General features: G+C 39.8%; 1 protein-coding gene across 1 annotated transcript; it reads right to left on the bottom strand.

The window, feature by feature from the left end:
• Nucleotides 1-14,764: 14,764 nt before the first annotated feature.
• On the bottom strand, nucleotides 14,765-83,082 carry SPSB4 (splA/ryanodine receptor domain and SOCS box containing 4). The gene is made up of 2 exons (XM_086468315.1): nucleotides 82,389-83,082; nucleotides 14,765-14,892 (listed from the first exon to the last, which is right to left on the bottom strand). Exons 1-2 carry the CDS (start codon nucleotides 83,080-83,082, stop codon nucleotides 14,765-14,767), a joined length of 822 nt encoding a protein of 273 aa, XP_086324441.1.
• Nucleotides 83,083-144,179: the final 61,097 nt, after the last annotated feature.

The raw sequence follows: 144,179 nt of genomic DNA on the forward strand, positions 1-144,179 counted from the left end.
CTGTGGCCCATCACTCCCTGCCATTACACATGACAGCCCCCCAACCATTACTGACCCAGTAGGCCATGTGGGGAAGCACCAAGCTTCCCTGCCACAGTGGCCAGGCGGGCTGTGCCAGCAGGCAGGGAGCTGCTGAGGAGGAGGGGAATCCATTTAACTCCCTTTCCTAAATCTGAGTATCTACACACTGAATCTATACAGCCTGCTTTCCCCTTGCTGCAGCATTAGACTGTATTGTGATGTGTTCACTACCACAGAGCCTCCCTCCCACTAATACCTCCAAAGGCGAGGAGTTATTTGTGAGGAATTTTCCAGGCACAGCTTTCCTCAGGCTAGGCCTGGGAGGCAGCACGCCAGAGAGGGCTCCAGCAGGCAGGGGACAACACTGCTGTAGGTTTGGCTCCTCCAGGCCACATCACCCTGCACCGCTGCCCCAGCAGCTTGGGGCCTCTGGTGCCGTCACAGGCCCCAATTTCCAGCTATGAATATCCTCATGGCTTCAGATATTTTCAACTGACAGACCTACAAAGACATGGCTGCTGTACAGTTTGACCTTGGCCAGTCTGTGTCGCTCTGCCTTAGGGCTAGAGAATAGTCCTTGACTCTATTTTGTAGTCTAGAAATATACCCAAGGGGAAAAGGGCATGAGGAACAGCTCATGTATGTGATCATGAGTTGCCAGTATCACAGACCTGTGAATAAGGCAAGTACAATCTAAAAACAGACCTAGAAACAGGGTTGTATCAAGCCCTCATGGGACTTCATCCAGCGCCCTATCAACAGCTGTGGCTGTCCGTGCCCCAGAAAGGGCTGTGAGAGAAACAGACTCCCTCGCTCAGGGAGCATGTCTGAACACCGCCTGTGAGCCAAACAGCGGGTGGCAAGGGGATGCTGTTGCTGTCTGTAACTATATCATGGGAAAATGACACAGAAGAACAGTCACTTTGGCCTAGAAACAAAGGGAGCATAGATGAATATGAATGCATTTTCTAAGCTTTAAAACAAGCACAGTTTTTACAGAACAGCATTTTGCTATGTGACATGGAGACAGAAACTAAAAATCCACCAGAGATTGAGCTCCAGAAGTTTATGGGGAGGTGTTGAGATAGCTGAAGGCATTACCTAGTGACCTGCCACACTTCAATGATTTTTTTGGTATCATCAAGTGAAAGAAACAAAAAACAAAACACAGAACTAAGCAGAAACTTTAAGGCAGAAAAGACAGGTGTACTTTTTAAGCTTATCCCAAAAAAGTTGAAGAACAATCTCTTTAAGAAGTATAATGACAGCTCCTGTTTGGTTTTGCATTTCCTGATCTATTTTAGACAGTGGCTATATCTGACTGGAAATAAATTAAATCATAACATGAGAGTGCTAACACAGAATGGCAGGGAGCAACCAGGATCTTTCAGAGGCAAACTTCACTTGTAGCTGCTGTGGGGAGGCACACAATCACAAGCCCACTTGGGTCTCCTTCTGCCTCCTACTGTGGCAGGCAGGAATGAGTGCTCGCCAGCAAGCTTGCGGTCAGCTGGTATGCAGTGATTCACAGAGTATTGCTCCTTGAGCCCTCCCTCATCTCCTGTGCTGAGCCAAACTTCATCTGGCCAAGCATATTTTCAATTTGTGCTGCTACCAAAGCATTGGGTAACCCAGCCAAGGTGCCAAAACATGTAACCTTTCTTCCTGAACAGATACGTGTGAGGTTGCCAAGCTGTAAGAACTAGGCATCTCCCGAGAACCTGTGTGCACTTAAGTCAGTCATAGCTTCCTACCAGTTAACTCGGATAGTACCTTGATACAGTGTCATTACTATAAATCCATTAGCGTGGCAGGATTAGCCTTCATAGGAACAAGAAAACGATGCTAAATGGAAGCTACCCCAGCAGTGCTTTGTAACCTCAAGTACCTCATCATCATGTTCATCAGCCATCCTTTTATCTTTCAAAGTACTTTTGGGGCACCAAAGGTTGGTACACCTTTAGAAAAACTATTTTCACCTATTAATTCCTTGGAAATAGTGATTGCGTATAAACACCTCTAAATGCAGGAATGGCCAAGGTACAGGCTTGAGCCAGGTACAAAATGTCTGTGGCAAAACTAGAAAGTGAACTTGCCTCATTATGTTTTTAGCAAGCAGTTATGTTTTATATATATTGCAGGAACTGCTTTTCAGTTCAGCACTCTGTCTATCCAGGCAACCAGTTGTAAACCATTAACTCTCTACAATCGTCCTTCCAACCTGCAACACCCTCTACAGATTTAATAATATAAGATGTGAAAAAGATGGGACAAAATCAGAGTACTAATATTAGCTCTCTGATATAGTGCTTGTAATTAATGAAATACAGTCAATGGAAGTGAATGACAATGCCTCAATGTTTTAGTCAAAAAGACACAAACAAATAGAAATAGATCAATGCAATTGACAACTGGAGAGTGCACAGTAACAGCAAGATCCTAAATTGAAATAAAAAAGAAAATTTGTAAAAAACAAACTGCTAGGAAACCAAAATATATTTGCCATTTAGCCTTGAAGAATCTGTTCAATGTTTTTCAGAGATTGTCATGACGACTGCATGAAATCGTTGGTCAGCAGGACACTTTACTACACTTCTACTTAGTAAGGAAGTTCCTTTTCTCTTTTTTCCCCATTACCTTCTCTCTTTTGTTCCCTTCCTCAACCACACGCTTTTGTTTGCCAGTTTTCTCCATCTCTCTCTCATATACTTCTTTTGAACTTCATTTTAAGCTGAAAAAGAGAAAGCACTACTTTGGTGATTAATTTGCCCTAGTAGTACCTGATGTCTTCTTTTTGAAAATGACAGTACCCTCAGCAAAGTGCACATTGAGTGGACAAGCACTGGCTGCTGTCAACTCCCAAAGAGTTTATCCATAGGTGATCATTACTGAAAAGTATTTCCAGTTAAGTTTGGTGCTGTCTGAAGTTTCCTTGGTGATTTGGTTGCACCTATCAAATCATGGTTTATCAAATTTACAGACTACAAAAGGACTGATGGGGTGATAGATAATGAGGGAGAACAGGGCAGTTGTACAGAAAAATTTGGATCACTTGAAGAATTAGACCCATTCAAACACAATGCTGACAAAAAAGCCAAACAAAGTTAGGTATCAAAGAACAAGACATCAGGTTTTAATTACGAGAGACTATTTCAGGAAGTAGCAGCTAAGAAACATGAGGGTTAGAATAGACATGCAGCTAAAATACGAGTTTTCAAAGCAATGCTGTGGCAAATGAAGCAAAGAAGGAAAGAAACAATAATCTGTTCCTCACATCAATAATGGAGGGGGGGACAAGGCTAGAGACAGAATTTTTTTACCTGGCTGTAGACCATTGACTGACAAAACCAGTTTCCAGAGGAGGTAGAATCTGACACATAGAAAGAGACGTGTCCTTTACCAAAGGTTAGAGATGTTTCCTTAGAATTTAAGACTTAACTTATGGTTATGTTGTAAAGAGCCTCAGGCAGGAACACAATCAAGGTCATTTTTGCCACCTAGACTAGCACATCCTGGGGGAATGCAGAGAAACCAACAGACACCAGTTGAAACCAAGGTAAGGAAACTGAGGAATGTGCAGAGAAATGAGACAAGATAAGCCCATACACGAAGAGAGAAGAAAGACTCAGAGTTCATGGAAAGGACACTAAAAGACGTCTTTGCAACAGCCATCAGAGAGACACCACCAGAAAGGTCCATGGAAGCCCCTCAGAGACCCAGGCTGCATGCATATCTATGTAAGTATGATAATTAGTTCCGGGAAACAGAATGAATATGCACAAACTTTCCAGGAAAGCTAATGCCTGTGTAGGTAACAGCAAGGATGTAAGGTTTGGTTGATGCCACATACAGCGTGCGCGTTGGGTGGAGTGATCCCCCCCGTGCATCTGGCACTGCAATAAAAGAACGCCTGCTTTGTACCTGTACTTGTGCCAACTACATTGGTGTCAAGAGGTTTACTCCCAATTTTGGTGACTTAGATCATCAAAAGATGATCAAGTGGTGGTTCATTTACAATGTGTATATATCAGCCTGGTAGGACAATACTGAGTGCTACATCATTCTTTAATTTCATACAAAAAGAACCACTGGTGGCTAGCAGCTCAAGGTAGACAATTTTAGGAGGGGGAAAAAAACCCAACTTAACTCTCAGCACTAATTGTTGTTACGCACGATTGGAACAACCTATAATAAGAAATGGTGAATGAGAAACAGATTTATTGTCTTCTAGCTAAGCATCATAGTCCAATAGAAGGGTTTTGACCTGCTAAAGTGAGATGTTATGACATTCTTTATAAAACTATTAGATTAAATGAGCTAACAGTTTCTTCTAGACTTAAAAATCTGTGAAAACATCTGATTTCTTTCCCCTTTCTATTCCCATGTGGATGCTATGAAAAAAACCTGTGCTTGAGAAAATCTTCCTTCATCGTTTTTCCTCCCTTCACCAGCAAGGGCAAGCAGCAGAGCTTGCCAAAGAAACAAATTTTCTTTGCATTGCTCAATGTGTATTGCAAATAACGATGTTCTGAGACCTCCTTGCTCTGCTTGTGCTGCAGAGACAGAGCAAACATCTGGCATAGGGACCTTGGGAGAGCTACAGGTGGCCAAGAGCAGCTTCGCTTGCCTAGAATTTCTTGACTTACGAACCACTGACAGCTGAAAATGCGCTTTGAGTTTGACAGAGGAACCGAGACACATGTGCTGGAGCTATGTTTCCCATGCGTTGCTTTGCAAATCCTATTAAGGGTGAAACTGGACTTTTGATCCAACTTAGCCTGCCAAAACATGTAGGTTTTGTGATTTGAGGAACCCATCTCCACCACTTTTAAATTTTGGGTTATTTGCATTCTCCTACCATTTTACAACTCTTCTGCTAATAGAGGGAGTGGCACTTCCAGACAAGCCGGGGGCAACAGTTTTGTTCTGCTTTCTTGCAGAAAAGGATTAGAGCAAAGGAGTTTCTCCAGAACAAACAAAACCAAATAATTGTGAAATAATTTATAAATTCCAGGAACTGACAGCATAAGAGAGGAACACAGAGGGCATACTTCTGTGCCAGAAGACACTGTTTCTAACTAAAAGCTAAGATGTTGGATAAAGGAAAGTGAAAAAAATTCTGCAGTTTGAAATAAAAGCTTTGATATGGAAATGTCAGGGCATCCTAAACACTCTAGCCTAAACTAATAAAAAAAAAAAACCCTATTCATATTTGATGATGGGAAAGAAAGTAAGGCCTGGAAATACACCTAAGGTTTCATTTGCTTTGTCTCTCTCTATACTACTTTTGTGCTACCCAAAGTGAGGAATAACTTTTTAGAAACCTCGCTAAACTCATGGAAAGGCTACTTTCAGTATTGTGCGTTCTAATGAACAACCATAAATCTAGAAGTACCTCCCAGATGAACTTCTGGAGCAGGTTCTGGAGACTTCATGGAGTTAGAAGTTGCTGCTTTAGCAGGAACAAGACTGACTACTACGTAGAAAAGTGCCTTTAACTGGCTGTTTTTAAATCCATGGGCAAATCAGGGAGCTGTGTGACAAGCAAACTGGAAGTGTTTGGATGGGATGGCTGGCAGAATAGGAAACAGAACTATTTCACTCAAATTGTTAAGTTCACTATTAGCCTTCTAACCTGTAAAAACTAAAGAGGAGCAATTTTGCTTTGTCTGCTTTTTCCTCCTCTCTACTGTATTTAAAAGAGAGCTTTGGAAGTCTTCTTCCTCTTCTTACTCCATTATAGAAATTCATAGCAAGCTCCTACCATGTTTTTCCATGACAGCAGAGTATGTGTAGGCCTAGGAAAATATTCAAAAGGGACCCCTGTGCAAACAGCAGAGAATTTAAATTCTCTGAACTCATTTGTTTTCTTTAAACAGGAAAATCATGAAAGGGAAAGATCTTGATTAAACATATGACTTCTGCTCTTTTTAGTTATCTTCTGTGTAGAAGTGATGGTGTGAATGTAGGCATGATTACTACAAGACATATACAGGAACAGATTTACAAAAATAATATCTTTAATGAGACTAATGCTATACTCTAAAAAACAGACCAGCTTTCAGGATATGTGGGCTGAAGCTTTGATCCTCAAAGCAAAATGGAACTTGAAACTAGTGATACAAGTTTCGCTTATGCAAGTTAATCAATTACATCATCAAAGAAGTTTGTACCTGCAACTATGGAGGAGGAAGAATATTAAACAGAAGAAACCCAGTAAGCCATTAGTTCCTCCTAGAGAGGGGAAAGGGTTCATCAGAAAACAGAGGAATTGCTGGTGGCTCAGGAACGTGAAAAACTAAAATAGGGCACAGGATCAATATATTTATTGACTCTAAAATTTCTGTGTGGAAGAATCAAGTTTAAACAGTTCTTAATCTGAATTTAACTTTGAAAATTGGCATTTGTATTTCAGTGGAGAAGACGAATTTCTGTGCCTAAAAGTTTCTCTTCTTTTGAATTTCAATCAGTTGGTCTCATCAAAGGTGTCATTTATCCCTCTGGATTCCTTAGTTATAGCCAGACCACAAAACCACATAGGTTCAGTAAGGAAACTCACAAAAGAACAGTATTTTATATTTCTACAAGTAAATTCCAAAACCAGAAAGCAAACAAAACTTTAAAGCCTTAATTAAAAATCAAAGAAATAAAGAGGACATGATCTAATATGTCCTTCCTTTTTCCAAGTCAGTAAGTTCCCTGATCCAAAGGGCTATTATTTCAAAATTATTAGGAGCCTCTCCGTAAGTTCAATGGGATGCATATTGAGAAAAGAAATGTTTAGATCCTTCTGGAGAGATAAGTTTTTTGGAAAAAAAAAAAAAAAAAAAATCACTAATTTCAGCTTTCAATGCAGAAGACCCAGCATCCTAGGAGAGCTTTCTATCACTGCTGTCCATTCATCACCCATTATTTGACAAGTAAAATGTTTGGTCCCACTTCTGGGGATGGGAATACCAAGTAATGTAAGAAAACAGGCTCTCCAGTCTCTGTTTTCCAGCTCAGATTCAGCAGGAAGCTGCAGGTCATAGATCTCAGAGAGGAGGAAGTTTCTGAATTAAAGATACAGATATATTTATTTTATTTTTATGTCACAGTGATCGCTGATAGTGAAGCTCCGTATAACATTCCTTAGTGAGGGAGAGTTAAAGATGTGAGAGGAACAAAAGCATGGAGTTTTAAAACTCAACAATAAGCAATTCTATTACTAAAACTCTTTTTCCAATCTTCTGCAATGCTTTTGTGACAGCTCAAAGAACTTTGATCTAAAACAAACTCTAACTTGAAACACTGCTAATCCTTCTAAGAAGACAAATTAAGCTCACTGAAGGTTAAAGCACTCATAGTGTTTTTCCCAGACTGTGGTCCCAGTAGAAGACCCAAAAGAAGTTGCATCTAACAGACAAACAAGATACACAAGGCAACAGGCATATTAGCTGCAGACTGCAAACTAGCAGCGAGCTCTTGTATATTTGTGTGTATGTGCAGAATGACGCCATTTGGAGGCACTGGACTTAATAATTGGACAGCTATGAAATTAAAAACAAATGAGGTCAGTTCAACAGAAAGCTACTAACATGATGTGTGTCTCAACATGATTTTTAGTAGGCTCTTGGGGTCATGAACAGTTAAGTTCAACAGTAAAGAAGCTCTCCCCAATGTGCATGGTGAGGAAAAGAATAAAATTACAAGGCAGAAAAATCAAACAAAAAGAAGCATTTTCCTTCGGGTATGGCATGGCATACACTGCCACTGGAAAATATCAAACATTTTACAAGAAATTGTACTTTCATGAAGCTTAGCTTGGAAAACACAGTCTGATTCCCAAATACCAGCAAGGTAAAAAATGCAGTAAGATTAAAAACAATGAATAAATGATTGGAAAAATTATGAAGCCACATTTCAGGGCTTACATTAGTCTTTATTACAGACTAGGAGGCAGCTGGTGGATTAAATTGCATCTATCTACAAGAGAGATCCAACTCTTCCACCTAAAGGGTAACAACCTGGCTGTAACCAGAGTTGCTGCATTAGACCCATGGAAACTAAACCAGGTTATGAGCAACATTTGTTTCTTGCAGAAAAGCCACTTACACTATAGTGCAAGTTTTCTGAAAGAGCAGAGTATGATGCTGTTAGCCAAGACCAGCAACGAGCCTGCTGCTATGTAACAACTGTCATGGAAAGAGAAGTCCCTGTTCTGCTGCGCCAGCCACAAATAAACCAACAAATTTGTAGCTATTTGGTACCAGTGTCTATGCAACTGGAGATGTTATCTGTGTTACAGCAGCACCTCAGAAGTAACCAGAGTGTTAGATAAAAAATGAAATAACAGCCCTACAAAGGAATTAGAACCTACACAGACAGTAGCTACTAAAGATGGAAAAAAAAAATGACTGCTGTTTTGGATGTACACAGGGAAAACACGGAAAGAATTAAAAAAAAAAAAAATCAGCAAATCATCAAGGTGATAGAGTTTCTGGCAGAACCTGGACTTCGACTTAGATCTGGAGGCCAATTTAATATTTAAAGCATCCTTTCCTTTTTTTAGAGGGCTTTTTACAATGGAGATTTATTTATGCAATTAGATGGTAGGACTTGCAAAACATCTCAATAGCAGCAGCACCTGATGCCAGGCTATGTTTACCCAGGTAGCTTAATTTGTGGGGGACTTTGGTTCTGTTTTGTTCCATCTCTAGACAAGCCCTGATAAAGTACCTAGCTCAGAAGGATCCATATTCTATTAATTCCCAAGAATGATATGCAGTTAAATTTATCTATAAATAAGGTAAAACTCCAGTCCCCAAAATAACGCCGCAGGCACCTTTACTGTTCCTGAGAAGTCACTTCCAAGTGCATATATTGAAGTACTGGCCCCATGCCTTAGAGCTGTTCACATTTTACTATGTGAGAAGCAATGCACTTGTCAAACTGATTTTCTTAGTGAAGAGAAAAAAGGCTGAAGCATTTTGCCATTCAAAAAATGCATTAGTTTCCCAGGTATGTGTGCAGCAGTTACTTGTGTCTCTGTTAATAAAGTCTTAAGTGTAATATTAACATTTTACTCATTAAAATACTGCATTTTCAACTAGAGCTTGCAATTTGAATCACCTCATTTAATACTTCTTTCCTTTTAAAAAATAAATAAATAGGGAGGGAACTGACCCAGGCACCACTTAACAGATGCTGACCTCAACCAAGTGCCTTTATAAGGATGGCTTAGGATGGTATTTGAAACCGTCAGTAGAATTCATTGTACATGACGGCCAAAACATCAGCTCATTCTTGTGTTTTGTTTGCTTGTCCTTAGAAGTCTGAAGACACCTGCTTTTTGTGCTGTAGCTTTCAAAAGCCAGAGAAACCATATATTAAAATCCAAGAACATAGCTCTTTCAACTCTAAGTACTCCCTAATATGTTGAAGGAACTGAAGACATAAGCTCTACTTTTACATCTGCTGTCACCTGGAGAGATTAGATGCTATGTAATGTACAAGTTTTCACAGCTACACAAATGAAACTAGAAGTGTCTGATCCTGACACCTATTTTAAACAGGATTTGCAGATGCCCCCAAATTGAAATGCAGACCCTTTTAAGTTCAGCCATTTATTAGTTGCTTCAGGTATGCTGACACTGCTGTCTCACTGCTGCCTGGCACAGTAAACAACCCCGCACTGAGGTCTGTTTTGCCAATTACTGAGCTTCTATTTCGCTAGTATTTAAGCTAGTTTGGGCACCCCCACATGTTACTGCAGTAATAGCACTAATGATAGAGCAGCTGTGCTCTTGCCCTAGAAGTTAATTCACTAATTTCCAACAGGACAATATGTGGTAGAGGGTGCTACTTCATATGACTGCAGAGCCCAGAGTCCTTCAGAGGCTTTTGAAGCACATGCAGTCAATGGTAGAGCTGTAGGATGTTAAGGCTGTGCAACAAGAGTTTAGTGGGGAAAAAAAATGTTATTGCTTAAACTTTAGACATCAACACTAAACACCTGGTGGTGGTGGAAGCATGAACAACTTTTCTTCTTTTCTTCACCCCTGAATTTACTCTATAGTGGGGCTAAAAAAAGAAAAGTAGGTAAACTCTTAGGGAAACGCTATTCTTTAGAGCTCTAGTCCTTTGTTCTCTGCCCTGACCACAGTACATTCAAATTTGCTTCAACATTTCCCAAGGAGGAAGGAGGTTTTTGGTGTCTTTTTGAATCAAGCAAACAAAGGATTTCCACTTCATGATCACTAGACATTCTTTTGTGAGATAAACAGGAATGGATAAAGATCCTACATTCCTTTAAGTATACAGAAGAAAAAAACACTGCGAGCTTTTAAAGGTTTGTAAAATAAAAAGCTTTTGAAAATCATCATCAAGGAGCCAAAAAGTCTAGCTTCCCCTCTGAATATCATTCTCAGCCTCAACTAAACGCATTTTTTTGTTCAACTTTCTCACAACGTTTACCTAACTACACTTGCCAGCACGTTTTGCCAAATTAGAAAAACTGCTGCAGAAACCATCTGCTTGACATTGCTTACATATAATAAAGTATCGCTCAATACAATGTATTGGAAATGTTTGGAGATCTTTACATGGGAACCAAAAGCCGCAGTGCTGACTCAGGCAGATCTCCCACTGATGTCAGTGGGAATTGTACCTGAATGAGTTCTGCTGGATGGGAAACAAAGCTTGCTGTGCAGTGATTGCCGCTGACTGATGTGAGAACATATGGTTATAGTTTAACAATACCAACAGTAATGGAGATGAGAAGGAAATTTTATAGCATTTCTGGCTTGCTGCTCCTTTGTAACTATCAAAACCACCGCAAGATTCGTACATATCTGCTTCTGTAACAGTTTTTCCCAGCTTCAAGTGAACACTGAGAAACTTGTGAAGTTAGATCCTACCTCAACAGGAACAGTTTGAGCCAATCTGTTGAGATAGAAACTTGAGTACCAGAAAGACTACATGTGAAATCTAAACTAAGACTTAATAAGACTTCATAATTTCTCTACAGATTGTATTACATTACCTCTGGATGAGAACGCAGACATTTCAATACAATTCCCTTGGTCCAATCTCAAGCAAAAATAAAAGCCTTCATAGCATAGTAGTAGGGACATGTGTGTGGCAACTTCTATACCAAAGGACAATGGCTTCTCAAATTCGACCCCAAATGCATTATAAAATTACAACTTTAGTAAATCTAAAAGCTAAGAGCGTCACTGAGGTTACTTGCGAATCATGATCACAAAAGCAGCACCTCTAGGTGGATTAATCAAGCCCCCTCCCTTACAGGAGTTGCTGAAGGATGAACAGCAATACAGAGAAAATAACAAAAAGAAGCTATGATGAATGTATCCACAAGCCTTAACCACAGGAGGAATTCTGCACCTTCAATACTTCCTAGGAAAGGGCCATAGTAGAGATCCGAATCCCAAAGAGTAGATGAAACACTTCCTATTGCAACCAATTGGCACACACTCATCACAAAGGTTGCAATTCAGTTCAGGCCCCAGGCATGTGTCCTTTTCCTTTAAATACTACAATAAACACTTGTGTTTTGCTTTAAAGGTTTCTACTAGGCTTAGTTTACCAGCCATGGGAACACTTCCAGATCATGTCTAGAAAAGCTATACTCCTCTTGCTCAGACACAGGGACACAAAAGCTGAAAACCCATCACATCTATTGTCTATGCTTCTTTGTGTGATGAAAGCTGGAAATTAAAAACACAGATGCAAGAGAGATCTTACTGCAAATCTTGTAGTACAGCTTTGTAGTAAGCAGTCATCTTCTCTGCTAGATGCCTGAGAGTGGACTTCTGGGTAGGTATCTTGCTGCATTAAGGCTTCCAGGATAGAGAGACAGAAGTTTCAACTGCCTTGGTTGAAGAATGATTGCAACTCAGTGTTTGACCTCTGTTTTGGGCAAAAGCATTGCCACCTTATAAATTATCGCCAATTCACTCCTGAAGCAGACAGTAAACAATGTTTGCATTCTAGTAAAGTGAGCCTTGAGACACTGTGAGGAACATACCACCCAGGCTGCAGTTCAGCAACAGAGAGGAGAGTTGTTTTGGTCCATTTGGTGAGGAGGTACTCGTAACTACTTGCTTTGCCTCAATCCTTGGCTCATTCTTAGCGATACAGATGGGCACTCTGGCTTCCCTATGAGCCCTCCCAGAAGGGAATCTATTTGAAAAGGGATGGTCAGCAGGAACACTCAAGTATCGTTTAATATTCTGCATGGTACATCCTCCTTACAAGACTTCTGTGGACCAAGAAAAGTCTATCAAAAAAGACTTTGACTCTCGACAGCAGGGCCTTAGTCCCCACATGAAGGGGCGTAGCTACCATCCACAACACGCAATTAGGAAACAGTAAAAAAATTAAAGTACCATTCCTGTAAAACTGGCACTCTTGGAAGACATCTAAGTGTCAGAAAAAATGTTTGAAAAGTTAAAATAAGGACATTTGGTTTAGAGGAATCATCAAAAGAGGGGCACTAACTGAAATTCCATTCCAACTGTAAAATAATTAGGTTAATTAACATATAGAAGCACCACTAATTTGTCTCATGATATCAGTTCCAACTTCACTATCACATTAAAAACCTGTCCGCCTGGTCAAGTGAAAGAACAAAGAAAACACTTAACACTTGTGTCACTGCAGTTACTCAAACGAACATGAAGTCTAGTTACACTAATAATTAGTACAATAAAACATTAATTTTAAGAAATGCTTAGCTAAAATGGACTTCAGTGATGGAAAAATAAGGTTTACCAGGATTACTACGCCATTCCTGAACAGCTGCTTACCTTGCTTATGAAAAATCACTTGACATAGCTATATTTTTCCTTTTGAATGAGTTGTTATACCTTTGTATCTCCTTCTTCCTATGTACCTATTGAGACAAAAGGTTTAAATTGAACAAAACAAGTGGGAAAAGTAGGAAATACAGATCACAGCTGTAAATACTTCCCCTTTGCAAGACTAAGGTAAGGAATACAGTACGTACCTCTCACCTTAAGTGAAAGAAAGTCGGAAAGTAAGTCGATGCTGAAGCAAGCATCATCCTACACAGTTAAGCCCAGAGAAGCAAATACTTGTTATTTAAATTTTACATCCCTGTGTTATCCTGTCATTGCTGCTTCCACTCTTGCTCATGGTGTTGTACCTTGCTTAGCTCATGTTTCTCTTTTCCAAGCAAAACCGTAATTCTGTTCCTTGGGGTGACCGAAAAAAGGGCAACCAGTTCAGTGGTTTTGCCTGTATCATCAGTGCACAGCTGTCAAACTCCAACCTACCTCAAAACCATGGAGCCTCACAGTGCAACTTTGTGCAAAACGGAGGTTTTGTTTAGAGCAATCTGGCCAGAATTGTGTTAAAAGCACAGCTATACTCAGAGTGGGTGGGATAAATCAGGAACAGGACATGACATTGCCTGCGATGTCTCTCGCACGTGAACCCAAAGCAGAAATCCAAAAGAAGTGCTGAACAGAAAGATTTGCAAAGCTGCAGGAGGAACTGAACTTCAACTCTGTATGCAGTGCTATGTATTTAACACTTCATCACAGGAGACATGAGTTTTATTTCGGACAGTAGACTTTATTAGAAATTTTCTCCTCATTCATCAGTAAATTCACATTAAAATATGCTGAAGGCAGCTCAGTCTAAACATTTGACATCCTGCCATAACAACAACTTCCAGTTTAGAAACTAGATAACTGATCAGGAAGATAATGTGAAACATGTAAGAAATGCAAATAGAAAGCAGCATCTTAAAAAAAAATGGGATGAGCCTGAAAAATTAATACATTTCAGGTGGAGCTGGGGAAAAAACCACATGATGGGAAACAGTTAAATGAGAACTCCACAGACTCTAAATAGATAAATAAACATTATAATCACACATACATTAAAAAGAGAACCAAGTACTTAAGAGTTTATACCACATAAAAATTATAAATTTGTTCAAATAAAAAAGTGACAAGCTTTCTAAAATACAAATATCCTAAATTCTTGGGATAGTGAACACTTTGCTATAAATTGCAGAACTTTGGAGGGACTAGATTTGGTCTTGAAAACAACGGACTGCATCTTACTGTTACCATGTCCAACAATTGATCTTTCTGACACATATACCAGTTTTTTTCCTCTTGTGTTTTTAAATCACACACTCTTTTTCCAGCCAATAATCCGCTTTTTTAATGTCAGAACTCTTAGATACTACAGGCTTGATTATGTTGAGTGCTGAACACTCAAAGCTCTCAACTCTGGATACCAAAGGCAAGGTTTAAATATTTTTCAAAAGTTACTGTCAATATTTTGCCTTCGCTAATTTATTTTCAGCTATTGGGGTGAGGTGTAAGAGAGAGATAGAAAAAAAAAAAAATCACGCTATTAAAGAATGCGCTGTCCTGCATGACAGTGGATCTTGCAGATCACATTTTCTATTGGCATTTACCAGAGGCAACAAAGATAAACCAATATATGAGAGATGAGAATAATGGCCTTCAGGACTGTAAACACAACAGGCAACAGATAATACATGAATCTCGATCAAATCAATGTTTTCACATTCTTTAGTAGCCCCCCCAGTGATCTGCTTTCACTGGTTCAGAAAAAAAAAATATATTAAAAATTAAATAACACTTAAGTGTCCATCACGAAGATTTGTATTTTGCTGTAAACAATTTTCTGCCATTTGCATTGATGTAGTCCAATGTGAGGCCAGACGGTTCTCGATGTCTTATTGGTATTGTAAATAATTTTTCAGAGACAGAGGCAAAGGTAGAATTTCTATGTCATGCAGGCGGTCTCTGCCAAGAGCAAAACGAATTGATCTTCGGCACAAGTCCATTAAAGGCAGGGGTTCCGCTGAAAAAAACAGAAGAAAGAAAAGAAAGTTAATTTTTAAGCATCTTCTTTTACAGGCAATGTTTTATTTATTACCATAGATTCTGTACTGTATTAACCAGGCAATAAAGACAGTAATGGTATTGCAAAAAACCTGACAACCATGAGGCAATTAAGATAATCAATAGAAGCAGAGACAGAATTCTATGCATTTCACCCATAATAAGTGACTGCAAAGTTTCAGACTGAGCTTCCTTACCTGTAAGGCTTAAAATAATTCAAAACCACTCTTCAGGCTTACCAAGTTGCAGCATAAGAAGTTATTACACTTCTATATTTCTAACAAGACAAAGAGATTCTACTCTGTTTATAACACAACATTCATCATGCCGTGTCAGTGTGAACGAAACTGGCAACTTCTGACCTTTATATACCAGTTCCTTCTGCGTCTTAGGAACTGGAAATGGTACTTAAGGGTAACCAAATTTCTCAGCAAACACCGCTTTTCCTGCAACGCTCTCTTAGCCTTTCTTTCTACGACCTTCATTGGAGGCAAAAACCTAAACAACCCCCCCTGAAAAATCCAGAATAATGCTCCATGAATAAATTGGGAGACCAGGATTCAGCTGACTAGAAGGCAGGGTGTGTGTTCTCATAGGTATATACACAAACACCCCCAACATCTGTAGATGCTCCTAGTTCAATTTAATAGAAGTGAATTAAGTATCTGTCAGAAATGTCTGGCTGATAGCACTTAAGATTGGAGACCCAAACACAGTGATCTGCAGCATCTCAAATCATCTCATCCCCATATCCCATCCTGGCATGCAAGACTCACACAGAATTGCAGGAACATCACAGAATTTCTGTCCAATAGCAGCATGAACGACCTCTGTGATTCCAGAGTTCGCAATAGAAACCTTTTTGCAGCAGGAACTGGAATAAAGCCGTAAAGTCTTTAACCAGTTACAGCTATCTTCAAGAACAACTTTAACCAGATGGATTTTGTTGCACATGTTGGTTTAAAAGGATAAGAGCTCAAAAGACCAGAAGAAACCTTTCCTCTTTAGGAGACAAAACAGTAGTAGCCTTTAAAACCTTACTAGTACTTCCAAACGGAGGAAAAAAAAAAGTCATGTGCCTATACTACAGTGATAACCTTTCATAAACGTGACAGATCACTTACAAGTGCTCAACACTGTACAGCAATCTGTGCCATATATAGATTTACACAAATGATGGTAATCTACCAATCCTTTAGCTGATTTTTTTTTTTAAATACTTGAAAAAAAATCATTGCAAAGTGCAAAATATCCAATTTTAGGATTTGTTTTGTACACTATAGTTGTCTGCTCTGGCGACACACCACTGACTTAATGGATCGTCCATCCTTTATCCCAGCATCACATTTGATTTGCATAGTCCATAGTTCACTATGGTGTTTTCCAAAGCATCCAGGGAAAAAGCTTAGTTGTACTATTGTACACTGAAAGACTAAAAAGCTTATTTAACTTTATAATCACTTCAGTGACTTGGATAAGGAGTCTACATCTCTGTAAAAATCTACTTCACCTATAATTTTGTCTATTAAAAGATTAAAAAACAAGAGCCCTTGCATTCCAGTAATAAAGTAACGTTTCCTATACAAAAGTGATCTTACTTTTTATTTTTACATACCAGAATTCTGAACCTTAAATCTTAAAGGATGAAGCTGTAAAATTCATTAACCAGGATTAATAAAGTAGAGCAAAAATAGCTCATGCATTCCAGGACACATTTTACAAGTCTTACACATAAACAAGGATTTTCTGAGTATCTTCCTAGAATCTCTGAAGTCCCATTAAGAAGATGTAAAATAAAGACTAAGGGTGTTTAAAGCCATTAAGTAACCATGTGGTCTCTTTTTTTTCCTAGACAAAGAAATACGTAAAATGCAGCCATCTGTGCAGACAGGCAGAATTAATCCTAAACTTCAAAACACAGTTTAAGGAAAGGTTAAAATATTTTTCAAGCTTGAAATGCTAAATTAATGTCTCCTGTCTCACTTCTACAGGGAATTTTCAAATGCTAAAGAAAATGCCCCCAAGTGTTTGCAACAGATGCTAAATTACACATACTGGATGTGTTTTTACAACATGAAAATTTAACTATACTCTTTTTACTCTCCCTTCTACCCAACAGCAGTTCAAACCTACAACAAAATTGGAACAGATTTGTCCTACAATACTAAATAAAAGTTACATTTTCTGGGGTGATGGCTGCAAGAATGTGAGGAAAAACTGTAATACTAGCATTAAGTAAAACCTTTTTGTATCTGTGAATAGTCCTAAATGATCAAAAATTAAATTCAGGAGAAGAAATAATCTTAGTTTTTAAAATAGTTTATGGGATAAATGTAAAACTGTTTAAACTTAAAGATCAACAATTTTTGGCCAGCCTAACTCTATAGCATCATTATTAAACATTTGGTATCTACCTTAATGCAAGCACTCTCCCATCCATCACATCTCACATTTTTACTACACATTTTACAAAGAAGGATCACTTGGAAAAAAGTTTGGGTTTTAAGCAGCACAAGTTACGTTCTGAAAACTGGCCAAGCTCAAGGGGGAGGCATTTGTATTACTATGGGGAAGAGGCAGAAGAAAGCTTGTATAAAGGTTGTTCAGACCTTTGATCCTCTGCTCTATGGCAGCTGGGACTGCTTCTCAACTCTGGCACTCGGGTGCATCCCTTCAGCAGCACCCTGCCCTTAAGCTGAGAAGACAGACTCAGCTGTGCACCCTTCTCCAGCACAACGGGCCCTGGGTAAGATGGGGGTCACCACGAGCCCCAGCAGGTCCCCCACCTTGGGAACCGGTAGAACAAAGGCACGCCAGAGTGCCACTGCCCTGCAGTCTCGACATAAGAAAGTGGAAATTTCAGAGACGCTTTAACATTCATCAGGTGCCAATATCTGGTGTACAGCCTGGCTGCCAATATCTGGTGTTCACGCTGGGTGCCAGGCCCAGGCTCTGCTGTGTCCCCACCGCAGCTCCAATGATTCACCTGTTTCCTGCACTGGAGCTGGGGAATTGGGATGATGTTAGCACAGCACAGCGTGCTGATGAGGAAATGGCCCGCTGCAAAGAGGTTGCTCATCGTCTACTGTAACACTTGAACCATCTCTTTCACACACATGCAAACACCATAAGTGCTTCAGGTTTTCAGGGAAATTCAGTCAGAAATGTAAGCATTGGTCCTTTTGGAAAGCAAAGGAAAAGTTCCGACCATCCTGGGTATACATTGCTGTGCACCCTGCCTAAAACACACACACAGACTTGATGTATCCAAAACACTCAACAGCACATTCAAATGTTCAAAACAGTATTTCCAGAATGCTATTTTCATTTGAGATCATACAAATAATGCTGAGAAGAGAACATTCTAGTAACGCAAGAGATGGGAAGATGAATATTCTGAAGCCACGTGGTTAGCTGTAAGTTTGGCTACTGAAAAAGTCTTTCTTTCACAATATTAAATATTTACCTTTGAAAAACTTTTAAATTCAGGGATATTAACTGATTGTTAGAACACCTCACTACTCTGTATATTTAATATGCATTATAAGTGTTGTATTTTTAGAGTAACCCACAATGGAATGGAACTGGAGCATTCAAGCCCCCCAGAAGAACATGAACCAGCCATTTTGCTGAAGTTACATGAACTCCAGTAATGTTCTTGCCATTAGAAAGAGGGGGAATGAATTGCTCAGCTGGAATGCAAAATTGTAAAGAAAACATGATTCACAAGAATGGCTCTTTGTATTGAATTCCCAACCATGCTAAGAAATGCAAAGCGAGACACTCCAGGTCAAGGGAGCAAGCTCTGTACAGGAAACCCAGGCTTCCTCTCAGACTGCAGCAGCACTGGAGAGAAAAGTGCAGCTACAGCTGGTTGGGTGATAGACACTGAGCCTGGGGCCAGCGTCACCTTCCTGAACCTACTTTAAGGAATTGACTTCTCATTTAAATTTTCCTACGAAACCTCTTCACCCAAACGTAGCTCCTCGTAACTGTCACGCTACAGTCAACTATTTTTCAGGAGGAAAAAAAACCCTCAAAAAAATAATGCTGCTTTATTTATGTGTCAGAGCTTAATTTCCATGTCTCCAATTTTGTACCAGTAGTTTACAAGAAGGCCCATAAAAAAAGAAACAGACCTTTGCTTCCACTCCTTCTCAGAAGCGTATCTGTAACAGGCCCACCATGAGTCACAGTACAGGGTACTCCGTCGCAAACCCTCCTTTCCCGACACTATGATTACACACACGGTGACACCTGAACTCCTGGGGACAATACACACAACAACGCAAAACAACAGCCACTCTTCTCACGCAGAGCTGCATTTTAACAAGGGGTGTACAAAATAGCTTAAATAGCAATTTAATTTAACAGCTAACAGCTTAAAAATAGCTATGCAATAAATTAAATTAATTACAGTAATTAAATAAAAATAGCTACTTAGCAGCTATTTAGCTATTAATAACACAAAATAGCTGTATTTATATATCTAGATATAGTCATTCTAATGGTATCACTGACACTTTAAGGACAAAGGCAAAGAAACTAGTTTGCAACTAGAAACAACTATGTGCTTGTGAGCATTTGTCCAATAAACATGCATCTGCGATAGCAATTTGCACGTCATTACCAGCTGAAAAGTTCATTTGGTTTTGGCAACCTGTAGTTATTTAACAATCTGGCGCTCCAAAAAGACTGCCTCATCTTTGTAAACAGGCTTTTATAGTTGAGATACTAAAGTCTGTAGCATTCAATAACACTAAATGTTATTAACTGCAATGTTACATAAGGCTCATACAAAAGAGCAGTTTTTAGCACACAACAGGTATTTGCCAAATGACAATACTCATTTTTTAAAGAAATTTTTAAAGCTCTAACAGAACATAATGTTCATGGCTTTCATCAATCTATGAAGAACATATTTTTATCTCATTTCACAAAATCAGAGTTGTCTGGGGGAAAAATAACCCCCACAACCAAGCAAAATTAAAGCTGGCAGAAAAACAAAGGAAGTTTTTGCAAGAATCATCATCACCAAAAATTAAGTGATTTTTAAAATTTATTTTATAGGTCTAAGATACCAAATTATCTTATATTTTGATATTTTTGGCCTTAAACTTATCAAAAAGCACTTATATTCAGTGATTTATGTTACAGTTTCCAACTGCTGTAAGGTTTAAAGTCAGATTTAAAAAAAAAAAAGAAAAAGAAAAAGAAAAAATACAGTGTTATAAGCATTATGAGACAGAGATGCAATCGTGCATCATTAAATATGTGGATGACATCCCCCCAGCCCCAACTTTGCTGTGCTAACCACAATGCCACGGGGGAAGTGCCAGCTCATTAAAAAGGCACCAGCAGCATAACCTGTCTTGCCCCAGAACACCCATCGCCTGGCAAGAGGAGCGAGGTGGTGCAGCATCGCCTCAAGAATGGGGAAGAAAGGAACCTCTTGCAAAAGTAACACATCGGGTGCACAGAGCAGAGTCTTGGAAACCAGGAAAATGCATGACGCTTCCATTCGTATCCTAATTATATAGGGCACAGGGGTTTTTTATACATGTTACGTACTTGGTTCCTACTGCCCGGTTCCCCTTTCTGTCCTCTCCTCTTTGCCACCAGTAAGTCAGCATCACTCCAGTTCCTGCCCTGCACTTTTCACCACTCAAATTTAATCTCATATTTTGCCAAGATCAATGGCCATCACCTTCAGAGGGATGACTTCCCCAAAAGGTTAACCCTTTGTCATGGAAAGGGGACCCAATACGGCCACAAGAGGACATTCTTAGACTGTCCCTGTTCTGGTGGGCCTCCCATAAACCAGGCATGAAGGGAAAGCTCGCTCCATGGCTTGTCACCACTCTGCTACCAGATGCCTACCTGTTCCAATGGACAACCTCCTGTCCCTCATCAGGGCATCTGAATGCTCACCATACTCCAGACTGCAGCACTTTTTTTTGTAATCCTTTTTCTTGAATTTTCCCCCTTCCTCCAGGTATTAAAACACCTGCTAAGGGGTAACACAGCCTAAGTGTTTCCATTAGGGTGATTTAATGTATACAGAAATTTGTAACTACCATTCAGTTATCACATACAATAAACACACTAATATATGGAAAGCCAGGAGTTTTCCTTCCAACTTTTCTGCCAAGCTTAATTATTGTTTAAATTTTACACAGTACAGGCCAAATTCCCACACATAATACAGTACATAAATACACCTCCCGTGACATATTTATTGCTTCCCTGATACAACTGGTGGAAAATTTGAGTTGTGTTCCTTAAATGGCACAATCTAGAAGAAAGGAAACTGCAAATAATATAGTAAAGAACACAGGCTATGACCAGTCATAATAAATGCTAATCTCCTAACAGCAATAAAAATTCAGTCAAAGGATAACATGATAAAAGAAATCTCATCAATTTTTCCCACAGATGTCTTTAAGCCCTGTAGCCTAACCCAGCAAACTGTACAAATGAAGCACCTTGGAACATCATATTTTAATTACAGCCCAGGCGATCCACAGGAATTGCCACTCTCAAGACTTCTGTAAATCAAAAGGGAACACCGTGGTTTTTCAAAGGAGTGTCGCCATTTTTCTCTAACTCCCATGTTTATCTACGGGAGAGCACTGGGCTCTGGCAGACTACTACCAAACTTACGCTGGCTTTGCAAAAGTCACATCCTCCAAAGCTCTGCGCCCCCCCCCCCCCCATAGCAGCTGATGCTGTTACCGCAGGCAGAGCACACGCACTCCCTCCCTTCAGCCTGCTCCCCCCCACCCCCCCAGACATCACCCTCCTGCCCATGCAGCTTGTTCATATACAGATGGAAGCTATTGCACTCACTTCTTCAAAAGCGTAACAGGTGGCAGATGGTGAGATTTTTTGTTATCAGTCAAGGCTGATGAACAGCCACTGTCTCCAGCAGTTGTCTACTAGGTCAAAAAACCTTTACGTTGTACCACAGCAGCACCTTGCTTTTAGCAGACAGGGTGGGGAAGTAAAAATACAAAAATAGCACAGACATGGCCCTGTATCTGAGCTAACCCACTTCCCACAAAAATTTGGTACTTGAAATTAAATATGTTAAAGGAAGAAAGGAAGGCAAGAAAGCTTTAAAAAGGAAGGACTCAAGGGTAAATCTCCCTTCTCCTCCTCTGCATGTCTTATGCTGGGTAGGGCGGGATTGTTTTACAGATACTTTTGGCTTTTAAGTGTTAAATGCAGTTAAGCATAGTTTAAAACCTCAGCCAGGCATCATTTAGCAGAATTAAGCTGAAAAAGCAGCAATGAACAAGCAGATATTCTGCAGCATCATTTGTTTTCAGTTAATGCTCTCCAGCTGTGCTTTCTTGAGAGTAAAAGAGTTGAAAAGCAGAACAGAACGAAAACAAACCAAAACCAATCCCAAAAGCCAGTGGCCTCTTGTTATGGGTTTGATAAAGAATCTCATTTGAGCACAAGTATGTATCTCCTTGGAATTTCTTTTTTGCATTTCAGTGTTTGCAATCTCCAGTGAAGAAGACACAAGACTTAGACAACTGGTCCTGACTTATAAGCACCACAGCACATGCCTAAATCCAATTAATTAAATGCAGGCTTTAAATTCATTCTTAAAGATTTCAATTTAAGCAGACGCCTAAACATCTTTTTTGAATCATACTGGTTATAGGAATGTTCTTCCTAAAAAAGTAATTAGTCTGTGTACATTTGTAGGAAGGCTGTATGTATAGTCATATGCATATATACCTGTAGAAACCCTCTTCTGACAGGCTCAATGTGCTCTACAGTTCTTACCCTCTAGGTGGGTTTATGATCGTCTAAAAAGGGCTCTAGATCAAGCACATTTAATATGTGGAACAGGAGCAATACAAAGTCCAGCCCCAGGCCAAATCTACAAGCAAACTTCACTGTGGAAACCTTCCTGAAAACCTTCATTTTCTGAATTACAACAGCTAATTTAAATGTACATAGGCATTATAATAATTCAATTTCCATAACAAAAAAGAAAAAACCACCACACATATAACTCCTATTTGAAAACATTTTAACACACTATTTCTCTGATCTACACATTACTAAATTGTACTGCTCAACATAATTCAGAAGCTGCAAAAGAGAGCCAGATAATAATGAATTTTATCAGCAAATGAGCAGCTTTATTAAAAAGGAGCAAAGCCCTGTATTAAGCTGGTTTCCTTACAGCTTGGTAATTTGCATGCTGCCAGAGCACACGAGCGAGAACAGTGGCCACTTCCCTTCTGAAAGAGGAAGCACACTTATGATTTCATTCCTTGTGTGCATTGGGGAAATGCAAATAGGAAGGATGAGCTGGAAAGATTTGCTTTCTGGCATTCATTTGTGTGTTCTTCCCCCTTCAAATACTTCCATAAAACAACTCTTTGCTTTGTTCTTGAACACAGTACAAACGTAAATTGAGACAGTTACTTCAGTGATTATCTAAATGTTCTGCAGTAGAAAAGACATCTAACATAAACACATGCTCTTTAAAACCAACAAACAAACAAAAAATGAAGTGCTTGACATTAGAGATGAGCCTAAGCTACAACCATTGGCTCCTTAGCTCCTCCCAGCTCAGACTTCCCCAGGTTTAACATGCTGGGAACGAGGATTTGGCTTAGATTAATCCCTAATGTATACTTTATAGCTTTTACTCTTAGAAATGCATTTATCACCACTAAATTCAGCTTGTGTGCCAGGCCATAAAGAGGGAAGTTAAAATATATCAAGGTGAGAGAAGATTAAAGCTTGGATGAGAATTTCATCGAGTAGATACATTGGAGTTCAAAGACAATGTTGCTTAGGGGTTGTGGACAGATTTATAGGCAAAGTAATAACAGAGAAAGTTGAAGGAAAGTTCAGATTTCAAGGACGAACCACTACAGACAACTATTGCAACAGGAGTTCACACACCGCAAACAATATCCAACATGATGACTGAAATATGCTGAAACAATTCCTTGTGTTTTATCTCTTCATGAAATGTGCTTCATAAATGTGCATATAAAATGCCCATGCACAGGTACGCACCTGTAACAACCTTTATGGCTGTGAACAAGCCTTTATTGTTTGGGCGTGGGGGGGAGTATCAGAAGGAGACTTTAGGTGAAACTTTTCCTATCCCTTGGTGCATTTCTGTCTTAAGAATTACAGCAGATGATGAGAATTCTTAGTGGGAAACCTAATCGTACTGATTGAAATATCCTAAAATTCAAAATTCTAAGTTTTCACAGCTGTTCTTAAGCACAATTTTTTATTTTGGGTTAAGCAGAGAAAGAGAGAGAAAAATGAATGACAGAGATGTCTTCAAAATGACAAAATGTTGGAACTATGTGCTGAACCAGGCAGGTACCTCGTTGCCTGAATGCGCCATCTGCCCTTCTCCCACTAGCCTATTTTATCTACCTGTTGCATTTCACATAACATATTCATTGTGTGGGACGATGAAGTACACCCTGTCATCTTTTCTTGTACTGTGCCAGCACACTAGAGCCCCACAAGAATTTCTAAATCCTACCATACTAAAATAATACGTGTTCATTCAAGATTTCTGTTGCTTACAACTCATGTATTCTCAGCTGGAACCTATCACAGTAGTTTTCTGCATAGATGTTTAGTATTTTACTAAATAATAGTTATTTAGTCTAGTTAGCAATTAAGTTGATTCAAAGCATCTTCTGCATCACATTGCACCATTCTTCAAAGTTCCACCATATTGATAGGGCAACAGAACTGATGACCCTCCTACTTAAATTAATGCAAATTGTGTCGAGCTGTTTAAGACAATAAATATTTGACTACATTCCTCATATCGTTGTTACACGATGTTTCCTCAACTGCTTCAATTTAATTTGCCCAGAGGCTCCAACATACGCAGATTTCCTCAAACCAAGCACAAAAATTGCAGCAGCACGTCATTTAAATTTTAATGTAATTGTATACAAGTTAATGATTTCTAGGGGAGATGTGCAAACAACAGACCTGACTCATCGCTTTGTTACCCTAGTTTTGATATTAATAGAATTACATCGGAATAAATCTGGAGCAATAAAGCTGCAATTAGGCTCCATATAATGAATTTGATCCCACTAGTTTAGTACCAGTTATATTTTCGATTTCTTGAAAGCAATTTTTTTTTCTTAAGTACCATAATCTTCACTAGCAGAAAACGGGCACTAGAGACAATCTGAATTATTTTCATACTGAATTTAGGATATTGTCATTGCTCCTAGCGTGCCAACACAACCAATGCTCTCTGAAGACATTTCCAAAGCATTGATTTTGAACACAAATGCACTCTCATATCACAGGTAGAGACCACACGGCTGCCTTTACTCACCATTGCTCAGGTCTTCTCATCACAAACTCCTGTAACCATCTTTCAACCTTAGCAAAGCTCTGTCTGAAATTTCACGCTGCTGTGCCACTGCCTAGAACTGGCACTCCTGGCATATTGTCTTACTAATGGTCTTGTCATTTTGTGAAGAGTAAGAGTATGGAAAGATGACTTCCATATCCATTCCTACATCCTACAGATGAAATCCATTCCTACAGCTGCTGAACGCGATGTGTTACCACATCCCAAGTCCCTGAAGTACCAGCATAAAACCCACTGGTGGGAAGGGACAGGTGAGGTGGTAGGTGGGCTAGGGAAAGTGGTTTGCCACTAAAGTGACTTCCGTTCCTGGGAGCATGGTGAGGGGGTGTTCGAATATGATGACAATCATTAAACTCGCAAAAAAACTCTGGAATTTAACATGGGATTACTAGAATCTGATAGCTAACCTGAGTTTTGCTCAAGCTGAATTTCTTCACCTCCAGGGCGGCATTGCAGGGCAAAATTTTCCTGTACTTCGTCCTATTGGATACATAGACAGCAGGAGCCCCCTCTGAGCTGTCTTCTCTGGCCTGAAAGGCTAAAGGGTAGGTGGTAGTTGTGGAACCTGCTACCATTCTCCATCCATCCATCATCCTACTCCTACAACAATGCTTAATATATGTGGAGAACTAGGCCTGCAGCAGCATACTCTCATGGCTTCTTCGCTGTCCTCCTCCAGCTCACCAGATCCAGCTAACCCATTTTCTTCGGCCCTCAAACTCTTCCCCCAATAGTGCTTGCTTGTGGTTCCAATGAATTCAGACATAAAGGGGAGAACAGCAAGAGGTGAACAGAAGGGCTTCTACCCCAGCCCTCTCCCCCTTGCACACAGCCTAGCTTCATGCTTGGTCTTTATGTACTTGTGCTTTGTGTTATCCACTTGTGGTTTTATGACCACCATCTGCACAGAACATCATTGATATCAAATGAGATAAGGACAAAGACAAGTGCAGCTGAACCATCGAGCAGTGTGGCTACGCTCTGGAAGGAACTACAAAACACCACGAAGGATCTGGGTTTATTGTTTCTTACTGATTCATTATCAAATACGCTTTGTCCAGCAACAGCCTTTTCCAGCTCTCTGTGCCCCCAGCTGCCATCTGGCTAATGCAGTTGCACAGGTATAAATGAAAGCATCATTTGGCCTGTAGAAAAGCTATTACAAACAAAGATTTATCTAGATTTTCAAATCCCAGAGTCAATCTGTAAGGCTGGCAATTAAAAAATTGCATCTGGGAACAACAAAGCAAAGCTGAGCAATTCACTCACTTCTTTAATGTACTCGGATGTACTTATTTCTTAGGAAAGGGAATCCCATCAACTCACTAATACAGGTGATTTCAAATAAAAAAATAGAATGAAAGAAATTGAATTTGTACAAAAATCCTTATAACAATTTCTACATATATGTGTTTTCAGATTCCTGAATAGATTCAGGTAGTAGCTTGAGGCACTCAGCTCACTATTATGTGTGTGTTTATATACACACGTATATATGTAAAACCGATACATACATAAGCACACGTATAAGAACATAAAAAGGTACGAATACAAGGGAAACGCCTGAACCACCCTCTCCTCTTTCCTACACACATACTTTACGTATTTATTTTAATGGCAGTAACACACTAAGGAGTTTAGGGACACAACAGATCTCTAACTATTTGATTTCAGATTTAAACAACGGGAAAAAACAAAAATGCAAAGCATTTGACACTGTCCCACATGGCATCCTTGTCTCTAAACTGGAGAGACATGGATTTGACGGATGGACCGCTCTCTGGTGGATAAGGAATTGGCTGGATGGTCGCACTCAAAGAGTCACAGTCAACGGTTCAAAGTCCGAGCGGAGAACAGTGATAAGTGGCACTCCTCAGGGATCTGTATTGGGACTGTTTAACATCTTTGTTGGTGACATGGGACAGTGGGACCCAGTGCACCCTCAGCGAGTTTGCTGATGACACCAAGCTGTGTGGTGTGGCTGACGTCCTGGAGGGAAGGGAGGCCATCCAGAGGGACCTTGACAGGCTGGAGAGGTAGGCCTGTGTGAACCTCATGAATTCACAAGGCCAAGTGCAAGGTCCTGCCCTTGGGTCGAGGCAAGCCCAAGCACAGACACAGGCTGGGCAATGAGTGGATCGAGAACAATAGCACAGAAAAAGCACTTCTAAAATTCTACAATTTGGGGAGATGTACAGTAATTTCTTAGTACAAAATATCAACTATTTCCACATTGTTTTAGCTACAAGAGGATACACTTTTTTATCTGTGCATTGGTAAATAAGCAGGTTAAAGTTTTCAAGAATAAGTGAGTTTATGCAAGCCCATACTTAGGTAGCACAATACATGACATGATTCATTACAGTATCAAGAAGGCAGCAGAGCTTAGTGAAGACAATAAAGCCCTTTCCAGCCCAAAAAAAGGGATGGAATTTTTTGTCAATTTTTTCTTTGATACTGTATTTACAGTTGGGATACGACAATTTCAAACTTATGTATTAAGTTCTTCAATGGAAAGAATTGTGGGGTTTTTTTTGTTTGGTTTTGGATTTTTTTAATTAGTGGAATATCAGTTTGATGCTAAATTTTCATTATGCTTTAACAGATTCTGGACAGACTCCTTCATTATCAGCTTCATATTTTGAACACTCATTTTTATATTTTTCTTAATGTGATTACAAAAAGAAAAAAGGTGAGAGACAAATATCAATCCCATTTTATGCTTGAGTGGCATGTATACACATACATATGATTTTTATTTATATATAACTCCACTGTGACTGTTTTCAACCAAATCTTCTGACCTATTAAACCACTTAAGTATGTCTTATTTTCTCCTCTTATCAGCCATCTCCTTCCCTTTCTTCTGTGCTCCTACTCTCAAAGCAAACAGTGTGACTCAGTGAACTGGGGTTTAAAAACGAAAAGCCCTTCTACCTGTGGGTGGGTAAACATCAGGCAAAGTATATTTTGCTTTTTTAAATCTAAAATCTAGGTGGTATTAGTGCAATAGATGAAATGCTAAATTATCAAAACAAATTCTTTAACTCAGTATTTAATCCAAAGTGCAAACCCCCAAAATACTGAAAGCACATTCAGAATTACACATAGCACAAAACAATGTTTCCCACCAAATTCCTTCTGCTCCCTGTTGACGCAGCCTTTTTCACTTCACCAGTACTGTCAGCAAAGCAAAAGGGAATTTTGCCAGGGTAAATACTGCTAAATGGTGTCCCCCATCCACAGATATCTCTCTTCTCCCCTGTTGCCAAGTAATTTCTGATGTCAATCTGCACTTAAGATGAAATGGATTTTTTTTCCCCAAGTACCCACAGTTTTTAGATAAATACTGACCCCTCAGGCATAAGAATATATCCATGCCATTTTGATGTCTTCGCTATTTCTTAACTGACTTAAGTTAATCACATAAGCAATGATTAAGTAAAAAGCTACACACAGTTTTCCAAAATCATCCTTCGTAGGGGTGGGAACAGTGACCTAGACCAGACTTCCTAAGGTGTGTTCAATTTAACCCATCCTCTACACCCATCACATTAGTTAGGCTATTCTTTTACTCCCCTGCCCAGGAGGAGAGATCAACAGTTTGTGCTTATTTTAAATCTTGTTCAACCATACATGGAATCAAAACTGCAACCCCAAAGAAGCTGGTAGTCAAGCACTAGAGGCAAGAAAACTCTCCAGAGAGATTAGGGTAACCTAACCCACTCACTCATTTCCCAAAGTGCTGGTACTTGTCTTCTACCTCCTTCCTGCCATTTCAAAAAAAAAAATCAGAAAAACTTCTTCAAAAAGCAGGGTTGATAAATCAAGGAAGATGCCTTCCTGCTCTGAAGCAGAAGCAGCCAAACACTACCAAAGCAGAGACATGAAGACCTGGGGCATCGCAGCGATGAGAAACAGACTGACTTGACCCTTCTAAGCATCTCCCAGCTCAAGGGACAACAAGGAGAAAGAGGCAATGACCACCCAGAGCACTTCCCTGGGAGGTCAAAGTGCAGCTCTTGTGTGTGCTGACCACTCGATACATCCACATTGCTACCACTGGAGTGGAGACCCAGAGCCCTCCATCACCTGCACCAGTGGGTTTCCTTTGCAGACCTTTCCAGGACTGCAGGCAGGGAGGGAGGCAGGGCATGCTCCCTCCTGACAATCCCCCACCTGGGAAGACTGGGAGATCAGGCGACTACGGAAAACATTACTAATTGACAGAGACAAAAGCAACTTGGGAGCAACAAGCACAACACCAAGATCAGTGGAAAAATGTCAACAAACAAAGGAAAAAGGAAAATAAAGGCTTCCTCCCTTTAACTGTGTCACGGTTTAGTGTACTGTTTTCAATACAAATTGTATACTTTACATCATCTCTGCTATTAATGACATGTGTATGTCGATGTCACGCATTTTATATTCTGAATGAAATCTTTTTATAATATATACTTTTAATTTTATTTACTGACGCAAAATCAGAATTCTGGGGTCTGTCTATTTGGGATCCTGATACCAACTGAAATACGCATTCACTGTCACTAAGGTAGCTTTCCAGCTTAGTAAAAAAAGGGCAGTGTTTTCATACGATTTGCTTCCAAAGACAAAAGCAGGACTATGCACACTATTCATCACTGCCTCTCCCTTAACATCAATTAAAACTGATCTTCCAGGACATTCCCCCCTTTAAAACATGAAAGCCAGATGACAATTGTTCAAAACTTCTGAACCTCTCTCCTATACAGCTTTGAATAAAAACTTCTATGCTTGAGCAAAAGCAAACTTCACAGACAGCAACTTGAATCCTTGCTTGAAAATCCTGGAGAAGAGCAGAAGTCACCCTGTGGTGAAAGCAGTCCGCAGCCCTTGTGTTCAGGTTTCCAGTATGGACTAGGACTCAGCACACTATACTGGAAGGTTACAAACGCAGTGTGAAGACATTACCAATAAAAATGTTTCATCTGTTTCTTAGATGCATCACATTTTTCAGAAGCCAGTTGCGCATAATACTTCTCATTTCATCAAATTCATGCTAGGGATGATCCATATGGATTTAGCAATTACCACAGACAGAAAAAGTCACAAAATTCTGCCTGTTCCAAAACAGTCTGTTCCTCTTCTGTTCTCAGTAGTCATAGCGGGACTGAACCCTTGCTTTCAAATATGTAAACCTCAATTTTATGTGCATTTTTCCTTATGGGCTTTGGCCAATTTTGATGAAAGATTCGGCTTGATCAATCCAAACATGGATGCCTCACAAAAAACAGTTTCCTTTGAGGCTACTTAGAATATCTGAATGAAATCTCTCTTACTTTTAGGAAGCACTTTATGGAGACATCCTGGTTACAGAATTTTGTTAATGGAAAACCATCTTCAAGGAGTCTTGAAATGCAAACATGTTCCCAAACAACAGTGCAGGGACTAAAACAGCCCCATAAATCTAGGAAGTTCAAAAGGTTGAGTTCTCTGTTACATCACAAAATGAGAACATAGAACAGACCTAAGTTGTCTTCATATACAACTGCCACCCTCCAGCAACTATATATCTCTTTTTAAAGGCCTGCTCTGAAATTGTCTCTGCAAATTCTGCTTCTAAAAGCTATTCACCTACCTTCCAAAAATGCTGGGGGTTTTTTTGTGTGGTTTTTTTTTTTTCCTTCATAATAGCAAGGTATTTCCAATTGTTCACACCAAGATACTCATCCGCAAGGACTTTTGCCTCGTTTAAGGTTCAACCGTGCTCTTTGCAGCACCAACGCAGTTCTTCCCCAAGCTACCAGAGTACCAGAGTTAACTTCCCACCAGAATTCAAACCAAGCCTGGGACCTGCAGTTCCTTAGAACAAATGCAGCAGAGGTAGAAGGGAGATGGACAGTAGGGGATTTATCAGTCGTAACAAACACTTAGAGAAAAAGGACTTTAGAGCAAGCCTACGCACATTTCTACCTTCCTTAAGTTCCCAAAGCTTAGCAACCCTCAGGTGCTCACAGCTCTCAACAGAGCTCTGTGTTTCAGTGCTGTTCTTCCAAATAGTTAATGCCCATCTCATTCCTGAAAACCCATTTTAGAGTCAAAGTTCTGGTTTTCAGCATTTCCATTCCATTGCCTATCCAGGCCAAAGCTGAGCTTCACAGAAAACAAAGGCAAACATCACCACAAGGAAGTGCTTAGAGGGCAATGCCAAATTTATTTTTGGTTCAAAGGTAGCCACACTGACACTTGCCATGCTTGCCCAAACAGGGCTTTCCTGTTTTTCCCAAACATACTTCCTGGGAAAGTGGTACATACCTACTCTAGGTGGTCCTGCTTTGGCAGGGGAGTTGGACTAGATGATCTTTCGAGGTCCCTTCCAAGCCCTAACATTCTGTGATTAGACATACAATAATTACGAGTGTCACAAATACACTGCTACTATACAGCTAAACCCACTGCCTCACAGATAAAACACACTCACAATGAATTTCCAATTCATTAATAAAACTTTATTATTGGTGTCCAAACTAATTATATTTGCATGCACAAAGTAATCTAGAGCCCACAAAGCAGAGAAGTTGAAGGAACGACACAGCATACAAGAAGTAAGCAAACCAGCAGCCCTCTGAAGCCTCTGACTCTTTTCAGGATTCCCAAAAAGTGTTGCTTGGTCTGTGCCAACTGCACTCTGCAGATATAATGCAGCGTATGATCTTAACCCTGCAGAGCCTCAGTAAAGCTCTACCTACCACAGCACTAAACCAGGTCTTTGGGAAGCTCTGCTCAAAAGAAGGTAAAACTAAGAGCTGTTATTAGAAATTCAAATAATAAGGATTCCCCCAAGTGCCGTAAACAATTCATGATGCTGGAAATTCAGTGTTTTTTGAAAATGTAACAACTATGATGCCCCTCTGCAACTACCATTTGTGAGAATTTAAAATATCACTTCAGAAACCTGAAGTTCATCTGACAAGAGAAAAATAGCACTGTTTGTGCAATGCCAGAATACTTTAAATCATATGCAAGTCTTAACCTTGGCTTTCAGAAACAACAATCAAGTTTCTAGTTGCACCTATGTGACTCCATTCTCTCCAAAATAAAAAGGCTATTTATTACTGCTCAATATGTGCAGTGCAAGGAGACCCAGTTGGGCAGCGGTGCCAGCTGCCTTTGTCAAACAGCTGTGGCTGCGCTCCCAAAAGCGCCACCCAGCCTCAGCAGGTTAACAGCATATGCTACATTTTTCACAGGGATGTGGTCTGCGATGTAAATGAGGTTGCTCTCTAAGCTTGCCTTCAGAAAGCATTCTCAGCAACCCAGATCCTCCTTGAAATCTCTCATTCCCAGAAGGAAAGAGAAAAAAAAAGTAAGCTTCCCCAGCAGTAAGTATCCACCAAGAAACTTTGTGTGTTCCCATCCAAACCCTCCTCCCTTTCCTTAAGCTTTCCATTTCTTGCTGTATTATAAATCACTCTGGAGAAATACCATGGACTAAATGTTTAAGTTATGTTCCTAAGCGGTAAACCAACAAGTTTTACTAGACTCTTGAAAATAAAAAGTGTGGTCTATCTGCAGAAGCAAATTATATATTGTTTTTTCTATATTAATTATATGTTACATGGATTAATGGCCATAGTAACAGGAAGTTAAACTGGCCCTTATTATGGAAAACTGTTGTACCTGAAACAGAACAAATATCACAAGGGCTGAACAAAGCTTTGGGGAATGCATCAAAATGCTATGCAAAGATTAGTTCTCTTGGCTCCAAAGTGGCTTGTTAGATAACAGCAAAATATTTTTTTAAGTTGAAATATAAGAGCATCTGACCTGTGGTCAGACAAGAAGCAGTACCTTTCAAAATGATGGAGCTCTGGTACAAGACAGCAGGTACACTTTCTCCCCTGCAAGAGCTTCTCCTACACACACATCCTCCAATTTTGGCCTGTGAGTATTCATTCCTTTATTAACAATCTCCTAATCAAATCTTTTGTTCCAGGAAGGTCGCTGTAGTTTAAGAACAACGCATTAAAATGCTTTCAAAGTATTTATAGAAAGATGTTGTAGAAAAGAAGTAATAGCTTAAGTACAACTGAGACTGTGCATCACTAATGGAACTTTCCACAGAAGTTGAGTATTTTGACAGGATGTCAGCCTGGGAGCAGAGTTCCTAAAGCAGCATTGATGCAAACAAACAGAACTAACAGCTAGCAGTAAATGCTTTCACCTGGCATCAACTGATGGACTGGTTTTCTTTACCACTAAAGGATATTTAACACATCTGAGGGGCATTTTAGTTTCCTGCAAGTGGTGACAGAAATTAGGAAAATAACACCAAAGGGACAGAGTATACTACATTCACTCAGGTCCAGTGATCATTTTATCTGCACTTCACTGAATTTTCAGGTAACTAACTTTGGATATTACATGTACAACAAAATCGCACTGAGAGGTTATTGCTCACATATGCAGAGAGAACAAAATACAGTGTCATCAGCTTAAAACTATACATTAATTAATAAAACCTAACATTAGAGAAAGAAATTATCATCTTGCATCCCTTTAAGATTGTGGGCATCTGGTGTAAATACACACGTCACGGTTGGTTAGCCAGGGCCTACAAAACACTACAAAAATTATTATTTCAACACTGTAAAAAGAACCATGGTGTTTCTTGGCAATCTGGAGGCTTTGTGAATATCAGATGACAGCACATGAGAAATCATGGCAGTCACAGAGGACTTGCTCCTAGCTCTGACATATTTCCTACACAACATTGGCCAAACCACTTAAGCTGCTGTAAGCTCTTCTGCAAGTAGGTAGGGAGAGCTGCTGCATTCATCACGCTGCACAGCAACATCCAGCCATTTCTGAACGGACGTATCTGTGTTGCACTTAGACCTGACGTGTCCCTGGGGGGCCTTCTACCTTGGAATTCAGAGGAGTGTTGCATTGCTTTGCTGTGTCTCAAAAGCATTTTGTACGAGAACATTTAGATGTAGGCTTCTGTCTATGCCCTCTGTTTCAACTGCTGAAGCAGCAAAGATCCAGCTCAAGAGGCTGAGCTAGGTGCAATGTTTGTCTTGCCACAGCTCATGTTTGGAATGTGCTGGTCACAAGATGCGGTAAAATCTGGCAGACCACCCTGCCAAATATCGCATATGCATAATACAGGCCTGACTAGCTGAGAAATTCCCCTGTGAATGAGAGGCCACAAGTACATACTACCACAAACTCAACTGACATGAAACAAGTCCAGAGTCTTGTCCTGAAGCAAACAGACTCACAGAACCACATAGGGAGTTTGGCGGATCTTTTGCCCAACACACATCACAGAAGCCACCTCAGTTCAAAGGGAAACAGGTAGTTGCCTTTAGCATTGGCAACCTGTCTGGTATAGGCAAGCCAACAGCCACGTGCCACAGAGGCAAGTCTGCTCTGCCTCCCAGCGGCTCTGTGCAGCTCCGTGCGGCGCCTTTTGCTGATAAATTATAACAGTGAAGAGATTGTCAGATGACAACAGGAGGTGTACTAGTCTCTGCAACCGCAATTTTGGTTTTTAAAACACAATTTTTACTTCACAAAGCCATATTTTAATGAATGAAATCTTGTACTGACAATTTTAGAGGTGGGTTGGTTTTTTTCAGAAAATTCACACTGTGGTACAGCAATGTAATATAACAGATTCTGGCAGGAGACAAGCACAGCTCAGAGTGGACCTCTGTCCTGTTAGCAACATTTCACCATTTGACAATGCATCACCATTATCTTCCTTCCTCACTGTAAAAAAAAACAAACAAACAAAAACACAACAAAAAATACAAAAACCAACCAACCAAAAAAATCAAACCAAAACCACATTTCCTTTCCAAAGCACATATGTTAAAGACTAATATCCAAAGACTTTTAGGTTCTTCTATTGCTGCTACTGAGAAAGCAAAGTAGAAAGCAAGTCATTAAAAGGTGACCTTTCTGCCAGACTAGGTCCATTACAACAGTTTTCACAGTGAGGAAAGTCTCTGAAGATATTAACAGAACTAGCACTTGCAGTGTCTCCTTCATCAAATGAAGTCTGCTCAGTTAAAAACAACACCAAGGAAGGAAGTTCTGAAAAGAAACCAGCTGCGCCACTCAGGAGAAATGGGGAGGGAGACACTTAATGCATTACATCACATGCTTTCCATAGGAGCACACAGTGGAACCACCTTGTTCTGCACAGAGGGACGGAACAAGGGCTTTGGGAACGTCCCAGGGTGTGAACCCTGGGAACATCTGCTCTTCTCCTCCTCCGAGGACACATATGTCCTGCCTGCCTGTCCTGCTGCAGAGTGGTGAAGGAAACCTGGGAACAGCAACCAAAAACCGCCACAGCCTGATTCATTGCAAGTCTCTAACCCAGAATAAAGCTTCACCTTCACTTGTGCTCAATCGCTGCTCATAAGAGGTAAAATACGAAGACAGTATTCAATAAGCCAGTGGCAACCATGGCCCAAATTATTTAACAACAGTGCTCCACTGGTCTGTCAGCATCCCTGCCTTTGAAGGAAAAACAGCAAATTCAAAAACAGAATCAAAAAAAAAACCCACAAAAAAAAAAAAAAGGAAAAAAAGACTGCCTGTGGAGCATTATTCAAAAGGGCTCACCTCAGTGCCAGCAGTTCCTGCAAATAAGCCCAGAGATGATGTTACTCGCTTGCCAGTACCAAGAGCTATCCTGAGGACTGCTGGCAAAATTTTTAGTGCTAACTTGGTAGCAAAACTGCCTGTCAAATTAATTTTTCATATGATGAATACTGTCATCTTAGTTTGGTTTATCATGGCAAGTTGGAAAGAATCACAGTGGCTGTTCAGACAGGCAGGAATGACATCGGAGCACTCCAGTTCAGATGTGCCCAGCCTAATTCCTTTATTAAACTGTTCAGTGTTCAGAAGCAAAGCTAGACGTCACTCATCCCACTTAGTCAAACTTAAATGCCTGAAAAAAAAAAATCTCTTCCTTCAGCAGCTTTCAGCATATTTGAATAAAAGTGACTGTGAGCCTAACAGATGGCTTGTTCTGAAAACCAGCAGCAAAACATGTCAAGGGGATGGACACAGAAAGTGCCTTTCAGTAATGAATTATGGAGTGTGAGTCAAAGGCAAATCTCAGCCATACCCCTAGCTCCTTCCAGTTTGTAACAAGAAGCAAAACCAGCCTTCAGTTCCTCAGATTCACTGTAAAATTAAATCCCTAATCCAGTTTCCTAGTGCAGAACCATTGAATTGTAGTATACTGTATATGAATGGATACATTAGTATGCTTCTAATGTTCTAACATTTGTATGCAATTCAACATTTAAGCCTGACTTAAGATTGCCTAAATTTAGCTTGGAAGGAGAGATTAAAAGAATTCATACAGAAGTGGTTAAAATGAAAGCAGTAACGAGGAGATGATGGCACAGACAAAAATTAAATGTCAACTCTCAGCATGAAAAGCAACTGCTCAGGAAATCATACAACCCTGGAAACAAAAGTAGTCCAAGATGAGTATCAGAAATGAGCTGTGGAATAACCTCCGGAGCCAGAGTATGGGAGTTCCATCATTTGCCACTTGTAGAATAGGAAAGGTGTGTATGGGAAAGATGCTAGAACCATTCAGTCTAAAACAACTAAGTATTCTGGCAGATGAACGGAAGTCGTTAAAAAAAAAAAAACACCAAAACACACATCTCGAAAAAACCTGGGTCATTAAGTTTACTGTCTTGCTTACTCTAAATAATGCAATATAGACTATTTCATTAACCGATTGAGCCTTATCTTGTAGCAGCTGAAGTCTCTTTCCCTTGTAACAAATATTAGAAAGAGTAGCAAAGGGTCAGCGCCAATATCTATAATTAGACTGGATAAAACAGAAAAGGAAAAAAAATATTTTCTATCCTCTTTTATTACTCAAACAGGCACCGGAAAATGAAACACCAAATATGCAGCTATAATCTAAAGAGAAATATTGTCTGACCTACAGAAACTTTCTGGTTGGCTTCTGTTCAAAGTTTATTTAGATTAAGTTGTTTTTGAAAAGATCACTGATGAACAGTAAAACCTAACAAAAGACACCTTCTTAGGTTTTTTTTTTATTTTCAAGATTACTCCTGCTGTAAAATTTACCAACTATTACTGTGGAGCAATGCAAAATGCGCCCTTAGAACAGGTTTCATATTTTTGTGTTTGTGTTGGTTCATAGCACCCAAGCACACTGACTAGAGCACAGGCATGAGTGCCGTGGTGAGGGCAGAGCAGGGTGGGCAATGCAGGGCTGCCCAGAGAGGCGGTTCCTCTTCCTGGCCTGATCTGACTCCTGCTCCTGGATGCTGGCTCCGTGACCTCTTCCCCTGGCTCTTAAGCTTATGGATGAGTGACTACGTCCCAAATTAAAGCTTGCCACTCCCCTGTTCCAGAGAAAAAGGTTGTTCAAAGAAGGCAGGTCTCAAGATAGAAACTGTTTTTCCTTGGGAACCTTTAAATCCCTTCAGAAGTTGCCTGGTCAGTTAAACAAAGCTGTGGCCTTTGTACGTATTACTCGTCTTCAGATCAGTTCTCCAGCCATCATTTCTTTCCCTCCAAAAGGCCAGGCTGCAGGAGTGGTGGGCTGGGTGATGGCCTGCAACGAAGCACAGCCCCTCCGAGCACCGGTGTGAGCCTGGCCGGCAGCCCCCACCGCTGGTGGGGCATGGACCGATGCCCTAACCCACCACTGGGACCAGCAGCGGTGCAAACTGCAGCTGGCTTAGTGGGCAAGCAGCACTGCACTGCCCGAGTGCGGGAAGGTCATAATTAGGAGAGTTTTTGTCCTCCTGGAAGTCTTCTATGCAGCAAAAAAAGGAAGAGGAAGAAGTCCCTGTCCTCTACACGCACACAGCGGCACATGCCTGCGCGCTCGGAGTCTACACAGTGGCTGAAGTAACTAGTGATTACAGTGTTTCAGAAATGGCTTGATTTGAAGTTGAGAATATGCTTATAACTACTAGCTTCTTCCATTACCAGATGGGCAGTATAATGTGAAAAATAAATTACAAAACTCTTCCCAGAGTTGCTTAAATGACTTATTTGTAGCTGCAGGCATCTAGCAAGTTGTAGAATAATTACTGATGCAAAAGAGCAACTCTACTGAGGATGACAGTAATTAGTCTTTACAAAATTCAGTGGAACACTGTCAGGGAGAAGAACAAGAAACATAAGTAATTTAAGCACCATAATTCAACAACTGTTAGAACTTGCAAAAATTTAAACCAGATAAATACAGCATATAACATGCAGCACCTGTGGATTTATAATCTTATCAAACAAGATCACTTTTATTCTATAAGAAAATACCAATTAAGTTAAGCATGGCAAGTAACAGAATTTTGTCAGAGTAAATTATGGCTTCCACCACTACCAAATGTCTTTCTCCAGTGTTTCTCTTGTGCTATGAAATAATGTAAGTGACCTCCCTTCCTCATTTTATCTATGACAATGCTTAAAGTGAGCCAGATATCCAAGGAATAAACCAGCTATGAACTATTAGATTAGCTGGTGCCATAATTTCTTGCCATTTACATGTTTTTAGCATGATAGTGATGAATACATCAAAGTGACTGAATTATATACCACATTTAGAAACTTACTTTGGTAACTATAATTGAAATACATATATATGTATATGCGCATGTATATATACATAGAAAAACATACAAATGCCTGGAAGATTCTCAGCTTCCGAGAGAGAAATGGAAAATAAGTATTTTTGAAGCTCAACATGAAATGAGTCTGGAAGAAGCATGAATCTTTACAACCTGAAAAGCAATGAACTATGGAATCCAACTGAGCAGTGCCGTTTCAGCTGGTTATGGTATCTGCTTTCTGCAGGGCTTTCGGCCTACACAGGCCCCTGGCACCACACAGGTAACGGCAGTTTAGGCAGCAAAGCACCCTCAATACCAATTCATCCCATCCAGTGCTCTTAATAAAAACCTGCACACGTTCCTGATGTGATGTGGTCCTTCTGCATGGAGCAATGTCTATAAATACTTCTCCACTTGAAAGCAAACAGTGGAAATGAGCAATTTGATCTTGGAATAATGGAAACGCGGCAGTAGAAGGGAAGGCAGCAGCAATGCAGATAAAACGATTTCTTAGTAAGAAAACTATTCAGACCAATTGGATGCAACAGAGAGGGTCTGACTGCATGGCACAAACTCCTAAGTTTTACTGCCTAAGCATTTGTTGTAGCAATGTGATCAAGCCAAAGCTTGGCTGTTGTGCACTAGCAGACAATCCAGCCGTCAAATTCTGGCCTGCCAGTAACAGTAATAATGATAAATTGATGCAATATATAGTACATAATGAATAAAAACTAAGGCCCAGCATTGAGCTGCTTGCATCTGTCTTGGTTTGAAAAGACAGGTGTCTGTGGAGGAAGGCAGGAGCCTCCCTTGAAATGGAAAGTGCAACCCCCTTCCCTCCAAATTATTATAATTTTGAAATTAACGGGCCTTCAGGCAAAGATATGGGGAATAGGAATAACAGTTCTTTACTAATATATATATATATATATATATATATATATATAACACAAGGCAGGGAAAAAACAAACAACCCACTGGTTTACACTGACAGAGTCGGGAATACAACCTGACACCCTGTTAGGGTGGCAGTAGCAGTCCGATAAGATGATGGCTGCAGTCCTCCTGAAGCGATGGATGCAGTTCTGTGGAAGCAGCAATCAGGTAAAAGAGTCTGGTCTTCCTCCGAAGGTCCAGTGGTAGGTAGGTAGCTCTTGTTCTCTGGAACTCCAGTGGGGGGAAAAGCTCCTCTGGGAATCCAGTGGAAGAAAGGCGGCTAGGGTGTTCAAAATCTCCGTTTTTATTTGGCATGGACTGCTTGGCTCCTTCCCCCCCCTCCCCGGGCGGAGCATCTCACAATGAGATGGGGAGTCGTGAGGCAGTTCCTTGATGGGCCATTAACAGGAGATAGCCCAGGAGCGAGTTATCGATGGGTCAGGCGATAAGGCATTGTTGTGCCCATTGACAGGAGATAGTCCAGAGGGGGGAGGCAGGGAGCACCGCCCCACCTGGTCTCAACAGCTCCTGAAGATGGTAACAGAATATTTTTTTCCTTTTGGCACATTTTACACTGTAACCCAGGACAGCATGTTACACCAATAAATCTCACCTATTCTCAACTATTTTAGGACTGTATGTAAATGTCACTGGATACTACAAAAGAATTTTAATGCTCCAGTCCAGCTACAGCTTTTCATGAATCAAAAATAAATTTCTTAAGGTTCAGTTATTCTTTACAAGCGTCAGCAAATCAAGTTAACTAGCTGATAAACAGTTGAATATAGCACCTTGAGAAAAAGCACAATGTGTCATGACCTGGTTCTACCTCCTGCTATCCAGATCGGCTTAGGCTTACTCAGCTATCATCACACACTTCACAGCCTGCCAATCAAAGCATTTCCTTTTAAAATAAAGATTAGAATTACAGGTTATAAAGAGCAGTCTGTTTTAGCAGGTGCACTGTCAATCCCTGCCATTCTCAAGTTTTGCCTTACCTACTCAACATCAAGAGAATATGTTGCTAAAATTAACAGAGCATGCTAAAAATCTCTGCAGCTGTGCTGGGTAAAGAACAGATTCAAGCTTTAATTAAGACATTTAAAAGGATATTCCATCCCGATAAACAAAGACAGAAAGGCAAGTCTCTATTCCCTAGCCATCCTAGGAAGGGTGCATCAGTGTTTCGGTCTTCTGACCTTCAGAAATGGTATCAAACAGACAAAATGTAAATACAAGAAGTACTGCAAACTGCAACCCTGCCCATACCTCTGTGCTGCGCTAACTGGCAGGGCCAGGCCTAAGCGGGAGTACACATCGAATCAGCTGCAGATCTTTCCTGATGTGTTGCCTGCCCCAAAGCGTGCAACCTCCAGGCTCTGCCCAGCCTACTGCATTGGGTGCTCCCCTCCTCATACAGTGACACCAGGAGTGTTTCACTGAGATCTAATAAAGCTCTACAGAAAAAAATATCTGAATATTGGTATATCAACTATGTCCATGGCACAAGAGAGACATTTAGTAAGTCTAGAGAGACAGATCTCTGCTGAAGAATTTAAACACTGAAGCTGCTTTAGCCATATAATGTAATTGTTTCCAGAATTCACCAGCATTTGTAGACTTGGGATTAATTCGTTCCCTTCGCACAGGATGGCAGCTAAGCAATTACAAGGGGAGAAAAAAAAACCTCTTAAAGGCCAAGAGAATTAACTGTATCTTACTAAAGCTAGCAAGGTCATGCATTATTCATGCAGGGAGGACAGGAGTACACTCATCAGCTTAGAGGGCTATGGGGAACTCTGCATCTGAAGCTCTCAATCTGTGGCCATTAAAAAGGCTAGCTGTACTATTTTATCTGAAAACAAATGATAGTTGACTGCTGCATTTCTTAGAGCACCACACGTAGGCAAAAGGATTGGTTCTCACAGACACTGCTGGAGCTTCTGTTGCAGGGCTAACACAAGAACTTGACTGTTCTCCCCCAGATGCAGCAAGGGAACATGGAGGAATATTTAAGCCAACTGATAGTCCTAAACGCAAGAAAGAATCCTTACGCTATTAGAAGATGTCAGAGCATGTGGCTATTCTACAGCATGCTTTCATGGACTCTAATGAGACCTTCATCATTTATTGCCAGCCAATACACAATCTTTTAAATTAATAAACACACAGAAAATAGCTACTTGTACTAAAAGTAGCGTCTTTCACTTAAAGTATTTACATCCACTATGAACTGCCAGTCCAAACTAATATTGCATGTTTGCAACCTTCTTTCTAAAAATACACCTTTTATAGTACAGTAGCTATTCTTTCTCTACAGTATAATCATGGAAACTGCATGACTGCATTACTTCTAGCCCATATGTGTTAAATAAGTGAGCTCATTTTGTAGCAAATTTCACACCCATGTCTGAAATCTGTCTGTTGTAATAAAGTATTTACTTTTCACCTGGGCTGTAAACTATTAAAACCACAACGCCAAATCTTGCAGACAAAACTCACATTCACTGAAATCCTAACTGAAAACTGCAGAATATTGAGCAATGCTGTTCATGGTGAAGACAGTGTTGGTGAAGGGGGACTGAAGAACCTTAAATAATTATCTCGTATTTCTCAACAAGCTATCTAAGGGCACGCCTTCCCCTAATCAAGGCTTTGCAACCTGGCTACCCTTAATTTCTACTTCTCCTTTATTCTTTTACATATACTGATACGAGCCGTTACATGATGTGCGCTAATTAAAACACAGAACACAAACAATAACTCCACTAAAATATTCTTGTGTTAACCAAACACATCTCACAAGCTGAGTCTCCAGATCTGATGAACTATCGATCTTTTTTCCCTCCTTCTACTCTACACAACTAATGAACTATAGATTCTTTCCTCCTTCCCCTATTTTCCGCTTTGGCTATGTATGTCCCTCATCCACTGTCTAAATCTTCTTTTCTGTACAGCCTCAGGCAAGGCACAAGCTCACCCTTCATCTTCATTTCAGCCATACCTTTCTGTACCTGAACAGCTGCTGCTCTGTCCCACAGTGGGTATCTGACAACAAAACTCTCAAGTCAGAAATACAGGATTGGATGTTGAGCTGTGCTCGCAATGGAAGAGCACTGCAAAAGAGCTGGTTCTCCACCCCACTCTCACCCTACTGCACACCAGAGTTGCTGCAGTATGTACATGTCACCTCCTGCCCTCCATGAGGCCTGATCCTGCGCCATGAGAACCACCGTACCACCCTGGAGGTGATGCTGCCCATGAAGCGAGGTGGGAAAGCAACCTCTGCTCATGCCATCCTCCTCACCCCTCACAAGAGGGCCCTCCTTCCCTTCTGAGGGGGCTGGCACAACCCAGGCACCCCAAAGAAAGTCCAGCTGCCATGGAAAATTCTTCACTTGTGATTTCTCAGATTCCTTAAAAAGCAAAAATTATGAGCCCTCTCCCTTCCCACGATTTAACGCTTACTGAGACTGTCCAAACCTCTTTGCTTTTTCATCATTCTGTCCGTAACAGCTCCCTTCTCCTTCTGCTACTGAGGCTGCCAGGGTGCTACGAGTGCCCCACACGCTGTCCTGTGCAGCACAACCCCACCAAAGCATAACACAGCCAGCCACCAGGCCCAGCTGCTGCTTCCCAGGCCCAGGTACAGCTTTAACCTCCACAACCTCATAACAAAGAGGCATTTGTAGTTTTACTCTTTACAAGAGATTTAGCTGTACTTTCCCCCACTGAATCCTTTCTTTTACTGTCGACAGCTTTTCTGCAGGCAGGGCAAGTGAGGAGAGAGTCCCCTCAGCCCTGCACAGCACAGAGATGGGGACAGAGAAGAGAAAGGCACTTGGCTGTTCCAGACAGATCTGTTATGACGAAAGTTTAAGACTATAAAAGTAAAGTGCTAGTTTTCATGTAAAATTTTTCTATTATTCTCTAACTGTATGGAAGAGCTGCACTTGTCATCCATCAAACAACATTTCAGCCATGAGTTTTCCCCACTCGCCCTGTTTGATGGCCACCAGGCTGATGAATTACCACTCCATTACAGCACCACCACAGACCTTTTCATTGCTCTATGCAGCCTACTTTCCTTTCACAAATCCCTACCCTCCCCTCTGGAGGACACAGACATTAAATCCCATGACAAAGCTTTGCTTTGAACTCATTAGCAAGTATGACCTCAGTCAAACACCTTATTTGCAGTATCTTCTGAAATACTCACTATAAACCAACTGAAGCCAACTGCTTCATCATATACACACACACCAGTTCTGCCGATCTCAAAGATCTGGAGCAAATCCTTTATCTTTGGTTTGTTATTCTACTTATGGAAATAATAAACATGAAACAAGAAGTTGCTAAGGTTGGTGACACTTGCAAAAGCATTATTATTCCAATTGCATTCTAGTTTAAGAAAAATTACTTGTTCCTTAATACTCAGAGACTTAGGATCATTAAGGAAAGAATATGTTCCATATAGACTCAGAGTAATACCTAATGCCCAAATATTGGCAACCAAGCTTGAAAAACACCCTCTTTTTGGAGGTATGAAAATACCAACTGGCTCCTCACTAACAGCTTTTCTCTCAAAAATAACTGTCATAAGAACAGAAGTATAAACATGAGTCATTTCAAAGTTTTGTTACTTACTGTGAAATACATTTAAAGCCTTTTTGCTTTTATTTTTTCCTTTTTTAAAAAATTTTTAAAGGTCTGCTTTTATCACATGAGAAATACTATCTGCTAGCATGGTCCCACAGAAGTGCTGATAGAGCCAAATTGTAAAATGAAGTAAAATTATCTATGGGTACATTGCTGTCATCTTTATCTCCGGATAAAACTTGACGGCCACATATTCTATAGCTTAGCAGGCAGTATATCCTCATCCTTTCTGTAAGAACTACAGAAATACAACCACCGCCTCATCTCTTTCTGTTTGTATCTCAAGTTTTTCTCTTGGATGCTTGTTCTAGTCTCAACTGATGCTATGATAAAATGAGTAGAAAGGCAGTACAGGATATTTTAAACTGAATAGTAATATCCATGATGAGCTCACATGGAGAGTTTATCTCCCACTGCTATTTAGAAAAAAAAAAAGGGAAAAAATTCTGCAACTTATCTCAGGAAAAGGTATTTGCACTACCTAAAGTACTGGGTCATGTGAGAATGCATTAAAATATGTGGCTTGTGAAAGAAAAGTCTTATTAAAAAAAATAAAACAAGGGAACAAATTATAGTCCCAAAATAACTCCCACAGATCTTAACAGTGTGAAGACTTCATCCAGATACTTTTCAGGTGGAACCCAGAAGTTTCCCCCTCCACTACGAACATTAACTTCAAAACTAAACGAACACAACCCTTGGACAGGTACACTACAATAGGTACAGTTAGCCACAGAAAAGTATGAGCAAGTCTGCAAATATTTTGGGAAAAATCTTGCCAAACCTTTACCCAAAAGTAAGCACCCTGGAGACACCACAGAAAAACTCAAAGCCTCGTTTCATCAGAACAAACTAGAACAAAATAATGTTAAACAAAGAAATCTGGCTCCCATCGGTAAAACAATTCAAGTTAAAAGGTTTGTAAAGAAACCTCCTGCCATGGTCTGGCAGTGGAGGTCCTTTCTCTGGCTTGCCTTTCCCAAATCAACTCAACAGTTTTCTGGGTTGGAACAAGTTCCCCCCAGCACGTCCACAGAGAAGCTATTTCTTCCATTACCTCAGAGACACAGACCTTGGCCATGCATCAGCTTCCTGCTCCTCCCGGCAGCTGCCCAAGTCCTGCGGAGCTCAAGCTCACCTCTCAGCTTGTCTCTCCTGCCACCTTCCACCCCCTCTGGCTGAGCAGACAGGGCTGCTTTCTAGGAAGAAACTGTCACTGCTTTCCTCCCCGGGGTCCTGCATGATGGCAGGGCATAACTACTCCTGGATCAAACAAAACAGTCCTCATGCTGGCTGCCCAGTCTCTCTCCTTTTTTTTAAAAAAAAAGAAACCCCACAACATCTATTAACATTCAGTAAATATGGAATAAATGCATTAAGCAGTTTTAATGCCCATTGTACCTTCTTAGCTTTTGGTAGAATTTGCTCAGCCTTCACTATAAAACCAGTATTTGTCTGTTCTGATTTGTTAAAAGCATTTAAATGTAGAACTCCTATAGACTGCTTAAAAGAGCTCCTCCTGGAAGAGGGACTTTTCATAAGGGCATATAGTGACAGGACAACGGGTAAAGACTTCAAATTGAAAGAGGGTAGATTGAGATTAGATGCAAGGAAGAACTTCTTCATGGTGAGATTGGTGAGGCACTGGAACAGGTTGCCCAGAGAAGCTGTGGCTGCCCCCTGCCTGGCAGTGTCCAAGGCCAGGCTGGATGGAGGTTTGAGCAGCCTGGTCTAGTGGAAGGTGTCTCTGCCCATGGCAGGGGCAGGGCTGGAACTGGATCATCTTTAAGGTCCCTTCCAACCCAAACCATTCTGTGATTCTGTGCTGCGACTCTAAGTTTCAATCTAGTTCGAAAAAAAGAAACCTGTAACTAAGCACTAGATCAGGAGATCAGGTGGGCACAGACTATGCCCACTCCTGCATCACATACAGAGACAGTGAGGGAGGACAGGGGACAGCAGTGTGACCAGCAGAAAGGCCCTCTGGCAATCCAGTGACAGGAGTCCCTGCTCTCAGTCATAAGACACTTCTGCTGCAAGATCTGGAAAAAAAAAACCCAAACCAAACCAGCTAACCTGCGCCCCCAAACAGGCACCATCACAGCTTTGGGCCATCTCTGTAATAAGGAACAAGCTGAGAGCAAACACAGACACAGACTTTTAATGGTTTGCTTTTGTGCCCTGCTTTTTGATACCTACAGATACTAAATCCTTTTGCTTAACTAGAAAAAAAAAGAACTTGGCTGCATAGCAGAGTTATAGGATACTATAAATAATATACAAATATTAAGAACAACAAGCAATAAACTTGACATTTAGAGCTTGTGTTTCCAAACTACCTCCCCTCCCTCAATTCTGAGAAAGTTTTAAGAGCTCGTGTTATTATGAATTATCCACTCAACATATTTCCCACGTGGAATAGCATTTGACTTCTTTATTATTCTTGTAAATTTATATGTGAGTGCTTCAGACCTATTAATACTAAATAATTTAATCAGCCAAACCTGGCTGAAGGAGGAGACCAATGCAAAAAAGAATTGTTGAATCATAAGCTACCAGAGATAAGAGGCAGGAAGAGTTCTGCTTCATCAGCCCTATTTCTATAGTTTGCCCAAATCCCAACTCCACTCATTAAGGAGACAACAAGCAGCTCCAGAGAATCATTTCCTCTACACAGTTTAATTTCCATTGTGAAAAAGCTACTCACGTTTTCCTTACCAGGCAACATATCACTGCAGGGAGACAGGAAACATACTAGCAGTGATGAGCTATCATCTAAAACTAACCTTCATACAGCTGCCTCCTCTCCCAAAATACTGAATGCAGCAAAACCCTCATTGTTGTGGCTCCAACTCAAAGCGTGCAGATGCCCAACAGATGCTGCCAGACCAGGAAGTGAGGTAGAAAATGGAGCTTCAGCTGTTATGAACACGATAGGGCTTCATCTGCTGCTACCGAGGTCAGCAGAACTCCACTGCCTTTAATGACAGTCGATGCTTACTGACGAAGGCTTATTCCTCTGCAGGCAAACACCTAGAATGCTCTACAAAAAAAAAAAAAAGCTCTCTGAAAAGTGGTGAAAAGTGGCCTCATCTTTCTACCACTTCCCAGGCTCAGGAGATGCAACCACCAGCATATCTTGCTCTGTCCAACAAGAGATGTCCTCTCTGTCGAGGCCAGGTGTTCTTGTACTAGGCAGGAGACACACAGATTGCTCCTGACTCTGTACTGTCTAACAGGTACTCCATTTTCTGAACTATGAACCTTATTTTATTTTCTGCTGATATAATCTGAGCATCATTTACAATTATCCATCTATGCACATTACAAAATGTATTGTTTCAATGGGGCTAATGATACTGTGATAAATGCTCTATCTTGAAAACTAACAAATTGTTATATGCCAAGTTGCAGAAACACTGCATTTCACCAGAACTTCTCAAAGAAGGAATGATGGAAAACCTCCACATGACGATTTCCATCTAACTTAGACTGAAGAAACAGTACTTGAATACTTTCTGATTATGCTTCAGAGTAATAACCGACCTTGGACAAAAGAAAACCCCCATGGAAAACACTCTTCACCTCAAGACCCACCAGTGACAGAGACTATTGCGGAGCCTATGGCACTTAGCTCTGCTAGGACACAACCCATCCTTTGGGACAGACCTGGGCAGGTAACAGCTTTCAGCTCACATTTCACAAAAAGAGAAACCTTCTGAGTCCATGTCACTGACATGTTCTGGCGCGGAAGGAAACACCTCCATTAACTCTGCAGGAAAGCCACATGTTGCTCTATGGTTTTTGACACAATGTTTATTAAAGGTTGAGGATCAACAAACAAACCTCCTCTGAGCCACACACCTGCATGTCAAAAGCTCATTAGACAAAACATAACCAAAAAATCTGACATTTGAAAATATGAGTGAAGTATTTACTTCTGGAGCTGCTGTTTTCCTCAGCTATCTAAGTGGCATTTACGCAGTTTTATTTATGGTACTTGACACTTGCTAACCAAAGCAATGAACGGATTGTCAACCACCCCATTTTCAAAGCAATATAGGGAATTTAGACACGCATCAATTTTAAATTGCGCCCTGAAAGCCCAGTTTACACTGCTGTGCCACCTAGCACAATTAATACAACTGGTAGCATGTACTGCATGCCTAAAGTGACTGTACTAACATTTTCTGCCATAAATGTATTTAATGCCTTGATAAACACAGAAAGTTGACCCACTGTCCACTGCATTACCAAGATTTATCAACTTATCTGGGTTGGCCAAGCACTTCGCCTGGGTCCAGGGCTCAGTGTACTGCAGGCACTGCACAGCAGTCCAGTACAAGCCTCTGTCAGTGCTTTTACGATGTTTGCTTGACCTTGATAAATGATACCTTAACAACAATGAAAGCCAGCACCAAAAGAATTTCAAAAATTGTCTTTTATATTTTAAACAGAAAGAAGTTGAAGCATGAATAAGTCTGTCATTTCAAGAGCTAGCTGTGTGCTATAGGCTGCAACCATCTAAACAGGCAACTCCTGTTCCTCCTGTCTTTTCCTCCTCCCAGCTTCCAAGAAACACTGTGATAAGTGTAAATTAAAAAAGGTGATTTTTAATACATCAAAGGAGTATCCTGACTGAAAACAAAACAAAACAAACTTCCCTGCCACTCAAAAATTTTAAATAGGTCTTAGTTACACAGACACACACCAAAATAGACAAAAAGAGAAGTAGAAATAGTGGTGAGAGGAGAAGAGGAAAGGGACTTTTCATCTCTTCTTTCACATGACTATGACATACTCTGTGATCTTTAGATGACTGAGAAAGCCACAGCTCTCTTACTAATAGGAACAGCTTCCTTGTGAGCTACACCAGGGCTGGGAAGACTCTTCCCAGAATAAAGTGTTTCTTCTGGGGACACTGTGGGATACCTCTGCTCATCCTGTGCCTTGCCTAAAAAGTTTTGTGATAGCAATTCTGAGAGGGTGTGCATATGCATACATACACATATATACTCTGTGTGTGTATTCGCATATATACATATACATACGGAATTTTCTTCAAAAGGCACAAAAAAGGCAGTGGTCAATTATGAAGTAGTATCTTCTTATTTTCTGCTTATAAGTACAAGTCTGCTCACATAAGCCACACTATTTTAGATCTCTGCACGGGTATAGGAATGGAAGAGAGAAAGGCCATGTTGCTGTGGTCATACAAACAAGCACACTGTAAGTATGGCTTCCCATGTGTGGCCAAGTATGAGCTCCTGAGAAACCCAGGCAGACTGTGGCAGCAAAGATGTTGTGACCTTCTGCCTCTTTTCCCCATTGCATTTGGCTAAGGAGCAGTGACCACAAGAAGCTGACCAGGGTTGATCCTGGCTGGTCGATCTGACCTGGGTCTTATCAGTCCTGCTCTTTCAAATAAAATAACCAAAAGATAGCAGCCACGTGAGTTTATACAACTTACATTAACAAGAAGTTGCACGATCCTTCTAAGGGTATCTGCATTCAGAACATCAACTTCAGGCACTTTAAGGGGAGGTAAAAAAGATACAGGAAAAAAACATGACTCATTTCAGAAGCATGCTCCCCATGAGTACACAGAAATAACTCCGTGCTTTTACTGGATTTTATAAAAGTTTAAAATGTTGTGGGTTTGGTTTTCTCCTCATTTTATGCAAGCATTCTGCAAGCAAAACAGATACTCAGTTGGCCTAAAGAGAAAAATGGGAAAAGATCGACCCCAAAAGACTACAGTGTCAGTCTTTCCTCAGTATTTCTAGTCTAAAAATAGGTTTTAGAGAGCTTACCAGTGCCACCATGCTTCCAAGACCCTGTTAAATCAGGGCCTCCTGAAGTCCTGTCTTCCTGCCAAGTGCCAGTTCAGCCCATAAGAGAAGCAGCACAACCCACAAGATGAAGCCTTTCACAATTTAGCATTTTCTATGCTGTGACATTTTTAAAAATCAGATTCAAGAAACGGAAACATACACATTTATTCACTCTAAAACACTGTGGAGCTTTTTGTCCTCTAGAGAGGCTGGAAGGAAAGACAGAAGTAGGCAGTGTCTAGGGCACTGTGGGAGAGTTGCTGCACTCTGCAGCATCAAAGAAAAGCAAGCACAGCCCCATGGCATCTAACACTTGCAGATGACTAATGTTGCCTCTTGAAGCGGGCAAAGAAACATATGCCGAGCCTCAACAAGGAGCCTTCTGTGACTTTCCATTTGTCAGTCCTCGCAGTCCAAGTACCGCCTGTGTTTATCATAAAACAGATCAGTGAGCGCACACATGGGGTCTTAAACGCATTGTGTTAATAGCAGGGCCCAAGAGCTGATACTACTAGTCCTAACCAGCAGCTGCCCCAGGATTATTGTTTCCATGAAAAGCAGCAGGTGCTAGTTCATAAAAACCAGATTTATTCTTTGAGACTGTCTTCCTGAGGACCATTATCCAGATAGACATGGCCTGGGTTGGATACCTTCTCCTCATAGTCCCATTCCCAGGATTTTAAGATTAAAAAAAATCTGATAGTCTGCAACCATATGCCAATGGGCTTTCACCACCTCAGATCACAACTAGCCAGTGACAGATCCAGTCTCCAAGAATACCACTTTCCGTGGAAAACAGCACAACTTCTCTGCACAGACTGCATCTGCTTCTTCATCTGACTGCCTTACTTTCCTCTCCTTTACTTGCTGCAAAAGTATCCTGAATCATTATCAGCCTATGTTGATACAGTGTTAAGTGACACATTTTAACAGAAAAAAGGGGAACACAGATTTTGCAAAACCTCTATCACCCTCTATCGTCTATCTATACAAAAGCGTTTTGTAGGGCATAGCTCTACTGTTGAAGCAAAAGCTATTTTGCAATACTAAAAATCCAATACTATATACCACCTATATTGCATGCACACAATTGCATACTGACATCAAATTAAACACTAGACATTTTAATGTAAGCTGTCTCATCATAAATTTCAAAATCCACAACAATTAAATGTAAATTTACCAATAAAAATCTTATGGTGATAAACTGGGCTTTAATAAAGGAGTAATAAAGTGGAAAGAAACATGTTTCAAAAAAAATCCTGTAAATCTTAACATGATAATTTCTTTAAGTTGCAGGGTGATACCATTTCAAGTTTCTGAACTGGTTTCCTTGGTTATCAGAAGGATGAAAGTTGCCCACAATTTTGGCAACACACCTGGAGAGCTAGAAAATAACCACTACTCCAAATACATGGAGCTACGATACATCAGCTGAAAGTAAAATGTTGAGTAGTTCAAAACATTAAGAAAGAGGGCCTCAAGGAGGAGATGACAGGCCCAGTGGTGGTGAAGTAACTAACGGAAGAAGCTTTCAAACAAGTCCACAGCACTTACTGCAAATCCTGCTGACACCAGCAAGAGCAGGATTGATTCCCACATTACACCACCAGGAATCAAAACCACACAAGTTTTGCTATGCTTTTGACTGCAACTCACACCCAAGTTTTTAAACCAATTGGTAGACCACAATACAGTAAACCAGTCATCTCAGTCCAGGAAAAAAAAAAAGCAACAAAACAACCAAAACACAAAAAACCCTGAATGTTTCAAATTGCATAGAATTGCTTATAGTAACTTTTTGCATATTCTCCACTACCTTCAATAAACTTAAGAGCATTCAAGTCAAATCTTTTTCCAAAATAAAATGAGATATTGATACAAAAATACTGATTATAGCAACAGCCATAAGCAGCACACACCACATCACCACTTGTGCTGACAGGTCAAGCCGATGTGCAAATTACTGGAAAATACACAGAAATACTAAGCTCTTGATCTCTACCTTCCTTAACAGTAACACTTGCCACACATCCCACTGAAAATTTCCTAATTACAAGTATATGAAACACACTTCTATTTTGTTTGTTTGATTTTACATGAAAAGAGAGACCACTGCACTCTCAAAATTATTCTGCACTGGCTTCACAGACTCTACCCCATAAACATTGCATTAATTCATTCAGGCCAGTCACCAAAGACACAGATATCTCTGCAGCAGAGAGTGAAAACACTACCAGCTTGTTCTGAATCAGCAGAATAGCTGGCAGCCTTTCAAGTAATCTGAAAAAAATTAGGTAGCCGCACAAAGAATAAACTTCAAAGTGCCTGTCCAGAATTCCCTCTGGGAAAGAGAATGTATTTTTCACATGCTAATTCCAACAATTAATTGGTAGGTGTTGCTTATTTATAAGCTTCCAAATAAATTTTTAAAAGCAAGTAACAAAACTCATGTTAAGTACTAAGCCATTAGAGAAAGACACTATATTTATACTACACAGAAAAAGTATGTTCACTTCTCAGCTACACTGAAGTTCAAAGGAATCCCAAGAGGATGATTCAGCACTTAATACACATCTTTCAATATTAAACTTGGTGAATCTCTTTCCTCAGGCCACAGACAAAGACCACCACCCTCTTATCTTTAAATTTTTAATGCATGAAAAATACCCAGTCACGACTCGGTAGAGGAAACTTTTCATTATTTGTACTTTATGTATGAGAGAGGACTGATGCTCTGGCTCATTTGAGTCCTGTTCTTTATGGACAACACTGTCTTGGCTGCAGTCAACCTGTAATTTGTCCCCAGCAACAGCATGTACAGCAGGGCTACTTCAGACTTGCTCCTGATCCAAGGAGGAATGCACACACACACACAAAAAAATCTAAAATTACATTTTATAATATTAGGTTCCAAAAACTTGGGAGGAAAACAAGAAGAAAAGACTCCTATATGCTCCCATACAGACACTAATTATTTCCAGGACATGAAGCACCTTAAACCTCCAATCTAGGTCCTCAGTTTCTTTCTTGTCTTGAACCACACACAGTACAAAGTGTCTGGGACCATCAGTACTTGTACACTGAATTTCGGGGCTCAAGCCAGGCAGGATTTTCAGCCTACCTGCTTCCAGACCTGTGTGTGTGGATCCTACTGCACATACATTTGATGTGAACATTTTAAACATTTGTTCAGCAGAATCATAGACATTACGTAAATCTGGTAAGTTTTTGACAGAAGCAACAACTCTTTGAACGTGGACTACATACAGCTAGGTTAAAAGGAAAAAGAAGATTCGGTGGTTTTGTTATTTTAACATCTTACACTTCATTCTTGCTTCCTGTAGTAGCACTAGCAAGACTATCAGAGACCCATATAAAAGCAACATCTTTGTTTTGCAACCAATTTCCATTTGAATGCAGCAAATCTAGACATCACTGTTTGAATGATATCTTAAATCTCATTTCCATATGCCAAGCAAAGAAGTAACCTGCTGCTTCTGTCCCGTACTGTGAAAGCTTCCAACCTACAGACCCATTTGATAAAGGCATGAAAACAGTATACATGCGCTCCCTAGGGCTTTTTGCTAAAGAGTTGATTTGGATGAGGCATTGCAAATCAGCCTTTTTCAAATGAATGCAAAATCCCTAATTTACTCTGTGCACATATTTAACAGATTATGAAATTTGTAATATTGGATAAAAGAAAATGTATCAATTGCAACTACTGTTTTGGACATGGTTAGTATGGAGTCATCCTAACCACGCTAGTAGCTTCAGAAAGAAAATGGGTCTTTAATGAACACTCATACTGCTAAAAAACTATTCCTGAATGAAAGCTACAGCTGGCCATAGGTACACTGAGAGAGCGCAACCTCTTCCTCACTTAGTCCATCCTGGATATTTGTTGTCTGTCTGCCAGACAGACAGACAATACTATCAAACCTTCATCCTATTCCTCACTTTTGGCCATGCTTCTAATCCGCCTTTGGAAGCAGCTATATTACTTTAATGCCTTGGTAGCTTTAAGCACTCCAAATAAACAAATGCAAGGTATGCAGGGGAAACTGGTTCACTTGACACACTTCCACTTATTTCAAGGTTCAACTGAAGACATGTAATTCATAAACCTTTAACCACAGAAATACAAAAGCCACGCTCATAAAAATTAAACACACCTCCTACTTCAGCCACATCCTTCTCATATTTCTGCAAACTAAAAATCAAGATTTCAACCCAAGTTGTCTACAATTAAGAAATGTACTATGAGAAACCCCACACCACACGTTGAGCCACAAGCACAGAACCTGCTGCACCCTCGTATTTAGATTTTTTTGTACTTTTTTTTTTCTTTTTAAAGAAAGACATATTAAGATACTAGCCCAGAGCACAGTCTACAAGTTAATTGTTTCCATGTAGTTTGTGAAGGCAACAAACACCGCAGGGACACAGACACTGCCTACACAAGAAGCAATATTACCCTTTGCTATTTTGGTACCATTAATCCCTTCCCTCCCCATCCCAGCTTTTTTCTAGCAAGACAGGCTCAGTTACCATGTGTGATGTCAACAGTTATTTTGTGCTGATTACTGGAATCAAATCTCCAGACGGGATATATTTACAGCTGTCTACACTGTCTTACAATAAGCTGATGGATGACTCATCCTTTTTCCCCCTTCAGCTGAAATCACTAAAAGTAAGACAGAGTGACAGTCAGCAGGAAGCTTACTCTTCCTACCTGCCCCTGCTCCTGCTCCCCTCTCCTGCCATGGGAGACTCCTTCGTGAGGAGAGGTGAGCTGCAAAGATCTTGCTCTGTGTTTAAAATACATTAGAGCATAAGTCTTTACCCATGTACGCAACGACAAAAAAAAGAAATCCTAGAAAATTTATCATTTTTAAGATTTCAGTATATGTAAACCCACCAATAAACAGGCATTTATTTTAAGGTTCCAGTACCTGTGCGCTTGCAAATGCTAAATCCCAATGCCATGAGTGCACGTTCCCTTAGCATGCACATTAGAGAATACAATAAATTAAAAATCAATGATCATAAATGTAAATATATCACAGGAAGATGAAGTGTCAGTAGAAACAAAACCTGGACTTTTTCCATCCACTATCTAGATAATGCAGATTTGCCAGGAGAATAAAAATATGACCAGATGATGGACTGATAGCACAGACTGAGTGACAGGAACTGTCAGCTCAGCAAGTCTGCAGGCAAAAAGCATGTCTGCTCTTTGTGTCAATGGGGAAGGATGTGAGTTTTCATTATCACAGGCAAATTTAAAAGAGGGTAAGTGTATTCATAACATGCCTGCCTTTCATTTCTGTCCGCATCAGCAAAACAATATTTGATGAAAGATTGAAAAGAGTTTGTGGGTTGGTTTGTTTTGGTTTTGTTTGGTTGGGGTTATTTTGTGTGGTTTTTTTGTTTTGTTTTTGTTTTTGGTGTTTTGTTTTGGGTTTGGTTTTTTTTTTTTTAAACCAGATAAGTCCATTTATAATCACAGCTGATTATCTTAATGTATGGTGTACCAACAGGAGAAACAAGTCTTTTGTAAGCTCTGTCAGTACTCATGAGTCAGCTGGCTCAGTGAGACATGCATATAACCAACTTCTGCCACTGGTAGGTTGGTCTCGTTCTACAGATTTGGGTCAGGCACCAGGAAGTCCTCAAGTACAGTTAAGCATGTGCTTGCACGCCATTGACTTCAAATGAATTCAGGCACACATTTGAAGAATTTGCTAAATAGAGATGATGTCCTGAACTGGGAGTGGTGCTCAGTACACAGCCACGGCATTAGCACTTTCAGCCTTTCACATTGTCCAAATGTGCCTTTGCCGAACTCAACGCGAAGATACTGAACTTTGACTTCTGTACTACAGTGGTGCCCATAAGCATTGGCTGAATAGCTTCTAGGTAAACATGCAAATAGTTTCTGTACAAACTTATTGAGCAACACAAGGAAGGCCTGGAGTGGTTTGTAGCATACACGGAACTAGAATCCTTAACACTGAATAGAATACAATCTTGTCTGTGCTATGTAAAAGGCATCCAGCACACTTGTATGGATTGCATGGTTCTTCAGTTATAAAGTTTCCTTGGTTATGCTTTAAGCCCTTGTCTGAAGTCAAAATGAAGCTGCTAAGCTACGCCAAGACATAAGATTTAGCCTACCAAAAAAACTTCTCTTGAAATGAATGATATACGGGGGGGGATTTTCAGCACCAAAATTGTTTCCTCATTTCTTAGTACCCCACTTGCCAGTTCAAGAAATTGCTCAGAAACCACTAGAAAACACAGAAGAGAAATCTCACTTACCTTTACCACCTTGCCAAATAAAACAGAGAAAGCAGCAAGGTATTTAATCTTGAAATGCTACCTAAAGCATACCTTCCATCAACAAAATGGGCATTTAAACACATATTTAGCCATCTCATGTTCCTTCAATGCACTCCACAATGACCTTCTGGGTAGAACAACATGCTAAACCTTTTTCCCAACTAATTATCCACTTGCCCTGTGTTTTGCTGGACAAAGCTACACTCATATTTCATCAGTTATAGGAAACCTACAGTATGATGGGTACAGATTTGATGAATGAACATTGCCTCAGTTAGCCTAGAAGCCTAAAATGGAAGATTTCATAAATGCATTACTTTCCTTCATAGTGTAAGGAACTGAAGTGGCAAGGAAAAAAAGGGTTAATCTTTAGTCTAAGAAAAATAAGAAGTTTCAGCAAAATTAATAAATTGAAGAGAACAAGTGTCCAAAGGGCTTCTCTTTAGCAGTTTTAGGTGAAGACCACATCTGTAAATCCTTATCCTTTATATACAAATCACTATCCAATTTATGTTAGTAATATCAACATCCAGACTAATCTGTATTAGAACTATGGATTAACACTAACAGCAATAACACTTTTCAAGTATTTCCTACACAGGAATGCTGCATCTTGAACAGAAAGCTTCTAGTACTGTCAAGATGAACAAAAACTTAATCTGAATTTTTTTTTTTTTTTAAAAAAACGCAGTTATACATCAAAACCTCCAGATCTTGCACAACATCCCCCCAAATGCATGTTTGCTACAAATGTTTGAATATATATTTACAGTGTACAAAAGAAAAATATACAAATTATAGAAATAAACACATCAATGCTTTTTTTTTAATACTTCATACCCAGGGTAAAACCAAGAAAACCAAGCAGGTGTACGTTAACTCATGCATACAAAAATCCAGACTTCTGAAATTTTGAATACTGAATGAAATGGTTACTGTCAGCCTTCAGGGGAAGTTTTGTCAACCAAATCTGCAGCTTAAAAAGTCCATTCCTTGCTTATCTACAAGTGGCAAACATTCCCAACGCTTTCTACAGCACCATGGAATTGCCATCTCCTTTTTAATATCCTCGTGACTTGGATCATTTCTGCTAAGTCACAGCATTACCTTGCCATCTGCAGAGGCACAGGCAAGCTAAAGTGATTCCTTCTTTCTGAAAGAAGCTTAGGGGACTCCACTGATCCTCTCAAAGGACACAGTAAACTTGGCATCAGCAAACAAAAGTGCTGATTTTCTCTAACTGAAGGAGAACAGGCATAGAAACAGCACATAGAAGAATTAACAATTCTCACAGGCTACCTGATGGAGAGAAAAAAAAACCAAAAGACAGCAAACAACCTAGCCTCCAGACACAATAAAATACTGATATGACAACCTATTTAGCATAGCAATACAACCAGCACAGTCTTAAGCACTAACCTGTCTTTGTAGTACAACTTCCTTTGCTGCAGGCGATACTGATTTTACTGCATGGCTAGAATTTAGCGAGTCATCCAAATTATAGAATTTTACCAATTAGCCTCCTTGTTTCTAAATGTGACTTCAAGGTGACAACTAGAATCCACATCAAACTGGAATTACTGAAGAAATACCTTACTGCCAAGAGTTAAATCATCTTCCTGCTTCCCTCTGCCCCCCCAAATCAATTCTCTGTGTCCCATATCACATTACTGATGTACAGATGACATAAAATAGCCATAAATCTATTAGCTACTGTCTAAAAGAAATGTTAGTAAGTACATACTTAATGACAAAAAGAAAAAAAGAGTCCTGTAGTGCCACTACAGGTGATCACAACACCCAAGCCCTATTCCTGGGTCTATGAAGCCAGCTGTCAGTCAGCCAGCCATTCAGTATTCAAGGGCCTCATAGGCTGTGTAGACCAAAAAACTGTCACATCTTTTATGCCTTATCCAGCCAACCACGTAAATCACTCAGTATTAAAGGTTACTTTGCAGTAGACATTCCTGAAAACTTTTAGCTTCCAGATCTCATACAGAGGGAAAGACTAGTGGCTGCCTTGCTGTGCCCAAGAGACAACAGAACAGTCTGCGCCTATTTTCCATTTCTAAAGCAGAGAATGCAATGGTCACATTATGGTACTCGGCAGTGTTACAAACCTGCTCCAAGTAGCAACAGGCAAGTAACCTTGGCTGCCATAGCTACAAACTATGCTAATGACCACGGGTGGCATTTTCAAAAGGTACTTAACTGTACTCCCACTGAAAAATCAGAGGCAGAACAAAGCCAAATCAGCATTTGCTTCTGCTGAGACTGAATGAATCTCAGCAGCTCCTGTTCAGCCAGAAGAACCAACATCACCCACAACTTTAACCTTGCATAGCAACAGCCACAATCTCACCCTGCAACCCACCCAATTCAGATCCAACAAACGGAACACAGTTTTATCACGGTAGCTGAACTTAAATTTAAAAAAAAAAAAACCCACCACACCACAAAACCAGGGGAATTTACTGCATACCAAAGTGCTCCAAAGTATAGTAAGTTACCCTCGCTATTAAAACATGCAACTTACTCCCAGTTCGTATTTTCCTTCTAACAAGCAGATCCTTCCGGGCCCTGCATGTGTTAACTGAAAAAGCTCTTTCTCATCATTTTTCTCCTTGAATACAAACTCCTAAACCATGATGCAGTTTCTGGCTGAAGAAGCATTTGGCCAGGAGAAGTGAACCATGCAGGGAAGGGAGCAAGGCAGCTGACAGCTGCAGTACAGAGGGCAACCTCGGCTGACAGACAAAGACAGAAGACTGTTCTTCCAAGAACATTGCCTTTTTATATATATATATATATATATATATATATATACAGATATGTAGATGCATGGTGAGAGAGAAAAATCTGACATAGGAGTTGATGTGGAGTTTTCCAATAGGAAATGTTTCTGAACTTTTCTAAACAAAACCAAACAAGGCCTGAGTGCGATTTAAAGAAAAATATACATTTCAATATTTTCAGTAAATTTTAATGAGGATTTATGGTTTGCTGGTTGGTTTACACACACTTTTAAAATCTAAGATTGAAGGCACACCTTTGAACTGTAGTGGAAAAACGTGTGGATTCACCCACATGTTTTTCAACATTTCCCTTCATGGAAAATGGTCACCTACAGGAACTGTTTGTCAAGGGAGATGCAGTAAAACTTCTCTTAAAGTCAAAGAACAGAAACTTTATTTCTCCCTAGATGCACTCCAAATATTTGTTCTATACAATAATGGGATCCATAGTGGCAGCAGGCAGAACTTGAGCAATGATAAGAATCCCAAGGAACCCAAACGAATCCCAAGGAACCCAAACGAATCCCAAGGAACCCAAACGAATCCCAAGGAACCCAAACGAATCCCAAGGAACCCAAACAGCTGAAGAGAGAGAGAGATGCAGATCGTAAGCCTGGAGAGGTACTGGTGTTTAGGTTGGCCTCATCCCAACACAAGCTTTTTAGCTAAAGGAGTGCCAAGCTTTCTTCCTTCCCAACGAACTTTCTAGGAGCACAGCGCCACGTTAACTCTACAGTAATCATAGCTACCTAAAGCAAGACAGACAGCACCATTTTCTCCACAAAAAGTTCCTTTGTAATAAAGCAACGTCAAGCAGGAAGTAAAAGAGTCTGTGCTTCTAATACTCTAGTCAAAAGATTCTTGTAATAAAATTAAACAGCAAATAAAAATTTGCACTAAAAGCTTCTACAACAAAAAAGCTTCAAAAATAAAAAGTACACGAATGCACACCAACAAAAATAAGCACCTGATAAAACTGACTCTTATACAAAAGCCTCTTGTGTCCATTTTCCACCTTTCTTACAGGACTTAATTTTTAAATATGCTGATGTCAATCTGAATGGGAGTCAATCCCAACATGAAGCTCAAATAATTTTCTTAATGAAGTCACATTTAATAAGCCTATCCCTAAAATCACCCTATACCCAAGAGTGACCTTACTATCAAGTTACCCTCCTCTCTTTTCAGTCCAGGATTCATTACAGTTTCAATATTATACATTACATTATCCAGATACTTCAGAACAAGAGCTTCATAAATAAGGCAAAGAATCACGCTGTGCGATTTCACATGCTCTTTCTCTTCCCCTTGAAGCTTAACTCAGTACACTCAACACAGCATCTGTAACTAAATTTAGCTCCTATGCCCCAAAAGCTATCTAGTCAAGTATTAAATGTCATTGGATAATATTGAGCCAGTAAGGCTGCTCTTATCTTGCGACTGCAGTCAAAGTTTGCTTACTTTCAATATTTTAATTTTCCCAAGGGAAAGCAAACTTTATGCTTGTGGAAGATGAGAAACACGAACTGTGGCTAGAACACCAAAACTAACCCCAAAGTACACATAGCACAGATGGGGCAAGGGAGGGAAAAGCGAAGGGAAAAAAAAAAAAAAAGGAAGATCATCTTTTTCCTCAAATGCACCCCTCTTGGGCTTGTCAACTAAGACAACCAAAGACAATTTCTAAGACAACTGACAATAAAGCCGAATCAACAACATTAAAAGGAAAGCAATGTTTTCCACGACAGAGTCCTCCATGTGATGTGTACAATGTGTTATCAATTCTCTTCCTTGGTATTTTTTGCACTTGAATGGGACCTTAATATCAGGAAAGAACATGAAGTGTGTCAAATCCCTAACATCATCACAGCACTAAGTTACAATTTCTCTCAATAGAACAGCAGCAGGGACCATTCAGGGAGCATTGTGCAGATCATACTGTCAAGTTACACTCCATGTTTAAAATAACACTTGGAAGAAAAGAGCATTTAAGAGACACAAAAATAATAAAATCAAAAAGGTACAGAGTTCAGGTAACTCTTTAGAAGAACACACACTTAGTTCCAAAATAGATCTTAATGCTGAAATTGTGAGTGCAGCTGAAGAGTGGAAAAGCCAGAAGGGTGAACCAGATACCAGGTAGAATTTGTCTTGACATACTGGCCTGTGTGACGCTCTGCAAACCTCAGCTTATAAACTAGTCAGAGAGGACAGACAGCTGCTCAAATTCTCACCTAAGACACAGGCTGTCCCAGCTCACTGGCTGTATCAGTACCTCAAACAGAAAACCTAAGTAAGGGAAAATGAACACAGTACTGAATTTAAAAAAAAACAACCCTACAGAAAAAAATACCAGGCTTCTGATATGGTTTTAAACCATTGCACAGAAGCTACTACAAGTTTTCCTGCTTATTAAAATTAAAAGCCATGGTTTGATTTTTTAATTTATTTTTAATAACTTATCATTAGGTTCCAACAACAAAAGAGCCCTGGTTCACTCACACACAAAATTAAAAATGCACACTGCTTTCACGTGTCACTTAAGGCACTTAATTTTCCTCTGAAACCAATAGTTTTTTGGTTTTGTTTTTTTTTTAAAACAGGTCAATTGCTGACCTCCCCAACACTCTTCAGTGCAACTGTTTGACAGTAAACAGGCCCAGGAGGTTTGCTGAAAACATAGGCTTGCTGGATGTCTGGTACTATTGAAGCATAGAACACGGAAGAAACAAGGCAGGGGATGGGGGTGGTGTCATTCTGGGCCAGGAGAAGACTTGGTTATCTAATGTAACACCTTGACAAAGTTGGGAAGTTTGGGATCTTAAGCTCCAGTTCAGCGAATAATGAGAAAGTGACCTTCTTTAATGGACTGGATCAATGCATGTCAAATAGATTAAGCTTGCTGGCAGATTAGTGAATCCACAAATGAACTACTCCAAGGTTGTTCAGTGATTCAATGTACCCATAACTAATTTTTCTTAAAACTCAATCTTTTTTAATAAACTTCTCAGTGTTAAAAAAAAAAAAAGGAGAAGTTAAAAATTAGTACCTTTTTTCTTCTTATAATCCATCTTTTCTAGACAGCAAAGTGTTGGCCAATAGCTTCACTGGGACACTATTTCAGTGCATTTGTAGTGATGTTTTAATGGAGGTTTAATGCAAGATTTGCAACAGTCATACCAACTTCACTGACTTCCAAAAAGGTATCCTGATGCTTTACTCCCTGCCTTCAGATTCAGTAGCAATCATGTTCTGCAACAAGCCCACCGAGTCCAAACTCGCACACTTACCGTAACAGCATGCAACATAAGGCAAGAGGCAACTTTTCTCACATGCTACATAATATATCCTGAAAGCATTACAGAGCACCTTATGAGGAGCGCCTGAGGGAACTCGGATTGTTCAGCCTAGTGAAGAGAAGGCCGAGAGGAGACCTTATTGCTCTCTACAACTACCTAAAAGGAAGCTGTAGTGAGGCTGATACTGGTCTCTTCTCCCAAATAACTAATGACACGGCAAGAGGTAATTGCCTCAAGCTGCACCAGGGGAGATTTAGACTGGATATGAGGAAAAATTTCTCTACCAACAGAGTGGTTAGGCATTGGAACAGACTGCCCAGGGAGGTGGTGGATTCACCATCCCTGGAGGTGTTCAAAGAACGTATAGATGTAGTGCTTAGAGACATGGTTTAGTGGTGGGCTTGGTAGTGTTAGGATAATGATTGGACCTGATGATCTTAAAGGTCTTTTCCAACCAAAACGATTCTATGATTCTATGATCGGTCTCCAAACGTAAGCAGAAGCAAGACAGAGCAGGCTAGTGTCTGTCATCAAATGTTTAAGGTATAAATACACAAACTTTAAGAGGAATTGATCTGCATATATATAGTGGAAGCAAACCAGAAAGGCCAAAATTGCCACGAACTTAGACAAAGCTCACTTAAAGTGAACCATTTCAAGGGTATATAGCAATTTTAGCAAGATCAGTTTTTACTCATTTTCTGAATACAACTCTTGTTTCAGGTACTGCACCAGTCACTCGATGAGTGCTAACCCGCTAACACAACTCTCAAAGTTGTGTCTAATTAAGCAGATACAAAATTAGTCAGGAGGCAGCATTTGCTTCCTTGCTATCCTGAAGCACTGGCGATGCATCTGAGCAACAGCTGGATTTTTAGATCAGACCTAATCCAGTACTTCATTCTAAATAGAACATTTTCCTTCTTCACAGGCTGGGCTGCACCTACTTTCTAGAGAGAGAGAAGGCAAAATAATTGCTGCTTTTCCTCAGCAGGGAAGGTTTTACATTTACAGCGTGTTTGTGATGACCAGTTCTGAATGAACGACTGGTGAGTGGCTATAAGGATATCTGCAAACAACATGTACAGTTTCCTTTTAGGTTTAAAGGTTACCTAAATATGAACAGATGCCCATATTCAGCTCAAGAAAAAAAAAAAAGTAGAATTAACTCCACTATGAGCAAGAGTGGGAATTCTGCCATGGTTTAATCTTTATTGAGGGCAGTTTTTAGGCTTACTTGTAAAAATCTGTTTTAAGCTGCTTCCATTTTAAGTTGTTGAAACTATGTTATAAACTGTCTGACAAAAACTTGTTTTAGTCTCCTGGAACTATTTTAAGCATTTAGTTGGTAATGGAAAACACATGTGAGAAACAGAATATCAAATAATTCTAACAGTAGTATTTCCATACTTCATTTTAATCTTACTCATAGAGGTGAAGTGGAAATGAAATTCACCTTATGTGACCAGCCAAACCAGTCCTGTAATCCCTGCTGCAACTCACATAACAGCTTCAGTGCTGTTCAAAACTACTTAAGATTTTACTAAAAATCAAGTTACATTCTCCCTCACCTATCACAGATTATATGTAGAGCCACGAATTCACTTCTGTTACCTTTTGGCATTTCAGATTTAATAATCGTATAGCTAAATCTTGTATTTATTTTCATATACAAGGAAGCACCATATGAAATTCCAATTTTTTTTTTATGAGCAGATAATTTTATTATAGTTTACCCAACACTATTTTGTTTTCCATTTGCTGACACTTCCTGTGCTGAACTTCCTGTGCTGGACTGTGGCATTCAACCACTATCAGTAGATCCTTTATGAGTATATTTAATCTCTTTTTGAATCCATTTATACTTTTGATTTCCACATGATCTCACTGTAATGATTCATAGGGCTGATTTTTTCAATGTATGAAATTTTTTATTTTTTTTTTAAAAAATAAGGCAGCTGATATTTGACTGGAACACTCCAGTCAGATTTCTATACAAGACCTTCCACTTTTTCTGTGCCATTTATGAATGCATAGACTTTTTAAAGTATTGTCTGCAGTTAACTCTTCAGCCTGAAAAAGAAGTAAGCCAAAACAAACCAAAGGAGGTGATTTGTCACAACACATATGTAAGCTGCCACAGGAAAGGAGACTAGAGAGTTTAGGATACTAACTATTAAGGGTTACTAAACACACATACATCTAGCTAAGGAAGTCAGTGAAATCTGGATGATTAGAGGCTAAGGGATCACCAGGCAAAATAAGCTTCATAGGAATCAGGAAAAGAATAGGGATCAGCCTACAAGCCTACTCAGTTCCCACACTCTCCCCTTAGCCAGCTATCAATTGTCATTATTGAAGACTGGATACCAAGCTAGGTCGACCACCGATCAGATCCAGGTTTATTTACTCTTTCCTTGTGTAGAAGCCATACTTTCCTTCTTACCCAGCCTATTCAGTTTTAGTATTTATTTAGTTTAGTGTTTATTTACTTATTTCTACAGCTGGGGAGAAGGGGTAGAGGAGGACAGGTAGGGACAAGAAGAACACATGGTACACAACATACAAGCTGGTACACAACAATAACATAACTAGGTTTCCTGTTCCGTTCCAATTCACAACATCATATTCACCCTTTGGATCACTCATTACTGATAGTCTCATAATATTACACACCATGCTTCCAGGATCTCTTTCCAGGTGGCAACAGCTCATTATGCACAGGAACGTTTCACATACTACATACAGGCAAGATTTGCTCCCCTCACCCCTGTCCTCCACTATGCATTACTAGGCACATAACCTCACTGAATTTCACCTACCACATTATGATCCACTGCATAACTCTTCTACAACTCTTCTTGAAGGCCAATTTAGATTTATCCACCCTGAAAAATTTTGTATAAATTATTACTCCACCTTATTTTCCAGTTCATCATTAACGTACTGAGTGGAGTAGATCCCAGCAGAGATCCTATTAATAATCTGCTTCTAACTTGAAGTCTGTCCATTTGCTTCTTTTGCTGCCCATCTTTAAAAAGTCCCCTAAAGAGCTGGCCAACTTTAACAACATACAAGTTTTAGAAGGGATGCTTTTGTCAGGTCCTCTGAAGCATCTGGAATTTCGAAACCTAGCGGATTGTCCTTACTCCCACACATGTTAGCACCTTCAGAGAACTCCAAAAAGCATTACACTAACTCCCTTCCATGAAATGATCGCAGTTATCATATCTATTCACCTGCCTGATAATTCTATTCTTTATCACAGTTTCTAATAGCAGAAGCCCAAATTATTCTTAAAATTTTAAATTTAGTCTTTATCTGAACACTAGACCTCCACTCTGTATCAATGAGAACTGTATGAGTTTCCCTCTGTAATGGGATCTGTTATACATAATGTTGACTAGATAATTCAAAATCTACTTGTTTTCTCAACTGGAACATCTAGATAAATCGAAAAGCACTACATAAGCAGGTCTGTGGCCTCAACGGGAGCAATATGAAAATTTCTGGACTCTGAGCAAGAAAATGCCAGTTGAAGCGCCAAAGAGTCACCATTCCAGTGGTGGAAGTTCTAGTTTCATACATTTATTATTAAAAAGGGACTGAACTCAAATTGCAGTGGCTGAAAAAAACACTGAAATCCCTCTATATGAAGTCTAAATAACATTAATCAAGACCACCACTGCTGCCAGTTATTTTGTTCAAAACTATCATTTGAGTACAAATTTTAGCAGCAAACAGGCAATAGAAATGAATCCCTGATCTCCCTAGCCAAAAGGAGGTCAATCTAACACTGCTGCCAGAACCAAAAGCACACTGCTGCTAATAAAGTCTCGCACTGCAGAGCCTGTTCAAGCCATGTGTTACACACTCACTGCTTTTCTGCAGCTGCACTGAATTGAGAGGCTCGGCTGGCTGCATCTGAACAGCAAGGAGAAGCAGAGGCCAAGAGTGGTGGTATGCTGGGAGGTCTGGCAGTCAGAGCAACAGCCAGCACCAGGCAACACAGACCACCAGAGATGGCAGGTTAGTGCAAGTCTGAGAAACAAGTCAAGAGAGATGCATGCGTACCTTCACAGCCTGCTGAGTAGCAAATCCCTGGACACATGCAACTGTAAGGGGCATCCAGGAAATGCCTCTAGGGACACTACACTTAATGACTAGACCTTCTAATGTACTTCAGGACACCCATCTTTTTCAGCCTAATTAAAACCAGAAATAATTTACTGCTCACTGTTGTTCCTGTGAGGCAGGAAACAACCAGAGACTGATGGCAGAAGTGCCCCAGAGGGCACTGAATTCTGTATTACAATTACCTAGGAAAAAGGGTAATAACATCTTTGGAGACTGCTGTCTGCACCACACAATTATGTGTTTAAAGAAGCAGCCAGTTTCACTCTTTCAAAGATAGCTGAATGTATATTACGATAATTTCAAGATAGGCCCTAAAATGGACAGGAACGAAATAGATGTATTAATATCTCTTGGATGGCCCATGTGGGGCACTGATACTTTGGCTCTGTCTGCAGAAGCTTATTTGTGAAATTATAATGCAAACATGGAAGTCATTACCTACAAAACAGATAAGATCTGGAAAATTTACAGGTCCAATCCTGGTTAACACAGAACATTTCCTTCTTTGAAAGTGTCATGTAATACTGAACATCAGCCCTTGTATGTAAAAGGCTGAATTTGCTTACCAATTTACTGCACTCCAGGTAAAACAGAAAAACAAGCTGCCAAACCAAGTCAAAGAGCCCTTAAGAAACCCTGTAACTGCGACCAACTTTGACACAGAAACAGAACAAAAACAGGCCTTTCCCAGCATCAGCAGTAAGAAGGTCCAGAAAGGTCTTTACTCAGTGCCTCCCTCACCTGCCAGCTGAAAATCCATCTCTTTGGCAGCTTCTTATTCTGCAAGGTTAAGGTTAAAGGGAGTCCTCTACAACTGAATCAGTTTTTAGGGTTCATTGAGGGGATGAATTCAAATTTAGATGTGTTCAAGACAGCTTTGCACAACTGCATTTTTATGACTCACTCGACTTGGCTTACCCCAATATTTCTTCAAAGGTCATTTCTCACTTTTTACCTCAAAAGACTATTTTTAAATACTGTTTCTGCAAAACAACTGGCAGAATCAGCTGAACAGAGCCCATTGTTCAAATCTGTAGGAATAGAGACAGTATCATTTGCAGATTAAAGAAAGAAAAAAAGAATGAGTAAAAGATGGCTTACGGCCCTCCACACAGAAAAGGACAACATAGCACTCTTCTTCCCTGCCTCCTGGAAAAACAGTGATTATTAATACTCTCCACAAGAGAAACCAGAGAAACAGCATTACCAGTACCTGCTCGTTAGCAGGAGGCACTCCTCCATCACCAGCTAAATCAACATAGAAGACTTTTTGCATGAGGAGATATCATTTACCAGCAGCCTGTGTATTTCAGACAAGCACAAAGCATAACTGAGCTCCACAGAGGATCAGAACATTATTGTCAGATAAGCATTGGGAAATAGATTTACCATCTGCCTTTTCGGCTCAAATTCTTAATCCTAAAAGCTTAAAAAACAAGGGGTTTGATTGGTGGAGGTTTTTTTGGTTTGGTTTGGATTTCTGTTGTTTAGGTTTTTTTGTTATTGTTGTGTTGTTTTGTTGTTTGGGTTTTGGGGAGGTTCTTTGGTTTTGGGGGTTTTTTGGTTTGTTGTTTTTTGTTGTTGTTTCTTTTGGTTTTTGTTTTGTTTTGTTTTAATTACACTTAATGTGTGTTCTCATATTAGTTATAGATACATGGTTTTCTTCTTTTAGTACTGAGCAACTTCCCGAGTAGACAGAATATTCAATTACCTTTTCCACCTGCTCTAAGAGCAGGTCAGTTCCTATCAGACACTTACTTTCATGTATTACTTCAATTACTAACCACATAGAGTTAGCCAAAAACTCTAGTTTAAAAGCCTAACCTCTTATTTAAAAATTAACATTGCAAAGGCAGCTGTGCACAGAGGAGAGATCGTACCTAGAAGACATTAAAATTAATGGTGTTTGGATCTACGGCTTCTCCTGTTTCTAAGGGTGACTAAACATACAACAAGGGAAAAATAGCAAATAACGACATTTGTTATTGAAAGTAATTGTCAGTGATGGAAAAACAAACAATTGTACAAAATGCTAATTCAACTCCCTCCTACCTAACAATTATTAGCACGCTTTGTCTGTTTTCATATAGGAGTCTTCTTCTACCTGCAAAGGACTTCATGAAACTACCCAAAAATCCTTAAAATCAGAAGTCTATCTGTGGGTCAGTTAGGATCTGCCAATATACAATGCACATATATAAATGCCACTTAATGGTAGAGCTGTACTGAGTCCTAGATATTTACACCAGCAACATAAGTTTTTCTCTTCAGAGTATATGAAGGAAAATTGACGCTGTTACCAGATACAGTATTTTGTTATTTTCTACCTAGGAGAGCAAACCTTTTCCCTATTTAATACAATGTGCTTACTGTAACAGTTTACTAAGATGTCTTATCAATTAAACAGGTACACTTAAAGTGAATTTCTGTTAAACCAAAATGACAATAATCCAGAATAATGAGGAACAAGTGATTTAGTATGCTATGGTAAAAGTGACATTCAGATTTTACACTCACTCATGTTTCTTGATACTTGCATTTTAAGGAAGTCTCTGTCAACACAGAAATCTGGATAACAGAAAGCAGATGGTGGTTCCAGGCAACTAGTCTGATGAGAAGTTACTTAGAGCTCCAGGATTTGTCAACCAGCATGTTCAAGGGGGTTGCTGAGAAACCCAATCGCCACAACAGCGTAATGTTTCTTCTTGATCTGAAAGCAGTACTACACACAAAATGATGGGCCACTTCCACAACACTGTATTCCCCAATACAAAATCTCTAATGGTAACAGCTAAATACTGTGAGGGAAGTCCCTTTAAGTCCATAGACACAGACACAACCTGCCCCAAAAAGCATGCTGTTTTGACAGTTTTGAAAATAGTCTATCTCTAGCCAATTTCTACTGCAGTGAGCTTTCACCTGCTAACTGCTCATGTATGCAGCGCCTCGCATATACATCCCCTACCAGGTAGGTTCTCACATCTAGAGTCTCAACACCACATCAGACCCTGGACATCTAGAGAACCAGAGAAGCAGTATGTGGGTAAGAAGCAGAAGTACAGAACTGCTGCTGCTCCACAGCCAGCGAAGCTGCTGAAGTATAACCCCCTTTGGTACAAACTCCAAACCATTGTTCTGTTTTGTTCTGTCTCCATTCTATTTTAAAGACAAACTTATCTTCATTAACATTTTAAGACTGTAGCTCATATATGCATTATGTATTAAAGGTGTTGGGAAAAAAATGGGCCAGAGGAAGCCTAGAAGCTCCTCTATGTAAGCAATTCAGGAAAAAACCTGCCCTCTCAGGAGGCTGTTGTTTGCATACAGATGATAGCATTGCCACTTCATCAGTTTCATTTCTGAAGTGTTGCTCAGGATGATCTAACTCCAGTACTTCAAGTGCATCAAGTTACACGCTGGATTCTGAAAACATTTGCATTATAGAAAATTTAGCTTCTGCTTTATTCTTGGTCAACAAAGTTATAAAATGCCTTAATTTTGTTAACTTCCAGGTATAACTGATCACCAGTAAGAAGTTTATTTTAGAGGGTACAAGATCTGTTCTGTAGAAATAACATATTTAAGTTTTTAGTAAGTCTTCAGAAAATTAAGAAAAAAGAATTGTACAAACACAAAAGTTCATCAGAAATTCATTAAGTATATTTCAGTCAAAAATCTGCAGGATTAATTCAGCCTCTTGGATCCAGAATACTAACAGTTCACCCGCCTCTACTCAAATTGAAAAGTTCAGTTATAAAGTCATGAATGACAAAAGATCCTGTGAGATGCCAGTAGCATCACCATGATTCCTGAAAAGTTCATACTGAAAATGCAGCAAACATTTGTCAAGTTCTTTGACTTATATGGGCTTCTAGTTTGACTTGCAAAACCAAGCAGTTACCATGGTCAGGAAAGCCCAGCATGGCTATGCTTAACACCAGGAGAAGCCAGGTGAACCTTCACTACCTACCATAGAGCTGGGGGTTAGAATCAGGCTAACCTGTGCTCCTGCCAGAAAAACTGCTGATGAAAGTAAAGAAAGTAAAGTAGGGATGCTTGGTCATTCATGAGCTTGGTTATCCTGACCTTTCTTTTCCATGCACTACTTGGCTTACTACATCAATGCTTCTTTCCTTCTATCAAAATCTCAGCATCTTTCCTTTTTTAACCCTCTTACCATACTTCTCCACCTTCTCTCTTCCTTTTAAGCACTTGTGCCTTCTTCACATCTGATGTTTCAATCTCTCTTCCTAGATCTTGCTGGCACTTCTCACTTCACGTCTTACTTTTTCTCTTCTCTTGGCACACATTTCATTCTGTTGCCTGTAGGTCATCTGTCTCTCATACTGATCATTCTTTGTACACTATAGCCCTTTTTCTAATGGCCTGTCCCCACAACTTTAACATCTAATCTCAATTTAAATGAAAACTAAAGCATGTGTTAGCACTACTTCCTGACCCGAGTCACAAAAATACCACTGAAGCTGTTTTCTTAACATAAAACCAATGCAATTACATTCCCTGAAGTCTCCATGCACTGAGTGAAGCTATCCTCCTTTCCCAAATGTGTCATGAACAAATTATTTAGAAGTACAAAAGGACTGGCTGTAACCAAATACTAACGTACACTTAATGGACTGCAGATTTTGCAGGATGTTTAAAGTTTCCCCTCTAATCTCTCTGCCCTTTGGCCTTCATTTGTTTATACAGGCAGAGGCCAATAGGTCATACCACTAAAATCAGCAAATTGTTTACACATATGGCAAGCACGCATAGAGCTGTAATGTAGTCATGGCTACAACCATACACAGCACATTAAAGCAATTGCTTCAGTTAAAATAACAAAGATACAGTGGGTCCACATATGTGAGATGAGGAGACCTTCCAGTGCAATGGAACCCAGTATGAACTACAAAATTAATTGGCATTTCTTCAGAAGCCAATGCACAGGTTCCAGTTCCATCCAACACGAGCCACCCACTGCAACAGTTCTTGTTTCATTGAAAGTGGAAGCCTTGAACATCAGTGTCAAAATTTTACAGATTTCTAAGTGCAACTCCTAATTCAGCACTGTGGCAGTTAATACTGCAAAGAACAGAGAAGTTTACAAAGCAAGACTGGAAGAGAAGCGGTCACTAAAGGTAGGTGAACTCCAAGCACACTGCTGGGCTGCATTTGTGTGAACACCACATTCCGAAATGGCGCCCATAGCTGGATGATGCATTTCACCAGAGACAACTTACTGGGAAGAAATTTTTTGTTCAGTTAAAATACATTATTTTCATAATAATTACACTAGCTTTAAAACTAAAATTCGCTATCAAAAAAGTTAAGCTTTAAAAAAACCCTAATTCATAAGCCTTTAAAAATTCCATTAACCTTTCTATAGAAAGATTTTTTAAAAAGCCTCTCCAAGAAGCATACTTTACACAATATGCATTACTTGGAAACTAAGCATTTTCAGAAGTATGAAGTGTTCCAATTTTCAAAGTGTAATTGGGGTACTAAGATAACACCACGCTCTGTTTGTTTTGATGGATAAAGGAACGTATTTTTGAGCGCAATTACAGGCTATCTGCTTAAGAGAATGCCAAAAAATAAAAGGCAAACGCTACAAGAAATGAGGTAAAGCACCAGGATCTAAAAGAAACTTATCACTTTGTCTTGGTTAAACATTCTGTAGCTGTCAAGCTTGCTGAAACCAGAGGGAAGAGGAAGGAATTTTTTTTTAGCTTCAGGATACTGTATTAAGGTTTTGCGGCCAATTCAGGGGCATACTGAATAGGCATACAGATATGTGGCATACACAAGAAGAATTATTAAACACTTATCGTTACTTTTTATTGAAAAACAGAAGCATATCATCTTTAAATTTCATGTCCAAACAATACACACAGACATGAACTCCCATTTGCAATGGAGATGAGCATGCTGTAGAAATAAAAATGTCTGCTGTGAGAACATACAACTGTGAATCTCAAACAACAAAAAAAATAACCTTTTTTTAAATGTTGCCTACTTCCTTGCTCAAAATACATTTTTGGTTTCATACAAATCACTCTTCCAGAATAAGGTAATTTGTTTGGCTAACCAGTTATAAGAAGAAGTCGGCAGAGACAGAGCTAACAAACTAATCTTCCCAACCAACCAAGACCCACAAAACAAAAACCAGACAAACAAACAAAGAAAAAAAGGGGAAAAAAATACCACCCCAAAACAGCCCAAAGATATGCCAGGTCTGGAAGTTCGTTACTTTCAGAAATAAATGTCCACATAAGGTAGGGAGATATTCTTCTATTGTTATTCATTATACAAAAGTTTGGCACATCTACAAAATCTGTGTTTCCTTAGGCATACCAATGGAAAATACAGATATAGCTTTGACTAACCTATCTGAGGTAATACTAGATGCCTGCCTCCCTCAATTACTGCCTGCTAAGTCCACTCTGAACAAGCATTACCAAGAACACTTTATCCAACACTCCCAGTGAATTATCTTCTAATTGCAACAGAGACTCCTAGCACCAACGCTGAAGATGTGCAACTCCAAACCAGTCACGCAGAATCCTGACCAATGCACAAGTGGCTATACAAAATGTCCAGTTTGTTTCAAATTACCAACAGAAATTCTCTTAGTCATTGTGTTATTGTCTGTATTTCACCACCAACTAACATTTAAGTTCAAACAAATGAAAGAATGCTCATAGTTCTTGTACATGAAGTTCAGGCATGTCAACAACTTCTAATGTAACATTCTCTCTGCCTCAACCCTGAGTTTCAGTGCTGAAGATCGAAATGCCCCATCTCGCACTTCTATTGTTGGAGGGTTTTCAGCAAAAATCAGATTTGGTAACAGGCCTGAAGACAGATCTGATCATCAGTCCCACCCCAAAACAGCTCAAAGTGAAAGGCTGAAGTTATTTAAATTCTCTATATATGCACGAATCAAAGGCGGTGAGGGGGAGAGCTTCGACTCAGTCCTGTCCTCACTAGCAGGACTTTTCATTTGCTATCTTCAAAGGGCAACACAAAACTGAACCAGAGAACACAGGGACTATCATGCTCCCTCAGGTTTCCCCGCTAGCTATCCCAGGGAAACTACAAAACACACCAGCCCACAGACACACAGGAACGGGGAGAAAAGATTCAAAGAAAAAATGCTGGCAAAAAAAGGAACACAAAAGGATGACTTGTAGCAGAACTTACCACCTTTTACCAAAGTGAAACACCATCTGGAGAAAGTGGGACACAGCACAGTTGAAGGCTGCCGAGCTCAGAAACAGAGCTGCAGAAAAGCAAATCCCCTTCTATCACTTGCCAACATCCAAGTGTTTGACTTCACAGCCTCAGCATTATATTAACACAGTGTCACTGCCAGGGCAGCTTTCCTCTCATTTACACAAGGAGGTAGGCAGCACCATTGCTACTTTCAGTGGAACCATCTGCAGAACACAACAGCATTTCTAGACATGTTCATTCTCAGGCACATTGCCTGTAGATTTACCATAAAAATACATTATTTACTATAATCTGGTATATAAATTGCCTCTCACCACAATATACTCCAGGAAGACCAGGGTCTTCTCATGTTTATCTTTTTAAAGTGGAATTTGCTCTGAACACAAACTAGAAATTGGGTTGCTATCTGCCTCTCCTAATAGAGAAGCTACACTCTCTTTCAGGGAAGAAAAAGAGGCCATCTGCAGAAAAAGCTTGTGATTAGAGAAGGGAAGAAACTTACATGGCTAGAGACAAATAAAGTAGTATCTTATGGAGAAACATAACTTATGAGGAAACTTGTATGGAATTGTAGCCAAAATGGACAAAGCACACACATTTCTGGCAATAAAGTAAATATATCACTGGATAATGTATTGCAGAAGTATCATTATTTGCAATGAAGTCTGGATTCATGCTTACAATGCCCAACAGAAATACAGATAGAGCAAATCAAAAAATAAATACCCTTCACAAATTTCTTCTTCTAATACAATTGCTGAGCAATCCCAGCACTGTAGCCTGAGCCAATTCATGAAAGAATTAAGCAAGGCTATCAAATTCCTAATTGCCATTTTAGAGTAATAAATACAATATTCAAAGCATAACTTCAGATTACAACACTCACTCCAATTTTGAGAACAGACGTGTAGTTGTTGCTCTTCAAGGCTCTAATTTCTTAAAAACAGGATACATGAAAAATCAGTGGAAACATGATGAGAACATGCTAACATGGTTTTTTTTTTCTTCCTTAAAATGGTCAGATTTGGCAGTTGCCATGGCACCTCAGTGAACCAGAGCAGGAAGAAAAAGCATAGGAGAGTCAGGATGCAAATGAACCTTAACAGCTGTAGACTACTAATGCTTGTTTTTAGACTTAGGAGCCACTGAACTTAAAAGTATACCAGCACCTTCTTATGTTTTAGGTCAATGATAACTGGGAATCCAAGTTAGACTAGATTGTAAGGGGGCAGGGGGAGGAGGGGGAACAACTGTTATCTGTAAAGCTTATGGGTGTCTTAGATCGCCTGAGGAGTCTCCATCACTGGAGATCTTAATAGGTCAAAGTTGTATAAAACAAGACTAAACCAACAAGCATAGGAGCTTGAGAAGTTCTTTCTAACTACATACTTTCATAAGCAACTATGTGCTACCAAACCTGAGCTAATCAGATAATTCTCTGCATGGTTACAAATAATTGATACAAATGAAAAAATGGCAAATATTCAACATTCACCAAAACATGACCATTACAAAGACCATTTGCCATGACAGCTGAAGCCACACCCTTAAATCTGAAGCATCCTTCCTCTGGAAGAGTGACGTTGTACTAATGTTCTACTGTTTCCAGTAACAAAACCTGCCCTGTCTGAAATTAGAGACAAGAAGATACAGTTAGGTAAGGATTTATTACTAATAAGATTGTGATAACATAAAAGAAGAGAAACTCATCTGGGGAAGAGAGAAAAGAAGCAGGAAGACTGAAAACAAGAAGAGTATCTTAGAGAGATGTAATGCAGAGGCCACCAGGAAGGGCAGGAGGTGGCTAGGGCAGAAAGCCAATTAACTGGGTGGCATATTCAAGTGACAATATAGTGGTTTCAACCTGCTGAGAAATGGCTGAGAATTAATTAGAAAGTGTCAACAAGTTAGGATTAAAGGACAAGAAATGTACTTAACCCAGGGAAGGGGGGTGCATGTGGAGGAGGACAAAAAAAACCCAACCCAACAATGAGCTATCTGATTCCTGAAGTGGAAACTGAAAATGCTGTTTCCTGTTAAATTATCTTGAAAGCTAAAGATTGCTTCTTCACAGCATTAGCTGCTTAATTACTACCGCTTCATCCTCTGATTGCATGTCTGTAGGGAAATTCTTCCTAAAGTTTAGTAATACTCGATTTTCAGAGTACGTTATTTCCACTGCAAACTCCAGAGTAATGTATTATATAAATAACATATAAACAGGTTTAGATAAACAAAAACATAAATCCATTCAAAAATTTTAATTGAAAACCATCTGGGGGAAAACCCAAAGAGTCTGATGAGAGATTATGTATCTCTCCTGGCAGTTAACAATTCCGAAATTTTGACTTAAGACTTCTTTATGGTAAAAAGGCCTCCCAGGGGAAGAGTCTGTATTTATAATCAGCATTTGTGGTATGTTAGAGACAGGCCAATAAGAATTAAAATAAACTGAAACAAGCAGGAAAGAGGAAAGAAGTTGTGACTTCATAGCTCCAAAGTTGTTATTTTAGCTTAGAAACACCATCCTTATTTCACAATGTTAGACACATGCAACCCAAGGTCTGAAAGCGATTCAAGGGTTAAGTTGTGGTGTTCTGCAAGGCTAAGAGGAAAAGGTTCAAACAGATCCCACATCCCAAAACTTCTGTACCTGTATCAGCACACAGAAGGGATGCACCCTGAGCCCCCTCCTCCCTCCTGGCCCACACCTGTGACACCACACAACCCCAAGGCTTAGTCCCAGTGGGCTGCAGGTGCACCAGCAGCCTTAGGAACAGCAGCCAAACCTCAGAGGGGCAGGAGCCAAAGGGATCATCCTTTCCCCAGGCAACTCAGGGGAGGGAGCATAGGATCCAGAAAGATCAACTAATGTTCCTGGGCCTCTACACAGGAGCTGATACGGCTCCCTGAACTGCATCAATGTTCTCGAAATATCCTCAGTTTTATGTTTGCACCAGCTCACTGCCGGCACAGCGAACAACAGCCTGCCAGACCCCAGAATTTCCATCTGAATGATTGCTTTGATCCACGTACTCATTCATTGTAGGTTAGTTCGAAGCACATATTTTGAATACTACTTCTGTTTCATGTGGGGATGTAAATAGTTATAGATGTTAAAAACAGGCTATTTGCTGCAGGGCAGTGTCAGTAACAGCTGACAGACAGCCTAGGGACTCTTGTCAGTAAGTACCAAATACTGTAACAAGGATCCCTAGGTTAAAACATGAACTGGTACACACAAATCTTTTCCACAAACTACATTTGTAAGTAACATAGTCTTCTCTTTTGAGACAAATGCTTCCAGCTCCCTGAACTCAACAATTACTTATTTTCAAAATTGTGTAAGGGCTATGCCAGGTTTAGCACAAGAACCACATTGGGCTATCAATACCAAGCTCAAGAAGCACTCTTTAGCACCTAAAAAGCAAAGAGAACCACACAAAAGGAAATAAAGTCTGCTATAGAATATTTCAAAGTAGTTGTACTACTATATAAGGTAAATTCAAAGTTACTATTTTGAAATCAACATTCCTAATTTAGGAGGAGAGTCACGCATAAAGACGAGTCAATGTCCTAAAGGTCTCAAAGGTAATTCTTGGATCTAAGAAAACATCAGTTTGAGACAAGATGGCTAAAGTCTTAATAGAAGTAAGTACTTAAAGGAAGCTAATGGGATACTATTGTTTATCTTAAAAAGTCTTACAGTCTATCGTCAACCAAAACAGGAGTTATTGTTTTTGGAACTTAAAAAGGCAAAAGAAATTCTAAGAGTAAAACATGTCCGTGCTGGACATCAGACATTATTACTGAAAAGTTTGTTGGGCAGTATTACCCCAAACGCTTGGCAAGTTTACTTATTTCTAAGTAGCTGCTTCAGGATTTATAACCAGAAACATATAAATTGGCAGTAGTGGGGGGCAATTTTTTTAGTCCTCAGTTATCGTAGTCTGCTCAACACATCATCATGCAGAAATCAGAGTTCTTTCCTTTCACATGCAATTTAAAGACATTCAGAGCTCATTTCAGCATTGACTTACCCTTCCTTCATGCAAATTCACAAAGTCAAGAGCCTAGAGAAGAGTTTGGCAAGTGTGGCTTGCTTTAAAATTGCCACGATCACATGGAGACAGTGTCTCTAATTAGGACTTGCCCCACAACGTAGCCCAACCAGACGCTCCACTCCAAGGCAATGGTTATAGCAGCCAGCACTGCACTTTCAGCAAGAGTGCAAGTTACAGGACGAAGGGATTTGAAAGTGCTACCAGCAGGCATTTTTAGAGATGGCCAGGGCGCCAGTGCTGATGCACGCCTGCAGATGTTTCTTCATGACACTACTGAGAATGTGCCGTGCTGACGTATACATGTGGGATGATTCCCAAGACCAGGAGAGCCCCACAAACCCTTCTGCCAGCACTCAGTGTTTCACTTCAACCAACTCTACACTATCACACAGCATTGATAGAAGGAGGTTGGAGCCTCCTTCTGCCTTCTCCCTGCCTAGGGAGGTATTAAATTCTAATTTTTGTACCTATGAGTTGCATTATCAAATTCTATGTCTATGGATCCCCTACTATTATTATATACAGAATACAGATCATCTACTCTCCTTTTACACACTGGTTCAGAACAGGGCAGAGCTGGACCTGTAATGCATGCTTACAAAAAGCATTTTGACTGGAACTCAAAAATACTGACTATTCTGTAAGGTATTTTTAAGGATCAAAATAAATCACTGCGTTCAACTTACCTACTCAATCACCAAGTTTTCCACCACAGCACTTAGTGTCCTTCCACCGCTTTGTTTAAACACACAAGTACTAATGTACCAGTCACGACCAGCAATGTATGCTTATACAAAAGTGTTTCGCTATTTCTCTGTTCCAGTATATAAATAATCTTCAGGACTCCTCATCAGACAACAGGTATAAATAGCCTAGCTTTTTGTAAACATGCATACCCTGATGAAAAAAACATCTAAAAAATAACATCTACTGCATTTATGCAGTTTGGCATTTTTAATTATTATCATAGGCAACGAGTCATAAGTCTGGTGTAAATTTCTGTAAAACTTAGGCACTGGGCAAACAGTGTGGTAAATACTGATAGCATTTGTTCAAAGAAGTCTGTCCTAGGAAGAACTCAATGTGCTTATGATGAGCATTCTCCATTCTGTCCTCCTGACTTCCCGCCCAATCCCTGACAAATATTTGCAGCTCTGAGTCTCCCAAATGTGAATGAGAAACTGTCTTGTGAAAGTCACACCACATTATCACATGATGCTCAAAGTAGCTTTTGAAGCAGAATACTCTGAGTATCAGACGCAGCTGCAAGAACTATGATTGATTTTAACTACAGCACTACTCTAGGAGCAGTATCCAGAGCCCAGAGGGCACACAGGTTCCTGATCTTTGCCCTGCAGCCTTATCCTTCTAGAATTCTGCCATCTATGCAGCAATTAACATATTTCGAGGTCTGCATCTTCTCTATACCACTATGGCATATGTTTAAGTTCACTGCAGCTGCATAAGCCCATCATTTGATCCTTTCACTCTTTCATTCCTGCAAGCCTTTCACTCTTTGCCAGGCAACTGAAATACACAGGCCTTTAAAGTGCTCAGAGGTCTTCTATTTAAACAGCAAGTATTGAAAACACTAGAAATCCCTGCAGTCAAGGTCTCTATTTGCTCTGCAAGACAGCACATAAACAATCATTGCAGGCTATGGTATGCATTCTGAGGAGTAACAATCAATCACTAAATAGCAAGTTACAAGTCACTGTTTGACAGCACGGTTTCAAGAACAGCTAAGTTACTATTGCCAGATCTACTAAAAGCTGCAATCAGCACTACGAGCTACTTGAGGGGGGGTGTAAAAAAAAAAAAGGCAAATTTGTAAGGTTAAAAAAGCAAGCAAACAACAAAAAACACCCTCACACATACGTATGCTCAAATGCATTTAAATTTGTGAATGCAACACTAGCATCTCACTGTTCTTCAAGATCAACTCCAATTTTCACATCAACAATTATAAAGACCTGTAATTAAAAGTGCTATGAGAGTGAACATGATGAGTGCCAGACCAAGCTTGCACTGCTACACAAGGGCTGGCTGGACAGAAACACTTTTAGCAGGCAAAAGGTGGTGTTTGCTTTAGAGCACCAGTTACAACAAGCTACTTTGGTTTCTTGAATGATGTTTTTTGTTGCAGGACAGTAATGGATCAGTGAACATGTGATAAATGATGTGATTCCAGGATGACAAACTGCCCCATACCGAAATGGCTTTAAATTTCCTCTTCACATGATCAGATTAACACTCAGGCCTACATAAAAGTTCAGTTTACAAGTTTACTTTTAGCCATGGGTTCACACTTAAAAAAAAAAAAAAAAAGACTACTTTGACTTTCTCAGGGATAGTTTAGGAAGCTGCCCTGCCTCTTCCAGCAAAATTATCCCACGAGAAACCGGATGGGAATTTTCCTTTCTGCCATCTCACAGACCACAGCTATCCCTCTCTACTTAGCCCCTTTTATTTTATAATTTCTACCAAACTCATCTGCATCCTCCTCCTGTGTTTTCATCTTTCTAGAGCTCCCTTGAGCAGCCCTGTGAAGGCTATGAAAGGAATGCAGAATGATTCCTTTATGTGGACATGGTGGACCAAGCCAAGCTGTACTTTGCTTAGTTTTGCAGATATTCCCAGTATTATAAAAACTGCTTTTGCACGCAAATAGTCAGTTTGCAAAAGTATCTCTCCCCCACCACCCTCAAAAAAAAAAAAGCTGTCAGTACACCACTCTGCAGCATCTGTGTAATTGCAAAATACTTACAATCCTCCCGATATTCCCCTGTTGAAAGGGCTCAGGAAGCTGCCATTTAGCATCTGGCTGTAATAACCTGCAGGGCTTCTGCGGATAAAGATTCTTTCCCCCAGTGCTTATTACAGATGTTTATGAAAAGGTAATCTTAAACAGGGTCAGATCATTTAATTATGTTTCTACTTTATATGTCAGACATAAGGCTAATAAGCAGAGAATTAATTTTTTCAGAAAAAAATTAGACCACCCTATCCTAATTGAAGAGAGTAGTAAATTTCTTTAGAAATTACTAATTGAAAGGCAGGTGTTGCACACTTGCTATTGTTCTCTTTTTACAAGAGCAAGTTCCATTCATAAAGCCCAAAAAAACATGAAAATTTTGTTCAGTCATCTATTTTTGTTAAATCTATATATTTATATTCATGGTTCGCCTAGCACTCAGATAATACAGTCTTAAACAAGAACAAAGTTCCATTTACTACCTCATTCAGCCTTCCATTCCCCAATTTGCAGCAGCCAATAAGCTGACTGTACATAACTGGGCATGACCAAATGTCCGCTGTCTCTGTATGGATCTGGCAGAGCATACGTCTTCCTGAACAGCGAGAAGAACTGGCTGAAACCCAGTTCTGCAACTCGTCTTCTGATGGGCTACTACTTCCAAGGTCACAGCAGCAACACGCTACTCCCTACTATGTAACAATTTAATTTGGTATTACCCCTTCAGATCAAAAATAGCCAATGCTCATCCAAAACCCCGTATTTCTGGAGAAGAAAACATCCTGAGAGTGCACCTTCTGAAATAAACTAAGGAACAGAGCTCTCTTTCAGAAAAACTGCTGAAAGTAGTATTTGACCTGAGCTCCCAGATTCTTGGGGATCCACAGCTGCATCCGAGGGTCCTGGAAAGGCAACTATGGAAAGAAAGCCTACTGGCCTGAATTCAAGTATGTTTATGCACACCATGTCAGAGCTCCCATTACTACAGAAAGTTTTTTACAGGATCCACAAATCCTATTTGAAAACCACAGATTTAAAACATATATCCTCCAGTAAACTACAGTTTTACTGTTAAATATACCCAGGAAGTTTCTCAAGATCTTTTTTCTCAGCCTGTTCACTTCCTTTGGACACAGATTTCTTGCCAGTCTGCTTGCCAAAAGGGAAGATATTTTGATACAATCCATACCACCATTACAAGACACAACTGACAGGTGTTAGTTGTGGGCATTAACTATGGGATGCAATCTAGCTGCAGTGACAGTCCACTCCCTTCCAGCACACTCTGTTCACAACAAAAGGATAAAGAAAAAATCCTGCATGAGGAAAAAGTTGAAAGACAGTATCATAAAGAAATATGGTAACACTTACGGTCAAGTCCGTTGACGTATCTCATTGTAATTTCACAGTGCCCCCAAACTGCACTGACTATGGGGTAAAGTTTTTTCCCTTTTAGTCCTCTGAAGGCCACTCCAAGATACTGTCCATCTACCATGAAGCTAAGCGTCCCTTCATCCATATCCAAAATGACCAGCAAGGAGTCTGGGAGTACAAAAGACTCATCCGGTTCCAAAAAGACAGGATACGTGACCCCAGGCTGGTTTTTACAATTGTGGTAGAGTTTGTTGCGTCCCAGATCCCAGCCCCATGATTCAGCATTGCTACCAACCAACGACGTGTACCCCACCGAGTGCAGCGGAGCTTCAGCCGTGGAGACACCCACCACAGCATGAGTTCCCCGTTGCCTTGTGGGCCAGTGGATTTGCCAGACATGTAGGCCTCTTGTGTAGCCAACTTTGCCCCGGATGCAATCCGTGCTTTGGGCAACTGGGTGTCTATGAAAAGTCAGTTTATCATCTTCCTTTACAAATATATTTAAAGAGCGATCTTCATTGTTCCAAGCATGTTTATACTGGACCTCCAGCTTGGCAGGGGGCATATCTAACAGCATGTCCAGTCGTGCTGGCTTGCAAAAATCCGGGCCTCTCAGCTCTCGTTTAACAGGTCTATAAGGGGGCTCCCTCACATCCACAGACTTTATGCTCCCTGAGATCTTCTGGCCCATTGCTTGGCTGCAGATTTACAAAGGAGAAAGAAAAGTTGACTTTGGCCCAACGTTACCTCATGAAAGCACTTTTACACTGAGCCAGTGACCTGACAAGTCAACTGGATTTACTTCTGTTTGGAGCTTGTTAGCAGCAATGTTTTCACAGAAAAAAATGCTCCTGAAAGAAAGCAGAAAGTTTCCAGTTAGTTTAAGAAAGCCAACAGAAAATCCACAGCATATTTTTAAAGAACAACTTCTCATCCCTAGTAGTTAAACACCAAAGCTGACAACTCACCACTTTTTGTTCAGTATCCTACAGTGCTAACCAGCCTGCCAGCAGGATACTGAGCCCACCAGTGCGCAGAGTGCAGGCAGTCATTTCCTCCAATTCATCATAGGATGCAGACATTCCCCACCTTCTGCCCTTCCACCTATTTTGTCTGGCCAAGTTCACAACAATCCTGAAGGTGGTGTACACTATTCCCCAGCAACAGTGGTAAACTTTATGTTCAGCAGTAGCTTCACTTTCACTTACATTTTTGTTTCACAGTCTTAGAAATACACATTACGTCAGAATCTCCTTTTACTTCTAGATGTTCTCTTCCCCAGGCCCTGGTGACAGAGCACTTCAGCTTCTGAGCTGTTATTAAAACAAATGCAGCCAACAGCAAATGGCTGCAAAACTTAAATGCTTCCTTTTAACATACGCTGTCTTTAAATAAAAGAAAAAATTCACAAGCTTTAGTTTTTTTACAAAGGAGCTAAAAAAAAACAAACAGGGGGGAAATAAGGGAGAGGAGCCATGGAAGGACAAATGAAGAATGGCAGTTTCAGTTCTTTGGCAGACTTTTCTAATGGGCAGCTACTACAACTGGGTATGCTCTTCACGCTACTGGACAACGGGCTAATCCACGTTTTCCCTATTTCAGTATTAGGCTGATAAAAAGGACTGGAACACAGTAAGACACATTAAGGACAATACATGATTTTGAAATGTATTACTTCTATACTTCCATAGACAAACACAGTAATTTAGCTAGTGGTGAAAAAGCACCCAGAAAAGATTCTTTGCAGCTAAGCTAGATAAGTTAGATTCATTCACACTTTAGAGCTCCAGCAGAGTGCAAAGGGAAGTCAAAAACCTCAAAAAGTACTAAGGAATAAAAATGAACAGAAAGTCCTATAAACTCAAGTAGATGATTGACATGGGATCAAATAAAGTATGCTCACCAGCAGACATACTTTTGTCTTCTAGCAAAGTAAGTGCCAAGTCCAGGAATTCTCAAATATAGCTGAGTAGACCCATTCTATTTACTGACAGAGTGATGAAGTGTTTCAAGCAGCAGCAAAAATCTCCCAAAAGCTTGAAGAGCCTAGGTGACATCTGGTTTTCATAAAGCACCAAAAGCAGACAAGGGCATAAACGTCTTGCAAGAAAACCTCTCCTAAGACTTCACTTGCTAAGTCACAAATCAATGTTCTTCGTTTTAAAGAACGTCTACCCCAGATACACTGTCCCATTGCAAAGGTCATTTCTGAAAGAAGATGAGCAAGAAACATGTACTCACAATGGAAGGAAATAAAAAGAGAAGTCTCAAAAAGGACACCTGTAAAATTTACCATCCATTTTTAGGATATTTTAGCATATTTTAGGAGTGAATGAAGTCCTTATATTATTTACAGTGGCCAATACCATGTAAAGTGTTTTCTGCATGTATTAAATACAGAAATGAAACAATACCTGTGTTACATGAAAGTTTTCTTTCCAAAAAACAAAGTAAAAAGTTGAATTTCAAATTCATGTGACAGTTGAGTTACTGTATAAAAATATTATTTTCTGGTGGCTGGTGCCACATGGGTATATGTGCACACCTGAGCATAAAACCACCACCTCTTTGCACCTAATTTTAGTCTTTAAAATTCAAAATTAAACATAAGCCCCCAAGTTCCTTGCATCACACTCACAGGAAGATTCAGAATGATTCACAGGAGCTCCCCACATGAGATCAGCTTGAACAATCCCCCCTTCCTTTTTTCCAAACTGTGTACAAGGAATCTAAACGTTTAAGCAGTAATTACATTTAAGATGACACTTGCTATTTCCACTATTGCAGAAGCACTCATAGGTTGTTTCAAAGGCCAATTCAGCCAACTGAAGCAAGTTCAACACTTCATCTCACACTAATAATCCTGGGAGAAATGAAATAGTGACACTAATATACACACAGGGAAGCAACAGGGAGTAAATGTTATCAGGTAAGCAAGCTTTCCTGGGAGGACACATGCTCAGGGATTGGGTAGTTCCTTTTAAAAAGGTGCTTCTTATTTGAGCTTGAAATTAAGGATGTGAAAAGGGAAAATACCAGATGTTCCGCGATTCCTGTATGAGATTTAGCTCTACATGCATTTGAAAATTTCTTTTTTAAAGCACAAGACAATTGCCACGTTCCTGTCAGGGTGCTGAGGGGAGAGGCCAGGGAAGTCCTCAGTGCATCCTCCTGTATCACTTCCTGATCACATGAGAAACTAAGCTTGGCACAGATGTTTACCTGGCAAATCACCAACAGATTATAAACACTGAAGTGACTCACTTGGCAAGCCACAGACATTCTTCCTCATGTGCCTCAAACTGTAACATAAATAGGCTGCTAATAGATAGATTGGTAATTCAGGAGTAAGACACACCATTACGAGCACCTTGACACATAAACAACTGTGCCTTTACTGTGGGATGTGCTCAGTTAAGTACTTCAGTTTGAAACTGTATCTTACAATATTACGTCCTTCTTCATATGCAGACATTACCACATAATTATATAATGTAACGTTTTGCTAATTACCTTGTATGAACATAGGACTGAACAACAGAGTAGAAATCTTACAGTTACCGACGCATTCAAGATGCGGCAGTTCCTAAACAGCAGTACAGCTCAAAAGCTACCTTTCATTCGATACTTTCTCCCACCCACCATATTACAGTCTTTTGCATCCTAGTTCTGTATAGCTGGTAGTTGTTCTCAGCTTCTACTAGACGGCCAACTACAGCCATACTAATCTCATTCATGTATCAATGGACTTGAACAAGTAAATGCAAAAAAAAGTCAACATTTAATCATTTGTAGTACAGCTATAAAGGTGTAACCCCATGCTGGCTGTGATTGCTAGTGCTTAGTAGTAGTTGACATGAAAGCTTTATACGAGGAGGCAGCAAGGGGTTGCAATGCATGCCTCCTGCTCACAACCCACGCAGCATTAACGTGAGCTCCACAGGGAGCAACTCGTGCAGAAAGTCTTCCTGGCAGCTCAGTGGTCCTGTTGGCTGCTTGCAGGAGCAACCTGTCTCAAGTCAAGATCACCTATTCCCTTTTCTTGTCTGCATCCTGTCTATTTACACCAAGTAGATGGCAGAGACCCACACTGAGGCAAGGAACAGCAGCAGCGGGCATCACCTTCACTCTGTCAGAAGCTCCTCTTGGAGGAGCGCAGCTTACTTGAGCCCAGCCTGTCTCCACTGACAAACATCCCCTCCCTACTTCCACAGGTAACATCATACTTCTAACGCAGAAGCCTTGGAAATGTCACAGTCACAGCATTACTGCCAGGGTCTCCAGGCAGCTTCTCCCCATAGAGCTGCACAATTACTGCACGCCAGAGGCTGCTGGGAAAGCCAAGGACAATGCTTACAAGGGGACGCGGGCTGACTATCAAGTCATCTGGAAAAGGTACCCCAAACTGGCTTCCTGTCTGCAGGACTGGATAGCTACACCACACAGGATTAGGCAAAGCTGTGGGTCAACCTGAAAGGACAAAAGATTATTCCTTTCAGATTATGTAATATTCAATCCATTTACAGAAGTAAGTATTCAGTTGTAAAGCCTTCTTACCACCTCCTGAATTAATAAAAACTTGCCAAAGCACAGCACTGTCACTCAACTGCTGTAACTTTTTGTAATCTTACACTACTTAAGAGAAACTTAGATTTCCTTGCCTGTATCTTCTCACTAGACATATAAGTATTCTGAAGCTACAAGAACATGCATTTTCACTATATAGTTTTGCTTTGAAGGTTTTCCCAAAGCTTTGCTCTTCCAGTAATGTCAAACCAATACAAGAATTAGGAAAAAGAAAATATTTCAATCTGGTTTAATATATGATCTCCCCATTATACCCGTTTAGTGACTACAACTGAAACACTAAATTTCAGTAGTTATTCCTGTGATAAAGGATACTTTGTGGAAAATGAAGTAGTATTTTCATGGGAAAAGAACCACTACCACACAAGTACACTCCTTGAGCAACTGGAAATCTCTGGTTGAGAAGACTGTTAGTTTTTGTAACCTAAATTCTCTGTCTCACAGTTTCACATTCGTGCCACACTGTCAGGATACGATGATTAGATTAAAAGTACTGTACAAGAACAAGCCAACTCCAAACAGGAAAAGTGTGTCAATGTCACTTAGCAGTGTCTTCATGCAGACTCCCAAAATATTTATGGAAATTATTCGCAATAAAAACACAAGTTATACTTACCACAGAAAGGCTTGCTGAGACATCACTTTGCTGTAATTAAATAGGGTGGATTTTTTAGCAATTCAGAATGTTGGCATCAGTCGAACATACTGCTGATAAAAGAAACGTTTTCTGCAAAGTCAGCTTTCAGCATTCATAGTTATATTTCCCTCTGGATTATGAACTAGATAGGCAGAAAGCTTGAAAAACATGTGCAAGAAATTACACCACATAAACACAATTCAAAACTACAGTATGACCATGCTAAGGCTTAAGTTAATTCTGCTAAATTGACACTTAAAAAAAGTGAGAAGCAGCTAGGTGAGTCCCAACTAACTATATCAATCACTGAAACTGTCTAGCAGAAGGTGATGCCTCTATCTACCAGCAACTGAAACTTCTAAACAGCAGTTCCCACTCTTTTTGCTATTGACTCTTGTTCGGGTTTTTTCCATCCTGCAGCCAGACTTCACTGCCACCTCCCCTGCCAACCTGGGCTTTGTCACCAGCAAGCAAGGACTTCTGAAGGCTAAGAGAGTTGCAACAGGAGGCTCTCCATGAAGGCCTCTTCTCCATAGGCACCAAAGTTGTTCATTCCCCAGATGCCTGAACAGAACAGATACCCAAAGTGTTTGAGTGGTCTGAATCTAACCCTGGTCCTAGTGTCTCTACAGGAGGAACAGGAAGAAAAACACCAGCTCTGCTGTGCTGGGCAAGTTGACGAAAAAGGGTTTAAGAACAAGGACTTTTACCTCCACCTAGACAACGTAAAGGCTTAAGTCCCAGTGTCCATCAACTATGTTCCCAGTGTGCAAACAGCTACAAAGTGACAATGAATTAAGCACATTTTTGGCATCCTAAAAAGATTGCTAGCTTGGATTCAATTATAGATTCTGGTATCCAACATCTTTGATTTATTGCCAATTTTGAACAACGTTGGCTTCCTTTGTCAAACTGGGAATATACTGTGCAAACAGCCAAAAATGCTTGGATACTCTAAACTATCTGTGCTACAGATAAAATTCTATGCTGCATGCACACTTATCAAATGACATTTAACATGTGGGATGAACAATGCAGCAATAAGTCATGACTCCAATTCCTGAAAGGAATGCAAATCCTGAAAATCCCAAGGACATTCCTCCATAAAGAGTAACTTGTTTTGTCATGTTACAAAAATGTAATTGTTTCAAAATTCAAGATAAGCTGTTATTAAAATAGAACGGGCATTTAGCTGCTTGGAATTAGAATAATCTGAAATACCACATCATCTGTTCCACCAGAGTTAGTTGCAGTTTAGTCATATGACGAAGAATTCAGAAGCAATCTTGAGTAGCTACAAATACAGTGGAATATATTTTAAATACTTCCATCTACTGTACTTTGGAACTGAGCTGATTTGAGGTTTTGTGTTGGTTTTATGCCTTCCATCTTTCTGCATGTGTTTCTGGAATTCGCTTCTCTCTGGTACTGAAAGCTGGGTTTAGATGCAAACATTTATATTCTAAAGAAACATGAAAGATGACAAAAACCCACTTCAACTCTGTAAACAGGGTTTTTTTTGCATAATGACTTCTCAGAATACAGCAATGTAATTTGAAAAACAAATATAGTAACATAATACAATAAAAATTACTTTTTTTAACTACCCAAGTACTTCTTAAAACAGCAAGATTCCAGTTCCAAAGTTACTGAAAGGAAACATTCACTTTCTTTTCAGGGTATTTAACAGGAATACCCATGTGATTCCACAGTTACCATAAGCTTACAGATGTTCAAGCTGCTACATCCCTACCCATTCCTATTCATTCTTCCCTTTTGTCTTCCCTCTACCTGCATTCAAATGGCCTTGAGATAGGTCTGCCTCAGAAAACTAGAGTGGGCAAAATCTAGTATTTTATTTTGCCAGGTTATTTTCAGGTGGATAAGCCCCCTGATCTAGCACATCAGTCATGTAAACACTTGCTCTGACATAAGGAAAGCGAACAAAGCAAAAAGCAGAAAGGTAGAAGCATCTATTTAGGCAGCAACCCAAACCGTGGAGCAAATTTCCACAGTCAGCGAGCTGCCCTAAGGGGCACAGCTGAACTTCATGTCTAAATTCAGTACAGTGGTGAGCTTCTGCTTACACCTTCCTCACCCTTCTGGCACAAAACTATGCATCTTTCATCCTTCAGCCACCCTTCTGTTACAGTGAATACCTTGGTCTTTCCTGAATGGCTGTGTGGCCATTTTGAATATTCAAGAGAATAGCAAACTGACACATGAAAAAGGCTTAACACTAAGTTGAGAATTATGCTTTCAGCTCCACTTTGCATTTTACAGGATCACTTGCCATTTTACATTTATACTCAGCCATGCTTCATCAAGTAAGTAGGTGTCAGACCACATGAGATTTACAGCCCAAGGAATAATTAAGTTTTAATATTGCAGTTTCTCTCCAGTCATTACTACTTTTCACCAGCCTAACATTTATTATTTTTTAAGACAATGTATTTTACTTTTTATCTCTGCAGCTTTGCAGAGGATCAATACTCCTACAGCTTCAATTTCAAAACTGGAACATTCATTAAATGATGACCTCGGATGTGGCCGAATACCTTCCCACTACCTCTCTTCTGCTGCAATTCCATTTGCTGTAACGTACAGTTCAGTCAGTTGGCCTTTAAAATGAAAGAAAAGTTAGAAAGCCATAGATGAGAAAAAGAATCCTGGAAAGCATCGTTCCTCAGTCTAATCGGCAGCTAATCCCAGGGGACATGCCAGAGACGATCCCTAAGTGGACTGAGGGAAGGTCCAAAGATGGTATGGTAGAAAGTGACAGTCAGACAGATGAGAGCTCCTCTAGCTTGACACAACTGTTCACCAGAACTTTATTGCAACTGCAGAAACTGTAACAACATGCTCTAGTGAAAATGTGGCCCCTTAGCTCAAGCTTCAGTCTTGGTATATTATGTGTGTCAATCTTTTCCAAGCCTGTCGAGTCTTTGTAAACCATGATGGAGCCTGTGTCTACAACTGGTTTTCTAGGGGCAGTATCATGATGACGATGGGGCTAAGGAGGAACACCCACTAACAAAAGTTCTGTAGGCATCTACAGCATCACAAAGCTGTTCTAGACTTACCAGACTCTACAAGAGAAAGTTCTACTCTCACAGTGCCTGTCTATATGTTTTGCAGTGGATGACACTAGTGCTTAGTTTCCATACTATTTCTAGAAAGACATTCACCAATGGCTCAAAATTTGCAATGCTCCTGGAATAGCCACGATACTTTTGTCATCTTCTTTTGCTTCTAAGCCTTACTTTGTTTAATTCTCATTTGAATTGAGGCACCAGCATACAGACAATACTCGTCACATGCTCTCACTGTTCGTGGACCAGAAGCAAACCCATCGCATATTCCAGCTGAAGCAGCCCACTAAAGGCTGTTCCTGATCTGGCCTGGGTGACTTCTAATACTTCCAACAGTGTTGCCAAACTCCAGTGACAAAAACATACAGTGCCTCTAGCCAAACACGACAGGCAAGAGTTTGAAGACATTCTTCCCCCTATAGTGAGCTGAACAGACTGATGCAGAAGAGATGCCCAAAAAGCTATCTTGGACAAACTGTGGGTTGTAGGGAAGCCATAAACACACTCACTGGGCTCTGGCCCATTCCCTCCACTCAGGATTGCGTTGGGAGAGGGGGAGGGCAGGGCTGGAGGGAACCCAGCCATTGTACTTGCACAAACATGTAGGAGATGAATACATGAGAACAAGTTCTATCCTGAACAAAAGCATATTCTTCTGTTTAATAGGAAAATAGGCTTACACAATCACACCATCTGCATCCCTCCGAACCTTTTGCCCTTAACTATTTCAGTCAATAGCCACCATCAGCCAAATTTGACAGAACAGCAGCAAGCTCAAAGATAACCACATTCCTACAGGAGAGGCAGCTGGGGAGAGGACAGACATCTTGGAAGTGACCACATGGAAGACCAGGCTAGGCTGCGAGTTCATGTCCTGCCAAGGAACCCAGAGGAGAATGAGCTCACTTCAAAGCTTTAACTGTGGGCAGTGTCCTTTCACATCAAGTCAGCCACAAGACACAAATCCAGGAAGCAATGCTTCATCAGTCATGCAGTTGCTAAAGTGACTTCTTTTAAAGAACAGAAACTAAATAAACACACTTTACGTATGTTAAGAAAGCACCATCACAAATTCAGATTGTGCAGATGATTTCTTATTTCCTGGGTGAGGTGACAAATAAAGTCATATACAGCTTTTGAGCACTAACAAAAAGACAAACCAACTTCCTGTTAAATAAATAAATAAATAGTTTTCTCAAAAAAACACCTCAACACATTTCATCTGTCTTAATCAAAAGGTTCTGCTAAAGCCCATCTGTAGGTAAAGAACAATTTCACAGACAAATGGGGATGATGGAGAAAGTAATATCATAGAAAAACTGTCTGAACTCTAAGCAACAAAACTTTTTCCTTATGCACATGAAAGCTTTCCCATTTTACAGAGTAGTGTTGTTTGCATTTCCTACTAATTCAGGAAATAGGGCAGTTGGCAATGCAGGAGAGGCTGGGAAAGGTCACAGGGCTTTAAGGAGTTAAAAGATTTACAGCCAGTTATGTCCCCATGTCAAGAGTCTGACTCCTGAAGACACACAGGACACCTTGGCAAGAACCCAGGGTGGCTCTCACAGTGGTGAAGGCTACATGGAATGTTATTCTCCTTCTGGATCTTTCACTATCCTAAAGCCAGATTAAGTGGAAAGGCTGTGTTTACAAACAAATACTGTTCTACAAATAAAAACTATCCCAGACTGTTTCTAGTGTTAAAATCAGAGAAAGCCTCCAACTAGGAAAAGCCATGGTGAAAGAAGCTGCTACTCTGAGTAGCAGTTACATCTCTTTACTACTGACCTAACAGCGTACATCCTAGAAGAATTTCATGTTACAAGTGCCAACAATTCCAGGTATTTTTGACCACAGGAAAGTACTTTAAAACCCACACACTAGACTTCCTAATAGAGGTATGGATAAAAATAAATCAGCTTTGTGCCTACCTACAGGAGTCTCACAGCATATGATCTATAAGCTCAAACAGAAGGTCTATATTTCTCAAAACAACTTCACACTTTTGTTCCCACTGCTAAGCAGTCCTCCAGAGGATTTTCTTTCAAGCAGCATTCTATTTGTAACAATCAATTATTAATTATATTTCATTCTTTAATACATTGGGGAGAAAGGGAAAGAAAGATTGAAAATTATTTGGAAGAAAATTGTATCAGGACATAAGTTTCGATGGGAATAAAAATATTAGTACTTAATCTCTAGGTGTAGTGTCACTGAAATAAAATAACTAGCATCACATTCTGGAAGTTTTGCAAAAGCAATACAAAAATAAGCAGGTGCCAATTAATCTTTGCACAAAAACCGTATTTAATATTATTGCAAAGAATCTTCACGAAATCATCTAAATTTGCCAGACACCGATTGTCCAATAACTCAGGCAGGGCCCCTACTTTGCCCTGGAGAAAAATATGCTCAGTCTAAATTTGGATCAGCAGCACTATACACAAAGAGAAAGCACATCAGTAAATACAGACTGAGCTCCATCAACAGGTGTGATAGACACAAAACAATTGTTCAGAGTTTTTATTTCTGGAAGAACAAGTGAAACCCTAGATTGCATTGGGATATACAGACCACCTTGATTTTCAGCATAATAAAGAATAAAAGTAACATTTATAAATACCTTTAAAAGTAAGCGACTACATCCAGGAAACAGAAAAAAAAATATTTTCCCATTGAGTTATAAACTATAACACACTCAATAAGGTCTGCACTCCCAAACAAATACTGGGAATATGATTTGCTTCTCAATTTTATCAGAGCTACAGTTGGTTTTGTTTACCATATCCTCAAGAACAGCACAGGCAGGATAGAATTGAGTTGATACAAACATCCTCCTAGAATCATCTGACATCTAATGAAGGTATTCACATGAACACAAATTCAAACCTAAAGATACTAACCTACTATAGGTGGCCCTGCTCTAACGGGGGGGGTTGGACTAGATGATCTTTCGAGGTCCCTTCCAAACCCTAACATTCCATGATTCCGTGATACTAGAAATCTGAGGTGGTTTAAGTTCCAACCATTCTTTCAAACGACAAACTGACATACACTTTTCCCAGAAGCGTTGTGCAGACATGGAAAGTGCTGCTAAAATCATGGGATCAAGAGCAGTTCTGGATTTTTACATTTATCATTAACTCTGTTACAATTTACAGTAAAGACCGATCAAAAATAGAGCTAAGTTTGAAGAAAGTAATTTACACAGTATGGAAGTTAAATGGAGAGTTAAAATCCAGAAGTATATTAACACTTCTAACCCCCTGAAAAATCTCTCCCATGAACACCAATCTTCCTCTACAGTGAGGGAAACAATGAAAAACAGGTATTTCAATTGCCCTGCATATCATCTTCATCACAGTTTCACGGCAAAGGGCTTTCTGTTGCAATCCCAGTCTTTCCAGTTTCTCTCTCCTTTCCACCCCTTCCCCTCCTGCCTTCCCTGTACTTCCCATTGTCAGCTTCTTTAATACTAGGAAGCCACATATGGGTCACTTAATCATGCAACCTTCCTGATGGACTTAAATCTGCTCTGATGTTGGGACAACAACTATTCACAAAAAGCTGAAACATCTTCAAAATAATTACAATTAAGCAAGATAGGTTTATTAAAGCTAACCAGCTTTCATTAGTTGAGACAAGATTCTACACCAAACTCATCTTGTTGCTTAACAGAAGGAAAGACCTTATTTGTGTGTCCCTGTTTGGTTTTCCCTTCTTAAGAATTAAGGCTTTGACTCTCCCTCGCCTTCAGAGCTCTTTTCCCCATGAGTCTTCTTGACCTCACTCCAGAGGTCTCATCACTGCAACTCACCACCAGTGGATGCCACTCCTGTTTTCTCCACAGGGACTGTCCCAGTCCTGAAAGACTACTTGTTTCCAAATTCTAAAGATCAGCTGCAAATATTAACCAGATCCTCCCACAGGTGGGATTCACCTGACCAGATTCTATGATGCACATGAGCTTATCACTGGGATAAAACTAAAGCCAGTAAGTGTTAATTTTTGCAACAGACATAGGAGTGAATCTTGTCCAAAATTAGAGGAGAAAGAAGAGGAAGGAATTAATCTCACACACTTCCAGAATGAACATACTAACTCTTTTAATGTTCCCCTCATAATCAACATAGAGAATGGAGAAGAAAGCAATGCACGTACGAAGACCACCAAAAATACTCTAATATTTTCCCCTTTTTTAGTATCTTTTAAGATATTTACCTCCAACTCCACACCACAGGCTCTTTAGGCTAGTGCAGCTCACCTGGCACTGCGGGAAAGAGAAAGGTTATGGAAGCACACTCAACCACTACCTTTCCTTAAGTAGCAGATAGCTGGTTCAATCCCAATTTAGACTCACCAGTAATCATCAAAACATGCCATCATTTTTCATTAATACAGTATAATCAAGGGGAGGAGAAAAGGTAGAAGTAGTGTCAGAATCCTCTCTGAAATTCTTGAGAGAATAAACAACACACAAACACAGATCCCAATTCCTGAAGCTACGACATAGACTTAGTAACAATCTATGTGAGACATCGACAACTTCTAATACTGCACAAATACTCGTATTTATTTGGAAAACCACTCAAAATAACCTGTGGCCATATACCAGTGGAACCGAGGGCATATTCCTGTTTGAGGGGCAAGCCAGAACCAAACTGAAAGACCTATAATTTGGAAATCAACAGTTTGCTGGGCCAGCATCTGAAAACATGAGAGATGAGCCACACAGAGCTCCAGGCTACCAAAATACCCAGAAGTCAATCCTTTTTGCACAGCAGTAGTTACTAATGGGTGGCCTCCTCAGTACCATCAGGGTCCTCAGGATACACAGAAACTAGTTCCATCTGAGGCCACTTTTCTGTGCTCTGAAAGATACAGGATACTCTAACATAACCACCATCCTCACCAGAAAGGGAGAAAACATCCTCAAGGAAAGTAAAGACAGATGGACAGGAACCCTGTGCTACCACCTAACTTCCCTATCTAACATCCCTATTCACTATCTAATAACAGACACTGCGAAGATAAAGCCTTTGGGTAGGAAACAGGATACACCAGGTTACCTGGTTAAGAACACTGGTGATACAACTAGTAAATTTAATTATATTGCAAAACGACTGCTGAGAGCAATTCCCCTTCTTGGGAACCACTGCCTTAAAACAGTGGTCAAAAGAGTACAATAGCACTCATTTGACTGGCAAGTGTAGGAGTAATATATCTGGTGAACTGTGCCACAGCTGCAGCCAACACAGACACCCAAGAGCAATGAGAAAGCACACCTTAAAGTGCTATAACTGGAACATGGCACACAGTGTTCCTGAACCAAGAATCCCACATACAAAATCTTCAGTGTCACTGTTTTGGCCAGGTTCTACCATAGATATACCAGCTCAGGTATCAGAGAATGGCATTAGGAGGTAAACTTGCACTGCAAAACACAGCTCCGAAGCAGAGTAAAAGGCAAAGGGAAAAAGAGGGCTTGCTCTTCTCTGTTGACAAAGGATTCCTAGTGATCTTAGGAGGGGGGAACTTTCAATACTAATAAAAAAATCAGGTAGTCAGTCTCCATTCAATTGCACTGTGCAGAAATCACTATAATTTATGACTTCTGCCTAGATCAAACTGCAGAGAGAAAAAAACCACCCCTGTGTGTGCCTCTCACACTAAGCATACACCATCTCACGTCTGTGCAAGACACAGGAGCAACCAAGGCTGCCTGCTTTACATAGAATATTAAACAAATTAATTCCTAAGGCAATAGGAAAATACTACATGGGAGGACCTCCAAGTCACAAATTCTGCTTACTTAAGCTAAGCTGCTTAATCAAGTTAACTGAAGGAATTAAGAAAGCATCTGGGGAAGAACACATCCACCAACCAGTCTCTAGCCAGTCCTGATCTTGTCTTACTTCTGGGTGCAAGTTCCCCTGCTGGCACAGTACCATCTATCATCAGCCATTATGCTGATTACCATCCATTAGTTTTGCTAAGTGCAGGCATGAAATTTAAACCTACTTTTTTTATTTACAAGCTATCCATATACTGGATATGAAGCAACTATATAATGCTTCATGTTAACAAGGGAAGTGTAACTGAGTATTACAGTTAAGCATTAAAAATGACCAATGGAAGCAAGAATTCTCTTCACAAAAAATTGTTTACTGAGTTTTTGTTTTGTAAGACGAACAGAACAGAAGCCTACACTTTTTAAAAATATAACTGATTAATATACAGTAGGGGAACAGGTAAGAACCCATGAGAATGACAAGCTTTAAGTATCAGTCCTATAAATATAAAATTAAATTAGAATATCATTCTAGAAACCACTGAGAACAGAGTTGGACTCTTACAAACCAATGATTTTTTTTCTTCCCTGCTACTAAGGCAGAGTGATTAAAATGAAAGATAATCCCCTTTTTCAAAAGCTAATTATTACATGTAACAAAAATTTCTTCTTGCACCATAAGAGACCTAAACACAAGAACTGAATTCTACCACGACCATCGACCTACACATCTTTGCTGTAATAGAATAACTGCTTGAATCTTCCCTTACCATTATATTTATACAATTGACTACCAGGCTCAGCTTTGATTTCAGGATAGCACACTTCTTGCCACTTAGGAAACCAAATGAGGAACAGCTATGGAATTAAAACCCGCTATGTACAAATATTCAGATCAAAAAACGTACAAGCAGAAAAATTCCTTGTGAAGACCACTTCAGTGGGAACTCTGTGATGAAAGTTATATTAAAATGCCAGTTATGCCTTGGTGTGAGGATATCCAGAGGAAGCATCCCACACACATTTTTCACAATGGGCGTAAAGAGATGCCTGCTCTGCAAAGTTTAGATGTCTGCATGAGTTAAGTGCCCAAGTTGTCTATACTGCCAGCAGCGCTCTGGAGGAACTGAGCTGTCTGCTACGCTCACTACAATGTTTCCTGCATTGCTGATTCAGACACCTAAATTTAGATGCCAGATTTAGGCAGTCGTTTTCCCACTCCTTCCAACACCCAAAATTAAAAGAACACTTCTGCATTAATTCACGATCTTCACCCATTTGCAGAAGCAAACAGGATGTCAGGCCTCCACACACAGGAATTACATTACACCAACAATCAACCAATCTATCGCAGCAACCTCTAGCTAGAGGGAAAGAGAAATAGTGCCTCCTTATCTCCTGAATAATTGCACACCAGACAGCATTCACATTTCTGCCCAACCTTGGGCACAGCTCCTCCAAGTTCCAAACTATTTTACCACAGGGAAAACATAAAATCTAAAAATAAAGGGAGTAAAGGGAGAAGGTTGGCTTCTGTATTCATTAAGACTTCCTGTTCCAACATCCTCTATTAGCAGGATGCGGATGGAATATAGCATTAAAGCTAGCTCATCAGTCACTGTCACATCCCCGGAGTGTTGATACATTTCAGCTCGAATTTCCCTTTGGTGTCTTCTTTCAATACTCAAACTGTGATGGCTTGGGCACGTATGGATTTTTTTCTTCTCTTGCACTATCAGTCAACATTGCCAGAAAGAGGTGTATATGAGTAAAAATAAACTCTTGATTCTTGTTACAGGGTCTAACAGTAGCAAATGCAAGCTAATTATCAATGCTGTAGGTGGCTCACTAAAAAAAATTCTGAACAAAGACCACAGTATCCCCAGACACAAATTCAAGGCAGCAGTTGCACATACTTTCTCCCAACCCACTGCAGCTTACTGAGGCAAAGTAAGGCATGTTACCAGATCAGCGCTGACTCCTCACGAGTTTGAGCACCACAGAGGTATCCTGCAGCAAGTGACAGCTCCATTTGTGTACTCTGCCTATGAAGTCTATTTTCACTCCCCATTTCATTTTTAAATCCTGACAAATACTTAGGCTTAGTCCCTTTGCCAAATTAATGACCTTTTCTCCAGCTGCACCTCCAAGAACTTGTGCTGTTGAATGTTCCTCTCCTTCCCTCCTCCTGCTATATCCACACTTCAGTACATGACTACTGGGAGAGTTACTGCACAGGCAAGCCTCTCTTCCTTCTCTCCACCCACACATTTTGCTTCAAATACTGTTAATACGAATGCTAAGAAACTTAAGAACAACCAGTACATATCCCAGGTCTCATGCTCATGCTTGTTTAATATATCTTGTTATATTTAAACCTCAAAGGATAAGATGCAATACATGTTGTAACAAATACTTCCTGAGCACATTCTCACACCTTTGGTAGACGATCATTTAACTTACAACACTGCATCTTAGTCTAAACAAGCCATCAATGAACTTTGTGTAAGATTTTCTAGACTACTGGAAACAGTTACGTCAGCACTGACCAAAGTACAAAGGAACTTCTTTATTTTATGTTTTAATCGTTTTAAATAATCAGCAGCCTCAATGCATTTTTTGCCTTTGAATACAAAAGATGATAGAAAACACACCCTTTTTATCTTGCAACATCAAAACCAAGGGACTACATAAATATTTACTGAATGATCAGAACACTCTGAATTAGAAGTAGGAACATCACAGTATTACCCAAATTTTAACTTCATCAGAGACAGACAATACTGAAACGCAGGGACACAGTCAATTGGTGGCACAAACCAGGTGTAATACTAATACACAGCAACACAGTCAAAATGAGGTCAGGATGGCAGTGTTTGCTGTCTTTTATACACTTTGATGTGTCATCATCTTTAGCGCGAACAACTTCTGACATGCCTGACAACAATTTTCAACAACAATGGGGAAAATAGGATTTCGGTTCTTTATGCTGCATTTGCTAATTTATGATGCATGATGGGTCACACCCCAAAAACAACCACCTAGCTGCTGTGCTCCACCGACAGGGACTTCACTAAAGCATGGGGTGAAACCTTCAAAGCCCAGAATTTAATTTATCAACAGTCTCAGATTTAACACGTGCCCAAAGGGCATACTGCTGCTGCTTCTTTGCTACGCAAAGGATAAAATAATGGCCTTGCCCAAGTGAATTAGCTGGAGCCCCAAAAATATTCCCAGGGCCTTGAAAAAGTTCAGCATGTGCTAGTATCACACACTGAGATCCTCAATTTAAGTCCAAGTAGACTACTGATAAACCATGGGGAAAAGATGCATGGGGAATTGAGTAAATATCTTACACTGATCTGAGAAAATATCTACAACTACATCTTTTTACAGGTTAAATCAGGATAAATTTCTAAGATTAACAGACAAATGGAGAAGTTAAAATTTAATTTTAATGGACTTTTTTTAACCTCAACTAAGTGTCTCAGCCAGAAAAGTAAATAATACAATACAAACAATGCCATAAAGACCAGGTTTCAAATTTAACTCTTTAATCCTCAAATCAGCTACACTGAATTTTGGGATAATTTTTAACTTGAGCCCACAGTTCACATAAATGAAGTCAAATACAGGATACACTACAAAATTATATATAATGACATCGCTGAGCAAGGAATACTAGTATGAACAAATTAATATTTGAACTTTATTTTAAAGCAACCATTCTCTTCAAAACACTACAATGATCCTGCTACCAAAAGCACACAATTGCCTTTGGCAAGGAACATAGCAGAGCTTATTCTGGAAATGGAGCCTGAAATATTTAACTTGGAAAACAGAGTTTCAAAAGTATCGGTACTGGCTCCCAGATTATTCTGTATGTCCAAGCCACCCTTAAAGTAATTCTCAAAAAAAATACTTTCATTAGCAAATAAGCTCAAGATTTTGGGGAATTAGTTCAGAGTTCACAAACAAGAGCCAACTGTCTTCCAAGCCATTTTCATCCTTCCTTAATAAAACTATTTCTCAGAATATTCTTAAAGAAAAAAAAAAAAAAAAACACACAACCCTAAACACATAGATCATGACTGCCTACAATTATCACTTCAGGACCTCTGCGCACAGCACATTCTCAGTATGAAATGTATGACTGGCGTAAATACTTTGTGCAACAAGGCTTTCTTTTAAAATTACGAGCTCCAACATCTAATGAAAAAAATATATCCTTCCACTGGAGGCAATTTGTTTTGCATTCATTGAAGAGATGGAGGAAAACCAGCTAAAATCAAATTACAATTGAGTAGCTAAACCTTTCAGCAGTTTGAAAATTCCCATCTTTTTCCATGCCTAAAGCTAGGCAAGTGCTCTCACATGATTAACACCCCCTTGAAAGAGAAATTCTAAATACGCTGATTTTTAAATACTCAAAAAATACCATTTTTAACAAAGGCTACCAAGTTTTTAAAAAAAATGGAAATAGCATTGCTCAGACTACTGAACATAGCAGCCTAATCACAAGAAAAACTGAAAGCCACATGAGGTAGCTGCCTCTGGCAGGTATAGGAGGAGCCTCAATGATCTCTAGGCCACTCTTTACCCCCTCACGCAGAGCTTCGCTGTATTCAGGTACCAAGCAGCAAAACAACCGAAGAAATACAATAGCAAAGTGCAAGTCATCAGTCCTTGCAGCAGCCCTTATTGCAGCCTCAAGTCAGCGGAGTTCCTGGCTGCCCAGCCTGCTCAGCAGCCACCCCACCAAGGTCAGGTTTCGGGAGTCAGAGCTACTGCAGTTCAGAGCCTGGTCAGGTCCCAGGGCACTGACATGTTTCTGCAGTCATTCTTCTGACAAGACAGCATAAACACAGGCAATCTTCTTTCTCTCAAAATCCCTTCACAAGATCTTCTTTGGGAATTTTTAACATAGGAAGGGACAACCACGTCTAACAGAAGACAAGTGCACGCAGACATTGGCAATACGGTAAAACGAGAAAGGTAGCATCAGAACAAGCTTTTGGAAATGCACGTATTTAAATTAAGAAAGCAAACTCAACTAAAAAGTGCTGCACAGCTCTTAAATAATGAGTTTGCAATTAGCTCAAAGATGGATTTGATACATTGCTGCACTTCGTGCTGCACACCAAAGCTTGTCACTTCAGCCTCTGACAAATCCTCAAAGATAAAGTTGCTAAGTCACCCGTGCACACAATAAAACTTGTCATCTGACACCAGTCATGAGCAAGATTTCTCTATGATATTCAACCCAAAAGGTACACAAAATAAGCAGGGAGAAGCAAAATATTATGCAAAATACTGCTCAGCATTGGTCTATGTTCAAGTGACTTCAGTATGAGCAGATTTAGGCCACAGCTGAGCACCCATGTTTAGCCTAGGCACCTCACCTCTTACTAAGGAAGAAAACAGATACAAACTCTCCCTCATGTGTTTCTTTGCTATGGACAAAACACAGCAAATTATGTTACATTTCTGCATTTCAATTGCTACATAAATTAGGAGCTGCACTGCATTGGTCTCTGAGGCAAAGACAACATCCATTTAAAAAAAAAAAAGACACACACGTGTGTAAATATAAAAACAAGTAAATACATATACACATGAATTGAAATAGACTAGTACCGGTCACTACTTCATTTTTGGCGGAAAAGGAGCCAAAGCAAAGAAACTAGTGAGCTCTACTCAGCGCTCCTGCTGGGCAGGCCCAGTCTTTAACAGAGCAGAAGCAGCCAAAATATAGCCATCAGGTTTCAGTCAAATACTGCCAATCAAATTTCAACTGCAGTTCTTAGCTCAAAGTCACAGCAGCCCATGAGCACCGCTCTCTTAGGCAGCACTGCTCCCAAAACGTAAGCCACATTTTCTTGCTCTCCTCTTTGATGTATTTTTCCATGCTGCCACCAAGGCTACTGAGGCACGCTTTAAGCTTTGCTTTAAAATGAAATCTCTTCAGGGCAAGGATTTTTCCTTGATAGGTTGTGAACGCTACCACTTATACTGTCAGCTTTTCCAATTTTATCACTATACAATCTAAAGGACTGTGGGCTGTAGAGCAGTACAAGTAGCCGAGGCAAAGCAAGGGCATTTCCTGACATCGTACTGGACATCACCTTAAAGCAAAATTCAGATAGCACCCACCATTTCAAATACTTTTACTCTGGAGAGAGCATAAGTCAAGTAACACAGCTGTCTTCAAGCAACAGTTGCTTGGACAGCATAACAAAATACAAAACAAACAACACAACTTTCTCAAAGGACAACTGCCAATTGTTTTTTATCAGTAAACTCTGGATCCAGCCCTTTTGGAGTGGCACTCTAGTACATTTGTAGGATATGGCCTACCAACTACGTTCATGATCCACACGTCTTTTCAAAGCAAAAAGCAAATAAGCAAAATGGCACAACCAACTAATCCCCACAAATGACCCAAGCACAAGTTGAGCAAAGTCTGAAGACAAACTACTCTTCCAGGAAGCATATGATGCATTAACATCACATCCAACAGCATAACTGTACATCAGCTAACAGTTCTCAGCTGCCTAAACTGCATGTTACAAAAACAGCTTAAAGTCATCCCCAAGGGACATGTGTGCTGCTTGGAATAATGCAGATTCACTAGCATGTACACAATCCCACTGAAAATACCTGCAGGCAGGGTAGCTATCTGAGCTGGCAAGTTGCAATCCACAGTACGTGTTTATTTTCAAACAGTAAGTCAAACAACACTAACTTCCAGAATTATTAGCAAATATTTAGCTACAGATAGCAACCTCACATTGAGTTTTGACTTGAAAAACTTGGTTAACTGTTCAATAGGCAGCATTAAACATTGCCTTCATCTCAGAAAATGGAGCTATACTGGCTTAATAAATACTTTAAGATCCCAAGACAACACACATGGCCCACCTCTCCACTAGTCTCAAGTTGTGTACTGTATTAACATGGCTCAGCAAGACTACAATAAATTAGCTGCGTCCATTTAAACAAGAGTTCTGCCAGCATGGAGCCCCTCACCACCTGAGCCACAGGCCCAGGTTTGCTTCCTGGATAGCACCAGGAAGGTAAGCACTCCCAGGACACCAGCCTCCACTCCTCTCCCCATCAGTCTTGCCTTGGTCTTGTGCCAGGATTTATGAAGTCCAACAACATTTACGTCAAACCTCTGTCCTGGGAAACCTGCTAAAATGAAAATATATCTAGATTTCCTTTACATAGGAAAATTAAGAAGAATTTCTATTAAGAAGAAAAGTGCATTTATCCTCACTAACCAAGGGAGGAAATGGAAGTGAGTATCAAAGCCACTCTGCATTACCATTATTCAAGCTGGGATTTACCATGCCTGGAAGCACTCTGGAAGCCTTAAATTTGCACTGAAGTGATGCTGCTGCCCCAGCACAAAAAGAATCAAGTAAAGAGTGTCAGTGCAGTAGTGAGCAGCCAAGCAGGCTAAAGAGAAAAGACAGCTAAAACACAGCATGGCTTACAGAACTTGAATCTGGTAAAAGTATCCTTCTTTCTACCCTCTTCTTCTTGGCCAAGAAGAATTACGATAATAGGACAGCTGAGTATCTAACATGATGTTGCTAATCACTTAACCACTATTTTTTAAACTCTTAACATCTCCAAAAACCATGCTCTGCTTTCCTCAATCACTGTCACTATGCCTCAAATGTGTAGACAAAACAGCTCCTCAAAGAAAAAGACTCCAGCTGTCTGAATTAAAAAAAAAAAAAAACCACCTCAAAGTAACCAGCACACAGAGTCCTGTGACATGGCCTGGAGTGCCACTGTGAAAACTATTTTCCTTCCCTGCAAAAACAGGACAGTGACCTATACACAGAAGAGGTGCAAACAGTGACTGGGAAGGAAAATGAGACAAAAATAACTTGCTCAATTTTTCTTGGTACATGGAAAATCCATTACAGAAGTTTACACAGCAACAATGAAGCCTGACAAGTTAATGAGCTGCTGCTTGTGGAGTCACAGGAGAGATGGCCCATCATTCAGAAATTCCTATGCCACACAAACACGAGTCAAAGATAACTGTAAATTGGTCAAACCAAAAATCAGAAACTCAGCTAGTACTTCACTAGGGGTTTTTTTATGCTTGTATGAAAAAAAAAAAAAACAAAAACAAACCCACAAAACGTAAGTCTCACAACTCTGAAAAGCTCCTTGCAAAAAGGTGGCACTGCTTTATTACTCCCAAGCCCCAAAGCCTGTTGAACAGGAAGCCTGGTGTTTCGAAAGCTGGCTGAAGTGACATTGGAAAGACAAACACAACTCCAGAGAGCATGTTGGTAGGATGGTATCGGTGTGAACACAGGACTCTGCAAGCCCAACAGCGCCAGTATGTACTTTCAGAGCAACACCCACATGAGGGCCTCAGCAAGGCACTATGCTCAGAAAGTTTTCTCATCCATGTGATGCAAGAAAGCACCGGGCCTCCCTTCAGCCCTGGCAGGGACACTGAGGCACAGGACGGTCATCCAAGGACATTCAGAGTCAGTAGCAAGACGCTGAGGCATATTAGCTACCAAAAACCCAGACTCCCATTACCAAGACCAGTTACAAAACTTCTGCTTGCTGTTAAGACAATGTATGGTATCTGGCATTACTCTGTCAGCAGCACCAAATAATCTAACAGCAATTTGATATTTACGTCCCTGATCAGCTGCTTTAGTTACAGAAACAACATTAAAAATGTACCATCCTTTGAGATAAACTGCACAAGCCAGGCCAGTTTCAGCCACAAGCACCGGGAGTAACTTTTTGGGGCTGCTTTTTGCCCTGGAGGATAAGCTCATTTGCAACGTGGAGACATCGGGGATTGCTTCTGTCACCGAAGGCAAACAGAGCACTGCGAAAATACCCGGTATGACTTAAGCACCGACGGGCTGCAGCCAACATCGGCGACCAAAGTAGCAGCTGGCCCTCTCTCTGGAGGATGCTCTCCCCCATGCAGCAGTCTGCACTCTCAGCCCTAGACACAAAGAACTAGAAACGATTCGCTGCCAGCATGGACGCTACCACACGCACTTCCTCCGCTGCCCTCCCGCCGAAGCCCTCCCTTCAGGAACGAGCGGGGCTGCGAGGGCAGCGTCCAGCTCCCCAGCCCTCGGTCCAGCCGCAGGGACAGCCGGGTCCCCGCGGCAGCAAACCCCGCCGCCTGGCTGGGAGCTCTCACAAGAAACGCGAGGGCAGATCCGGTCAATACCATTCTCTGTTGAAAACCAAGTCTCGCGTACAAATTCAGGCTTGACTTGACAAAGGTTCAGCTTGCCTCTTACCCTTGCTGAGAGGATAGTTTAGTATTTCAGATCTGTCTACACAGTTGAACTGAGGTCTGGCTTTCACTGCCTGAAAAAGCACCAAATAACCACTGTAAAATATTAGCTTGTGGCAATCGTTAGGCAAGAGGTTTTGCTTTCCCCAATGCAGAGCCAAACGAACTCAGTTTATAAGAAACTGAAATCTCTAACTATCTAACGTCTAGAAATAATTCTCTTTTATAGCTCAGAAAGCTAATTTCTGTCGTAAAGAATGTCCTTATAAAACAGAAAACGGTTCAGAAGCGTATTTCTTTAAACACCAGCTTGAAAAACGGCACTGTTTAAAGAAAAAAAAAACGCCAAAAATCGCCTCTACGCCCTGCTCAACAAAACACAGAATTCTCACAAACAGAAGAGCCCACCCATCGCAAACTTACCACAAAAACCCATCAAAGCACCTCAATCGATCCGTTATGCGAGCAGAAGGAGAATCCGGAGGCAGAGACGCCAATCACAAGTAAACAAACTCAAAGCCCCGGCCGCCGTGACTTGCAGGAGTACCCCCTTCCTTCTCACGACGCTCTCCCCGGGAAAGAGCCTGCGCCCCGCCGCCTGCTTCCAGCGACTGCCGCCGCGCCAGGGCAAGCCGCTGCCCGGGCAGCCGGGGGGCGCCGCGACCCGGCACCCAGGCGGCTGCCGCGGCCGGGGGGCTGCGGGCGGCTCCGGGGCTTGGGGCGGCGCAGCCCCGCTCGACTCGACTTCGTCGGGCCGGGCCGCCCGGGAGCCCCGCCCGGTGCCGGCGGTGAGGCGGCCCTGCGGCGGCTACCGGGCTTTGTGCGCGCTGCCTCCCCCTGGGCCGCCCGCCGCCGCCTCATGCGAGAGCCGGCGCAGCTGGGGAGCGCGGCGAGCGCCGTGCCCCCTCGCGAAAGCCGATCCCGCTGATCTCATCACCGCGGGTTACTAATCCAATGACTGGGGAATTAACAACAGATGGCGACGCCCCTTCCCCCCGCCCCGCCACGGCACGGCCCCCCGGGCGCCGCCGCCCGCTCCCCGCGGCGCGGCCGGGCCGTCCCGGCAGCCCACCCCCCCCGCCCCTCCCCGCCGCTCACGCGTGAAACTCGCCCTCAGGCACCTCCAAACTTTTCTCGAAAGAAAGCCCGCGGCGCTGCGCCCTCCCTCCGCGCCTCCGGGCGAGAGGGAGCGGGCGAGGTACGCGGCGCTGGACGGCCCCGGAGCCTTTGGCACCTCCGGGGAAGGAGAGCACCAGAAGCAGCCTCCCAGCTTGGCTCTCTGAAGAGGAAGCCACAGGAAAATGCCCAAAATCCTGCTAGTGGGTGCCTGCTGGCACCTCATGGTCTGCAAGGGAGAGCCGGAGATGGGGACCGGGCAGAGACTGCACATGGGCTTAGTATAAGCAAAGCATGTATATTGCCGGGGGGTGGGGGGTGTTGCATCATTTGATCTCTCTAGGACACACACACACACAGGTGAAGCTCTAATTACACTTTGGGATGCCAAAACCAAACACACGCTTCTAAGTAAGCTTTGAGTCTTCTACAGGCAAGGCAAGTCCTGTCAAACCAGTGCGGGTTACAAAACAGTCAAAAGGCTAGTGCTTTCATCACTACTCGTTAATATCAGCAAACACCAACCTGAAAATCAGTGTTTTCTAATCCTAAAAATCTCTGGCTTTAAATCCCCACCACCAGGAACACCAGCATAGGTTTACACAGATGTTTCGATTCCCTTCTCACGCACACAGTGCTTGAGTCAGCGCTCAAGCCCAGAAACATCAGATGTTGCTTCTCATACTTTCTATGCACTTCCCACCCTGAAAACAGATTAATCTCTCTCAGAGACGATACAGCAGTCATAAAGGTGACATAAGATAACCACCTCTTGCAGGACGAGACAATAAAAAACTTACAAAGGTGAAGAACTTACCTTGGTAAGTATTTTTCCTCAAATTCTGCTGTTCTACCTATGCTTTATACTTCTGAGGATGGAGAGGGCAAGATCCGCCCCCCCCCCCCCCCCCTTTCATGGTGATATTTATTTCTACATCACATTATTTTTATTTCTTTTCTAAAGTCTTCAGACAGGCTTTTAGCAAAGAACTGATCCAGACAAGAGAAGTACCCACAGTTAGATCATAAAAAAAATTGAGAGGAAATTCTCCAAATTCTTTGAGAGTCTTCAGTCAAGAAATCCTCAGTACAAGTTGCACTAAAACAGGTCGTGTGTTTCACACACGCCATGTGGGCAAAAAAAGCGTAAGGTAATGGCAGCATCCCTTCTGTGGGCACCTTTAGGTGCCTCCAGGGGTCATACACTCCAGAACCCTACCGAAGTATTTTGGAAAGCAGCACTAAACTCAAGTTCCCCTCCAGGCTCTGCACACACACCGGTCCCCCCAGCCTTTGGGATAACCAGTAGAAGTACAGTAAATAGAAAACAAAGGATGAATGGGAGTTTTCTATATGCTCCACAGTTCTTCAAGCCTAGAAAAGGCTTTCTAGTGCTTCCCATTCCCTCAGGCGGTCTTTGTCTGATTTATATATACACACACGTATACACACATGGAAGTCTTGAAATGAGTAGTTTTCTGTGCTCTTTACTAGCAGACAAGTTCCTGAATTTAAATCCTCCTCTTGGATGTGAGCACCAGCTAATACCTGTTCCACAGCACTCATCTGGGAGAGGAACCCCAGAACGTGCAATGTTCGAAGAGTGTAAGTTGGGCAAGCCTGTGCCTTGAAGGATGTTTTGCTTTCTTTTCCTCAGTTTTTAACAGACTTATTTCTCTTACACACTTTCTCCATGCAGCAGTGTCTGCTAACACTTCTTTTGGCAGTAAGTGATATGGTTTTCAGTGTAAGAAGGGATGTGGTCCTTCATGCCTATGCCAAGCTTGATGCAAAAAGCAAACTTGGAAAGACTTTCTACATGGTTTGTAACACTAATTCTACAAGAGAAGATTAAAGAAATCACTTCAGAAGTCAACTTTTGTATATTTTCAGCCAGCTTTAGACACCTAGGTTGGAAAATTGAACAATGCAGAGATCAATCAGGCAGCACGGAGTTTTGGGAACACACTTCATATGCAAATGTGAAAACACTTGAGGGTATAGAAAGTGTCATTTTGATTAACGAGGGTTAGAACATGCTATCCATGTATAGATGAGAATGTATACACCTCTCCACAGGGCTCATTAAAAGAATAGGAAACAATTGTTTTTTAAAATATTAACACAATTTTCAAACAGAATTTGAACAGGGTATAGATACCGCTGGTTCTTTTGAGCTGACCTCATATAATACCTGGGGAGGTGAGAAAGAGGCACACGTTTACGAACCTTTCAAGATAAACTTAGTGACATAATCAGCAAAATCAACCATTTGGTATAGTTCCTGGAGCTGCGCACCATGAAGGGCAGAGCCCAGACTATATCATAAACGTTGCATGTCACTCAGATCCCCAAGTCTTCCACTGGTTTGATTTACCTCATGAAATAAAAATCACAGTCAGAAAGGAAAGCTTAAGTGTAATACACATTGCTCTACGCAACTGGGAAACACCACTGTTACGCAGTGAGGGGCTGGTAGGAAATCTTCTGCCTCTCCTATCTGCTTGGGATTACCAGGCAGACAGCTGAGAGTAAAAACTGCCCATGAAAGAGTAAGTGCAGTAAAGACAAAAAGAGATGAGGAAAAATAAAATTGATTTAGATGAGAGGAGGCAATAATTTGTTTTCTACTTTTATCACACATGAGAATCACAGTTTGAAGGTGTATCTTGGCATCTGAGCTTGGCAAACAGACCGAAAAGAGTGAACTGCCCAACTTTGTCTTCCTGTACAGACTCATCTTCAAGGTAATTTCCACATGGTGAACCTTCCTCCACTCTCAACTCCACTCAAAAGTAATTAGGAAACATTTCCTACACAAACGAAGTACTGAGCCCTGACCCTACAATCCACCTAAATAACAAATCAATTCACTATTATTTTACCTGCTTGGTTTCTGGGCATTGCTATACTTGGAGTGGCAAGGTCTACTCTGTTTTCTAGCAGAAAATCCAGGCTGCCAGCCCTGCAGCTGCCCAGCTTTCCAGCCAGAGCTGCCTCGCAGCACAGGCAGGAGCAGCTCACAACAAAAGACCATTTAGGCACTACTTCTATACCCCATGTATCTACACCCCTGGAATTCTTCCTGTTTGGATGCAGGCCTGAATGCAGGTCTGAGTGTTGGGCAAGCTCCAGATAAAGGCAGAGTTGAGCGAGGCCGCAAACACAAGGTTATCAGCAGAATTGAGAGTATGGACAAAGCCCATCTTGAAGTCCACAAGACAGCACAAATACACAATTGAGATTTATGGACTCTAAGAACTATATTTCACTGCATCGTATTTTCCATTTAAAGTGCCTAAGCAACCCATATTCTTTATAACAGCCCTCTTAGGTACAGCAATACTACAATCATCATTCTTATACAGCAACCAAAGTTGAGAATTACGACAAAAATCTTTGTTTTCACAAATACCAGATATTGACATGAAAAGACAAGACCTTATCTATAATTGTCTCAAGTTCACAAAATTCCCACGAGATGTTTAAATCTTAAAAAGTACTCCAGTCCCAACGCTCTGCTTCTTTGAGTGCTGAATATTTGTATCAGAGGATCCAAAGAAACACTGAAGCATCCACCTTCCTCTAACTGTTCAAAGCACTATTTGGTGACAGAGCTCCTCTACACGAGTGTTTTCATTCTGACCCAGCCACGTACTTTTAACTGAATTCAAACTTTACCACTGCTACTTGAAGTCTACCAAAACTATTAACCAAGAAGTTAGGATACATGCATCTCCTAATGAATTGAGAAATTGCTACTAAGATTGAGATCAGCTCCCATAGGCCATTGGGCAGAAGTTAGAATTTACCTTCTTAGAGTACATCCCCCTACACCTACAACGAGGAAAATCCCTAGAGATTAGGAAATCAGCACTTGCATAAATGTTTCATTAGTTCAAAGATTCTAAACAGAGGGTAAAGATTCTGCATGCCCCGTTTGAGAAATAAGGGTGACATTCAGAATTACTTAACGTTGCAAAAGAAGCTTATTTTAAAATCTCAAAAGTCCATCTATCCAAAAGCAGAGATCCAAAAGCAGAGCTACCCACACTCTCAGATGTATTTCCAAAGCTTACTATGTACTTCATATCCTATGACATAGTCAAGCCTCTTCCTCAAACACAACAGATAAGGACAAAACATACTCAGACTAGACACAAACAATACTCTCAGGTAAGAAGAAAGCAGCTCAAGTCCCTTTTTTTTTGCTTGTATATTATCTTCATCAGAGCTCATGGTCTCAAGAACTGTCTGAAGGAACTGATTTCTCTGTGGAGTTGTCTTTTCTTGGACATAAACAGCCATAAGTTTCCACCAACACAGAAACAAGACAGACCAAGGTTTTTAGGGAAGGGTTTTTTCTTAAATACTGTAATGACTACTTGGCCTGTGCCAGTCTAAGCAAGGTAGGGACATGTCAGAGGATGCAATAGAATCAACTGATAAACAATGGCAATAGTTATTACAATACTGAAAATAATCCAAAACTCGTTCCACTTATTTATTTTGGGTTCTGCACCATCTAAAGGCCACATTCCAATGGTTAAATTCCAACATGGAAACCTCTGTCTGAGAATGATCTCTGAGGAGGTGGTTCCTGTTTGGGAAGCCTGGAGAGTCCGGACTTCCACTGGCTGCTGCAGTCCAGTACAAAAAGGCATTTTTTTAGAACTTGCTTTGAAAGTATGTTAGACCCTTTCAAGTTATTACAATGCCACAAACACCGTCGGAACCTGACTGGCCAGTAGTTCACATCACAAGACTGTGGCATTGTGGTCTCCACTTTGAAATCTAATCATGAACGTAATCATATTTTGCACTTGCTTTAATTTTCAAGTGGTGTTACTACATAGCACTTCCCGGAGCACATTATAGCAATCAAACACAACTATAGGAAGGTCCATTTCAGGAGGGAAATCAAACACAACATTTTCAGTAGGAAGAGATGGATATAGAGTCTGGAATGATGGCAGTCACAGGAACATCTCCAACCAAGTCAGTATACCAGACTGCTGATGCTGCAGTACAGAAGGTGCTTGTTTTGCAAAAGGACAGTGACACTGATGAGTTTGGGCTGCAAGCAGATCCTCATTAGCTCGCTTAAGTTTCTTCAATGCATCAATATCATCTTAGTTAGATTTAGACTGAATTGTGACTGATCCAACCCCCCTCGATCTAGGTCACTGTGTATTCATTTTGTTACATCAGCTACTACACATGTGAAGGAAACTTGGATTAGATATTATTGATGCTTTTGTTAATATTGGTAATTGTCCTTGTCAAGTGAGAGACTAGGTCTTTATGGCCTCCCAGGGGAAAAGTTTTGACTTTACAGTTAGCAAGAAGTGATTGCGATGATCTTTCTCTATCTTTTTCTTTGAATGTGAGTATGACATCCCAAAATAATTACTTGCAGAAAGCCACAAGACACATACTTTGGATCACAGGCAACTTGAGTGTGCAAAACCATAGCACATTAGCTGTTTTTTCAAATCCTGTCATGAGGAGCTAATGTGGGTAGAACTGTCACCCAGATTTCCCCACAATGTATTCTGGAAATATAATAATGTATCTCTCATACACAGTGCCCTGAAATTTTACTGAAACAGACTGGTTTTTTGTTTCAAAACTGCTTTCCTAAACTGCTTAGTGGATAATTTCTGCAAGATTTCAAAACATAACTGTCAGACAAATGAAGAAGTAGGTCCAAAAAAGATCCTTCTCTTTGAAAAGGCAGAATTTACCCTGCATTCTGCCTTGCTTCTGGAAGAAAAATCCTGCATTTTCCAAAATTTGTGGAAACTGTATCAAAGACGGATTTATTTACATCCTCCCTATAAAAATACACTACTGTTGTTACCCAGCATACTGCAGACATTCACCTTTGTTTTATAGGATTTTTATACATATATATATATATATATATATGTAATATTCCAGGAATATTCGATATATCTAAGAGTTTTACTGTTTCATAATCTTACCTTCTATGTTAAAAAAAAGTCTGGTGCTAATTACTGCTTCAAAAAGGATTAAAAAACCTGTTTAGTTGCTAGAAAAACATGTTTGAGCAACATGCCTCAGAAAGCTAAAAAAAATTTGCATTAATATTTTTCATCATGTTAAAAAACCAACCAAACAAACAAAACCCCCCAACCAAACAAAAAACCCCACAACTTTTGTCTTCCTAGCCCTGGAATACTTACTCAGAGATACCACTGAAACCTGATTAATATCCATGTGGACTCTTTTTTGTTCAGACTGACTACCAATATCTGGAACTCCAGGAAACTCCACCTGACACTCTCGAGATGTGTCACATCTTTCTGTTCCCTGATTTGAAGGGCAGAGGGGAGGCCAGAGAGCCTCAAAGGTTTTCACTTATTGCCACTGCAAATTTCTGGAAATACTCTAGCACGTCTGTAAAGTCTTTTTGAAAGCATTTTGTTTCAGTAAACTGCTAAGTATTCTAAGTATCAAATATGGCCTGTGTGAATTCAGAATATACAAAAAAGGTCTGTATTTAGCTGCTTAGCTACAATAATCTAGACAACAGGATTTAAGAGATATTCTCCTAATTCTACAATATTTTCTGAGTTTTAATCTTTGACTTCTGTAGTGCTTGTTTCCTCAGCAAACCCAATAACTAGTTTTAATTTATTCAGCTTCCCCCCGCACCCAATTTATAATTATATATATCTTCAGCAATTTTCCCTAGGGGATCTTTTGTTTCTTCAACTTGAAAACATCCATTCACATCAAAAGCAAAGTCAGTACAGTTTATTATCCATTAGACAATTGGAATATGATTCTTCTACTAAAGGCTGTGACTGCAGACAACCATCTGGGGTCTGGACACACAAAAGGCTGTTCGTAAGAGTGTGCGCACAAAAGCGGCATGGGGGTATGGAAGTGTGTACCATACAAAGACTCCCGATTGTCTTTGGTTTTCTGGGGTTTTTTTGAGGGTGCCATAAGCATCTAATCAGAGACTTAAGCATCAGGGAGGCAGCCCTCAGATGGCAGACGTCAGCTCCAGCAAGGACAGATGGTGAACAAAGGTGAAAAGCACACAATACACGTGGGACAGCTTATACAAGAAAGCAGTTCCGCTCCTCAATTCCAATGTGCTACAACTCTTGTGACATCCTATGTTGTGAAGTGAAAATGTATCATTTTCTTTTTACAGGGCTTCTCACCTACAGGGCCACTTTCCAGCAACTTACATTATATGCAGACTCTCTGTTAATATTTTCTCTAAGTATTGCCTACCCTATCTGGGACAATGCCCAGGGCTTAAAAGAGAGACACAATCTCTGAAGAAAAACAACATTGACTGCAGCAGAGATACTGGCCTGGCATAATTCTTTGTCAAGGGGAACGCATTTGACTGACTGTCTTTTAGAATAGAAACTCAAGGTCTGAGGAGACACAGAAAACAACCTCACCATTTAACTCACCCAAAAATACACCTGAAAACCATCATTCACTTATTTTTCAATCTGTTACGATTGATTTTAAAATAGGATGCATAAAGAAACAAGTTGCCATCCACCAGAGGTTTTTGTTATGGCAATGTATATGTAGTTTACCTGATGTCAGATATTCTATGGCATACATTCCACTGCTAACTAAACTTTGAAAGACTAAATGTAATTCTAGCCCATCTTGTACTTCTCCAAAATTTCCAAAAACAGAGGAGAAATAGTTTTACATCATATTTAAACAGCAAGGATATAGTGACTCTCCAGGCAACGAAGCCCAAATATTTAAATCAAGAGCAGGATGCCAGCAGGAAAATTGAAAAATCTAAGAGATCATAGGTCAATACAAATGAGCATTAGTCTTCTGATATGACACAATCCTTGCTGAATTTCTAAAACACTTAAACTATTGCAGTTGCTCTTGTCTTGGAGAGGAGATTAAGTCCTTCCTTTTTCCTTCTGTAATATTTTCTTTCTTAAAAAAATAGAATGAAATAAAAAACTGCAGAGGCACTTGCATAAGAGGGTGCATAAAACAATCTCTCTGTCTGTCTTCCTATTCCTACATATATAGAGGAATATATATAAGTCTTGAAAGACTTTTCTTGTTTTGTGGAACGTTGCCCAGGCATGGACATGTTCAGCATCTTTGGGAAGGTTGTCAGTTGTTCACTTTAAACGCTCTGAAAATTGATCCATGAACAAATAGTGGCTCTTTGTGGATTAGCCCATCTGCCTTCCAGATGGGGGAAAAGGTAGTATCGTAGTAACAGCTGCTCCAACAAGGATAGCAGGTCACAGAAGAATAAGGATGAGGAGTAAAGCAAGGAGAGATAATATTCAGGAAGCGTGTGAATTTTGAGTGAGATCAAGATGAGCAAATATAGAAATGCGTCACTGCCATATGAGCATAGAGAAGACACAATGCAAGTTTAAAGATGTAAAAAAGAAATCAAACAAGACTATGTTAATTTATTTAGGGAAAGAAGGAAAAGCTATTCAGGACTAATATAGGGTCTCCTTTGTTATCTGCAATTTTGGTGTAAAAGTCCCTAAACCTTGGGACCCAGGATCTCTTTTGTGTCTCTATCACAGCAGAGCTCCAGCCTTCAAAAATTACAATGAAGTGTGTGTGCAGTCAGAGACATGCTTTGTTTTTCTACCTTTAGAGTTATACATGAAGTCATAAATCAAATGGTCCTGTTCATATTGATGTAGCTAAGAGCTAGGCAGAATTTCCATAATATCAATCTATTTTTCTTAGGAGTTAACGCTACTGTATATTTTGTCTCTAAGGTGAGTCTGCTTCCCAAATTTTAGCCTGCATTTAGCTTGAGACGAACTCCAACATGCTACAAACACCATCCTGCAAGGTAGTTAACAGCCTGAGTTTCCTTGAATTCACTGGGAGGAAAGGACATTTAATGGAAACTATGGAGAGCCAGAAAAGAAAAATTAACATTTTTCTCTGCTGGAAGTTAAACAAGGACTTCATAAACTCTAATTTTCATCTTTATTTTTTTCCCCCTAGTTAACTGGATCAATACCTTGTCTGCAACACAGCATTCCCACCTACAAGCTATTCACCTCTGCTTGAATTCTTCCTGGATGCCATGATCCAAGCATTTTAACAGAACTGCTTGTTTGGAAGATATGCTGTCACGCACCTCACTTGGTGACACCAGCCAGTACATGAAACTGGATATGCGAAGAACTCCTTTCCTTTGAAAGATTAACTGGTTTGTATGTAAAATATAATAATTGCATGGTATTATGCATTTCATAATGCTGAATTGCATGCATTTCAGCTGTTTTCACTTTTTTAGAGAAAGTTGCTTTATTTTTTTCTGTCTTTTAATCAGAAACTTATCAAAAGACATTTTCAATGGAAACAAATTAGTCATTGTTTAGCTCTGTTAATAAACTATATCCTCAGGGTATACTCCAAAATATATTATAAAATATCTTATGCATTCTATACACATGTTATGAGATGGAACATTTAATACTTACATTTGCAGATTGTTCTGTCAAGAAAAATGGATATGTGTGAACAGTAACTTCTTCCTGATTGTGTCATATGACAGAAGAAAAGTTTGGCCAAGAAAGAAAAAGAAAACATAACAGCAATCTCATGTTGTTCAGTGCCTGAGTTCAGAAAGTTAACTGATAATAATAGCTTATGCAACAAGTCAGACATGCTGATAGTTTGCCAGAAAAATAAAACCTGTCTCGAACACTCGTAGAATACTAAAACTCATCAGAATCAGCTTCCAAAAAAGCAAATTCACTCTGTAACATATTTAGGGATAACTGATACTACTTACAGGGTCCTTTTCTATTTATTAGAAGCCTATGAAGTACCATTTGAAAACAACTCAGCACCAAAAAAGCTAATACACTCCCAAACATTTGTTTGCTAAGTTTTGATCGAAACAGAGCAAGTGACAATTCAGCGCTGCAGGAGGTGCTTACCTACCTGGCTCTGCCCTGTCCTGCCATTGCCCACCACAGCCCTCTCAGTCAGCCTGTTTCAAACCCAACTTCTAGGACATTTTTGCCAGAAAGACATTTTCTTCTGATCCCTTCTGTACAGTCAGTTTAATTCCTTACAAACAAAAGACACAGTCTATTTCAGATGTACAAAAAAGGCAGGACTGAACATTTGATGAGAAGAGACACAGGATCTAAAATGTTTAGTATGACACACATACGGAAAAACTATCCTCTTTGTTCAGAAAAAGGGAAGGAAAGATTGTCATCTTGTCACCTCTCCTTGTTCTCACACAGTAGACAGAACACCATCAGCATGAACCAAATCAAAATTATATATCCCGTATGTTACTGGAGATCATATGCTGAACTACTTTTGCCATAGATTTTTCACATAAAGAGAGAATTAAAGACAACTATTTCAATCATGGGTTAAGAAACTAAAGTTTAGCATTAAACCCTCGGGAAGGAGGGCTCAAATGAGTTTTATTCCCTCTCGTATCCTGCAGCAATCAGTCCAATCCCAAAACACACGATGAGAGAATTTCTGTGACTTCTAAATTTCAGATGATGCTCAGAGGTCTACTATATAGGGACTTCATCACAAAATCAGCTTGTGTTTCAATATGACTTGAAACAATCACATTCAGCAGCATAACCTTAGACATCAGAGATAGTTTGAGGGATTGTCCTAGCAGCACATCCTCAATATTTTTGGCACTGTCTGGGCATGAGCTCCCTGGAACATCCAGGTGACTCCAGCAGGAGCAGGCACAACTGGACCCTTGCTTCTGATGAGACACTAACTTGCAGTGGGCCTTAGTAAGTCAGCGCAGCTCCTCCATTCCACCAGCCCAGAGAAAGCAAAGCAGTAGCGAGAACCAACCTTGTCATCCTCACTACAAGTACCTCATTGGGTGGCTGGTACTCGAGAGAGCCCAGTGAGGCAGGTCAGAGGAGCATGAAACCGCATTCACTACCCACCTATTCTTAGAAGGGGAATGCTCTTACATGGATACCCTTTCCCTAAGCTATGCAGGAGGAAAGCAAAGCAAAGCTTGAGCACACATCACAGGAGGCAACGGTGTAGGGTGTCGAGGAAGATTTCACTGTTGCCTGTTAGTTTCAGAACTAAAATAGATATTAGATATTATTATTATTTAGACATCCAATCCTTCTCTCCAGAAATAATTCAGGAACACAGCCCTCTCTCCCCTAAATATTTCTCCATGGGATGCTGAAGTGAACCCTGACCACGGGGTGTCAGCCATCTCTGGTGCACTGATCCATGGAAGTCTCTTAACAGCAGAGCTGGGGATGAGACCAGGCGGCTCAAGAAGCTTTCTAATTGCATGCTCGGTAAATTGGAAGTCAGTAGCTCTATCATTAAACTGTAATGATATCAACACGATGCAGAAAGCTCAATTCAGAGATGGAGTTAAATAGTATGTTGCCAAACTGCGTTCATGTTGGTAAATAAATGAATTCTAATTCAAATGAAACTTCCCTTAATCATACCACAATATTACCACACGGTTAATTAGAGGCTTTTTTTAATTAAAAAAAAAAAGTTATTAAATGGACAAGATAGCAGGGTTTTAGAAGTTATATATATGCAGCTAGCTATTTATTATATAGCTCTGATCTCCCATCCATATGAATTACTGCTGCAGTTGCTACAGACTTCAAAAAGCTTTTAACTCAAGTTCTTTAGATCAACACAAAGAAATAAACTTTGACAGGATCCTTTACAATTTTCTTTGGTTAAAAAAAAAAAGTCCCACATACAAGATGCATAAAGCTTTTTTCTTTTTTTTAAAAAAATGTTTTTTAAATAAGTCATACTGTCAAAAATGCATTCAAAATCTAGAAGATGAAAGGACAAGGATGCTACAGAAAAACTAAAAACAACAAAAAGCATGTTCAGTAAAAGAGGTACTCACCAAAGAACATTTATTTAAAGCTAACGCTATAAACGTGACTATATTGTTCAACTGGTGAGCCTGGCATCAATTTTCACACCAGCAAACTCCTAAGGCACTAACTCATGTACTTCCAAAGAGTATGCTTCCGGATTTGGGGTTTTGCAGGGAAGGCTGGAATTTCTTTGCTTTTGGCATTTAAGGAACAGGTGAGTGGTTTATTATTTAAATAATCATTTGAATGACCTGAATCATTTGAAATCTTCCTGTTGAGACATGGTTCCATGTGAATGTGTTTCTCCCTCTGGACTGCTAGACAGTTATGCTCGACTGAATAAGGAACTTTTGAGAATTTTCTGAGAGCGGATCCAGATAATTGAAAAAATTAAATACAATTCACCAACATTTCAAAATGTTAGTTCAACTATACATATTTACAGATTTTCACTCCAGAAAAAGTTTGTTCACTGCACAAAAAAGTGTTATTTCTCATAAAAAAAATTATCCTAAGAACAAAAAAAGACACCCTCAAAAATTCCAGCTAAGAAGCCCAGTTCAAATCTACAGACTTTTACCAACAAAATAACAGAAACAACTCTCTTTACGAGATTACTAAAATGAAGATGCTAAACATATATATTGAAAATTGAATTAAATAATTTTAAGATCAAATTTATTATCAAGATCTGATTTAATTATGTAGTATTGAGACCGTGAGACATGTAGCTTAAAATACTGATGGGAAATAATTAAAAAATTTAAGTGTAAGTTCCATTATAACCAATTTGAGCCACAAGAAACATAAAAATAGCCAAACCATATACATAACAAAATCTCAACCATCATTTAGCCAAATAAGGCATCAACTTCATTTTCATTACAACGTAGCAAAATGCAGGCTCTAAAAATTACTAGCTGCAGGAAGGAAGATTGATCACTAAAATTAATTCATGCTGCTGACAACTGAACTTGTAATTTGAAGTAGCGCTGCTTTGAGACTATGAAAATTAAAAAAAAAAAAAAAAAAATTCAATATTTGGTACAAGTACCTGAAACATGTTAAGAAGCTGACTATAACTCACATGTATTTTTAGGGCTCCTTAAGCCATTTCAAATTAAATGCTGGACTTTTTAAACCTAGTAGAACTGCAGATATCTATTTAGTACAATCTTGCCAGAAAGGTATAGCTCAGGAAAGATGCTTGAGAAAAATGAGCTGATATGGAAATTCTATTATTGTACATTCTTAAAAAGCAAAGGGATTAATACCTGTTAATTGTCTTAGTAAAGAGCACTAAAACAATGACAGGATTAACTGATCTTCATAGAATCATAGAATTGTAACAACTCCAGTGGAATTACAGTTGGCAACCACTAAAGAGCAGCTTTAATAGTTGTGCAGTTCAGGCTTGCATCTCCCTTCCTTCCATCCCCGTGTGTCAGCCAGCACCTCTGCTGCTCTGGCTCCAGTCAAATACCTCCACAAGGTCAGCAAGGGAGGGGACAGAGGAGGAAGAAATCTTCAGGGAGCATAAGTGAGGTATGCAGTCTCCCATCCCACAAATGATGACTCTAACAAAAAGTAATTTGGCTAAGGCTGAATGCTGCTCCTCCACACTTCTAAAGACAAATCCCTTTTTAAGGACTAGTTCCAAGGGCAACAGACAACAAAGACATTTCCAGAAGTGTGTTCTCATTACTGCTGTCCTTCAAGTGAGCCAGGAAAGTCACTGCTGACCTTGAGCCAAGAGAGAGGAGAAAGTCTTGTAAGCGAAAAACCATCTTAACAAAACAACCCAGAGGAAGCTCTCCCTGTTTCCTTTGCAGTCTGTCCCTCCAGGCCTCTTCTGCAAAAGTAAAGTTCTGCTCTAAATAAGGAAATTATCCTGAAATTGGTTAAATGCACAATTAGGTTCTCACTAGAGAAAGTAATTCTCAATGTATGAGTTAACTACAATTCTTTAAGCAACTCACCAAGCAATTGCCTTAAAACAGAGCAAAAAGATCGATTTACTAAAACTATTCAGTGTTCTAGTGAACCTACTCTGAAATAGCTTCATTTTAGTAATATGCAGGAAAACCTTCTTCTTAGATTAGGATCTGTTTTAAGTTCTATTTCTTGTTTTTAAAAAGTTAGATTAACATGCACTTTCACACATCTATTGCATAACTATACATCCAGATTAAAAGCTCCACTGATGCCCTACTCAAGTTTTCCCTGTGAAATTTTCAAGTTTTGGTGAAAGTTTACAAAACTATTACGAACTGTCAGAACAGGTATTTTAAAAACTATTTCCTTAATTACACCTAGACTTGTTTTGTAAGTAGGCTCACTTTGAAACGAGTAGCAGATTTGCCATGAATATCAGTAACATTTGCTTGCACAAGTATTGTTCTTTAAACGTTATGTAATGAAAATTCTACTACGAAGAAAACAGAAGTTAATCATATCTCACTACACATGGGGCAACTGACATCCATTGAATAAACAAAATCTACATTAAAGTACGTCATTGAGATTAAAATCTTGTATGGAGCAACCTTTCCACATCAACAGGTTCTCAGATTGTCGGGATTCAGAGGCATTAACAAGTATGTTTATAAAATGAGATCATCAAAACCTCTGAAAGCCTGAAGAAGTGTAACTGCCAAGGTGTGGCTCAAAGTCCGGAGCCAACAATGTTTGAGTGTGTTCAAAACCAGGACAGGCAACGCTCCTGTCCTTTTACTGTGTGCTCGCCATGGAAGATGGTGCATAATAGGCAATGGTGTGAATTTACAGTGTGTGACTTGGTTTGCATGCCCCTGTATAGCCATACCCACTATGCACAAAGGGGGATAGTCACAGCGCTTACTTCAGATGTTTAACGTTATGTTCCAAAGCTAGGAGTCCCCTCTTCTCACAACCCCGTACCAAGACATGTGTAGGGTGTCTCCTATATGGATATGGGCATACTCCTCTAGAAAGCAATTAGAGTTATGTTATAATTATGTTATAAATCACCTGCTGCGGGTACGTATGTCTTTTAACTATACAGGAATCCTCAGAGCCTTAATTAGGAGTCTAAATATAGAAGCTCTGTACAACAGCATGAATACACTGTAATTTCACCTCCAACCTATGGAACACTCATTTCCCAAATAAATCAGAAAATGTCCCAAAATACACCATCAGCTTTGCAGATACTAAGGAACAGAAATCCATAACCCAGAGAGCTTTTTGCTTTAGCAATCCATAATGCTTTTCACAGACACCAATCAAACCTGAATACTCAAAAATAGAACTATTTCCTGAGAGGCTGAAAAGACTGAAGTCACTACATGAAAGCTTTCAACTACTTACATAGTCTCCCAAAATATGGTAAAATCATCCAGCTACTGTATTACACAATATTGCACAACTGAGAAAAACATGCCAAATGGCTGTAATCCGCGCTTAACAATTTGGGAAGGTCTTGTCCGAATTGCTGCCAGTTTTAGATTATTTACACATGATCAGGAATTTGGTTTGCTTTTTACTCCTTCCTGGTTTAAAAAAAGCTGCATTTCTTACTTTCAAACCATCACTACAGCAGCCACAAAGCTGTCACCTTATTTTTTTTTGATTAACCACTAATAAGAACAGAAACTTGTGAATCAAAAGGTTATGATGATAATGGTTCATGAAATACCATGAAGTTTCAAAAAGGAAAGAAAAAAGAAAACAAGCTACGTAAGTGTAGTGATCTTTAGCTAATAATTTTTTTTATTTTACTCTTGTAAAAATATCCAAATATAAACCAGCTAAGAAAGCTATATTGGTCCCTGGCATAACTTGGTGATAAATTGACATCTATGGTAAATACTTTTGTTTATAAACATGCTTTCCCAGATTTTCTTCATTTGTTTCACCTCATTTGAATTACCAGAGCAATGCTGAACAAACACCTTATTTGCATCAAAGTAAATGACCCAACTCTGTCCTGGTCCTTGTTAGTTCACACAGATTATGATCTTTATCGCCTCTTATCACCTCATCATTAATTCTTAAAACTGCAAATCAGACTGCAACACTCATTGTACTGTCAATATAACAAATCGCAATGTCTGCCTTTAGCTTCATGCCCAGGATCAGTGGAAGGACTAGCCACCTGCACAGGTCTTTAAACAATAAAGTATATGGAGACATATTATTTTTTACCACAACAAGTTCAACATTAAAAAATGTTCGATCCCATTTTTGTAAAGTTCAGAACTGAATATTACTATATGTTAAAGATTATTTCAATAAGAAGTATTTCAATTATGCAGTAACACATAACGTGCAAATTCAGTTTGAGGACCGATCTGAGCATTTGACTGATAAAAACTTTCTACTGATCAAAGAAATGCTCTCTGATATTGTGGTGAAATCCTCAAGAGCCAACAGCCATGATTGTCTGCATATATCTCAGTCTCTACTAATTATTTCACTGACAGGAGACAGTAACAGAGTGAGAAGCAGCAGGCTCATCTCTTGGATGTGTCCTACTATCCAACCTTGAGCATGAGTGTTCAGCAGACACCGAACTCTGTTTATCCACATACTCTACCATACGATTCTTAAGAGCAAGATATCAAAACTCTTTTGTTATGCTGGCAGCACACTGAATTCAAGCTCTATGTGATCAAAACATGAGTCTCTTACCATACCTTCTCATTAGACCCAATTCTACAGCTGAGTGAAATCAAAACTCTCCCATCTCAATGAAAAAAAAAACAAACAAACCAAAAAACTCCAAAGTCTCTGCTGTCTGCCTGCCACCAATGTCTTCTTTCTCCACTACCACTAATGCCTTCTGTAACAGGAGAAAAGCCAAAACTTACAGAAAGTAGATTTTAAAGGATCTGCTCCCTCATTTTTTTTTTAAAGTTCTATTACTGCTAAAAATGTTACAAAAAAGTTTTGCTTATCCATTACCCCTCATGGAAAAGAAAAAAAAAAAAAAAAGCCTGTCCTACAGTTTAACAGACTTTCCAAAAATTATGCCCTGGGAGGTCTCAAATTCCTCTAAGATCTTTCAGAAAATCATATTAATACAATCTTGGAATGTGTACTTGAATGTCTTACTCGTAAGTGTAGAGTTCTGGCATGTCACCTCTGCAGAAGAGCTGGAGATTTCTTGGGCGTCTCATTCGTGTTACCATACCACTTAAGACAGTGGAACATCCTTTTAAATTCCTTCAACTCTATGTTCACTACACTTAGAAAAGCAGATTGCTAATGGCAATGATAACACTCCACTGCATAAGCTACTGAAACATATTCTCTACTGTGGTTTCATTCAGGAGCAGGAGACAAGGGGTGGGTAAAAATTCTGAAACAAGCTTAGGAATTTGCATCCAAAATCTGCTCGATTTAACATGGTATCTCAAACCTGGGTTTCTTTTTTACTACAAAAATAGTTTTCTTATTTATTTATTTTAGGAGGAGCACTCAATTTACTTAGAACAAAGAGATCTGTGTTGCTGTGCTTCTAAAACAAAGCTTGACTTATAAGATGTTATTAAAATTTCTAAGTGCTAAGAACTACTCTTTAACTCCAAACTTTCTCATGCCTTTTTTTAAGATAGTCTGACACAAAGACCAGATTGTTATAAGATTTTCTTTTGAAACCCTCTTACATGTAAAGCACCATGGAGATCTGTTTTCAGAGAGGTGACAAGAAGTGAAACCCTAAGAAAAAAAGGACTTTAAGAAAAAAGCAAAATACATCAAAACGATTTGGTGTGGTTTTTTTGTCATTTTTGTTTTGGTTTGGTTTTGTATCGACTAGGCAAAAACAGAAGTCAGCCTCAGCAGGTCTACAGCTCTATCTCGTATCAACTTCAGCTGCACTAATCATGCAGATCTCAACATCTAGACCAATTTAAGACCATGCACTGTTATTTGGGGGTAAACCACTATCAGGCATAATACGGATAGTAAAGGCCAAATCCCAAACACTGAGCACCAGCATGTACTACCATGCACACAAACAGGATTATCATCTCAGAACAAAGTAAAAAACAAAACAAAACAAAACCCCACCATAATTCTGAAGTGGCCTCCAAATATTCCTTATTGTAATTGTCTGGAAATGATTCTGTTCTGCCACAGTATATGTAGATTGAAGAAATTGCAAACTGATGAAATTCAGAGTTATCAGGTTTAGGTTTGGCTTCTAGCCCACCCCCCACTCCTCTCCTTTCTGTCTTTGCATGTGAAAGGCTTACTATGCTTGAGAAAGCTTCAATGCCTGAATGCAGATAGTTGTGGTACAGGTCAGAATAAGACCATGTTCATAGCTATCCTTTTTGATTAACAAAATCACAGAAGGAATTATTATTTCTCACTTTTAGGCTTTCACTTTCACAGGAAGACTGAGGACAATCAATATAATTTAAAAATAGAAAGTAAATTTGCTATGTGTTGCTCAGGCCAGTCCTGTTCTACAGTTGTAATTTATACTTTTATACTTTAGTCTATTTCATCTATACAGATTTCCCACCTCATATCCACACAGTGCCAGGTAATGTTTCCTACCTTCACTCATTGTTGGAAATCAGTAAGTTGTTGTAATCAAAGATCCCCCTATACATCCCAGGAATGCTATCTAACTGGAAAACAAAAAAAATCCCCCGAACCACTGAACTTTTAGCACACTGTTAGCCCTTCTCCTATATTCTTTCTCATTTACCCCAATCCTACCCTCTTGGTGGCTTTGTAAATCAAACAGTTTCCAACAGTGTCTTTGCAGAAAGCATCTCAGATGCATGAAGCTGCTAAGATTTTGTCTGTCAGTATGAAACACATCAGCAAAAAAATATAGTAGTGCAAGTTTTAACTTACATTTTCTAGACAGAATTGACCTTGGAAAAATATGCTGTTAGCTGTGCTCAACATTCTCTGTTCATCCTCTTCTCATACTAAAGGCACAATAAACAAACGCATTCCTACCAAAACCATCTTACACATTAGAGTAGCCCAATATCGAGTACCTTACTGCAATTCTTTTCAAGCCTGGATTTTCATCTGCAAAAATAATCTACAAAAGGGAAAATTCTCCCATGAGCTTCTCTCAGATCAGCAAGACCCATTTCTCCCCTTCCCCTCCTTCCCAGCGAGGTGGTTCAAAACAAGTCCCACCCTGGCAGCCAGACAATAAAGCTGCAAATAACTTGTTCTGATCAAAGCCCCATCTGCTTGGCAGCAGCAATTCAACTGCACTTGTGGTTTTTGTATGGCTGCAGCTTCTGAATTGAATGATCCTTTCATTTGGATGGAAGTTTAAACAAAATATGTAATTAGCATCAACCACTGTGGCTTTCATGGCTACTGTGTACAAAGACATCTCTAATAAAAGGACTTTCCTGCTTTCCCATCTAATTACACAACATTGTTGAACAATACAATTTAAATTTAAATCAGGCAGCTCTTTTTCTTTAAGTCAGTTAACAGACTTCCTGCCTTACACTACCTATTGGACGATAGAAACTATGATTAAAAAGAATTCCATCTCAAAACCATCTCACTGAATTTTGTTTCATCTTCCCATGAGGAATATGACTGAGGTTGGTAACATTTCGCACTGATCTTGCTAGTATAAAATTACCTATCTACCTTTTGAAAGAAAAGCAGGATTTAGTTTTATACCACGGTAGGGTGAAAAATCAGTCATTATGTAGCATTGCAGTTTTATGACATAATAAAAGATGCCAGCATGCAATGATGAATGTTTTTAATGAGACATCCACAATGCTGCAGTCTATAAAAATCTTAATAGGCACAACCATCAGTGATACAAACAAGATGAAAATTAGTTTATTTTAACCACTACCAGTTTTTGTTTAGATACTATAAGCCCTCATTACAATAGAAATCAATAGTGAAAAATTCAATCTTACAAAAAAAAAAAACCCAAACAAACCAAAATAAGAGTCTTTATGGCAAGTGATATTTTACAGACACACAATCGCATACTGGGCTGGACGTACCTGACCTTACAGTGAAGTCAAGGTGGGCCTGACTAGCACTTGGGTTGAAAGGGAAACCCCTCGGGTGTAACAGCAGGTGCTGTAGAAAAAAGCCAGTGGCTCAGTGTCAAACACTTAGTAAACATTAGCCTACAAAACCTGGTTGAATGGAAAGACTTAATCTGCCCCCCCCCCCCCCCCCTTCATTGCTGATGAGCTGATAGGCAGGAATAAAATACTGGTTTTAAAGCCTCTGGCTGGGGCAGGGATTTGGACACCTGAATTCCCTTAGGCTGCTCTGACAACTCCAATCTAAAGATTTATCCTAAATACTTTTCTTACCACCTTCTATCTGCCAAGTGAAACAAAAAGGGCAGGCAGACGAAATATATATATGTGAGGGAGCCACATATTTCACTAGTATGAGTAACAATTTGAGGGAACAATTTTACTGTGTATATAATAAGTCTGACATGTTTGTGAAACTAATTTTTAGAAATATAATTGGAAGAGAAAGCTCCAGACGCATAAGCAGCATCCTTCATTAGTTCCAAAACAACGAGAGGGCACCAAAAGAGGAAAACTTTCTATTTAAATAACATCATCTACTGTATGTTCCCCAAACAGCTAAATCCCAAACAGATTTGGAACTGGAATACAGACAGACAGCATTCATCACTTACAGCCTGTTATAGAGCTGAACAGTAAAACAGAAAGTTAAAACAGAAACTGTGTGTTAAATCCAGCTCAACAGTCCCAGCTTTTAGTAACCATTCCAAGGAAGTGGTCTCCCACCCAAACACCTTGGACAGACCAACTTGGAGCCCCTCTTGTTCCACTCTGCAGTACAGCTACTCTCATCAAGCAATTATTTCTTTCTTTTCTCGGTCTGAGCTATTATTGCCCCTCCGCTCCCCATCCAGAGAGCAGCAGGCTCCTGCTCCAGGTGTGTTGCCCAGGAAGACGGTGTGTGGACTTTTCTCACCTGACACATAATAAGCAACTCACCTCCCAATCCATCCAACTTAGCGATGAAACACAATGAAACACAAGCACTCTCCTTATTTCTGCTGAAAAAAACAATAACAATAAATTAAAATATTGAGAATTTTGGAGAGAAGTGGCAAAAAGAATGGAAACTGAAAATGCTACTTGTCAGAAAACTGCTTGAGAGACATTCAGCTGTCCCCTAAGCAAGGGGAGCTTACAGCAATCTTAAAACCTGCAGCAGACAAAAATAGCATTTCTCGCCATAAGTTATTGCCTTCAGAATTATTCTGCCTGTGTCTTCTTGATAATATACTAAGGTACATTTAGAAATAGTCAATACAAGATTCATGAATGATTAATAAGCTTTCCTATTATGTGATACTGATGGTTATCTCCACGTTAGGGGAAAACATCTTACACAAGATAGAATACGACATCCGATACACATAAGGCTCCAAAACAGCAAACACTTTTCAATTCCCCTTTACACATCTGTGAGAATTCTGCAATTTCTTTCTATCTATTTCCCTGAGCTAACAGAGCCTCTTGCAAAGCACCTTTCTGGTTGACAGGGAGAAGCTAGAAGTCTGTGTCTGCATGTAGTTTCCAAAGGTACATTACAAAGTTATAATTTTGTTTAACTTCTGATTCAAATACATCCTTGAATAAAAAAAAAATAAAAAAAAAACCAAAAACCAAACAAAACAAAAAAAAAAACAAAAAAAACCCTGAACCAAACAAAAAAGCAGTCTTCTAAGGTTGTATTTTTTAGCAGGAATACTACGAAATATTGTGCCTTTAATTGTGGCAAATAGAAAACTGCATTAACTTGAAAATTGTGCGTTGTGCACATTACCAAAAAACGACCTTCTGCAGAGTATTTGCCAGTTGCGCAGCTACCATTATGCCAGGGTAAACCACATCATTAAGATACAGCAATTTTGTTTGGAATTTAACTTGAATCTTTCAGCAAAGAGTATTTGTTAAACTAAAAATACTACTTCTAAGCAAAACTGAAATATCCCCCAAAAAGGAAGAACACCCACACTGCCATGGCTACTGCCACACAGGCTCAGAGCTCCGGCACAAGCGGAAATGCACACACACACTATGTAACAGCTTCCACATGCACAGGGAGACCGATGCATCCCTGGGGAGATGTTGCCAGGGTGGGAGTGGTATCACTGGTCCTGCTTCAGCAGGTGTAGCAGGCACTGCCTGCATATTCCCACTACTGCTTTAGGTCACAGGGCTGTTGCTCTGACCGGACTGTGGAGTTTGGCAAATCAGGAAGTACTTTTTCCTAGAGAGCTCTAGCATTATCAGCGACATATTAAATTTAGTACGAAATTGTTAGTCATGCTACTGTGTAACTTCTTTTTTGGTTTTTCTTTATATCAGAACAAAATGTCAAGCAAGTAAAATATTCAGCTTCTTAGAACTTAGTAGGCTGCTTCAAAAAGCCCTGACAATAACTCCATAGGTATCCTTGTACAAAATGGCACTGATGCAGCATGGAAGTGGGTAGCCAGTCTTCATGATACTTAAAGCACTACAGTTAGACACCTTCACTTCCAGCAATGACAACCTTAATAAATGTTGTTTCATATTCCTATCATTATCAATGCAGGCGAATGATCTGTAGCTCTAGAGGTAAAATTTTAAACACTAAAAAGGCATCAGATGTGGATTGAATGGCACCATGTTAAAAAGAAATATTTTCCTTCTGTAAAAAAATTAAAACGCCGTTTTGTGCTTTAATAGGCACTAAAAAAATAAATAGGAAAATGAAGATGTGAAGTGCAGGATTTTTATGGAAAGTAACCCACAGAAACCAAGACACATATTGAGCTCACATTAGGAGGCCTGGGACTAAACAATGAGTCCTGAAGACCTACAGGTAATCATTTTGTAGTATTCATCCTCTTGAAAAAGACTTCTGGAACAAAGTGAGCATGCCAGCTGCTTAGCAACTTCTCAGTTATCAGGTCTTGGTGTTTGCATCATCAGAAAAAAAGACTTTTTGATCCTTAGGAAAGGAGACTCTTGTGAAATCAAGCTTCTGCTGACAAGGCGCCAGGATAGATTCGTACCCACCATAGGCATATGTACGTATTCAAGATTCTTTCAAACAGAGGAAGCTTTACTTTACAATTGCTATTTTTGAAACGTGTTCCCCTCGCCTCAGATTAAGGTAACATCCTATCTAATGCCAATCTCCTGCTGACAGACCAGCTACTACCAGCATTAATATATTCCCATCTGCAACAGTCTGTGAGGTGACTCAATAGAAATTATAGGCAACAGCTCTCAAGGAAAAGGATGAATACACACACTAACAGGACTGCATGGAAGATATTTGTATCGGGTACCATGTTTACACGAAATGTAGTTGCAATTATGCAAAGCCATTATTATGATTAATTTTTCCCAATTAATGTCATTTCTTGATAGAACTGTGTACCTCATTCCAGTTCACACAGGTAGTATCTTGCTTTTAAAACCAAGCACAAAAAACTTTCAATAGAATGTAAATTTAATTTTATTAAATGGTGAATAGTTTTTTTACAGTGCAAAGCAGAAACGGACCTACCTTTCCCTCCCCTTCTCCATCAGTGCCATTCATTTATCAGTGCACCTACTAATCAAGCTGTTCCTCAAAGGACTTGTCAAAACTCACCACTGCTTGTCCATACATGGACGACTGCATCCACCAGCTCATAGGCAGTGACTATGACTGGATCTATTTGGACCTGGATGAGATTGGAACACTTTTTGTATTTATATTGCTTATTCCATCCCTGCCTCCCATTTGTCTCTCCTGTTATACTTCATCTTAGGAAGCTAGACCAGATGGCCTGCAGAAGTTCCTTCCAATATAAATTACTCTATGATTCCATGAACTTTTGTATTGTAGGCTCTCCAGGGAAAAAGCACGTTGTATAGAGACAAACCAAAAATTTATTTTTTATTTCACACTATAAAAATAATAATTCTGGGTATGGCTATGAACATGTAGAATTATTAGTGGAAATGTTAACAGTTTTCTGAATATGTAGATACACACAGGAAAAGCCAGCTGTCACCTTCTGTGTAGAAAAGCACTCTCAGACTCAGTTTGTCTTCGTTTGCACTAACATATACATGTTACAGTCCACCAGGTCTCCTGTGCTTATTCTAACAATTGCATTAAGATTGGCAGGCCAAAATGGATGAGCACAGGTAGCAGGAATAGGTAGTGTTTCAATTTGATCAAGGGACAAGAAATTTGTTTCTTGTAAAATGTCATTAAAACATCTTACAGGAAGATCTATTATCTATCCTAAAACATAAACATCACTTTCAAAGCCATACCCAACTCTGTCCAATGCCAGTGTCACATTATCATCTACAATACTCATCTGAAAGTGCATTACTATGTGGTCTTCTCACTTCTGAAATTTCTGCTTAACATTGGCAGAAAGATATTCCAGCAGTGAATTTAAAGGATTACTACAGTTTTTCCACAACTGAAGTCACTTGCCTTTGGCCTGATGCCTTTCAACACAGCATAGGCATACAATAATGCTTCAGAAAGGCACTGCCTGTCATGTCTTATTATTTAAATATTGAAAGGCAGATAAGTATCCCACTTAAAAGGGACAGGGCTTAATCTGTAAACACTTCAAAGGGATCTCTAATGACTTGGCTTTAACTCATCTTTCTTCATTTTAACTGCAGCTTTGATGTTCTCCCTAATCTTCATCTAACCTTCTGCTCAAGAAGACACGATCACAAAAGAGTTTTTGAGGATATAACATATACAACTGACATATCAAATAAAATTCCCAAGTAGGTTAGACATGGCAATCTGGTTTACCTGAGAAGTAAATGAGGCCTCTGCGTGCCACACTTACTGCTGACAGATACTCGTCACAGATGGGACTGATACCATACCAAGACCAAGAGAGAAGTTTCATGGTATTTGCCACACCTGTTGATGGTAACATGACCTGCAGGCAAGTGAAGCATTTGCAGATACTGTTGACAAGTGTTTCACGTTCATGGCTTTGTGAACTCGTCATAGGCAGGTATTTGTGTTTCTTCAAGAATCTATCTATGTTATTCTAGTGAAAGAGTAAGTATCAGAGATGAAGGATTCAATGGCTGCTTAGTCTGAACAGATGAGTCTAAAGAGCAGACTTAAAGATTAGCTGAACAACTGAGTTTCTGCTTTGCCTCCGACACTGATCTTCCAGTGAATCATAGATATTATTTAGCATCTGTGAGTGCTGACAATCCTGATTTCTCAAATGTTTAGAAAGTGTAGAGCCCTTTGCAGAGGCATTAACTAGTTTTTTTTCCTGCTACTTAGTCTTAAGCAGTTTTTTCAGTTCTCAAAAATATAAACATTTCCATAGCCTGTATGCAAACTCTGCTACCAGTTACATCCCGGGTAAGAGCATGAAACCTAGAGTAGCTATGCAAGAGAAGATACCAAGCAAAGAATGTCTTACTGCTGGTTAGTTCAGAACGGCAAACATGGGATTCAGCTCTATGACAGCTCAGGCAGTAAAACAAATAGCATGCTAGCTCTGCAGAGCATAATCAGAGAACAATTAAAAGCAAGTTACACAGTCACCTACTCACTGAAAACATGCTGACAGTAAAACGCTCTATATCGGCCAATCTCTGAGTATAGGATGGCAAAGTCTAAAAATAGTTCAAAGCAGCAAGACATCAAGTCAGTGCAAGGATCATGTAATCCTATTTTCCATTTGATGTTTCATGCGTAACCAATAAGCCCTATGTCAAGTCCCACCGCAGTGTGACACTGGTGTTTTCCTACCAGCTCCAGCAGTGGATTATAATTCCTCCACTAATTTAAGGGATTTCACCTAAGCACTAAAGAGAGGTCACTTTTTCATTCCCCAGGAATTCAGATGGCTTTTGACAGTGGTGGAAATAAGTTGGCAAAAATCTTAAATGAAAAAAGCAAGCTCTGTCTTAATTGCACCTCCCACAAAGGAAAAAAACAACACAACATTTAAATCATATTTTTCTATCTAAAAAGTGAAATAAAGAAACTCCTCTGCTTCATGCAAGCAGAATGCAAATCAAAACATAAAATACAAATTTCTGAAAGAGGTAAAGACCATTGATCATCTGCCCCATCTGCTACAGAAAAAAAAACAAAACCCCATTGATTACAAGTATGGTACAAAACATAGATTGTAATGCTTATTAAGGCTCCATTAAGCTGCACAAACTCTTTCCTTCCCCCTCCAAATCCCCAAAAATGCAGCAGTAACTATGAAATAAGGAGCATTATGTTACAAAACCCGTAGTACCAACTGCCCCGCTCTTTGCTGATATGTTGGGTGAAATCTGTGCCACAGCAATGCAAAAGTTTCCTTTGCTATTTCCAAATAGAACATTATCATAAAAAAGTTGTGTGACAAGATTTTCACATGTATAATTTCTTTCTACAGTTTAAAAAATAACCTATGATTCCAAAGTAGTTCAGACCATAAGCAAATGAAAATAATAAATAGGAAAATGTTAGAGCAAAGGCAATGATGCAATACAACTGCTCTCTCTGATTTTGTACAGGCTACATAAACTACAATTCTTTCAAGAACTATATATAGGTATACAGGTGTATGTATATATATATATATATATAAGGTCCCATAACATACATTAAAATATACCTTGATTCTGACAGTTTTGGGATGTTAATTTATATTTCTACTCCCACTTCACTATATGACTCTTCCTGAATTTTCACACAAGAGCATCAAACAACCCTATACATATGAAACATATTGTGGAACAGAATCACAAAGGAACAGCAATTTTTCACAGCAAAGGACTCAAATGATTCACTGAAATAACCTGTGGATAACAAACAAAATCCAAAATAAACAAGAAGTTCTCCACAATCTGCTTGAGAACAATGGGTAAAAAGAAAGATAAAAAAGCCACAACTCATTCACTAATTCACAACTACTAATTTATTCACTGAGTTACTTAGTCTGAAAAGCAAATACTGGTGGTTCCCAGCTGGTGGTTCCCAGATTTCAAATACAGTATTCCAAGCAGATGACAGTAGGAGTTTGGATCATTTTCTTGTTTACTTCTTCCACTTGCTTGTTGTTTTTAAATTTGGACCAGTTCTTACCCAAGGATGAAAGTACAAGATAAGAGATTTTCAGTTGTGTATTTGCAGTCTGTGCTAATAGCAGTGCATATATTTGTCATATAGTAATTGGCACAAGCCTCAAAATAAACATTTGAAGTTGGGAGGTTTCTAAATTATGTATAGTCTATATTATGCCACACCTGGCATTTCTGTGAATTGCAAGTTCCTGTAAAATCTAAGACAGATTTTTTAAAAAAAAAATCTTTAGAATGCACACAGCTAAACTGGTGGCATAACCTTCCTATATGAGAGAAAGTTCTCAAGCTGGGTGGCAGGGTTGGTTACTTACAGTGGCAGTGATGGCAGCAGCTCCCATTTCCATGCTGGGCTGCAAGGATGCATCAGAGGAGCAGCATCTCTGATCAGCTCACAAGGGCCAGTGTGAGCCCAGCCAGATCCATCTCTGCACTATGCTCCTCCAGGGCTGGAAGCGATGTTCAGGGAGTCCAGGGCATGTTCTACTTCTTCATCTCCTTGGAGGGGCCACTCTAAGCTAGCACGCTGCTGACACCGTGTTGATGGCACAGAAATGGCCTGACAGACATAAGTCATTTTGATGGGTGAAACACCTGCTCAAACAGTATCTTTAACTGGGCAGGAATCATGTAAATAAAGAACATGCAGCTACCTGGGAACGCTAAAAATAACTCTTCTCACTTTCGACATATTACGAAATCCAAATGAAGACTTTTCAGGGAACAGTATCTCTAACTGCTCCCAGGCTAAGAAAAAGTTTGAACATTTGCTTACTGCCTTGCTTACTCTTTAAACACAAGAAAATTCATGAGACTATTCAAATCGAGATGATCATTAGTTATTTTGGACAAAAGAAGAAGAGGGAGCTAGGGCAAAATTTGGTTCAACTGAGACTAAGCAGAATGTGATTGGATTTTTTTATATTCATTTTGTATTTTAATAACAAAAGAAGAGATGCTACTTTGTGGACTCTGAACCACAGCACAGACAGACCTTTGGATTGCAAACCTCAGAGAACTTGATGTTTGACTACCTGTGAATATCTAGAAACTTTGGGTAAAAAATAAATTCTTTATAACTTAAGAGTCTGCTTGGAGATTTTTAGTTAATCCATTTTATGTGTCACTGAATGTGGCTGTGGATATCAGAGTCACCCTGTACAAGTTCTGAAGGTGAAAAAGCCAAAAAGGGAAGAAAACCAGTTCTGTCAGCGTCAGAGTACAATCAATAGCATCCCAGATTAGACAATCAGTGCCACAGTATATCATTCCCAATTTTTTAAAGAAACATTTTAAATTGAATTATTAAATAATTTAAAGATATCTACTTCATATAAAAACAGAGGCCGTTAAGGAAGTGCCTTACAAGGGAGCCACAACTTTCATCACCTTCAGCTGAACTGAGACTAAACTTTCAATATTTGTATGAAAAAATTAAAAAGTCCATAGCATAAAACCAAATATTTACAAGATGTTTTAAATATATATTTAAATAATATCGTGTAACTATATACCACAATTTTTAAGTTCACCATGTTAAAAAAAAAAAGCACGTTAAAAAAAGGATGCTATTGGCATAGTTGCTGACTGCAGTTAATTTGTTTTCCCCTTCCATTGAATTTTTCATATGCTAACATTACCACAGTAATTCTACACAAATGAATTTCCAGTGGGACTCAAGCGCATAGATATTTACAGAGTCCTTCCTTTCTGTTAATATCAGTTAAAATGAAGGCTGAAACAACATGCTCTTGTACTGCTACTTTCATAAAAAGGCAAGAAAGACATTAGATACTAAACTGAATTCAAAACACAAGCAGACCAATAATCACACACATGGTTAAATTTGAATGTTCTTAATTTTTCAGTAGAAAACCCTGGAGGATTGTATGCTATCAAAACTTAATTAAAAATAATATAATAAAAATAGAACAGTTTTTAAGTATTACTTCGTAACTGTTCTATAGAACGTAATAGGATTCTGTTGCATGAATATATTTTCTTCAGAAAAGTTTAAAATTTCTGGGAGAGAACATTTACTTTAAATTCGTAAGACATTCCTACCAGGTGTTAACCTTATTATAATGATTTCATTACAAAAAACAATTTCTGTAGGACTTCTCTGAATGAAACCTGTGTAAGAACTAGTTCCCCAAGGCATAACTCATCATCTGACAGACAGCCCATCAACCCATGAAGATAAAGGAATGAAGAAGGAAACAGAGAACATGCATACCACCTAGGTACAAACACTAGGAGTATAAAAATTTGTCCTAAAGGACATACACATTAGTAGTTTTAATATTTCAAACATTATTTGATTTTGTGATATTTCCTGTTAACAATTACTGGAAAAACTCATAATAACATTGCATGTTTACCACAAAATTTATTCTTAAGTCCTCTCAGAAAGGAAGAAACAGTGTTTGCACTAACCATTTATAATGATACAGCGCTTTTACATGCATAAAGAAGTGCATGTGGCCATTACTGGCTTTAGAGTCCCTTTAAATGCACTGTCAATCAGTTGCAGATTGCACAGCCAACTGCAATTACACATTTACAGCAATTAGACTTCCCAGGCAATTTATCATAAAGATTTAAAGCTCTTTCAGGGAGAATTTGTATATATTCTCAATGCCTGCAAAAGTATTATTGAAAACAATTTTAAACTTTGATTTGTCCCTAGAGTTTATTTTCAATTAATATCTGGTTCCTAAGCATAAAAGGCTATTAAGACAGGTGTTAGCAAAAGAAAAAAAAGCATTGCTTCCTTTGAATTCCTTCTGCATGGAAAATTCCGCAAGCAGTCCAATCCTGAATAAACCAGGGGGTGCAGCTGGAACCAGCTCATGCTCTGCTTTAGTAACAGAAAGATCACTGAAGTGTGGCCCTTTTTTCAGATAAACATCTGGACAAACTGGCCAGTGAGATTAATTTGGAAGTTATTATTCACCACTACAGACACTACTTTCTTTGATGGAGAAAAGCATTATACACAAGCAACAAGCTATGTGGCATGTCCTATCTAATCGCTAGGCTGGTGTTAATAACCACCAAGCCATCCCCTTGGCCAAACCAGGAAAAGCATCAGAACATACACAGCTACACATAGCTCAGTTTTTTACCCAGCCAGTAAGATTTCAGCTCCAGGGCTGCACTGTGTTTCATTACTTATTAACATCTTGAGCATCTCAACTCCTGCAGCAGATGTCTAAAACTGCTTGTCACAAAAATGGCTATCAATAAACCAAAGAGTTTGTACACAAAAAGACACATTTTCCCTTATTTTAAGAATTCCTACCTTCCCTTCATCTATTTATTTATTTTCTTTCCTTGGTTTATATATGTCATGACTTGAACTGCAACTAAAACTTTCTGGGAAATAACAGTTGCAAATCCTGTGAGGGATTCAAAATCTCCTTATATACTATTAAGACAAAATTCTGTAACTCTGAAAACTTGCCATTAAACATACATATTTTCCTATGAGACATGAGCAGTCCATGGCAGCATACCTTCAGTGACCAGCATGCAGCCAAATATAACAGCATATGGACAGCCAATCTGCTAACTAATCATACTGCAGCCACCACTAGCAGCAAACTGCAGGTGTACCATGCTGAAAAAGGGATGAGTAATTAAGATGATTTGCTTTGACACAGATGGTTACATTTTTACTACTTTACATTATCACCTTGCAATACTAGATCCATTGAAAGAAGGTAATAAAGAAATACCAACTAACAAGCTCTGCCTCAGTACACCCAAAACACCTTATTCTGCTCCACAGGTCTTAATCTAAACAAGCCTAGCCTTAGTTTCTTTTTAAATTTCCTCCGACTTGCCCACTCCAGGTCTGCAGGTTGTCTCTCCTCTGTGTTTTCTTGGCTTGGGCATCTCAGCCACCTTTGAAGCCTGTCAACAGGAGCATGGGAGGATTTTGTGGTTTAACCCTGGCAGGAGGCTGACACCTCTCCCTGTCTCTCCACTATCTGGATCAGACTTACAGGGAGGTGTGAATGCCTACAGCTTGTGTGTGGCCTGGTTAAAGTTCATTTCTTAACCCTTTCCTCCCTTGCTTCCTTTGCCAGTTCAGAGAGCAGTACCTACACTCTGCTAAATATGTACATAAAACATACACATAGATAAAATGAAGCCACAGGGGCCACTGCCACAGCTGGTGTTGAGCATTACCATTGTTTCCAGCCACAGGGCAAAATGATTTCTCACAGAAGGTGAAGATATACATGGACATAACTGTCTGTAGGGTAAGACTGTAAATCCTCAGGGGCTTTCAAACTAGAGCAATCAATAAGAATTAATCTGTAGTTTACAGGAATTTAATTGTTCCTCCCATTGTACCCAAGTTCAATGAAAGTTCACACAAAGAGTACTACTATGCGTAGTAACCCATAGTCAACTGCCCATCAAAATGTTTAGGGTAGAAATCCAGGAGCAAAAAAGTTCCTGTTTGCTCTCCTTTTATAAAAAGCTACTAAAAAAAAAAAAGCGAGAGAATGTCAGAAGTTGTACAGGAAAAAGTATACATGAATAAGAACAGCACATGAAAAAACATTTAATAACTTTTTTTACCTGCTCCATGTGTTTGCATGAATCTAAATTTTCAAGATATTTGCTATCAGTAAAATTTCTACAGCTAACACATTGCCTTCTAGGAAGGAGAGCTCACCTTTTATTAAACTCTCTACTAATTTGAATATTGCTGGAGGATTTCCATGAAGTGGCAACACACACTCTGATAATAAATGTTGTAAAGGGAGCAAGAACACTGTTCATAACCTAAAACTGCTTACATTGGTTTTAGCATTTTTTGGGATCGATGTCTACTAGAAAGAGAGAGCAGTACTGGTTTTGCCAAGACCCACTATGTTCTCAAAAGTTTCCTGGCCACTTTCTTTACCACTACAAAAGTGAAATTTAAAATTTAAACATGGAGTGCAAATTAAATGAACAGTTTATGAGGTTTTGTTTGTTTGTTTTTCTTAACTGTCGTCTTTTGATTCACTGACAAGTTCCGGATGATGCAATACTACCAAATCCAAATGTTCAAAGATGATGAGTCAGGCTACAAATTCCATGAGATCTTACAGAGAAACAGCTAAGCTGGACTTTTATTTTCTATCATCTGTTTTTTAATTAATATTAGGTCCAAAAACTCTTAATAGACTGGAGCTTTTTTTTGTTTTCCAGAAAAGTATGTAAATTCTTGAGGACTGCAAGCAAACAAATGAGATATGAATTGCCAATACTGAGTTAAGGGGAAATAACTTTAGTGAAGAAACTGTCAAGATAAGAAATAAAGACATTAGGAGCATAGAAAAAAGTAAACCTTCTATTATGAGGTAGTCTTGAAGTCTCACCCATCAATAAAAAACCAGGTTTAATATTTTACATCTCACTCACGCACATTGAGAGCTAGTATTTGCAGAGTACTTTCTGTAGGTTTCCCTACCTTGCTCTGGGTAGCTTAACTCCTAGATGTGATGGCAGCTAGCAAAATCAGTGGGAATTCTGTCTTTGATTTCAAGTTTCAACACTTCTGGTTTATAGGTGAAAAATTAAAGTGCTACTATCATCCCAGTTTTTAGACAGATTTAACAAAAAAAAAACCAAACAAAACCCCACACTAAAAAACCCCACCACAATCCACCTTTCCCACATCTTGTAGGCTTACAAAATATCTTGAAACTCTATGGTAGTTTGTTTGGGTTTTTTTGGTGGTCTTTTGTTGTTGTGGGTTGGTTTGGGCTTTTTTGGTTTTGTTTTTGTTTTTGTGGGGAACACACACACACACACACACACACATGACCTGAGACATTTTAAAGAATATCTAAATGTGTTGCTCATAAAAAAACCCCAAACATATAAAATGATACCCATCGTCCATGGATATTTTCTTAAAACCCAGGGGACCACATTAATTACTGCTGCAACACATAATCCTTGTCCATCCACTGCAGAACCTGTTCTCTCACAGGGAGTTGTATATACGGTCAGAATCTAAGTTGCTTCAAATGAACCTACTAATACTACTGCCAATACCAGTCTATACCAAGCTAAGAATGTGTCTGTTGCATGAACTGCACTATGCTTACACGAACTCGTTAGAATGAGGTCCCTCACTTAGCATAGTTACAAAATAGTCTCTTTTGAAAGGGACTGAAATGAATCAATTCACCACTGAGCTTTTAGGCGACCCACTGATCTGCCCTGTACTCATTAACAATGGAAGTGGTGAAGCGAGCCATTTACTAATGTACCTTATGATGCCTGTTTGAAAGGGATAAAAGGAGAGAAGACACAAGAACCTAGCTAAATTCAGCTTGAGAGAAAAGATTCAGCACTAGTGAGTACCAGGAAGAGTTTCTGTAATGTATTGACTAGGCTGGCAAGCTCTGATATAATTAGAATGAGGAACAAATGCAGCAAACTGCTGGCATACGCTGAATTTACTGGTGTCCATATCGCTTAGTGGGCCATGGCCAACACTGGTGGGGTTTTTCCTGTTTGTTTTTAAGACAGACCACAATGCCGGAAAATGAAAGACCTCTAAAGGATTACCCTGACATAACTATGAATAGAAGAGGATCTCTTCCATTAGGGTGCCCTGATTTAGGAAGAGAGGGAATGCAGGCAGATTTCTAGACGAATGGTGACACTAAGCTGACTGTCTGGCAGAACCCATAACCACTGATTAAGAAGAACAAGCACAAATGTGATTAAGCCAGTTTCATACTGTACTGTCATCTCTGAAACTCTCTAAAAGGAGCTTTTTATATGGTCTGACATAGCACATATATAAACATACTTCAACAGCAAGAAGCTAAAACAAGTAACTATAGGAGAAATAAAATGTATTCATTAAAATCAAGAGCCTCAGATTCAGGTCAAACTGAGCAGAACTTCAATAAAAGGGGTCAAAGCTACTAAGTAGTTTAAGTACCCTGGCGGATAATTCAATATTGTTTTAGTTTCTTTCCTGAAAAAGCAACATAGAGAAGCTAAAACAGGCTACTATGTGCAGAGAACTCAAACGAAAACCAACCATCCCAAGCTCAAACACAGCTCTTCACATTTATCCTTAGAAATGCAAATGAGCATTGCCCTTGTTAACAGGTACTAACTAGCAAGGTACTGTGTTAGGGATGAGCAGATGCCTTTATATATCTCTGGTGATAGCCTCAGGAAAAGTGTCACACATTGAAAAAACAAAGATCAAGCGCTCCTCAAAGATGACTGTGAGATATCAAAATGTAAAACCCGTTATGGGGTTGAGAAGTAAGAAGCCATCAGTGAAACAGGACACTGCTACTGTGCATAATTTGTATACTATGCCTGTGATTTATCTCTGTGAGAGTTTGTGCACATATACAACTTTAATTTTCAAGAATCTCCCTTCAGCCACGCTAGATTCACCCGTTATTTTCCCTCGAGACTTGATCATTCTATCATGCTGATATAAATTTGGAATAACTTCATAGAAGCAAAGGGACAAATGATCCAAGCTACCTCTTAACACTGGTATAGATTTTCTGAACTTCCATCTGCTGTGGGTATTTTACACTCCCTGTCACCAGGTACCTCACAATTACCACTGTGAAACAGGAGAAATTTCTTTTCCTTTCACAGATGGGACACCTATTGGGATAAAACACAAAACCCCAGTAAAACAGAGACAAATGCTCTGGTAAATGCATACGTTTAGGCAGGCAGAGACATATGTAACACACATAGGTATCTGGGGGCTTGTAAGTACCTACAAGATGAACAAGTAGATGTGTATGTAGGTGCCTATATGTATGAGTTGACCTACAATCCTTTATAAACCTTGTCCTACTGAGTTTCCTGACACTGCACAGAGCATACCTATGTCATATAACAAAGAACAGTAAAGAGACACTTGAGCTACAAGTAATACGTAAAACAAAGCAGCACAGTCACATCAGTAGAGCTTAGTAAGTCACATACATTGCCACTGAGGCTATATTGTCTTTCAAAGAATGAAAACCAGTACGTTTTTGTGGCCCCATTGATCTGTGTGAACCTAAGAGGTGCTTGTGGCTAGCTCAGTCCTTTTTATAGTGCTAAGTGCAGTACAAGAAAGAATGGCTAAAAGTATTTGACGGATCACAGAATTAGGTTTGCAGGTATCAAATCCCAGACTAGCACTCTGAGCAGAGGTTCCTCCATTCCTTCAGGCCATATTCATCAGCTAGTTCAGTAATCTGAGCAAACTGAAATTCTGCCTGGCAGTGTAAATGAACACTTTACACACCATTTTGTCCAAAACTCCACAAGATTAAATTAATTCTGCCCCATGGCAGGGAAGTAGATTAGATGAGTTTGCAAATCCTGTACAGCCCTATTTCCCATGATTTTCCTATTGCTCGGAATTTCTCCCTACTCTGTTCCCAACCTGCCTCAGCATCATTCAGATGACATCCTTGTTGTGCATTAACCACCTTAAAATATTTTAAGCTGTTGGATTTTTTTTGTTTGATTGTTTTTTCCAAAAACAGTCAGTTACCAATACGGAGTACACGAATCATTGACATGGTTACAAAATACACATGTTTATGTAAAAAATGTTTTAACTTGGTTTCATCCACACTATGTCTTGTAAAACCTTCTGGGAAGGAAACACACGTAAGTTTAGTCTGCAACTGTTCCCCATCTCAGCTTAGTTAAGAGGGCCCAGCTCACAAAATCTGCTTGCATTGCTGTAAACAACTTCAGCTGGTTGGTGCTCAGCAGAGGAACAGATGCTTTAAAAGGATACTGAAATAGCAGCCCGAGCCAGACATATCTGACTCAGATTTGAGAGACTAGGCCTTACAGATCTTCCTCATTTGTTTTGCTCTTTCCTATATCAGCTATTGGAAAGTATTGAGTCATTCTCTGCTCTGGAAATTCATTATCCGCAGCTTGGTTCTAACAGGACTCACAAATAATTCATCTCTTGACTGTGAAACAGACATTGCAAGGGAAGGAAAGATACCTCAAGGTCAAATATTCCTTCGTGTTCGTGATTCACACAGCTCCTTGCAATACTGCTGCTTTCTGCTCTCCTTGGTTAGAATCAAGAGAGATGACGAAGTCAAACGAAAAATTTTTTCAAATCAATGGGACAATACAGCTTCTAAATGATCTGAGATCAGTGTAGTTGGGGAACTGACATTTTAAAAGGTTATTGATTGTATAATTAACATAGATAATCAATAAAATTTAGTTCACATTTATGTAGACATTAAATTGAGTACGAAATCCGACTGTGAACATCTGACATATTTCCACTAGGAAATTAATGACACATTTGAAGAGAGATGCTTTCCTACAATCCTAAAGTGTGTAATAAATTTGAAGAAAAACCTCTGCTAGACCCATTTAGTAAACTGATCTTTCTGCATACTGTTTTCACCCACTAATAAATTCCTTAGACACCACCCAAAGCAAGTACGAAGTCAGCATGACAGCATGGACTTGTCATTAATCATGTTCATAAGCGACTACTTTTCTCTAGAAAAGCCAGTTCCCATACCGCTCAGAGCACGCTATTTCACTCCTCAGCAGTGTAGTAAAAACAGTGAAAAAAGTACTCAGCAGGCATTAGTTATAGGTGTTAAGGATATTCCAAAAAAATGTCTTTTTGTCAGAATATGCTCATTTGAAGGATGGGGGGAGGAGAAAGGGGAAAAAGAACCTTTTTCTTGGAACATACCCATCTCAAAGAGTTTTTGTGGGAGACACTTGTCATGACTGGGCTCTATTTTCCCAGCAGAGTAGCCAAGAGGTGAGTGGTTGGAGATTGCAGATGTGAATCGAGCAGAAAATCTAACCAGTGGTTATTGGCTATTTTGGACTATGTAATTTCTTTGCTGTTGAGTTTGTTTTCAAGTGCTTGAAAGGTCTGTTTCACTTCTGCGGCAGAAAAAGAAACTTCACATTTTGCAGAAGAGAATCTGGATTTCTAATTAGGCTGTAATTACATTCTTTCCTTTCCTACCTCATTCAGGTTCTAGGTGGGCTGTTTCACAGACCACCCAACTGTGGAACCTCAGACTCCAAGTCCTTCCAACACCTCTCCAGAGGCTTTCTGTGAAATACCTGAGTTAATGCTCAAAGTATCAAAGCACTCATACCCTCAGCTGCCCCTCGTTTTAAGAAAGGTAAATGTTTTCAGCTCTTCCCTGTAAGGTAAATGTTTTCAGATCTTCC

Source organism: Leptosomus discolor, chromosome 7 (genome assembly GCF_034619465.1).
Source record: "Leptosomus discolor isolate bLepDis1 chromosome 7, bLepDis1.hap2, whole genome shotgun sequence".
NCBI classification, from domain to species: domain Eukaryota; kingdom Metazoa; phylum Chordata; class Aves; order Leptosomiformes; family Leptosomidae; genus Leptosomus; species Leptosomus discolor.

Bases quoted from the DNA above. Each gene is read 5' to 3' on its own strand.
- SPSB4 (XM_086468315.1), bottom strand. From the start codon at position 83,082: ATGGGCCAGAAGATCTCAGGGAGCATAAAGTCTGTGGATGTGAGGGAG. The intron at 14,893-82,388 runs GTAAGTGTTACC...TGTTTTTTTCAG, and splicing joins ATACGTCAACGGACTTGACC to CGGAACCCCTGCCTTTAATG.